Source organism: Rhipicephalus sanguineus, chromosome 5 (genome assembly GCF_013339695.2).
Source record: "Rhipicephalus sanguineus isolate Rsan-2018 chromosome 5, BIME_Rsan_1.4, whole genome shotgun sequence".
NCBI lineage: Eukaryota > Metazoa > Arthropoda > Arachnida > Ixodida > Ixodidae > Rhipicephalus > Rhipicephalus sanguineus.
Genome location: NC_051180.1, coordinates 10,591,373 through 10,695,734, shown reverse-complemented (window position 1 = coordinate 10,695,734; position 104,362 = coordinate 10,591,373). Strand labels below are relative to the sequence as shown.

Here is a 104,362-nt window from a genome sequence, read left to right as displayed (position 1 = left end):
CGTCGCACGACAAGCGTGTATTGCGCCCGCATTGCATTCGAATTAATTGGATGCCGCGAGAACGCAGTCCCCAACTGCATTCTTTCTCCAGCCATTTTTCTTACATGCAGGTTGCTCCACGGCTCTCATCCTGATGAAAGTCGTACTTGTTCCTCTGCCCGCGAAATGGATGAAGTGATTTAATCGCAAGCGGAATTATTAATGTCGGAAAATTGTACGCGCGATCTCATGCATGACTGTATATACGTGGGTTCGAGTTATCTGGCACTCCAAAACTCGTCAGCGTTAAGCACGAAAGCTTTTCGACGAAAGGACGGTATAAGCATAGGCGTGCGCACAGGGGGGGCAGGGGGGGGGGGGCGGCCGCCCCCTCTAATCACTTAAGAGGGGGGGCGCAAAATCTGTCCCGTACATTGATACTTCTAGTCACCTAAGAGGGGGCGGGCGCAAAATCTGCCCCATACAATGACTTAGTAGGGGGGGGGGGGGCGCTGCGATGAGCCTTCGCCCCCCCTGATGGGGAACCCTGCGCACGCCTATGGGTATAAGCACGGGAGTCGCTAATTTAAATTTATTTTCAAGGCGAGACTATAAACAAAGAAATACAAGAGGAATTTTACCACGCAACTGCGCAGTATACAGGCACGTATCCATTCATCACATATGTCTGTGTCGTCCTTTCGTCGAAAAGTTTCAGTCATATAATACGTCGTCGTTTGAAATCGCAGTAATAATAATTGTTGGGGCTTTACTTTTCAAAACCACGATATGATTATGAGGGACGCCATAGTGGAGGGCTCCGGAAATTTCGACCACCTGTGGTTCTTTAAGGCAGGCCCGTCGATAAAGAGGGGAGGGGGGGCGCCCCCCCCCCTCAAGAAATTTTGGTGAAGTATGCGTTTTTACCAAAAGTAAATAATAAATATAGGTGTTCTAATCAAAAAGTCAAGGTTTTCAGCAAGTGCCCCCCCCCCCCCCCCCCCGCGAAAAGAATTCCTGGCAACGGGCCTTCTTTAAGGTGCACCTAAATCTAAGTAGGCGAGCCTCTACAGCATTTTCGCCATCATCAAAAATGCGGCCGCCACGGCCGGGATTCGATACCGCGACCTTCGGGTCAGCAGTCGAGCGCCATAACAACTAGACCACCGTGACGGGTGCGAAATCGCGTTACCGTCCATGTATATCTTAGCGGTTAAGATGTCGCACTGCTTAGTTTGAAGACGCGCGTTCGGTGCCCATTTTGACGGGGAGAAAAAGGCACGAACACCCGTGTACTCGCATCTAGGTGCCCCTTAAGTTACCTGAAGTAATCAAAATTGATCCGGAGTCCCATCACGGCGTGCCTCGTAATCACGTACACCGCGGTTCTGGCACATTAATTTGATCGCGCAGTGCCCAATCGTGCGCGTATAAAAGGGTTGTCTCGAGTCCACTTAATGCGCGGTGCAGACAACTTTTTCGTGAAAGAAAAAGAAAAGGTGTTCGGAAAGTATCAAAGCTCCTCGCCATAAGTTCACGATGCTGCGGCCGTCCGCTTGCCGAAATTTTCCACGCGCTATAATTAACGCCAGGAAAGGCGCGCTCTTCCTGCTACGAACGGCCGAAGGAAAGTGGGCGTTGATTGCCTCTTTTATTTTCTGGGTCACGCGCAACTAATGACGACAACAGCCTCATCCTCGCGATAACTTGGTGTAAGCCGCTAGCTCGCTAATTCTTCCATTAGCATTGCCCATTTTATATTCACTCGAAACACCGGCATTTCTTTTATTTTCGTCGCTATAGATATTTACAGTTAAGTGTAACATACGACTTTCTATGCTTATTACTGAAATATGACCTTAAACATCGACAGGTCATTTCTTTTCCTGAAGTAACATTATAAACCCCGTGGGGTTAATGCGCTCGTTTCGCACAAATTGCGGCGTCGGCGTAGGCGGCGTTGGTTGCGAGCGAAAAATCACGATTAATACGAATAATAAAAATCAGATGTCCGACGCGGACCTACCCCGCCCCTCCCCTATTGATCTAGTCCGAAAGAAAATAAGTCCGCAACGGATTCAGAAAGCGAAGCGATGACTCACAACGGCCTGTCTTTGGTCCCCGGCATTCTGAGGGTAAATGCGCGAAATGCAGCATCATGGGGCCATCGGCCGCTGCTATTGTAAAAAACTTGTGGGGCCTGCAATTTTTTACACAATGATGGGACAGCGCCGACCGAGCAAATGTAGGGGGCACACTTGGCGCCTCCCCCTGCTCTGGCGTAGACGTGTCAAAACGATGGCTCCGCGATATTCCTTCGTCGACGACTTGCCGTCACTTGTAAATTGTATGTGGCTCTTAACGTGTATAAATTCAGTTTCATTCCCTTAAAATATTAACACGTGCTACATTTTCAGAGAAGCGAGTACGCACGTCACTAGAACAGGCCTGTTTGTCACTTGTTACAGCCTACAACCTGAGAGGGCAGATGCAGGAAAAATGCCCCCACCTCCCCGAAGGGAATCGTGAGGAAATGCGAATGCATTTCTTGCGCCGAGAGAGGGTACCGTTGCCTTCACCGACTTCTGCCATCGCCTTGAGAGGCGCCCAGCCAGCGAACGGTCGAGAGTGAGGCGCGAGCGGACGGGAGAGTGGGGCGCCAGCGTTCTCGGCTCGGCGTTGGCGTTTCACAGCGGCGTCTCGAGCACACATTTTCGGATGTTCTTGAGAGGCGCCCAGCCAGCGAACGGTCGAGAGTGAGGCGCGACGGACGGGAGAGTGGGGCGCAGGGAGGAGAGAGAGCGAACGGCGAGAGAAGGAGCGGCGAAGCGCTGCACCTCACTCTCCTACACTCTCTCGCACCACATGCTCCGGTTGCTAGGGGCGAGGATAAGCGCGCGTGCCCGCAGCTGTTGCTATGGGAGAGGGCGCCGCAGACAACGCCGGATGCCTTACATAGCCCGACTAAGAAATGCATTCGCACTTAAAACAAGCACGCATGCGCAGGGATGTGTACGAAGCTTCATATTCCTGAGTTCTTTCGCACACTGCGACGTTCACGAAAGTTGATCGCTGTTTCTTTTATTTTTTTATATCATTGCTTTGACACGTCAGGCACTCTCGAGACCACTGGCATCCAACATTTTGATACTCCTCGGTTGCTGCGAGAGCGCTCCACATGTCTGACTCGGCGACAACGACATTTACCCTAGAAATGCATCCAACGCCATCTTTTAGATGTCGCCCTGTTGCGACAAGGTTCGGTATCCGCACATCTATTTCCAGCCACAGTATACACGTCCTGCGTCGGTATAAATGATCATAGGCGTGCGCAGGGTTCTCCATTCAGGGGAAGGCCATGTCTCCCCCCCCCCTCCACCCCCGTTGGTCGAGACCGAAAGAAAACGAGCTCCGCAATGGATGCAAAAATGAACACGAAGCGATGACGTGCTTCTCACAGCGGCCTGCCATTGGTCCCCGGCTTTCGGGGGTAAAGGTGCGAAGTGAACGGCTCTTTGAATGCAACATCCGTGGTCCTTAGCCGCCATTATCGTCAAAAAACATGCGTATAGCCATAACCCTGAGCATTAAAAACTGACGTGAAAGGTCCGACTGAGTAAACGTATGGGGCAGAATTGGCGCCCCCCTTTAGATGGTTACGGAGGGGGGGGGGGGGCGAGGAGAGCCTTGACACCCTCCCCACCCGCCCTTGTGCGCACGCCCATGTAAGTGATGCAGAAATATTGGTTTTGATCTTCTTGGTCTTCAAGTGAGCATGTATACACGGCAAGACTGTAATTTGTTTCCATGGTGCTATAATAACGTTTTCGTGTATGTCATTCATTCATTCATTCATTCATTCATTCATTCATTCATTCATTTCTTTATTCCGCTTCTGCAGCCAGCATTGCTGAAAGCTCTTTCCTTTTGCAAATGGCTTACGATCACATATACCTATACGAAGCGCGCGCATCCGCAGTTCCAATATATAGATTCTGGAAAATCTATGCACGGTAACTTCTCTCGTGATGCCGCCGCAAAAATATGGCGCCCTGTGACACCTGATCTCTTTCTCCTAGTTAACCGCCCTTTCCTTTCACTTATTCTACGTTTCTCTGTCTCTTAATACAGTCATTTGCACATTTCAACAAATATCGATAATCGCCGCTTATTTGCAAGAAAAAATTTACAACCGCGCGGGCTTAGTTGTTGAGACCATTTCAACGTTGATAAACGTATTCTTTCCTCATTTTGGTCTAAAAGTTACCTCAATGTTATTATTAATGTCTGCGTTACGCGCTTCAATTCAGCGGTGCAGCCAGAGAGGGGAGGGGGGAGGGTTGGTTTGGGTACTCAATACACCTCGCCCCCGCCAGAGATTTTTGCATTTTGAATGTGTTTATATGCATGTACACATACAAGCACACGAACGAACATTCAAAAAACGAATCGGACCCCCTGCACCCCCTCCCTGAAAAGACTTATGCACCTGCTTCAATGCTATAAATGTTATATGCACACTGTATGTCCGGGTATCTGGTGCAGCATTTGTGCCAGTGGTTTACTCCTTTTAAATGTTTGCTGCTTTCGTTACGAAGTACATTCGGAACATGCCTACTTGTGCAGGTATTGCAATTATTGAAGATATAAATAACGCCGTTTACCTTTTGAAATGCGAGAATTTTGCACTTTTACGAAGTTTCCACAATGTTTACATTTGTCTAACAAAAGCAGAAACTGTCCCTGAGACGGGTCGCAAAGAACGCATGGCAACAAGTCTGTGGTGGCCTGTCCGGATCGAATATCGCTTCGGCGGATTTCCGAGAAGCGGCGAGTGTCCGACCGCGATGGCGTGTCTATCAATGCGTCCAGTAAAACTAGAAAAAAAAGGGTCGGGTGGGGGGAGTGTTGCCAGAAACCATCATCATCGGTGTCGTGAAACGAGATGATGTCGCGCCGTTGTGTCACGTTTCTGCAGCGGTGTCACAGCAAGGTGCTGCTGCATCGCTAGAGGATTCCAGGTAACCGTGGACGGCATACGAGGCTATGCAGGGAAGGGAAAACCCAGGCCGCAGGCGAGCGTGCCTGCCAACCGCAAGATATGAAAATGCACATACACAGAAGAATAGACACGCACACTCAGACACACGCGTGCACGCACGTCACAGATAAATCAAAGGGAGCGTGGTCGAATAATAAACAGCCCATTTTCACCCAATTAACATAAAATATTTGCATACTGTAATTTGTTACGTCAGCAAGTTTCTTCACCCTACTGCGCCTTATGAGGGGCGCTAAAGGTAAACAATTTGCTCACGTATGCACATTAGTGCGGCGGGCGAATCATCGTGGTTTAGACTGCACAACCTATCTCCACCGGGTGGCGTATTATAAAGCTTGCTACAATGCGGAACTCGACATGACTGATGCCTACACTATACAGTCGAGGGGATGCAATTTATGTTAATTTTGTTTGGATCTTTTGTTTGATCACGCATATAGGTGACAATTTACAATAATTTATTGGTTAGGTTTCTTCATTCTCTACCCACAGGTAATCAAATCATCCTGTCTCCCGGCATACGCTTCGAAATGCCGTGTGTTTATACCACGCGTCTATTCCACTACATATGAACGTTCCTTCTTTCGACTCACTGCCCGAGAATGGAAGACCCTTACTTCTGACCAGGGGCATAGCCAAGGGGCGGGGGGGGGGGTTCAAATTTTCTCTAAATTTTTCGATTTCGCATGTATATAATACACGCACACACAAACGCACGCACGAACATGCATAAAGTATGGTGGAATCCCCCCCCCCTTCCCCCGCACACACACGCAAAAAAAAAATAATAATTTCTGGCTACGTTACTGCTTCTCAGATCACCCACATCTTGCGTTTCAATACCCCTAACCTGACTCGCCATCTTTTCTACGTGCCCCACCCCTCATGTCCCGTCCTGGGACCTTTCAAGCATCACAAATAAATAAATCAATAAATAAATAAACAAATAAGTAAATAGATAAATAAATAAATAAACTGTAAAACACGCGTACTTACGTATAGCGGATGTTCGATTCAAATAACTTGTGAAGTCATTTTGCGGAGACAATGTGGGAAATGTAGTGATGCGCCGCTAGCACCTGCTGGAACGCAGAGGTATCCATATAGTATTCACCACGTTTCTCGAAACTTGAATTTAAGAAAAAAATTGCGGCGTGCTGTAAAGTGAACGCTGCAATCTTCTGCACATTTTATGCGTATGTACTTGCTTTATGCCATCTCAATGGGCACTCTCTTTCTCCAATTCGAAATTGGGAAAAAGCACAAATGAACGAAATTGTTTGCCGCGGACACTGTCACGTGGTCGGTGGGCACAAACGACTGCAGTTGCGTCAAAGATTGATTCGAAGAGCACCGCAACAACGTTGACTGTAAAACTGAACGGTTTTCTCTTTTCTTTTTGTTGGTGAATTTGTTCGTTCGTTTATTTAAGAATGCGTGGTTGTCAACCGTTTCTTCACGAAACAGTGGTTGTCGGGAAGAATTGCAGCGGAGTGATTATTCAAACTCGATGGCTTTTGTGTGCCAGATTAAATCGATTAATATCCGAGAATTTACAGGTGGCAAAAAGCCTATGTGTTTGTGAAGCAAGCAATAATGGACATCTCCGGATCAATTTTGACAACCATGGTGATCTGCACCCAATGCGCAATACATTGGCGTTTTTCTTTTCTTTTTTTTTCAAATGCGGATAACTTTAGGAGCCCGGGCTGTCGTATGCTGTCGTCACTTGGCGTAACGCAAGCAAAACCAAAAGTATCTATAAACGTTGGGCAAAACCACGTATAAAAATAGAAAAAAAAGGAAGCGCAAGCGAGAAATAGAAAGAGAGAGAAATAAAGGTAAAAATGTGAAGAAAAATAGAACTAAATAGAATAAAGAGAGAAACAAAAAAGACAGAAACAACTGTAACAAAGAAAGAAAGAAAGAAAGAAAGAAAGAAAGAAAGAAAGAAAGAAAGAAAGAAAGAAAGAGAAAACCGAAGAGCAACAAAGAAAGGCTGCCCAGCTCCGCACTTACTTCAGGCACCACCACTGCAAAGCTTCCTTAATTTTTTTATTTCTCTTTCTTTTTCTTTTTTTTTTCCCGCCCCAATCGGAAACCGGACGCTGCGTCTGGGCTAGAACCGGCGGCATAGAACTCAGGAGCACAACGCCATACCTGGGCTGTCAATGCGGGTCACTTAGTGCGTTGAAGCCATCAAGCACAAAATCAGAAAATGAACTTCAATCATTCATTTCAGTGTAATGTAAGTGGCGGTCAGTATGCTTCGTTAATTATGCAGTGTTTCAGCTAACTTGCACCGAGTGTAACGAGAACAAACATATGCGAACTTGCCCAGTAATGATCTCAGCCGTACGCAGCACGTCAGGATATTTTTCTTTCAATCCGCCAAGCTGAGTAGTTAACAAAGATTACTTAATTATATTTCTGATTAGCGACTCATGCGAAAAATCTTCATCGAAAAGTTGTAGCACTTGTTCTGAAACATCGGAATGCTTAATTCATGCTAAGATAACTGCCAGTCTGATAAGCTGGGTAATTAAGAAAGATTGCTTAAGTAACCTTTAATATGGTAACTCTGACGAAATACTTTCAATAAAAAGTTGCAACGTTTGTTCAGCAACTTCAGATTATTCTATTTATGCTAAGATAACTGCCCTGTTCAATTTCTTTCCAGCTTTTCTTTAGAGTGCGCGAAATTAAAAAGTATACTTGGCGCAAGTTAGCTGAAACACGCTGTATACGTACACGTGCAAGGCTTTTCGCCAATAAAGATTCAGTTAATAATCGGCGCTACGTACCTGTATCTTGCTCTGATCTTTCTGTCGTCATTCTGTTGTTTTTTTCTTGTTCTTTTTTTAATGTGCTGCGTATTTGAAATCAAGATGTACCAACTCGTTCAAACCGCTGTACTTGTCACCACAACTAACGTTCCATGTATCCAAGCTGCTCTTTAAATTTTCCTGATTAACCAAGTGACTACGTAGAGCAGTAAAAAAAATTGGGGGACCCTTAAGCTTCGCCTTTAAGAGTTGAACGCAATAGCGAAATCCGGCCCCTAGTGTACACTTTAACTACTAAGTGCATACTTATTAATGTGTATTGTTGCACACACACACGTGCGCGCGCGCGAATCGTACAGGTTTTTCATCTAAAGCAAGAGTCGCATGGCCTCCAAGATACACGCCGCGCGCTCGCCATCTCGGAGGCCATGAAGAATCTCACAATGCCTCACAGATGGCAGCACATTATCTAGCGTTTGCTGTTTGCTTGTTGATATGTTTTCCGCTAGATGGACATAGTTGTCCATATTGAGAGCTGTTTGAAAGTTCGTGTGTGTTTTTAGCGGCGATGGCTGCACTATCCCGGCCTTTTTCGACATAGTTTGATGGCCTCCCAAATGCGCCTACAAATCGCCATGCAAATCGCCGAATGGGCTCGCATTCGTCGCGACATCTGTCCAACAAAATGCGTTAAGGAGACTCCTTCCACTACATGACATTTATGCAGTGTTTTTTTTCCGAAGCAGCTGCAAGTGACGTCGTGGCTCTGTGGTAGGACATCTGCTTGCCACGCGAACGGCCCGGGTTCGATCCTCAATGGGACCAAAATTTTTATTCTTTATTTTATTTGCTTCTTTCTCGATTTTTCGCTCACGGTCGATTTTTCGCTCACAACCAACGGTGCCGACGCCGACGACGGAATTTCTGCGACACGAGCTCTCTAACGCTATCGCGTTAATATGTGTTGCTGGTGAAAGAGGACAGACGATTTAACGCCGTGTAGGTCTCATATATATGGTACTCTATCCTGTACAAAGAACACAGCTGAACGAGATGGTGTGATTGCACCATGAAAACCAGAGCGCAACCGCATGGGAAAATAAAATACGACTGCACTTTGGCAGATCTGTCGAATGTACATCCACAGTTTAATTTTATTACTGAGAGAAGATTTAAGCGTCTTTTATGTCTAAAATGAAATGAAACATCCCTCTTTTCTTCCTGTGATTTCCGACACCTTCGATTTCCATGGAGCTCAAATAGATTAGTCGAGGTGACGCTAGCAAGCTTCCGCTGCAGAGTTACGCGTCTGAACTTTTACCTGCTTCATAACTCTGGTTTCTCTTTAACTGACACCTGTTCATTTTTTTAACGAACGAGAACAAATTGGCCATTTTCTCCTGTCATGCCGCTCTATATAAGTCCTTGTCCTAAGCTTCTGCTCTATCAGTTTATCTAAGCGTCCCGAAGATAACATTGCTTTAGTTTCACCAACCTAAGGATATCTTTTTATGCGTTTATTTCTGAAGTTTGATCAAGAATTCGTTCTGATTCATTTACATAAGGTTTTTATTTTATTGCTTTTTTGTTTTAGTCAGGGGCGTAACCAGAAATCTTTTATGGGGGAGGGGGGGGGGTTCAACCAATTTTTATGTATGTTCATGCGTGTGTTTGTATGCGTGCGTGTATATATCAACATGCAAAATTGAAAATTTAGGGGGGGGGGCGCAACCCCCCCCCCCTGGCTGCGCCAATGCCTTTAGTCCTGTGCTTATTAGCCTACAATCAGCTCCAGCATGGCCAATCCCCCCGTAGGTATGAGCCAAGTACTGAGTTTGCAACTACGATCAGGGAAGATGTCTTGTTCTGAGTGTTTTATGCGCTGTTTGTTATGTTGTATTGTACAAGCTTTAGTTTGTTTGTATTTTTAGATGCGAAGTATCTTAAGGCGGAGCTCAATCCGGTGGTGGTGGTGGTGGCGGTGTGCGGCGTGACCACCCTTATTGCGCATGCGCATACCCTCTCCACACACCTCCTCTCCACTCACCCACTCCCCTTCCCCTCTCCGCTTTCCCTCTCCCATACCCCTCCCCCTTTCCACTCTTCCTCTGAAACGCGGGCTAGACATGCCGAAATTCTCTCCTGCGCAACGCCGCGATGAGCTCGAGCGCATGCGCGTCCCCTCCCCTTCTCTCTCCTCTCCTACGTTGCCCCCCTCTCGCCCGCGTTCCCCGCTCGCCCTGGGAGAATTAACGGCCAGGCTAGATGGAAGATGCGACGCGCGTAGCGTTCCTCTTCGCGTTCCACGACGCGAGGTCGGTAGCATGCCCAACGAACGCCAACGGAACGCGATCGTGCAAGTGCTCCGGCTTCGCATCGCCTCGTGGTCCCCTTTAGCGGGAGATGGTGTAATTTTTTTATTATAAAATTTGGCTGCCGTAAGCTGGAGCGCCTCTAATGACTTGCTTACGCTCCTCCGAGATTGATAACGACTGGCCATCCCACCTTCTCGCGCTTTAGAAAAGCACGTTAGGAGGCGCTTGACAGTGATGGCATAACAGGCTGTGTAACTTCAGCATGCTTTATTTCTTTTTTTTTTATTCGAAGCAGTGGTGTGAAGGGACAGGTTCTATTTTCAAATGAAAACTTCGTCCAGCATACGTGTACCCACTCCGCTTGCATTAGCCATGCACGAGAGGCTCTAAACATCTTCCGTTTGCGTCAGATGCATACATATGCATGAGTGGTCAGTGATGCAATGCAGCGGGCATTTTACTGCGTTTGGCATTCTTTTTGAACCGTCTGCCATTTCTTGTGACGTTCTCGTGGGCCAATGCCGAAGAATTACAACCGAGTCAAATTAGAGCAAATAAGGGCGAGGCAGACAAAGAGCTCCTGTCCTTATCCACCATCATCATCATCATCCTCAGCCTGTTTTAGTCCACTGCAGGACGAAGGCCTCTCCCAATGATCTCCAGTTTATTCTATCCTTCCTGCACAGTGGCATAGCCATGGGGTGGCACCCCCCCCCCTCCCGAAATTTCTTTCTCTCATAGGATACAGAGCACAAAATGACACTCAACCACACTTACCTGCCCGGACTCTATAAACGTCGGATGAAGGGCATGCCCGCCAAGCTTTAGCCTACGCTCGAGCCCATTCTTATTCTTCGGTGAATTTCTTTTTCGTGATTAGGCTCTCCTGTTAGTAGTTGTCCTAGGTATACATATTCTTGTATACACTCCAATGTATGGTTTTCAATACGTTTTTTTTTTTCTTTTTTGTCCGAGTTTATTTGCGCTAATTTGACTTTGTTATAATGCAAGACCAACAAGCCCAGTCGTCTGTCCTACCGAATTCTCACAGGCAAAAAGAACAAAAATAGTCTTCTACCACTACTGCATGCCGAAGAAGATATCGCATGCATCCTAACACTGCTGTAAAAACCGCACGGTACCGCATCATATTGTGGCATGGGGGAGCGCCGTACTTATTGAGAACTTCATGCTTCGTATTTGTCTGTGGTATAGTATTGCTACATATGTGTAATGACTCTATTTGAGTCGAATCATGTTCTACTATCCTCGAATTTTACTAAATATACGAGTCAAACGCTTAACAGTTCATGGGTAAAGCCATGTGTTTCACAATGTTCCTTCATTAAAAGAAACGCTGATGCGCACTTCGCTGCACAGAAACGACATTCTGCAAATTGCGCGGTGTTGCAGCCACATTGACGAATATCGAGAAAGGTTCCTGCAGGCGAAATTGCGATGACATTGCTAATAGTTGTGCAACAGTAAGAAAACTAGCGGCAAGACAGAAAAAGGAATCGAGTGCTCGTAAAGCCATCAGCATAGCAAGAGAGAGGGAGAGAAGTTAAACGCCAGAGAATCTTCCGGTTTGCTACCCTGCATCGCGGGAAGGGAAAGGGGCAGCATGTCTGCTGTTCGTGCCTAGAGGTGCCATTCAACTTAGTGGGCTGATATTAGGGTGCTAGGTGTGTTATTTAAATAATTATGAAGGCTTTTTAAAAAGATAGCGGATGGAGGATATCTGATAGGGTGTGAAAATCGCACGTAATAGGTGGGACAAAACTGATTTTTTCTTCCTTTCAAGTTGCTGGCGACTGAAGATAATATCAGGTGTAAGCGCCCCCATACCGCGCACCCATAACAGGATAAACACAGTCTGAAAGTTCAAGTCACCGTTTTGGAAAGTCTGCAGGCGAAATCGAGCGCCTGCTCGCGCACACCTTCCGACCAGCGTCGCGTTATAAAGCCAGTCTCCGCGCACAGCGAGGATCAGTGGCCGCCGCCAAAACAAGCACAGCCGCTTGCTCAGACCGGACAGTCCGCTTGCGCGTCACCGCCGGCGCGTCGACCGATGACTGCGACAGGGTCGTCCCTGGAAGCAAGTAGTGTAGCGGCGGCTACAGTGGTGTGGTGCGGCGCCGAAATCGCGGCGGCGGTGGTGGTGGGGCCTTTTCCCTACTTGGCCAAAACGCGCCTGCGCGTGGGCCGTCGGCGGTGAGCAAGGCCGCGTACAGCGCAGCAGCGCAGCAGTCGACCGGGTGCGGGCCAATCACGGGGCTGCTCGCTGCATTCGGCCGCCGCTCGCCTTCGCCCCCCCTCAAGCGCAGGCGACAGGCCGGAATGGCGGACACAGCGCCGGCGGCTGCGATACTCGGACTCAAGATGGGCGCTGCCCTGTTCTTCTGGATTGCCCTCGGTCTGCTGTGCTGCAGTCGAGCCGACGGCTACGCCGAGGTAGGACCGACACGCCTTATCGATAACAGATAAACCGTATTGTTCCGATAGCATTGTGCGCCGAGTGCGCTCACCGCATGCCTGACGCACGCACTGGCGACAGGCGAGAGAGGCTTCGCGCGCGGGCGGCGCGCCGTGTGTTTCGGATCTGTCGCGGCGACAAGCCCGAGTTCAGCCCGAAGGCGAGCCTCGCTTCAGCTGCGGGGCGGCCGTTCTGAAGCGCGATGCCCGTTGGTGGGGCGATCCGTGACGGCACTTCCCGAGCAGTGCGGCTCCGCGTCGCAGGTGGTCCCCGCTCGATAACGTCGTCGCCAGGGCGGGGCGGCCGCCGACCGATCGCCTCGGTCTCGCCTTAGTGTAGTCTCTATGCTGCCCGTCTCGAAGATCCTAGGTTTTTGGCTCGGACATTAGTCGCTCTTTTCTGTTGCCGACGTTGGTTGCGCGGTTGCAACCCGCAGCTGCAGGTGCCTCGGAGCTTACGCGTTTACTGGCAACCTGCCCTCCCTCTTTTCTTATTTCTCTCTCATTGATGCCGTTTCGCTTCGTTATTGTGCTCGGATTAGCAGCGGTAAAGCTCGTTGATACGCTTTACAAAGGGACAGGAGTAATATGCCTGAGAGAGTTTGTGAAATCGGACAGAAGGAGGTATTAGTGACCGAGTTTCGCTGCTGAACACTGTCAGATAGACAGACGGGGATCCTACCGAAACGCCAAGTTAGGACTAGTTTCGAACCTCGCTCGGCGTAGTGCAATGTAGTACTCGATTTTAAAGCTCTCCAGTGTCATAGATCGGAGCATCATTCGCAGTCAGGGAGCCTGAAAATTAGGCAGCACGATTGCATCTTAACAATGTATTATATACATTATGCGTCGCCCTACAGTGGGTGTTGAATTGCTCGCTCGGGAAACACCCTCGCGATGCTTTCGTATAATATATATTCGCAGAGACATAAAACTAACTTATTTGGCCCTGCCATATATTTCTGGTCGAGGGTGCTTTGCACTCACACGTTCGTGTCAAAGTATGTTCCGATTGAATCCGAGATCAAGGCCCTGCAGTAGCGGGCATTGGCAATAGAGAGGTTTATTTGCTTGTCCCTACACTGTACTTGTCACCCTCAGTCATCAGTAAATCTCATCGAACACTTAAATGTTATTAAAGCACATGACGTAGAGCAAATTCAGACGTTGACGTAAGTGCCTAATGCTCTTAAGTACCGCTAAATATAAAACATGTTACTGTAACTCACAAAAATCCTATTGACAATGTCATCTTTGTACCATTTCTAATTTTTAATTTGTATACGGAAAAAAAATAAACCTGCAAGTAAGGTTATGCATTAAAAAAAAACCAGCCTTTCTTAATATAATTTGTATTTTAATCCCTTGGGTAGTGCCTGAGAAAGGTGTACATTCAATAAAGTATTAGCACAATGCTCGCTTGCCATGGCAGTTGTATTAAGAGCAATAGAATGTTAGCACCACTCATTCTGATAATGTTGCATATTTTATGTAATCTTTATTTTTAATTAATTTTGCATATTGCACTTCTAGCCAATAGAAATAAAAGCTGCACGTAGGAAAAGTATTTAGTATTCAAGAGAAGCAGCAAATTTTGGGGCACATCTGGAAGATTTCACATCAGTTTTCATTCTGTAATGTAGTGGATGTACCTTAATTACAAGTTGCTGGATAACTGCAGTTGTAAGGCGTACGACTACAATAGCTTGCAGCTGATACCTAGATTGAAAGTCTTTAGAATTCAGAGGGTTTTGTTTAAAGAAAATCTCAGCTCTGTAGCTCTTAAAGCTTTCATTGACGAATTATTCTCTAGACATGCACATGCTGATTGGTTCCACTTGCAGGTGTTGCTTCCTGCAGCACTCCACCTATCTTTACTAACTTAAAAGCTTGTAAACTATGATTCTGATAGCATAATAAAAAGGCATGCCTAAACAGGTTAACATAACCTGTCTATTTCAATTTCTGTGCCTTAAGAACATTTTTTGGATGCTCCTTTCTTTTTTCTTGGTGAGACAGCATATAATTTGTGAGCAAGAAGAAACAAGAAGCCGTCTATCTGAGTTTTGATTGTGGACAAAGGTTGCTAGGCTTGTAATTTTGTCATTTACCTCGTTCAGTGTAAAGGGCTAATAAATTACAGCGTTGATCTTTAGGCTGAATTTTTGTACTCAAGAAAAGCAGGGGAAGAACATTTTTTACAGATTGCGAGATTCTCCAATCTATAAAACTATAATGCTAGTGTAGTGTAGCTGCTTACATTAGCAGGCCTCAATCCAAGCCCATGGTGCCCTATACTAAACATGGAAGGGGCTATTGTCAAGAACTAGTAGCAGGCCTCAGTCCGAGCCCATGGTGCCCTATACTAAACATGGAAGGGGCTATTGTCAAGAACTAGTAGCAGGCCTCAGTCCGAGCCCATGGTGCCCCATACTAAACATGGAAGGGGCTATTGTCATTAACTATCGTACTCTTTAGGGAATTTTCATTGCGGTCACTTCGAATCTGGAAAAATCGGTACCTATGATTAGCAAAGCTAGACAGAAGGAAGGGAAGTTAGCTTCAGCTAAATCTGCAAATAATTGCGCATTTTCCTGCTCTTTTGAGTGTTTGCATGGCTGGGTGGTTGGAGTATCACTGCACTCCTCAGTCCTTTTTATCTAATACGAGTCCCACCTGATTTGCTGGTAGTTATTCAACATTTAGGATTAGAATAGTTACTATGCAAGCTATGAACCACAACAGATACTATCATCATCATGAATTGGCACGCGCTCTCTTCAGCCTCTTCTTCCTCTCAGTCCTCCTCTTCATCTTCTGCTTCACTCCCAAAACACATTCACCGATTTCTCCGGCACCAGATGGAATAACGCTGATGGGTGAGAGAATGTGTACAGAGAAAGAAAGAAATTCTTGGCGAAAAAAAATTTCTTCGCGAGGCGGGATTCGAACCCACGTACCCACAATCCGAATGCAAGCATCCTAACAACTCTGCTATCCAGGCATGGTAGCAGAGCATAGCATAGCCTTGTATAGTATAGTATAGCAAGATTGTGGGAAACGGAAGTGAGGGTAAGGAGGAGAGTAAATCATAGCGTAGAAAGAAAAGAAAAATAGAGAGAAAGGGAAGAAAGACAGAAAGAGGAAGCAAGAAATAGATCGAGAAGGAAGGACAAGAGCGAGAAAGACAAAGAAATACATAGAGAGAGAGAGAGAGAAAGAAATAGAAATAAATAGAGACAAAAAATATTTAGAAAGAACAGAGAGGTGAGAGAAAAAGGACACTGGAAGAAAGAGAAAAATAAAGAGAAACAAAGAAGGCCGCCCAGCCTCACACTTCCTTCAGGCTTGGCACCCCTAATGTGAAGCTGCCTTAATCTTTTTTTAATGTCTTTCTTTTTCCCCTTGCGTCTGGAAGTAGGGGTGTGCGAGTATCAGATTTTCAACTTTGAAGCAGAATCAAATGATGAATGTGAAGTCTGAATTGAATATTTTCGGGTACGAATAGTGCAACTACTGCCTTCTGCAAAAAAAATGAAAGAAAGAAGGGTTTTACCAACCAGGCATAAAAAATAAGCTTGTTTTAGTAATATACAAGAAATATATGCATTGTACAACTCTGTTGCTTAACAGTATAAGATATGCAGTTATTTAAGGTTGTCATGAAGGATGGACAACTGCTTAGTATTTCCAGGAAGCAGCGACACCGTTGTTCATGTCATCCTTCCTCCAGAGAACGAAGACAGCCACACACTAGTGCTGATATATTAATCTTATCGTCATAGTTCATTCCTCAAAGCATGCTTTCTCAACTGGGAGGAGCAATGGCAACTGATTGGCATGATGTTCATTGCAGGTGCTTCAGATGAGGATAACCAGAATAATGCTTGCTTTACTTATTTGTAGACATTTCTTCTTAGTTTTGCTATAGCTCCTTATTTGTGCAGTATAATTTTGGCACTCTACTGCAATAATGCGCTCGGCCTCATGCACAATGCCCCGCTCTGACCACTACACATGAATATTGGCACATTTGCAAAGGTGCACTGGGGGGTGGAAGGGTATGTGTGAACCGAATCTAATTTGTCTATTTGTGCATTAACTTTTCCGAAATTTAGCACAGGTATGTCATTCTTTAGGCCGATGTGTTATGGGTGTTCGAATATTCCAAATAGTAAAAGTGCCTTGCAAATTAAATTGAATGCCGAACTATTCGAATACAATATTCGAAGTTTCGAATATTCGCACACCCCTACTTTGAAAATATGAACCTCTAAAATCATAGACAGAAAGGGAATTTTTGTAAATATAACTGCTATGAGAGCCACTCACACTAGTTGAATTTAGTGAAACATTTGTTTTCTAATCGCAAAGTATGCCGTATAACGTAAAATCTTATTCCTTGGAGTACATTGATAGCTTTTATCACAGAACACTTTAACAATTGTGAGCATTTTACCAAGTACAAAAATATTCGGGTTTTTCTTTTTCCCACGGATCCAATGGCTACTGCAGGAGATATAGTGGTCTCTTTGCTCCTATCAGCAGAAATTTGATGGACTGATTAGTGTGGAATCATTTTTGTCACATTTCATTGCATGTTTAAATGTAATGGACCTTTGTATACATGAAATTGTCAGAGTTGTTGCAGTTTATTACTATCAAATACATTCATGTGCATAAAAGCTTGACCTATTGAATTCATTAGTACCTATTGGCTAACTTGTGTGTGGTTTATGCTGATAGAACATTAGTTTTAATATTTTGTATTATGTTAACATTTTTAAAATAATTTTTGATGCCTCTGAAAGCCAGTTTTCTTGCTACAAACTCCATCATTTATAAAACATTAAGGGTTGAGCTTTTTGTGCTGTCTTCACAACCGAAAATTCTACTTTGTGTAGCTTATGTACTTTTCTGTGGTATGCAGCATCAAAGTACTTTTGCGCCTATGCAAAGTTTTTTTCATGTACGTTTTCGTGATTGCAGTATGTCAATTTTATGCCTTAGAAGGGAATGCTAGGTTGGAAGGTTAAATTTTGAACTGGCAGGCAAGCTGATGTTATTCAATTATTTTGTGAAGCCATATTCTTGTCATGAGAACTTTAATTTCATTACCTTGGCTCAAGCAGGAAGATAGTTATGTTCATAATGTTGAGCACTTCTAGTTAGTGGCAGCTAAGAAGCATTGTCATTTCAAATATAATAGAGGGGCAGGTATTTATTGCTTTTGACTAAATAGCCTTCTAGGCAATTTATAGGGCAGAATAAGGGCAGTCACCTTTAAAAAAAAACACAGTGTAGTTTCTGTAAAAGATTTATCACTTGAAAATCTTCGTTGTTTTTTGTGTTGTCGCCGTGTCAAATATTTAGGAACTTTAAAAGTGACTTATCTTGTTTCTGTCAAACTACCACTCTTAAAACCACCTGGAATCTAAGTCTGGGAAAGCAGTTTAGAACAATTTTTTTTCCTAAAGATGTTCTATGATCTAAAAGTGCAAACATAAAGATCAACTCAAGGATTACTGCTACTTTACTTTTTGCTGAAGGATGGTTAACGTAGGGCATCTGCTGCATAAGTTTGCTCCTCTCCACTGCGATGCTCCCGAGTGGCAATTTCTTCATCTTCAGAGCTATGAAATATCATTAAAATCATAAAGGGACACTAAAGTGAAGCAGTGAGTCAGTTCACACTGATCAATTATTCTTTGAGAATTCTACCATCGTTAATTTTGCTATCACATATTTATTAATAGAAGAAAAAATGAAGGTCAGAGCTACATATTGAAATTTAGCACGAAAATCTCCGCTTGTGAACTTCAGCGTGACAGGGATTTCAAGGGGTGTTTATGTGTTTGGGCCACAATGAGAAATATGTGCGCTTTAGTCAATGCTGTCAAAATATTTGCTGTCACGGCAATTGGAGCGGGAACTTCAATGAGGCGTCGCCACCTGCATTTTCTTTCTGCACATTTGCTAGTTTACCTAGCGTCTTCTCGCGGCAAGAATGGTGCTTTTTGAGATTGGGAAATGGTAATGTACTCTAATTAATTGCAACTTGCAGTACATTAATTGCAACTCAAATCGTAATCCACCAATCTGAGTGTCAGTGTCATTTTGCAAATTAATCCAGACCGGGTTCATATCCAAGCCTGTTACATAAAATGGAAATTTTATGCAGTTGTACACATACAGAAGCAGGTACCAAGATGTAATCACTGCTGGCAAAATCTGCTGTGCAGAAACTGAAAGAGCAAAGGAGCAAAGCAAGGAATGTAGAGAACACATTACAATTAAAGGGACACTTAAGAGCAAAATGATTTTTCTAGGGGTGTGCGAATATTCGAAATTTCAAATATTTTTCGAATAGTACTTGCTATTCGATTCGATTCGCACTGGAATTTTACTATTCGAACAATTCGAATTTCCCAAAGACAAATACAGTCAACGTCCAATTGAAAGTGACCCCTTCAGATTTTAATATGCTTCACCTCATTACACTCTCGTATTGCGGCAAAGCTGCCTTTCAAGCTCCGTTATGGTTGAACTTGGCCAAGAGACAGTCAACGTCCGATTGGAAGTGGTCCCCAGATTTTCAATAGGCTTCACCTCATCACACCCCTGTATTGCGGCAAAGCTGCCTTTCAAGCTCCGCTATGGTCGCAAATGTATTAACTGAAGAAAACGCTGGTTCCAACATGGAGATGAAAGATGTGGCAGAAGTGGGGGCTCAATTAATGCTGTTTTGGACTTAAAATTTGGGCAGGAAGTCCGAAAAATCAGTCACCGAAGGTTTTTAGCATCCAAAATTTCAGATGTTCTTATATATCGACGTCTACGAGGCAGATTTGGAACTCCGAACTTGAAGGGAGCACACCCTTGTCGGCCATATCAGTTGGGCTTCCACAGAAGTTGAAAGAGGAGGAGAGGCTGAGAAAATGGCATCTTTGCCTATCACGTGTAAAGTGTTGTCGGCAACACTTTGGTTGCACCAAATCATGTACTTAAATACAATTCGGCCTCTACATTGCCTCATTCTTGATAAAACAACTATGAAACACCACCCCGCCAGCGCTTCATCAACCTAGCAAAAAGAAACGATGAGTTTTCATGTTGCTATCTCATAAGAATGTGCTTAGGAATCCTCTCCAACTTTTCTTTCTGCAATTTCGCTTTGAAGTATTAGAAAAATATTCGAAAAATATTCGAACTTCAATATTCGAATTCGCTTCGCACCCAAAATTTTGCTATTGGCACAGCTCTAGATTTTTCTCATATTAGTAAAGTACTCTTTCAGGATACTAAAAATACCACGCTTGCTGCAAGACGCTTAGTAAGTGAGAAAATGCGTAAAAACAAAATGTGGGTGGCGACGCCACCTTGAAGTTTCCGCACCATTTGCCGTGACGTCACATGTTTTGACCGCGCCTACTAGGGACTACGTAGTTCCCTTACCAGTAAAAATGAAGCACATTGTCCTCTGAGGGGACCATAGACTTAACATACCAGGTTTGGGGTAATTTCGTTGAGCCAATGGCGCCAAGATACGATAAATGCACATTGAAATCCGTGACATCACGTGGGGAGATTTTGGCGCAAAATTTAAAAATGAAACTTTGAACTTGATTTTCTCCTCTATTAATAAACCTATGATGGCAAAATTAACGACATTAGAGTTCTCAGAGCACAATTTATCTATCTAAACCGATTAATTGTTTCTCTTTAATGTCCCTTTAAGTATATATGTAACTGCATTCAACTATGAGTTAGTCACATTGACAACTCGGTGGAATTAATCATTTGAAAACAAATTATTTCAGGTTTCATCCAAACATTTGCAGAGAAGTTACGGATTTTATGTGTGTGTCTCAACTATTCTGTAATGATGATGATGAATAAAGCAAAGTGGATCTGCCATAATACCGTATTTTCCGGTGTATAAGACGCACCTTTTTTCCTAGATTTTCGCTGGTGCGTCTTATACAACGGTGCGTCTTATATACGCAAAAAGTCACGTGATTCTGCGAGACCAATTTGTTTATATTTAATTTATGAGTACGATAAACAGAGCTCGAGAGCATTCGTAAAAATATATCTAATTTTTTTGTAACAATGAAGCGGCTGCGATCTTAGATGTGAGCTACTTGCTGTTCAAGCAGCGCGGCGACCACGGAGATTACGGCCGCAATAAAAGCCACCACTGTCGCATGCCCCATTGTACTGTTTGAATTGTTTGTTCTTAAACGAAGAATTCAAACGTCGTAAAAGTCGTAAAAAGTAGGGGGTGCGTCTTATACAAAGGTGCGACTTATACACCGGAAAATACGGTAAGTATGGAATTTAGGCAAGAACAAGTTGCAATGAGTGGAAAAGTGAGTTCAATTGTAGTGAGACAGCATGTGTTGAGGGAAGATGTCTAGAGCCAGAACACATATAAATTGAAAAAAAAAAAAGCACTATGTCTGTATTATAAAAATAAAGGCTAGACAAAGGCAAAATATTGAGACGAATAAAAAAGGGCAGAAAATGGGCAAAGGCGTAACAACCATGGAACAAATGTAATAATGTGACTGGCCTATTACTGGAATTCATTTAGGGGAAAGAGGTGAACAGGGCACATGTAGCCCCACAATGTGATGCAGTAGTTTATGTGGCTGTGTATAAAGGCATAACATAAAGTTGCTGGTACATGGAGATGGAAGTAGCACCTGGCTTTAAAGAGCTCTGACCATAACAGAAGAAACAGTGAAAATGACGCACGTAATTTGTGTTGCAGGGCCCCTTTAACGGGTGCACATACATTAAAAGATATTCTTATGCCAATTGATGAAATGTGACTGTGGAATCATAGTCTTCTGTTAAGTATGGCACTAAAAAAGATAACATAATTGGATCTAGTAAGAATCAGGTCATTAATGAAAAGACAGTGAAGCATGGTTTTTTCACTTGGTAAATGAAAAAGTATGAATGACAATTTAAAGGCTAATTGATAACTTTTTTTAGTACACCACTGCACGAGGGTATCTAAATCTGTCTAAGTTAGACATTAAAACATTATGGTCAGAGCTGTGGCAAAGATAGCACCTAGTAGTATCGTCTGCATACTTTGAGTGTGAAAGGAACTAAGGCAAATCGTTAATGTACATTAAAAACAAAAGGAGCCTTACAGTAGATCCTGGGGTGAAGACTTGATGTATGATTGGTTTCATTGAAGATATGCCATTTTGCCCTTTTTTTTTGTGTTCATGGCATACTTAGTTTCAGTTTTGATGTACCACTCAATCTCTGCTTGCAACAATTAAAAATATTACTTCTTGCATTTTTTTTTTCGCACTGTGCTGCAGCCTCCATAGGTCTCTGATGGATATGAACACAAAAAACTCTTTCAAACTCAAGAGAACTCTAGAAGATTTCAGGTTAAATTTTACCTTGTGGGGATTGAGGCTTGCCCGTCGCCATTGCGCTGGTTTTCGCCTATTTCTGCCATCCCCACGTCCGATCATGCCGTTCCTCTCCTCCGCCGTCTTACGGCGCTGGACGAGCGGGGAGTGACGTTAACCTCCTCTCTCCCGGCGCCGGACCTCGACGGAGGGCGCTGCGCTCGAGTTCGCGTCTCGCGAGACGTTTCGTGCGGCGGAAGGGGGAGACCCTCTCTGGACCTCGTAGGGTAAGCACGTATTTTCTCTTCCCGTCCGTCGGCTCCTCTTTTGGGCTCGCTTGGACGGAACTCGCTAACGGTGCCTTGCGCCAGCGGCGAGCGCTTACCTTACGTTGTCCTTTTCCGAACGCTAGGCCGAAGAGCGGTGCGGTGCATTCGCGCGTGGTCTTACTACGCCGAAGACGTACCTATCGAACCCAACGCGAGCGGAGTTTGCCCTCACTCGAGTGATCGGGCCCTGTGGTCGCAGATCGTAAGAGTACGCAGCATAGACGCGAGGGACCCGTTTTCTCTCAGCGGCGTGTCGCCGTGAGCCCTTTTTGCCCGCGGAGACGTGCTAGCGGCACCCTTTGTGTTGTATTTTCGCCCGTGGCGTGGTGAAGCCTGTTTGCTTCTCCCGCCGCCTTTGGGAGCGGGCGTTGTACGGCGTTTTGTGGTGTTGCCGCAGGCAATAAACTGTTGCGGATCTCGAGAGCAGTACTGTGTACTTGCCGTGTTGCGCTCGGCACCTTTGCGCTCGAACGTACGCGTGCAGCGGCGCGCTAGTTCACGCGAGGCGACGGCAAACGCGGCCCTGTGGCTCGCTAAGTCCGAACCCACGCTAGTGGCCGTACTCCTGTGAGGTACGGGCACACTACAACCTTCTAGCATTGTGCTTGCCATGCTTGAGTTCACTGTACTGGGTAAACTCTGAACAACTATTAAAGCTGACGCAACAAAAGCTCGATTCGCAGCCTGTGTGTCTCATGTACTATCAAAAAGCATGGTAGTTCTCTACAGTAGAGTTCTACAGCTACCACTGGTGTAGCCTTCTGTAGTAAATATTTTGGTATGAATTCTTGCAGCTCTTCATTTCACTCCCCCATATACAGAGAGATCTGTGTGTGTAATGTGTACTGACAAATACGGTCAGTGGCACTTTGGAAGGAGCATTTGAATGTGTATTCTATTCAAATTGTGTAGTGACAGACCTATCAGTATAAGATTAGTGCTTTCGGTGATGCACTAGACAGGTGCTCATTGCACTCTCCTCTCTTGTCAGGCATCGGCGTCAGCAGCAGCATCTGGCTCGAGTGTGGAGCCGGATGTGGGCCACTTCCAGCCCATGGTGGCTCTGTTGTGTGGCCACGGGCGGCTCAGCAACCAGTACCTGAGTGAAAATCAGCGATGGGTCTCGGACCCTGACCCTAAGGCAGTCTGCACCCGAGAGAAGCTCAGCATCCTCGAGTACTGCCGAAAGGTTGGTGAGCCTTTACCAGGTGAAACAGATTGTGGCCCAACTGATCTGTTAAAACAATTGCAATACGGAATGTCCAGTTATGGGTACCATCTTAGGATGACTGTCGACATTGATGCGATTAACTTTGAAGCAGTGTAGCAAACATCATATGGCGACCACCAAAATGCAGTGTACATGGCATGTGCAGCACCATCTAACAGTGGTGCCACTATGTTTGCATGTATCTGAATATGTTCAGACAAGGTCGTTTCTTTCTTTCTTTCTTCTCTTTCTTTCTTTCTTTCTTTCTTTCTTTCTTTGTCTGTTTATTGTACCTTACAAGTCCATTAAAGGACACTGAGTAATGGGGTTACATTCAGAAAATGCAATGAAGGGGAAAAAAAAACAAGCAAAGCAAGTGACATAAGTACATATCAACATGGTATACAAGCAATAAACAAAAGTATACAAGAAAATAAAATTATGCCAGGACACTTAAAAAGAAACCGGAGCACTAAAGCATGAGCACAATACAAATGCTAAAAGTTCCAAAATTACACTTCATTATACGGTATTATTAGTCATACAGTATGTGCAGTTTTTTGTGAAAATTAACTCAGTAAGATAATGCAGCGATATCATTGGGAAGGCTGTTCCATAGGGCAATGACACGTGGAAAAGCAGATGAATTGAACAGTTCTGATTTACCAAAAACGCTCATCAGGCTAAATTTGTTATGAAGGTGCCTTGACGTGTGTTTGTGTGTGTAAAGTGGCAGTAAGTGTACCGTGCCATTGTATACATATCGATGGAAAAGACATAACAAGGGGAGGGTCTGGCACGTATCTAGTTTCAGGAGTGAGATGTCCAGCTTTATTTGGGTTACACTTTCATGACAGCCATAATTGCGAGAAATAAACCGGGTAACCTTGTTTTAAACACTTTCTAACATTAGATGGTCTTGATGAGGCGACCACACAGGTGAAGCAAATTGTAGTTGTGGACAAACGAATGAAAGGTCAGCTAATTTGCGTGCATTGGAAGGCAAGTTACGTCACACAAGTGGCCCCACTGTGGGTAGGTGTGTAATGAAAGGCTCACTAGAGTAGATGTTTCCAGTTTTGAATCGACAAAACTGAAAATAATATTAATAATGAATAATAATACTTCCATTACTGCTGACCAGAAGTGATGGATTACTTGGAATGCGTGTCTCCTTGGCATCACCTCCAAAATAAAGCACAGTGATAAATCTTGGAAACAATAACAATTAAGGGACTTGTCGCGTGTGCCAGTTGCCTAGCGCACAACTTATCTACATAGGTGATAAAGGCACGCAACGAAAAAACGAGGCCAGCCCTACAGCTATGCCTAGATTGCTTGAGTAGCAGAGCATGCGACCCACTTGTTACCAATTTAGCCCGAGGGAAATGTCCTTGCAGTTAACTAGGAGTTAACCTTGCAGGTGTACCCCAAGCGCGACATCCGCAACATAGTTGAGTCGAGTCGCTACTACCGCCTCGATGGCTGGTGCAAGGCAGGCCAGCGCTGCTCCAGTGGTGAGGGCAGTGTGCACTGGGTGAAGCCCTACAGGTGCCTCGAGGGTGACTTCCAGAGCGATGCCTTGCTGGTGCCCGAGCACTGCCTCTTTGACCACATACACAACCAGAGTGTGTGCCAGAGCTTTGACGAATGGAACCGCACAGCAGCGCAGAGCTGCCGTGGACGCGCCATGCGCCTGCGCAGCTTCGCCATGCTGCTGCCTTGCGGTGTTGACATCTTCTCCGGGGTGGAGTTTGTCTGCTGCCCGCCTGCCTCGTCGCCATCGTCCGACAGGGACTCGCAAGGTGTGTATGCTCCACTGTGTCAATGCTGCATTGCAGCACTCTTAGCAACATGCAAGGAGAATATAATGGGAACTACTGATATGCTCAGTATTGGCCATTCAGAAAAGACAGGCTGGGGATCGAAATAAAGGGTGGTGAAATGAATTACTGCTGTACTTTATTATGGAATAACATAAATACAGATGAAAGGTAAATTAGCAGTGAATTTTGCATTCCCATTGAAAATGTAAGGCCAACAAGATGCCATTTTTGTTGCAAGAGGGAGGCACACCAACAACCTCTATGTGATTCAGGTTGTCCTTATTGTTGTTGAGTGACAGCTGTGACTATCCCTGTGTCCACTTTCTTGAGTAGTTGTGTACACATGAGGGCAAAAGTGCAGGGGTTATTTTTCATAGCCTTGACTACTGACCCGAAGGTCGCAGGATCAGATCCTGGCCACAGCGGGCACCTTTCGATGGAGGTGAAATGCTTGAGATTTGTGTACTTAGATTGAGGTGTATGTTAAACAGCCCCTAGGTGGCCAAAATTTTTGGAGCACTCCCCTACAGCGTTCCTCATTATCATGTCGTTGTTCTGGGACATAAAATCCCAACAATTGTGTTATTTTTAACGGATTTGGCATTTGCACTAATATCAGGAAGCCAATTCAAGTTACGGTTGAATTGATGAAAGAAGAGTCTATTCAGTGTCTATACCTAAAAATGAAATTTTTACCCACTCATGTTTGTTGGCGATACTTCCCAGGAACCATGAAACCGTTGCTTGATTTCAGCTCTAGCCATTCCAAGCTTATCAAACAGGGGATAGCACTCTCGTGCATCCGCTCTGCCCTAGAAAGAACATGTGTGCACGGTCTCCGCCATAGTTTCGACAAACAAGTGGCTAGATTAAGGAGAGCAGGGTTCCCGGATGTCGCGATCGCAATGGCGTGCGAAAAATTGATGAGCGCCAAGAAGTCAGTGCAGCAAGAGACTGCACAAACTGAAAGCAGCCGTAAGCTAAAAAGATGCACTGTTTTACCCTACCAGCACAAGCTGTCACATGGCCTAAAAAATGTCGCTAAGCGCTACGGAGTGGACGTCGTCTTTTCCTCCCCAAACAAGTTGTCCGGCATGTGCGCCCGCGTGAATAGGTGCGCACAGCCGAGTGGGTCGAAAGAAACGAACAGCGAATATGGTACTAAACAAATGCCCAAGTTTGTTGACTGCGAGGTGGGAATCGTGTATCAGATCCTGTTGTCGTGCGGTAGATCTTATATAGGACAGAGTGGAAGGTGCATGAATGTTCGTTTGGGAGAACACAAGCGTTCATTAGTACAAGACACGCATTCTCATTTAGCAGGTCATTGTCGGGAGTGTGGGTGTACCCCGCACTTTATTCATACCCTGGTTCTTTCCAGGCACAAAAAGCAGCTTGCCCGAGAAATTATCGAGGCCTTCCACATTAAAAGAAGCTACGAAAGATGCGTTAGCCAGCCATCGATAAAGCTTTGAAATAGTGAATACAAGTTTTTGGTCAGCACGTGCGGCAATGTGACTTACATGTCGTTGTGCGCATGCTATGTTAAGGGGCAACAGCCATGTATGTACTTTTCATTTTTCGTCTGGAGTGCAAGTCACATGACTCGATTATGCAAGTCACGTGACTCGATTATGAATTTTCTTTTGTTTTTCGGAATAAAAATTCACTTGAGAGTCAGCACTTGTCCTGTGTACTTCTTCTGTCCCTTGTCCCTTTTTGTGAGCACTGCACAGTCCTAAGTATGAATCAATACCAACTCGCTGAATTTTCTATTCTAAGATAGAAACAAAATGTAAAACTAATTTTGAGCTGGAAAGCTGAGCGCCAGTCTGCATTTTGTTTTTCTTAAGTTGTCATCGCATATGCAGTGCACCTATGCTGAAATATCGCGCTGTTTTGCAGGTAAGGATACTTCTAGTGAGGATGACTACGACGACGACTACAGTGATGAGGACGATGATGATGATGAAACCACGACCACTACAACCACCACAACTACGACAACCACAGAGGGACCAGTGGAGCAGTACCTTAGTCGTTACGACAGCCGACACGAGCATGCAGCATTCCGTGCGGCACAGCACAGCCTCCAGGAGAGCCACCGGGCACAGGTCAGTGGCTCGGAACTATCTGGTTTCATGTGTGCTTCGTCAGCTTTGCTCATGAACAGCATCAGATGCCTTAGCAGTGAGCATCCTTACTTGTTAAATAAAGGACGTATGCACCGGAGCGATATTTTTATAACAATGATAATATTCGCAGCAGAGCAGTGGCAAAGCCAGGAATCCTTTTCTTGCTAGGGCATACACTACTGATGGTGACACTGTGTTTCCTATATGCCTGGCTATGCCCCTAAGCATCACAGATACTGCACTGATCTTGGAACAATCTCTTTATTTAACTAAGGACAGGCAAGAAGTTGCAAAAGTCTGCTGTGGCCCAATATTGGGCTTTCATTGACTGTGCATTCTGTGCTCCACTGTGTAGCTGTGAGACAACATAGCGCAATTCATTCTGTACGGCTGACACAGGTGACGCGGGTGATGCGAGAGTGGAGCGAATTGGAGCAGCATTACCAGGCAATGAAGACACGAGACCCGAAGGGCGCCGAGGAGTTCCGACGCAAGATGAGCGCACGATTCCAGAAGACGGTTCAGGCGTTGGAAGCCGAAGGGTCAGCTGAGCGGCACCGCCTGGCAGCGATGCACCGGCAGCGGGTGCTCACTACCCTCAACCGACGCAAGAAGGCAGCCCTTGATTGCTACCACCATGCACTGCAGGAGAAGCCACCAAGGGTGAGGCAATGGTCCGATGCGCTTCATTCATGTGCTCTTATTTCAGGTGGCGTAAGTGGAGGAGCATGGCAGCCAACACAAACTTGTGATGTGGGCGGTTGTTGGTTGTTTACATACAAACCCAGTTGATGTCGATGTCACGAGGTACTCAGTTTCGTGTGCACTTGCATGGCAGTCACTTTAAAATTGATTTTCTGTATATTCTAGGCTATATTAGCCATTGACATTTTGATTTTGTTTGTGTCCACATAAGTCTATCTCGCAAGTTATCTCACCTTCAAATTTTTGTCAGTACTCGTTTAAGACATGCCGTGAGCATAACGTGAGCCTCTTTTCCTTTTCTCAGTTTTGTATCTCTGGTAAAAACTGACTCTGCATGCATCGATAGGATTCGTGTGTGCAGAGAATGGAGAGAAGAAAATGAGGGGGCAGTAGGACAAAGCTGAAAGAATGGTCCGCTGTTTCAAGAAACCTTGTCTACAGACTTCATGGCGTTACCTGCTATCATAGTTCATATCTGCAGAATGCATTTTCCTCAGCAGCAAGACATGCGAAGCCTCAGTTAACCACCTTGGGAATTACTTTCACTTTTCTGTGACGTGGTGTGTCATGCTGTGCTTTATTGTAGTAATGGGTATGTGCTGCAGTGCAGGCTTTGCCATCAGCACTTGCTGAAAGTGAAATCCTTCAAGGTAATCAGTGCAGTTTGCAGCCTCTGCTTTCTCATATGTCAGTCTCTTGAATCATCAGTAGTACGAGACCTTGTGTTGTATTCATGCAAATGTAGCTTATTTTACCTCACTCCATCAGTATCACTGGAGGCAAGGTCAGCTCGTATGGTCACTGTACATTAGAAATAACAGTGAATAGAGGTTTTATTTCATACAAAAAGGACCTCTTTTGGGGCGAGTTTATGCTTAGATTGTTTAGGTATGCTTGACTGTGGCACAGTATACATTCCGTGAAAAGGGGGATAGAAAAGAGAACACTTCTATTTCTTCTCTTTTCTATCCCCCTTTTACGAAATGTATTTTGTGCCACAGTCAAGCATACCTAAGTTTGGTTTCATGATTGGCGTTACCCATGTGGTCCTCTTGCACGCAGACCAAGCGTGTGGAGCGTTGCCTGGAGAGGCTCTTGCGTGCCCTCGAGAAGGACCGCAGCCACACGCTGCACTCGTACCGGCAGCACGGAGGGGATGCCGAGGAAGTGCGTGCCCACCTGACTTCACTGGACCGCCTGGCCAACCAGAGCTTGGACATGCTGCCCCAATCGCTCAGGAGTCGCCTTGGCCAGCTGTGGAGCACACTGCGGGGCGCCACCAGCAGCGAGCCCCTGCTGCCACCCCCACCACCACCCCCGACCACAGCCGGTACGACAGCGCCCTCTTTTGGGCCATGCTTGAACCAGACTCTTCACTCAGAGGGACTTTAACGAGTGTCATACAGCTGAGGCTTGCTATACAGTCACATCTAACGTGAAGAAAACCTCGTTATATGCAGTAGCAGGCCCGTAGCCAGGAATTTTTTTTCGATGGGGGCGGGGGGCAAGACTGCTCTCGAGGAAGAAGCTGCCACGCGATGTGAGTGTCAGCAAGAGCTGACATGGGAACGGGCATGTCGTCACCGAGCCAACCACGACGTTCGCGCAAGAGAGTCCGAAGCTAAGCACCAATGAAGGGAAAATTTGAAAAACATAGAAGTGCGATAGCCTGGTGAAGGAGTGGCATCAGCTTTGCTGTTTTGACAGCGTTTGCGAAGTGGAGCTGGCTGGATTTTTTTAGCATGTATTCATTACATGCTTCTATCAGCAAGAAATGCCCTACTTTAGTTAACACTGTTACATTCTTAGGTTTGGTAATTTGTTGTCTGGTAACATGCTCTAAAGAGTCGGAGCAGGCGAGGCCGCAACCTTCCACATTTGCACAGAAGCGCCGAACTAGTGCGAGAGCACCAATCACCTCTGAGGATGTGGGCAAAGGATCGTTGTTGCTTTGGTCATTGTGCCCGCTTTCAGTTGTGCTCAGTACGATGTCGGCAACGTAGTTTTCGTTTTCGAGCTCACACGTGATCGCGACATCATCATCTGCACTCGCAAACTCGTCGACCGTTGATCCGTCAACAGCTTCCAGAAATTTCGACAGCTCACTCCAAACTTCGGCAACACCGGCAATGGCTTCGTTGCACTCATCAGAATTTTCAGAGTCATCACCAGGCACATGGAAGCCGGCACGTCTGAAGCACTTTCGGATGGTTTCGTTTGTAACGGCTGCCCGGGATCCACTCTGCATAGAAAGGGCACCGAGCAAGTCAGTCTTGAGCTCCCTGCCGACACAAAGGTTTAGCAGCAATCTCTCTACCAGGCGTTTCCGATAGCCGGCTTTCAGCGAGCGTATTACGCCTTGATCTAGGGGTTGCAGAACTGACATGGTATTTGGAGGCAAAAAACGCAGCTCAATGTTGCTGAAACTCGCACTGCAGTGGTGCGATGAACAATTGTCCACAAGCAAGCACACTTTGCGACCTTCGCTTATCAAATCATCGTTCCACGATGACAGCCACTTGCTGAAAAGCTCCCCAGTCATCCACGCCTTTGTGTTTGACCAGTAGGTCACTGGAAGTGACAGTGCATTCCGAAGGCACCACGGCGACTTGCTTTTGCCTTATAACTAGGGGCTGAAGCTTTTTTGATCCATCCAAATTGGTTGCGAACAGCACGGATACACGGGCCTTGTTCACTTTGCTGCCGTGAGACTTGTCACCCCGACACATAAGTGTCCTATTTGGAAGCATTTGCCAAAACAGAGCGGTTTCATCGGCGTTCAAGATATCCCGGGGTTCATATCTTGTTGTAATGTCGGGCCAGTTTTCTTGCATTCATTTTTTCACACTGTTGAAGTCCACAGCTCGGCTTTCGCCAATAACCGCTGTGGCCAACTGAAGCCACCTTCAAAATCCTTCCTGCCAAGGAGAAAAGCCATGTCCTTTGCTTTTTGTTCGATCATGGGGCCGGGCATGGGGAGGTTGCGCGGCCGAACGTCGACGAACCATTTGTACACAGCTGCCTCGACGTCTTCATACACGGCCGTATGAAGATCGTGCTGAGATCCAACATCGTACTGAGAGTGCTCCTCGGAATCTTGTATGCTGCCGCGACATCCGACTTCTTCTCACCATGTTCGACTCGATTTATAATTTCGAGCTTCACGGCAAAAGGCAAATTCTGCCGCTTCACGCCAGCCATCACAGCACAGGCGCACGGTGCAAAGCACAACGAACGAGAAATGCAGGGAGATAACTCACACGACCCACATGCTCGCACGACGAGAGTACAAGAGGCCCTGATTGGCTGTCTCAGCAAGCTCTGCGGGCGGGTCAGGATCATCTTTTGCAGGGGGGTGACGGCGGCTCGACTGACGTGGCGCGTTCACGGTAGGGAGAGCGGGTCATGCGTTGCCGGGTTAAACCACTTTTGGAGTGAACGGTGTGGAAAAGCGCCAGTTTCTCCGCTGCTACGAGGGAAAGCCGACTTCCGGGGGCACTTTTGCCCCGCTTGACTTTCGATATATTGGGAGTCGCTACTATTCTTGTTCGATGTAACCGTAATTTTCGCTGTATATTCTCACTGTAACTATACCGCGTTCAGAAGTTGTTCGATATACAGGATAATTCGATGTAAACGGGTTCGATATAGTCGGGCTCTACTTTACAAAACTTTCTCGTTCTTCTTGCCAAGCACGGAAAAAATTCGGCAATAAAACTGTGACCATGTGATAGCACTAAGTGGTCATACCCAAGAGCACTTCAAAACTATAACAGGTAATGGCCAGGGTGGCAGGGTGGACAACTCAACTGGCTTTTCCCAATGTGTGTATTTGTGCTTGTAAAGCAATCTGCTACTGAGCGGAAACCAGTGCTGCTCCATCGAAATGCAATTCCTGCTGTTTTGGAGCCGATGGCCTCTGCAACTACCATATTTACACGATTGTAAGCATTCTCCTTGATCTACGTAGATTTCAAGGAGACTTTCATTCATTTTAGTTGTATTCATTGTTTTGTTGTAAAAAAGTTGTAAGTGGTACTGTGTAATGCTCGAAAAGGGGAGTGTTGCGCGTTGAAAAGTTTGCTTCATCTATTTCGCCCTGGGAAAAACTTGCTCAAGATATTAAACCACCTGACTCGCACTAGAGTCCTGTTAAATTAATGGGTAAATATATGAAATGTGAATGTGAGACAGTCACAATAGCATGTTTTGTATGGTCATGAACAGAAACCAGTTTAAACAGTTTGTTTCCATTCTCTTGGTTGAGTTAACTTACAAGTGTCCCAGTGGAGGGAAGGCTGCACGTTCTTTTTTTTTGTATGAGCAGTAGTATCGCTTCATCATATGGGCGCTGCACTTTATTCAGGCCTAAAAGCAGTTGTGTGCTGCACAGGGATCCCACTGACTGAAAGGGTGATTTTTCGTCCACTTTAATGGCACTTTAATTCCTTTCACTTTATGTCACAAGTAGTACACTACAGTCAGACAACAATTAACGTCCTCGATGCTTTCCCTGGCCTGATTGTCTGTATTTGCTTGTGTCTAACATAAACGAGCCCCCCAGAAAAATTCCCCTTCTTTCATTCACAGGGGTGAATGGCACATTGTTCCAAAAGGCACACATCTTATTGATGGAGCTTTGTCATTGTGGCTCATTGCAGAGGACTCCGAGTCTGTGGAAGACGAGAGCATTTTGCCAGCCAGCAGCAGCACTCCAGCACCCCCGGTTGCACCAATGGCCCCTGCGGCACCGACTGCTCGACCGGCACATGCCCAGAGCCAACTACTGCAGCATGCCGAACCCGCGTACACACTTCGGCGGCCCTCGCATGCCGATGCGTTGGGCAGGCTCAAGTGGAGCGGCAGCGTCTATATCACACTTGCCTTCGCTGGAGTTGCACTACTCACCGCATTGCTCGTTGGGGCTGTGCTGCTCAGACGCCAACGCTCGCCCCATGCTCGTGGGTTTGTACAGGTATGTCTGGGCTGTAGGGTTTACTTTCAATGTAAAAGTGTCTCTGCCATCTCTCGCATTCTTATCTATTCATTGACTTAAAGTAGTGAAGGTGAGCCTCCCATAAGTGAAGCAAGTATTACCCCTTATGCCTATATTGGTGAAACATTGCGTGGTTCGTAGGCATTAATAAAGTTCAACTTCTTTAATTCGAAGTCTCATACTTCAAACTAACAGATAACTTGAACTGGTCCATTGGTCCCGGCAAAGTAATATGTATTTGAATGGGGAAAGCTCTCCTTGATTCAAACCTGAAACACATGCCACGGTTAATTTGAATATTATTCTCTGTCCACACAGCCTACTTCTCGTGTAATTCCAAGCCGAATCCCAGGGTTCGATGCATCACTAGCCGCTGCAGCTTCGCAGACCCATAACCATGTGCCCGCTATGTGTACACTGGTCGGCACCATGTTTGAAGCAGCTGGTGGAAATCATGCGGCCTCACTTAATGTGCCGCTATGTGACATCTCACGTGCTTGCATGGACGCGGTCCTTTTCCTTCTCCCATGGGCGCAAAATGGCCCTTCCTTCTAAACTTCAGCACTCCTGCGTGCATCGGCACACTCGGCTACGATCTCATCGCCGGATTGAACTGCGGAGGCAAGAGTGGCGTCATTGATAGAAACTGGGCTTGTGCGAATATTCGAGCACTTCGAATATTTGAACGAATATTACAGTATTCGAATTTGCTTCGATTCGAATTTAAATTATTGGAAATTTCAAAGTATCCAAAATGAACAAATAGGTGTATATTGGCCCGCATGTAACACCCCTCCCCCTGTAAAGGTTGTTTCACTGCAGTGGAGGGGTGTTATGCCGGGATACACCTATTATCCAGGCAAAATCCGCACTGCCGCAAAGTTCCACTTCAAGGTTGAATGAACATATTACTCTCACATCGATTCATAATTTTTTAAGTTTAAAAGCTTGGTATACCAGCTCATTTGCTCCAAGTATAGTAAATTTTAAAGCGTAACATATTTTACAGGTTATCACTTGCATTCTACCAAAAGTCAAATCCTGCTACTATTCAAAGTTGCTTCCACTTCCTTTGAACCAAATAGAATGACATTTGTGCATGCCGTGTTTCAATTTTTGAAAAATATTGTGCAGGTTAGTTAGGTCATGACAAATATAATCATTTTTCTGTATAATATGCGATATATAATATTCGAATTCGATTCGAAATTATTCAACCAAATCACTGTTCGCTTTGAATTTGCTTCGAACCAAAAGTTTACTGTTCACAAGAGCCTAATAGAAACGTAATCATTGTATGTGATTCCGTTGGCACCAGCAGTTGCAAGCATGAAAGAAATAAGTGCAGACTTGCACAACTACCATGACTAAAACTAAAGACAGCGCAAGAAGACTGCAGCAAGCATAGATAACGACGAGTCCACGCCAACATGACAACCAAAGCCAAACTTGGAGGCCATACATTTGCTAACAATCATAGCTGCCATCTTTATAATAGGAAATACAGATCTTGGGGCGCCTATGCTTTTGTTGCCAGGTGTCGAAAACATGTCATGGCTGACAATGTACAGCTAATTGCGTAGTTAAGCCAGGCCAAGCTGCGTGAAAAGTGAAGATGGCTTCTCCCACGGCCACTCAAGCCAGTTCAGAATGCTAGTTCACGACGTATCATACTGGAACAGTCCCGTATTTTTTACATTACAGTGAGTTACCCAATGCACGGCATCCTATGGGAGCTGTGCTGGAACTGGCCAAAAATTAGTCAACAGCAGGGAAAACCTGGCACCTGGGAATGCAGCGGGTGATGCATAGCGGAGTTCCACTGTATTGTGTGCTATACCACTAATCACAGGGACCCTTGCTAGTTTGAACTTTGGTTAATTCAAGCAGGTTTTCTATCCCATTGGAGTTCTAATAAACATGGTTCGACTGTACCAGATTTCCCTCCTGTATTCTGATTATGAGCTTCTGTGGCATGGTTTTTAGAAATTATCATTTTAATTTTTTCACAGCACATGTAGCTCAACATTTTCATGAAGGTAGCGTCTATGTGGGCTGCAAAGCACACTGAGAGGGATTCCTTTCATATTTTTTCATAGGCTTTATTTTCCATTGCCTTCATAAGACGCCCACCTGCACACATTGAAAGCATCCTTTTTCTGTCTGCAGAGAGCAGTTTGCCTGCACATACAGAGTGCCTGCTTTGTTACCTTTCTGCTCTGTGCATAGGACTTCCCAAACACTGGAATTGACGAGGCTACCTAGTTGATGTGTTTGCTGCCTTCTATTGCAGGTGGGAGGAGGACCCACAGCCTCTCCGGAGGAACGCCATCTGACGGCCATGCAGGTCAACGGCTACGAAAACCCCACCTACAAGTACTTTGAGGCCAACTGAATACAACACACCATGCCCCTCTCTCTTTCTGTACATAGGCTCCGTTGCGGCCGCTTAGGCGTCTTAAAGTCCGAGAGCAAGGCTGGCGCTAAAGGGACGTGGCCCGGGAGGGGAGCAGATGACAGTGGGAGCAGGTAGACTGGGGTGGTTGTTGTACCACTTACGAGAGGGGTGGGATTTATGTCAACAACACGATGCCAGGCACCTAGCTTGAGACACTTCTTCCCAAAAGGCAGCACTAAATGTGCTCTAGGACAAACTCGTGAAGCAGCGGAGTGGAAACTGCACTTGGCATCTAGCAAATTTCTAGCAATGTGTTGGCAGCTCGTGTGTGTGTGTGCAAATGAACTTTTTGTCCGCAGTCTCCACTTCACTGCAGCACCGAGGTGTGCTCAAGCATAGGATTGAGGCTTGGTAGCCGCCACCAACGCAAGGATTTTAAGAACTGCAGCTGAGAAAGAGGGTCACAAAAACAGCGTTTAAATAATTTATTTGTAAAGCGTGCGTGTCTACTTAAAAGAATTTCCTTCCTTCACTTTGTGTTGTGAAAGATGCGAAATTTATTGAGCCGACAGGAGTGATTGACACTGTCAAGGCAGCTTAGCTAGCTGTCTCTGTCAGAGAACAGATTATGGATGTTGTGTACTTGTTTTGGGTTGTTTTAATTGGAATCTGAGTAGCCGGAGCGTGGGCAAACGGGAATCCTCGGGTAGGTGGCGTACCGCTTGCGTTCTCCGCTCTTCTTCCGGTTGCAGTTTCTGTAGCGCCAGTTCCGTGTTTTCTTTTCTCGAACCTTGAGGTGTTGTACCACCAACGAGCCAAGCTTTCCAGCAGCTAAGGCCTAGGCATCTTTTTGTACAGGTTGTCCAGCGTTAGTGCCTCTCTGCATGCCCCCCTTCTCCCCTGACCGGAAGTGCGTGTGTGCGTGCATGTGTTTGGTTGGAGGCCAGCAGCATCGTAGGGCTTGTTGCAAGGGCAGTTTGTGTGGTCATTTTGTCTCAGTGAACATATCATACGTCGAGTGTTGCCACCCTGTGTCTCCGTATGTTCGTCTCTGCACACGGCCCTGCCACCTCTCTCCGCTTCGGCTTTGTGCAAGTGTTCTACCCCTTATTTTGCAACACAAGGTCACACAAGTGTAACCCACTCTGTGTAGTGTATTTGAACGAACAGGCTGACAATAAAATTTTGCGGCTCGATCAACTGCCTGCCTTTTTTTTTTTTTACCAACGGACGAAAATGTTTGAAGAGAAGAATGAATGTTTACATATCGGTAAGCAACACAACAGGAGTGTTGTCATGTTCAAGCTCACTTTGAATTTGTACTCATTAATTTGCAGTCAGACTTAATTAAAACGAAGATGTATTCATTATGAAAGTACTTTCGCGATATACAATATTTGTTGTGTTTTTAAGACCGGCTGGATTACTCTGGAACCTTTGCCGCCAGGACGGAAACTATATTCATAAAGGTAAACAGAAGTAAAGAATAAAAAAAATAAAAGTTCATTAAGCGTCTGCTAAGTCAGCCAAGAATTTACATATTCAGAAAATAAAGCATACATAGATATGTACACATATATCTCTTTGAAGACGACGTACAGTCGGCACAAAACCTTGCGGACCACGCGATCGCGTGCCAAAGTGTCTGTCCGCGCCACCTGGCGGTGCGCCGTTTACCGTCGACCGCAGCGCTGGGCCGGAAACGGGTCTTTTTGTTATTCACTGGTGTATCAGTTTTCTACTGCCGCGCAGTTCGTTTGTTTCACGCAAAGCGCTTATCTGCGGTATGAGCGTCACACTTCTACTTTGAGACCAGAATTAAAGCTAACGCGGCGTGCTTCGAACGGTGTGCCGTTGAGTAGATATCACTTTGTGAGAATGATTGCGATTGATAACAGTTTTGCTGATAGACTGCTCTCGAGACACTTGCCGATCAGAGCGCGTTGCGTTAAAAAGTGAAAGGTGGAAAATATTCGTGACCAGTGGGAAAATAGCCAGGCTATCGAATAAGTATGCGTCTTGGGTGCAGTGCTGTTGTCGACAGGGGCGGATCCAAGGACCTTCTTTGGGGTTCCTTAATTCGGTTGCGGAAGGGGGGGGGGGTGTTATTGCACAGCTCGCAGTAACTGAAGGGAAGTGGGCGAGAACTTGTCAATCGCCGCTTACGTAGCGGAAATGTCTCGACGAGGCTCTTGGCCACGCGCTCGCGTGGTCCGTAAACTTTTGTGGTTGACTGTACATATGTCTTATCAAAATTCTTTCGCGTACGCGTTCGTATTTTGATGGATAGACAAGGTTGTACTATATAGATGTACCAAGGCCAAGGAGGCTTAAAAAGAATTGCTGGAGTGAAAATAATATATGCATCGATCATGAGTGGATCCGTGCCTCCCAAAAGATGGCGGCCGTGATCGCCATCTTAGCAAAGGCATGATAAGACGTCGGTGTTAAAGGGGTCATGAACAACTTTTCCAAGTAATGATCTAATGACCTTAGTATCGGAGTTTACTGCCTCCCGAATCGATTGCCGCAAAAATTTCTCGAATCCGTCACGAATCAGCGGAGTTACGGGGGTTTGGCGCACGCTCTCAGCGCTTTCTCTCTTTTCTCGTGCCGACGAGCGCACTGGAATCTAGACAGGGAGGAATGGCACGGGGGTAAAAAGTTACGTCAGCGCGCGTCATGAAACGCGTCGCTCTCCCGCTGTGATTCGCATGCGCGAGTGCGGCTACCGTGTAAATTTAGCAGACTGAGGAGTGCGGCGCGGGCAAGTGGCGGCACCCGGTGGCAAAAAGTGCATCTCATCCGGCTATCGGCCAATAAGCATGCTATATCTCTTGCGACGTAAACTGGCAGATCCGCGACGTCAACGTGCAGACGCCCTGCCCACCGACGAGAGTGAGAACCGGCATCTGTTTGAAAAGAGGGCGCCTGAGGAAACGGCAACTTCTCGCTCCGCTTGTGGCCTTTACGCGGCGCGCACGACTAATATTTTGCAGAGCAGTTCATAGCCGTGTCAGCTTTCCGCAGGTTGTGTTTTTAGGGGCGAAGCTCCTTAAAGCGGCACCCGTTCGTCCCTCGTAGTTGTCGTATAGTCGTAGTGCGTAACCAGTCGTAACGCTAATACCAGTTCTTGACCTCCAAGGTGGTGCCGGTGGGAGATTTTTCCTGTGCGTTGTTGAACAATAAAAAATTCGCAGCGTGCGCGTTAACTAAAAGCCGAATTCTTCTGTCTCTCATTCCCCCCCAGTGAACCACTGATATCCTGTCAACATAGAAATAAGATCCATACGTCTAGGTCTATCGATAACGTCTAATCAACATCCCCATAATGTGCCATCCTTACAGTCTAGGGAGCCGACGTATTATTAACGTCGTATGCACTTCTATCTTAGACAAAAACTAGACGTCGCAAATGATGTCGCATATACGTGCTCACAACATCAAATGCATTGCAAAACTTTCTGTCGTCTAAACCGCTTTAGTTGACGTTTAGAATGATAAATTTATTCTGGCATGTAAAGTCTAGAATGTGCTCGAAAATAAATGGACATGTAACGTTCGAGCGTGCGTAATGCCTTAATTGCGCGAGGAGATAAAGCGCGCGAACGACCATAAAATTAACATGCGTGGCGTTATAGTGCTGCCGTACATATGATAGCGCGAAATCATGCAGCCCGAAGGTGCTTTTAAGTGTGAAGCACTTTAGGGGCCTGGGCTGTCGTCGCTTGGCGTAACGCAAGCAAAACCACATATAGAAAAATAGAAAAGAGGAAGCAAGCGAGAAATAGAAAGAGATGGAAAAGGAAGAAATATAGAAAGGGCAAGGGAAATAAATAGATAAAAATAGAGGAGAAATAAAGACAGAAAAAAAGAAAGAGCGGAGGAAAGAAAGAGATAACTCAAGAGAAACAAAGCAGACTTCCCAGCCCCGCACTTCCTTCAGGCTTGGCACCACTAGTGCAAAGCTGCCTTAATTTATTTTTTTAACCTCGTACTGCCCCGTTTGAGCAATGGAGCAAACATACAAGGTCGACCACATCTAGTATTCAAGCCAGTAAAACCAGAACATTTATTCAACTTCACCAAGGAAACATATGTGTCGTCTGATCAATGTATCGATAAACACAATAACAATTTTTTTAATGATGTATGAAACACCAAGTTCTTTATATGAGCTAGGGCTTCAATACAAGCTAGAATGAGGTGTTCACCTTGGATGTAGACGAGCGTGCAGGGCATGGCTGCGGCTGCCCTTTGATGCGAAAAAAAATGTTACAGCAAGTCAAAAGGTACGTTCTTTCTCGAAGCGCTATGTATAAATTCAATATAACGCTACTATACAGTTCTGTACACATTACACTCTAAATGAAAACACGGGTGTCAAGAACACTAAAAAGAGTGTCTGGGTGCCTGAGAATGCTTTGAATATATTTTAAATATCGCTACTTTAAAACTGATTTTGGTTTCGGTATTGAGAGGGCGGCTACGCTGTGAGGTGTCAAGTCTTCCCATGACGTCACGGGGAGACTGCAACTCGTGAAACATGCACCTGCTGTCCTTTGCTGTCAGTCACATGTGGTTCATGATGAGTGAACAGTTGTCCAGCACCCCCGAAAGTGATTTCTGCGATTTAGGCTGCATGCAGGACGCAGATATCGCAAACCGTCATCTGTGCATGGCGGTGGAGCTGCCTTGCAGATGCTGGGAGGTGAAAACTTCAAAATCAAACTAAAATATTTTATAAGTGTTTCCCAGCTCCCGTTTTGGAGAGCGTTAACACTACATGCCAAGAAAACCAAAAACGTCTGTTTTGCTGCACCTCAAAATCGTGTCAGTACTCCTTTAAGCTTTTCGTTGCGCCAGGCAGCTCACACCCACTCTGGGGGATTGGCCAAGAAACTATTGAATTATATCTAAATGTAATCACATATGAATGATGGACTATTGAATTATAGAATTGTTGGAGTGAATTAACAGTGATAATGTAAACTTTTGAAATGATCATCACCGTAAATTGACACGCGCTCTCTTCGTCCTCTTTAATCTCAGTCCTCTGCTTCGCTTCCAAAACACGTGCGCCGATTTCTCCGGCGCGGCCTGTAACAACTCTGATGGGTGAGAGTACAGGGAGAGAGAGAGGAAGAAAGATATAAAGAAAACGAAAATCATCGCAAAAAAGAGAGAACCAAAGAAAGAGAACAAAATAGAGAAAAAACGTGGAAAGAAAGAGGAAGCAGAGACAGTGAGACAAAGGTAGGAAAGAAAGAGGTACACATAAAGAGAAAAAAGATAAAATGTACGAAAAAAAAAGAAGAAATGCAAATATGCCGCGACAAAATGACGTTGAAAAAAAAACATACTTGAAAGACAAAAAAAATTTGCAGTGGCTTAGCTCGGCTATACCAGGATATACGTAGCGTTAGCAAAGGTTCAGCTGATTATTCTGAGCTTTCCAGATTTCCGCAGCACGTTTAGCTTTCCGCAGCACGTTTAGCGTTCCTCTGTTCATTCTTCTTACGCTGAAGCGCTAATTGCCAGGCAACTACTTCGGGGTCCGATGACATAAGCTTCTCGGCTCTTCTGCGCCGTTGAGCAGCATTTGCGCTCTCCTTCTCCATGGCGTTACCCACCTGCAAATGCCATTCAGAGGCGCTATCAAGCGGCACCAGCGCACTGTCAGACGGCGACTGCACAGCGAAGGCGAATACACCATCTCCCGCTAAAGGGGACGATGAGTAGATGCGAAGCTGGAGCATTTCCACGATCACGTTCCGTTGGCGTTCGTTGGGCATGCTACCGAGCTCGCGTCGTGGAACGCAAAGAGCGACGCTACGCGCGTCATATCTTCCATCTAGCCTGGCCGTTAATTCTCACAGGGCGAGCGGGGAACGCGGTCGACAGGCGGGCGAGAGGGGGCAGCGTAGGAGAGGAGAGAGAAGGGGAGGGGACGCGCATGCGGTCGAGCTCATCGCGGCGTTGCGCAGGAGAGAATTTCGGCGTGTCTAGCCCGCGTTTCAGAGGAAGAGTGGAAAGGGGGAGGGGAGAGGGGAAATGGGAGAGGGTAGATGACAGGGGGAATGGTGAGGGGGAGTGGAGAGGAGGTGTGTGGAGAGGGTATGCGCATGCGCAGTAAGAGACTAAACACGCGCTATCCGCACACCCGCTCCGCACGTGGCGGGACACCTGCCGCCCGCAAACGGAGGAGGAAAAACCGGAACGACGCCAATCGTCGCACACGGGGTACCGGTTTTTCCTCCTCCGTTTGCGGGCGGCAGGTGTCCCGCCACGTGCGGAGCGGGTGTGCGGATAGCGCGTGTATAGTCCCTAAGGGCGGTCACGCCGCACACCACCACCGGATTGAGCTCCGCCTTAAGATACTTCGCATCTAATAGCTGCGCGCGCCATGGCTACGACGTCACCCATCTCGAATGCGCAGAGGAGCAGCGGCGAGTCGCGCGCGCATGCGCAGCACGGCTCATGATGACCCCCGCGAAACCTGCTCTGGCTAGGCAAGTGTAGCTAACGCTACAAAACAGAATAAAGAAAGAAAAATCACACCATCTCCCGCTAAAGGGGACCATGAGGCGATGCGAAGCAGTGTTTCGGCATGTAGAGCCCGCGTTTCAGAAGAGTGGTGAGGGGGAAAAGGGAAGTGGAGAGGGGGAGGGGAAAGGGGAGGGGAGGAAAGGGGAGATGGGAGGGGAGAGGAGGAGTGGAGATGGGAGGTAGAGAAGGGGTGGGAAAGGGAAATGAGAGGGGGAAGGGGAGGGGTGATGTGGAGAGGGAAAGGGGAGAGAGGGAGTGGAGGTTTGCGCATGCGCAGTAAGGGTGGTCACGCCGCACACCACCACCACCACCGGATTAAACTCCGTCATAAGATGCTTCACATCTAAAACTAAAGCGAAACAAAAGAGGGCCGCCCAGCTCCGCGCTTCTTTCAGGTTTGGCACCCAGCTGCCTTAACTTTTTTGTCTCTGAGGACACCCACAGTGCGCAGGCATTTCGCCTCCATTGAAAGACGACCACCACAACCGTGATCAAACCCGCGTCCTTCAGGCCAGCGGTCAAACGTCGTAACCACTCTGCAACAGCGGCGGACTAAATCTAAAATTCCGTAGTGTAGTTATCAGTGTGCTTTCTGCGTGGCTTAAATGTCTTGTACGCGCACTGGGGATGGCGTCAAAGCAAGAGATGCTTGCTATAATTAGGTATTATAGTAGATTAGAGTCTTGCTTTTCAGATGATATGTGCTCGATTCCCTTAACTTGTGGGCACGCGACGTAGTAAAACCTGGCTGATGTCTCATCGTAAGGTTGAGAGAGCTATGAAGGGGCCAATTAACACCTGCTATACAATAACACTGCTGTAACAGCAGGTAAGTAGTATTGTTTGCAACCACCTCAATTCAGCTCACGTATGCATATCAGCTTAGACGCACGCGAACACAGAGAAATCTGTAAGGCTATCCGCACAAAAAAAAAAAAGTGGTCAACAAGTTTCTTGCCATCATTTTGTCGTTTCTCTCCGCCTCACCTTGTAGGCGCACCGAATACGCAGCACGAAACCTTGCTCTTCCGCTCAGTGTACCGTAATTGCTTGAATTTACAGCTACCTATACGACGTTGTACCATTATAGGTACGTGTAAATTGGCCTCTTCATAATCGCTGAGAACGCAGGGAAGTAATTGACAGACTAAGTTGCTGCAAAATATTGACGTGTCGCCGTGTTGCTCACGGCAATCAGCATTTTATAAACGGTGCCCGCTGCCAACCGCCGACTGCGTTAGCCCACCTACCTACGCCGAACAGTTTGTCTGCTTTGCCGACTGACATGGCCTGACAGCGCTTAAATACTTACGCACTTCGCTAGAAAGCTAGCAATGCAGGAGCATTGGCCGCCGGAGATCACAGGCTCAGTAACAACACTTCGCAGCCGCACTACTATTTCTTGAGCGTCCAAATTCACACCAGACGTTTACGTGCACGGACAGTGCAACATTTATTTCATCGTCGACCTTGCACATCGCGACAACCGAAACGAGGTACTCGGAAGCAAAAACACTCTCACCTTTTACAAAACACCACACGCAGACAGGAACAACGGAAAATAAACTCAAGACACAGCGCTGATGCACGGCGTTTTGACATCGCAATCTACAAAACGCAGTTGTTCCAACAGCAACCCGCACATACGCGCATGTAGCGCATGCACCTCTAACCGGCTGCCATCTTTGCCAGTGTGATGATCATGATGATGATAGTGAGGCCATTCCCTTTGTTACAGTGTACTAGACTGTACCTTTGTAGCGGGCGGGCACCAGCCAATAATAAATAAATAATACAATAAAAACAACAAAAACAAAAAACACAGACATTTTCCTTTTTTTTTACTGCTTGCGGCGCGGTACGCGTGATTGGTCCGAATCACTCGCTTGCTGACGCATGCACGACTTGAGCCAATCACGCGAGCACGACCTATACTCCCCTGACCTGCCCAGATATCCCCATCTCCCAGATATCCCCACCTTCTGCCGCTAGGGCCGTAACATACGAGCGTCGTGGCGCTAGTCAGCACCTGTTCGCTGACGTCAGCTTCAGCGTTCGTGGTCATATTTCGGCCAACAGAGCCCTCATATTGCGTAATTCTTATGCACAAATGCAAAATAATTCGGCAATAAATATACTAAAAGTTATTCAGAAATTTTTCGCAATTAAATGGACGTGACACCACATAGGCTGTCCTACAATATATGTAAGTCTACGGGTTTCCACGTTTGTCAACCAGTGTGCAATAAATACTTAACCGCACTGAATAGCTTACTTGACCAGCCGTCTAAGTGAAGAAATAGTCACATATATGCCGTCAGTTCATCACAGAATGCAGGCGTTCTTACTCGGCGCCGTCCAAACATCCGCAGAGTAGCAGACGAACAGGTTATAGGTGCTAAGCGCCACCAACGGTGCGCGGTTGAACGAGAGCGGGGACACGCGCTCCCATAGGAACCCCGCCATCTGGGCAGGTCAGGAGTACAGTAGGTCGTGCACGCGAGGGCAAGCGGAGGAGTGCGGTCATAGTTTCCGTTTCTCTATGGTGCGCTTTCCCATGCGCTTTCCGACTCAGTGCGTGCTTGCCCATCTTGCTAGGCGTACTTCCAGCAAGTTTCGAGCGGTCTCTCGTCATCCGGCATTTGTTTCCGATTTGTCCACTCTGAGCAGATTTTTCCCGTCTTCTTCGCTGCAAGAAAAGATCAATAGGAAAGTATGTTTCCAAATATGCGCCGCGGTATCGCTTGTGTAGCGTTCGTAGCTGAAACTTGAAAGTTAACGTGTTGTCGTGCGCAGGCAGTGTTGTAAATGAAAACTATGCCGACTATGCCTTCAGTGTTTCATGGTGAACGTATATGTTTCCAAATATACCCGTGTGTCGCGGTATTGCACGTGTAGCGTTTGTAGCTGCTATAGTTAGCGGGTTGGCGTACGTGCTTCGCGGGCTGTGATGTGAATGAAAACTATACCTTGAGTGTTTCATGTGTTAGTCAAATATGCGCCGCGGTATCGCTTGTGTAGCGTTCGTAGCTGAAAGTTAACGTGTTGTCGTGCGCAGGCAGTGTTGTAAATGAAAACTATGCCGACTATGCCTTCAGTGTTTCATGGTGAACGTATATGTTTCCAAATATACCCGTGTGTCGCGGTATTGCACGTGTAGCGTTTGTAGCTGCTATAGTTAGCGGGTTGGCGTACGTGCTTCGTGAATGAAAACTATACCTTGAGTGTTTCATGTGTTAGTCACCAAGAAGTGTATGTAGTGCACGTGTCAAGCTCTGAATTACGAAAGTCTTTTTTGCTTGTTAATTCGTAGTGTCATACTTGTGTTATAATGTCAAAATTTGTTTCTCACAGTCATGTTCGGAAAAAGGCCCGTTGTGAAGTTGACAGTCTGTTTGAAGCTTTAGCAGAGCGTGACTCCGTAGCGTCACATGCACCGTATCTCCAGCATCAAGCACGAGGCGAAAGTTGTGGCAAAATACGCAGCTCTCGAGTAACTATGCCTATGCAGTATTCATTGGGAAGCGAATCGAGTGAAGCAGGATCGAAACTCGATTGCGGTGGTGACTTTGATAGCGAGAGCAAAGTCTCGGTGGACGGGGTCGATGGAGGCCTGGAACATGAGGATAGCGTTGGACGAGGAGAGTGCAACGTTCTCAATGTCTTTCCTGGGTCTAATGCTTTGGAATCGCGAGGAACGAGAGATCGTGACGTCAGCAGTGAGTCACCTACCTTCGCGAAAATCTGGCTAAGTGGGCGGTGGAACATAACATAACTCAGCGATCATTGACGCCTCTCTTGCGGCTCTTAAGGTCACATGATTGCTTCAGTGGCTTACCAAGCGATGCTCGTAGTTTGTTGGGAACCCCCCGTAACACTGCTGTTGCAGCAGGTATTGTAGAACTGTCTCCTGGAACCTACTGTCATTATGGGCTCAGGAAAGGGCTGGAACACATTTTGGGCTCCGCAGAGCGTGTCCCAGATGTAGTACCCCTTTGTTTTAATATAGATGGGCTTCCTTTGGCAAAGAGTTCGAAGCAGCAGCTTTGGCCAGTGCAGTGCTGTGTCCGTGACCCAGACTTGGCTGATGATTTGCAGAAACCTTTTCTTGTAGGTGCATTTGTGGGTCCTTCAAAGCCAGACTGTGCTAATGACTTCTTGAAGCCATTTGTTTCCGAGCTGAAGGAGCTGCTTCAGTCTGGTATATCGGTATCTGGGAAAGTAGCAGAAATCAAAGTCAAAAGCATCATCTGTGATGCGCCGGCTCGGGCTTTTATATTCCAGATTAAAGGACACAGCAGTTACTATGGCTGTCCAAAATGTACAGCAGAGGGTAGTTTTCGTGAGAAAGTAGTTTTCTCTGCAACAGTAGGTAGACCTAGAACTGATGAGTCATTTCGTCAGCAGGAGGACATGGATCACCATCTGGGAGTAACAATCTTGACTGAGCTACCAATAGACTGCATCATATGTGCACCACTTGATCCAATGCATCTGTTGTATCTTGGTGTTACGCGTAAACTTGTGAACCTGTGGTTTTCAGGACCTCTCAATGTTCGAATCGGGCCACTAAACCGAACAGAAATATCAAAACGCAGCTGTTCTCTTGAAAAGCATGTTCCTCAGGAGTTTGCACGTAAACCGAGGTCATTTGATGAAAAAGACAGGTGGAAAGCTACTGAGTTCAGACAGCTCTTGCACTACACTGGACCTGTGGTACTTGAAGGCAACCTTTCTGCTGCTGCCTATGCTAATTTCTTGACACTGCATGCAGCATCAAACATCCTTAGCACACCTTCTCTCTGTCATGAGCATGCAGACTATGCACAAACTCTTTTGGAGCATTTTGTCAATGGCTTTGTGGAATTGTATGGTGCATCAAATGTCTCGTACAATGTTCAATGTCTTTTTCATCTTGCTGCTGATGCAAAGGTGCATGGTACTTTAGAATCTTTTTCAGCATTTGCTTTCGAAAACAATTTGCAGATGATCAAAAAGCTTCTTCGCCGGTCAGGCTGTCCCCTCCGCCAATTGTACAACAGGTTAAAAGAAAGTGACAACCTACAGAGCGTTTCCTCATCTTGCACTGTTGATGGATATGAGCTGCTTGGTAGCCATGAGGCAGCTGTTACCCCTACAGGCTGCATGAACCCTCAATATAAGGCAGTCAAATTTCGTTCCTTTACGGTTACCCTTAAAGCAGCCAACAACTGCTGCAAAGTTGGAAATGCGATTGCCCTTGTTGACGCTATAGCACACAGTAGCCAAGATGAGAGCCCTTGCATTGTAGGAAGGCAGTTTCTAGAAGTGAAACCACTGTACACACAACCGTTAGACTCTACTAGGCTCAGTATTGCTGTTGTTGACAGGCTTTCAAATGTCCAGTGCTGGTCAATCACTGACATTCAGAACAAGCTGGTTATCCTTCCTTACCATGATAAGTTTGTAGTTGTACCTTTACTTCATACGAGCTAGCTCGAACACTGTTCCTATGTTGAAAGAATAAACGCTGTTTATGTTCTAGCTCCTTGCTAATTTGTTGAATGCAGGCTACAGCAACAAAGAACTGGAATTTGTGCTAACATTCTGATAGAAAAATATTTTAATCTCTTCTAAAAAATGCATTCAGCATAGCGATGTTTCTTCATGCTGCCACTTAAGTGAGTGTATTAATGCCGGCAGTGTTTGATAGTAGCTGAATAAAGAAAGGTGGTGCTGACATTATGTCATCTTCTGCAACTAAAATTTTCTGTACAACATTTATAATTTTGTTACTTTTTTATGAAGTTAGTTTGGCAGATGAGATGTCTAATATGTCCACTGAAATCTGAGAACACTGTAAAACAAAGGCAGTTGTTCGCGTTAGCTTTTGCGAAAAAATTTTAACCAGTCGATGTTTATGTTCATTTTTTGTCTGAGAGTGGTCACAGACAATTTTTTACAGATGCGCTTTTCCATTGTGGAATTTACTGAAGAGAAAACAGTAGCTGTTGTGCCCAACATATGGATTGTTGGTGGCAAATGCTATTGGCCACCAGGACCTGGCTGCAAAATGGCAACTGTTCAAAAAGCAAAAGCCCCCAACAAAGACTGGAAAATGTACAGCATTGTGGTGAAAACTACCTACAGTAAGTTTATTATGGATAGCTTTAACTTGAGTATGATGCATGCAGTTTCTCTGAATATGCGGGTTCTTATTATAGGCACATATCAAGAGGCTCGTAGAAATCTGGATCAAGCTCAGTACTCTGATGTTGAATCTGAGCACCTTCAGAAACGGAAGGTTAGACTGACCCTTTGGTTTACCATCATGCTACTCATATCGCATTTATGTTCTTTTTTCCCCACTCCTCGAACCTGCTGTGCAGTTTCGAGACAAAGCCCACAGTCTGTTCTGTCTTTTTAATAAGGTGTCAAAGCCAAGTCGTTACATCAGCGATGATGAAGTGCCTACTTTTCATTCACGCCTCACTGGTTCAAATGGACCGTCCACAGATGAACGTAAGTTGTCATACGAAGAGATTATTCTCTTTTGTAATATTCCTTTTTGAATGCAGGAATGGAGAACACTTGTGCAAATGCTTGAGACGAATTTCACGAAGGAGGAAACCAGTTGCAAGAGGTTGGCAACCAACAGAAAGGACAGGCAAGCAGCAGCTCACCCTTTTACAATACGTCATACTAAGTCTCTCTTTGTTGCCACACTCGGTCAATGCTGCATATTTCTTTTTAAGATGTCAAAGCCAAGCCACACCTTCAATGCTCTTTTGAAACCCCCCAGCAGCTTCCCTGGCCCATCTGGTTCAACACGTAAGCAAATAAGTCCTTAAGAGTGCTTCTTGTCTGACATGGTTTTGAATTTGCAGACAGAGACTGCGACACTCCGGCAGAAAACACTGAAGGTAATCATCCACATTTCTGGCCTCATCTTCAGTTGACTAACTACTCAATACTTTGCAGATCTTTCAAGTGACTCTGACGAATCGGAAGATGGTTGTGGTAAGCATTGTACTTCCACTTTCCTTATGCTGGAGAGCATATATTAACTTATATGTAATTTTAAAAAAGTATCCTTATAAAGGCACCATTGAAGCATGTAAATCAATTTAGCTGTATCTAAAACTTAAGATTTCTAGGCCAAGTTGTAGGGCTGCTAGGAGCCCAGCACAATAAATTGCATAGTTTCCCTTGAATGGATATTTAGTCATCCCTATATTCTGGGCAGCTGGGTGACGTTGCAGCACTTTCTTTGCAGAGATGCTGGATGGCCAGGAGACTGAAGCTGGCATGCGTGACTCTGGTAAACTGTGAAAGCTTCTCGTTAGTCATGTGTTTTCAGTTATATATGTGCCCCCGGTAAACTTATCAGTCCAGTACTGACACTTTTTTAACCAAACCTGCATTAAAATTTTCATGTTTTGTCTGCAGCCATGGCTTCACCTCCTGCACGGGCAAAAAACAGGAAGGCGCTAACCCCAGAGGGTACGTTCAGCATCAACTAATGAGATTTTCATAGATATTGTCTGGTTAAAGTGCAACTTTGGATGCATGTTCATGTTGCCAGGTGCAATGTAGGGCTAGTATACTTGAGAGGAATTAGTGTGCTGTTTTTTGTTGTCAATACAGCTTTTCACGTATTCACTAAAGTAAAGCTTGTCTTATTCCTCCACCTCCGTGTAGGGTAGCCAGCCAAGCCAAGCTTGGTTAACCTCCCTGCCTTTCTCCTTCGTTTTTCTCTCTTTCTATTCATTCTTCCCATGTGTGCCTGACTGATTAGCATACATGAAGTTTCTGTAAAGGACTCCCGACATCGAATGTTAAAGCTTGAAATGTTTGTGTTCATTGATTGTCTAGCGTACACAGGCATTACTGACTTGAGCACATCGTTCCAAATTAATGTGGTGAATGTTGCCTCTGAGAAATTTTAATTTGGTTTTGAATAACCGTGACTGTTCATCTGAGTAGGCAGCACATCTGGATATTGTCACTAGTATGATTAGGACAGGGGCCTCCTGTGATGTTTAACGATTAATGAGAGTATTCTCAGTCTCACAGACAAGTTTGCAGCGTTATTCTTCACTCTGTTGTGTGGCTGCTGTCAACGTGGTTCTGGCTGTTGGCACCAGTGCATGGCTTTTTTGAGTACTGTAGCAAGGAATTTTTTTTTTCAAAAGGGCACACTCGTGATAGAAATGTGGGTGCTCGGCAGGTGGGCGTGTTGTGTCGTTTAATTGTTTACAGAAATTTCCGCGCTAACACTTGCCTGGAGTGTCACACCCTAACTTCCACTAAAGCATTCACATGCACTTTCAAGGTCGCCAAAGTGCAACCACATCTGGCCATCCACGTCGTCCTTCTTTCTTTGTGTTTGTTAAAAAATTTTAGCGCTGTTCCCCTTCTTCGCACTATCTACCAACTCACTAGCCCAAGCTTCAACCTTAGCACATCTGGCATTATGGCACTCCCCTGTGGTAGGCCACTAGTTTATAATTTTAGGTGGGAGTTTTGAGTGATGTCGAAATTGATCATAATTATACTTGGATAGTTATGATGCATTACAATATTTGAAGTTCAATTTTGGGATTATCAGAGCTACAAATTAGCACAAAAGTCACAAACAAAGATTGGTTGTTAGGGGTCTGCAGGCTTTTTGTACCATTTTATTTCAGAGTTCCAGCATGAAGTATTCGTGAAGCTGACAGTGCTGCGAATGGTTCAAAAGCAGCATGGGGAACTTATACATGGGCTGATCGGCCGGCTACGGTCCAATGCTGCCAAAGGAAATGCACCTTTAGTTTCCAGCCCGTTCTCGGAGTACGAGTCACTGAAACAGTTCGATAACAAGTTGACTGGCCAGATGAAAGATGTGCTTGTAAGTGCATTGAGGTTGTGTGTTGTGTGTGTTTTGCTGTCTGAGGGCCACCTAATGTCTTCCTTCTTTTCAACACTAGTGCAGTGTGTAAATCCTCAGCCACCACTGAATAGAATTTTAATTTGTCCCCTAGGTTACATATATTTATAGAAAATTTGAAGTAGTCGATGTACTCTTTTAGTAAAGCCATTATTTTTATATATATTCATGAGATATGTGCAGTTTTTAATTGCATGCTTACGATAAGTGTATATTGGCTTGCCTCTATTTCAGGTGGAAGAGCTTGCCAACAAAAGTGGAATCAATGCTGCTGCGTGCACAAAAAGAATTCTTTGCTACCTGCTCTGTGACAATCTTGCAGCGGAATTCTCATGGCTTGGAAAAAAAGGAAAGCGTAGATTCAGCGAGCTCCGTCTTGCCTCTTGCATAATAAGTAAGTGTTTTTCATGTACTTGATTGATAGCTTCTCTTGTTTCCTTGGTGAAAGAGGTCTCTCCGTTCAACTAAAATCTGTCAGGTGGCTGCCATTTGGACTTTGCTTTAAATGTTTTAAGCATCATGCTTTTGCTTCTAGGATTACAGAAAAGGGAGAAGGCAGGGAGGTTAACCAGACAGCAGTCCAGTTGGCTACTCTACGCAGGGGTATTGTTGTTATAGTGTTGTTACTGGTGGATCCGGAGGGGGGGGGGTCAGATGTCCTAACTCCTTCCCCTCCTTAATTCTTGAAAGCCGAGTGTGTGTGTCGTTATCAATGAATCAACTTCGTGTTTAGTCCCTCTTAAAAACGGGTGGAAGAGAGGTGAAAGAAAGCTGTCTTTTGGTTTTGTTTTTGCTCCTATCGCAAGGGTTCACGGCAGCACAGTCACGTTTGCATATTTATACCAATCAACATCATTTTGAACATGGAAGTAGAGCTAAGATCGATAAAGGAACAACATGGGGAATATAATCATAGTGCACAAAATATTACTAAATAAGTCACTTGCATTTACAAATTTATTACAAATTTAAAGCTTTAAGTATCAGACTTCTCATTAGCTGCCCCCCCCCCCCCCTGGACGAAATCTTGTATCCGCCTTTGACGGTTGTCATCGGAAAGAAAATCAGGCTGTTGGCTTGATTGAATGTTTAAGTTGGTGTCACTTTTTGTCTCTCAATTATTGCTTTGACTTTCTCAAAGGTGCTGTGCAAAAGGTTCACGCTGCAAATGAATTTGCCATAGAGGCAGCCATTCGAGAATGGCTGCGTCATGCCCCAGCAAGGCACAGGAATGCAGCAAGAGGTAATAAACCTGCTATGCATTTTGCAGAAAGCTTAAAGGAACTGACAGCTAATTTCTGCAGTGCCCAGTTTTTTTCTGTTGCAATCGAAGCTCATTGGTCACAGTATCCAGTCAGTGTGATGTAAATGGAAAGCACTGTAGAACGTTTTTTAAAATTTTCTATCTGCTTTGTAGATTGAGTTGTGCTTGGAAAACATGCTAGAAACAGTGATATGTGAGGTGAGCATGATAACAATCATATGCCAGCATTTGCGAGAGTTTATAGGCTATATCAGTAGTTCTGCTCATCCAGTGGTGGCACCCATTTATGGTAAAACTAGTAAACAGCTTTTTGTATCTCACATGAAGACTACAGTATATGTAATCACTCTTAAGTTTGCCTACAAAAGCACTTGAGTGCATCTCCATGCAATCATGGACACCACAGTTCACAGCAGGTGTGCTGTTCCACTGTTGCCGTGATGCTGGCTTTGCTTCTCAGAACATTTTTTTATCTTGTAATGCTATGGAATAAATAAAGTGCACATGGCTGTGTGACATAAAGACCACAGTTTAAGCAAGAAGTATAATGTATTAAATGACAAGAAATTGCATAGTTAGCTCAATTCTCTGTCGCATTGTACCAAGCCTTCCCTGCAGAAGCGGTACATGCGTTTTTTTTTAACTTTCTATAGCACTTTATACTTCCTACTTAAATCACAAGCACCATGATAAAAATAGTCCCGAAAGTTAGTTTTCATTTCCACTAGAATCTTGTGACATGTTCTGATCAATTGTTGAGCCCTTTAATGGTTATGTTTCTCATCATATTTGGACGTTAAGTTGCCTCTGAGAAATTTTCAACAAGTTGAATGTTATCCCATAACTTTATGACACAATGTGGCAGACAATTAGGCATACACTGGAAACTCAAATGTGTGTCCAGTGTAGCTCTTATCTGCTGCACTTTAGTATGAAAACATCACTCTTTGTAGTATGATGTTCCGAAACTGAAATTTACAACGAAGCACGAATTAGTGAAAGGTCTTTGTATTTATTTATTGATACTCTTAAGGCCCAAGGGCATTTCAGAGTGCTCTTTAGCTTCTAGGAATAGCTATACTTACATATGCTGAAATGAGTAACGTGGTTATTGCTCATGTATGCATTATTAATCTGCATTTGCTGTGTTTCTGCAGTATGCATCATCTTTCTCAATTTCTTCTGCTAAGTTGAGGAGTGGGGCATTATAATCCAAGCCAAGCATTTCTTTCTCATGGTAATATTGAGTAGCAGTACTGCTGGTATGCTCATGCTTGGAATGTCTTATAGTATTTCTTTTCGCTGTTTTTGGATAGCTTATATTGACTCTCTTTTTTGTTGTATTCTTAGGATCAAGTGGTTGTGATGAGTAGCCGTGCAGCATGATGAAGCCTTAAAGGGGAACTTCGTTGAAGACTTTTGTTCAGCAATTTTTCATTCACATCACTTCGAAGCGTTCAAGGCGAACTTCATTGAAGACTTTTGTTCAGTAATTTTTCATTCACATAACTTCGAAGCCTTCAAAGTGAACTTCGTTGAAGACTTCTGTTCAGTAATAATTTATTCCCATAACTTCACTTACATTACCCTTACATTCAAAGACTGATTTCATTTTATGTTCAATAAATGTGTTTGAAAACAATGTGCTGTCTGCTGCAATAAATCTCTCAGGTCTTGGACTCAGCATAAACATGCAGGTTAGACGGCAGCTTGTGCTTGATGATAATGCCAGGCTGGTTGGGGCTTTCTTTACCAAACATTGCTAAAATTTTGTGAATGAGAACTTTTTTTCTATGCACTTCCTCAGGCTTGCTGCATGTATAGTTTTGTGTGCTAGAGACCTGCGCTCCCACTGCAGTCTGGCTCTTAGCTGGTGTGCTATACTTATAGAAAGCATCAACGCCGTGAGGCTGGCCTTAAATTTGTCTGACAGCAATCCGGCCAGCCTCACGCCTTTGATGCTTTCTATAAAGTATAGCCGAGCGGCAATAAGCAAGACTGCCATGGGACCGCAGGTCTAACACACCAACTACATGCGGTAAGTGTGCGAAGTGCATGAAGAAAGCTTTTATTTGCTAAATGACAATGTCTCCCAGGTGAAAATGTGCAACTGGGAATCCAACTGGTTTCAACTGGTATTAACTGGGATCAAATGGTCCCAGTTGCAGTCCAACTGGCCCCAGTTGGAAACCAATGGGTCCCAGTTGATTCCAGTTGCAACTGGTTCCAGTTAGCAGCTGGTCCCAGTTACAACTCAACTGGTTCCAGTTGATTCCAGTTGCAACTGGTTCCAGTTAGCAGCTGTCCCAGTTACAACTCAACTGGTCCCAGTTGATTCCAGTTGCAACTGGTTCCAGTTAGCAGCTGTCCCAGTTACAACTCAACTGGCCACCAATGGGAACCATGACCAGTTGAACTGGAAGCAGCGGGTCCCAGTTGGAAACCCTAACCAGTTATATTGGAAGCAAGTGGTCCCAATTGTGCGCTGCCTAAGGGGGTGTTTTACCGAAAATAATGAAAATAGGTGTTTTTCTCGAATAGTCAGGCCTTCACCAAGTGCCCCCCCCCCCCCCCCCCCCCCAAAAAAAAGATTCCTGGCTACGGGCCTGATATCCAGGCTCCAAATAAACAGTGATTCCGCTTCATTAACCGCGGTTGAGCAGAGCACTCGATCGGCTTCTCATGTTGAAACGAAGATCATGATCGAGCGAGGGTGACGAGACACACGTGGCGCAACGAAAGGGTTTTTCAGCGCCGCTTTACCGTTCGGAAATACTTACCGTCGTGGTTGGCACGTAGCTTTTCTAATCATGCCACTTTGATAATCTACTCACGTTAACGTACGCTGTCAGCAACTCGCGCGGCTATAATGTTATAGAAAAACTGCGTGTCTACCACGACAGTACAGTGTCTCCGTACCTGCCCTGCGGTAAACAGGCACTGGTAAAGCACGCTAAAGAAAAATGTGCAAACGCACGATGCTTGCGAATGAATCGACAACACAGCAGCGCCTAAATAGCGAAGGTGTTGTTAAACACCATAGAATAATAACATAGAAACTGCCATGAGACCGCAACCGGCATAGAAACAGCCGATTGACCAAAAAGTGAACCGGTGCGCGACGTGGCGCCAGAGATGCTGCGTGGTAATTGTTATGAACTTTTTCACGTTCCTTGCTTCTACAGAATGTCCGAACCTTAAAAAGAAGCTTTGAATAATATTTAAATTTTACAGCAATTTATGCTAAGCAAGACAAGTAGCGCTATAAAAGTACAGGCGAAAATAATGTGGTGCAAATCAGGTGCAAACGTCGTGCGTCCGGCGCGCCATCCGCGCTCGCCCGATACGAAGACAAGCCGAGCTTGCGGCCAAGCCAGCCAAGCTAAGCCAAATGGTTAACTCGGCGCACGCTTTGTGTAATCTCGACACGTAAGCCTGCTTACACGGTGTTTGGTTTAGTGTATTTCCGCGACGAGGACGTGAAGGCTATGTTCAACGTGCACCATAAGAACTCAGCCACAAATGTCTTGGATTATGACTCTACAAAGTGGCACCAAGAATAATGGCAAGACGAGCAACAAGCTTACGTCAAGGCCCATGTGCTCCGATTGTTCGGTGAGTTGAGTGCATGGTATTTACTCTTATTTAGTCTTTGTTTGATATTGCCCTTATTTTTTGTATTAAAAACGTGGGACGAAGCAGAAAGATCGGGAAAACAAGTCCCTCGTCCTCCGTCTCTGGTATCTGATGACAGCGAGACCAGCGACGCTTCAGTTCAGACGCTTTAATGGAGGTTGAATTATTGCACACATATATTGTTGCAGTTTGTTGTTGTGTTTGACTCTATGCACAAAGAAACATAAGCGTAGATCAGAGCTGAGGGACCGGTGCCCTGCTCGTGAGTGTAGTTGAAGTCTCGCAAACCCTTTGTGTACTTTATGCTGCGTGTGTGTTGAGCCAAAAACGCGTTTATCGCCTCTTAATAAAACGCTCTAGTCGATGCGGTGTGTGCGTTGGCGTGCGCACCAATCGGCTTATCAAACTTGTTCAACATAACATCATAAGAACGATATAATTCGTTACAAAATGTGCGTAACATATGTTCATTGGTGCGGTTTATTAATGCTGTTGGCTTAATTGCATAAGCATGTAACGTGCAGCACGTGTTTTAGCCAACTCATTGCAGCCTGACTGCTGTGTTGGGCTTGCAACGATATGGAAACTAGGCTGCCTTGACTACAGTCTGGATAATTTTTGGTCTGGATAATTTTTCACTGTACCCCCAACTTTGTACACATTGCTATCAAAGTTAAAGTTCAATAAAGAAGTGTTACAGTTTTTCTGATTTCATGGCTCTGTTTATTTTCAGAATTTTGGAGGCATTTCCTCGAGTGCCGCTGCAGCTGCCCAGAAGAAAGTGACACAAGACATAGTTGCCTTGGCAAAATGGTCGCCGACATCATGAAGGGCCAGCATAAGCATTTGTAGTTTTGATTATGAAAATATATTTGAACGTATGCCTCATTCATCCACTGTGATTATCATTGCATGGGCGCTGCTATATTGCAGGCCTTCTGCATGACGACGGGACACCCATGAAACACTTACTCAAGGCTAATTCTAATAGGGCAAAAAAGGACAATAGGACAAGCGGGCAAAAAACAATGACAAGCTGGGACCAGCTGCAGTGGGGAAACAACTGGGACCAGCTGCAGTGGGGAAACAACTGGGACCAGCTGCAGTGGGGAAGCAACTGGGACCAGTTGCAGTGGGTCCCAACTGGGATCAGCTGGGACCAGTTGCAGTGGGGACCCAACTGGTCCCCACTGGGAATTGTTCCATAAACCATTTGAACTGGGACCAGTTGGGACCAGTTGCATTCCCAGTTGCAAATTTTCACCTGGGCTATGTATATCTATTAAATGTCCATTCAGTGTTCATGTGTAACGTGCCTGCAACCTTACTCGGTCGAGCTTTTTATAGTTGCGGGTACATCTAATCTTCGTAATTTGGATTTCTATGGATATCTAAGAGACATTTACAACGTCCACGAGAAACATACCATGGATGTCTACACAATATTTGTGGTTCACTGGGCCATTAGCAGCCATTGGCACGTTCCAGTAGGAAACGTTAGTAGAAGTGTAAGTGTTAGCTAAAAGCCGACTTCTTCTGTCTCTCATTCCCATTAGCAGCCATTGTTTACCTCCAAGGTAGTGCCTGGTGAGATTTCTCCTGTGCGTGATTAAACAATAAAAATTTTGTTCAAAACGCCGTTGATTGATGAAATAAACCAACGAAAGACGCCAGATGTTTTCTAAAAGCAAAACGAAAGAACGCCAGATGTTTCTAAAGCAAAACGAAAAGACGCCAGCTGCTTAACGAAAGACGCGTGCATGTTGCAAGGGCAGTTTGTGTGGTCATTTTGTCTCAGTGAACATATCATACGTCGAGTGTTGCCACCCTGTGTCTCCGTATGTTCGTCTCTGCACACGGCCCTGCCACCTCTCTGTTTTTCTAAATGGTTTTCTAAACAATGAAAATTCACAGCGTACATGTAAAATTACAGTGAGCTGCAAGTCGTCATAATTCATCGAACCTTTAGTATAAACGCGCCCGATCTCACGTCGGTGATGATGTACTGGGCAGAATTCACGAAAGATTCACGGTTTACCGATGAACCTCCGCAGCTTCGCCCACTCATCATCATTCACTCCGTGGATATGCTGTGATTTTTTTCATGGAGGAAGGAAAACTGATGATTTTTTTTCAGCAAGCTGCGTATATGGTAGAGCGGAGTTACAAGGGTCTGTCCAGCGCTTGAAGCGCCTTGTTCCTTCCTCGCGACGAACGCGCTGGAATAAGCAGGGAGGGATGGCACGGGGAAAGAATGTACGTCAGCGCGCGTCATGTCCTTGAGCGCGCGTGATGAAGCGCGATTACTCTCGATCCCGTTGCAATGCCTGCGCGCGCGAGTGTGGTTCACTGTGTTATGAACGCTGACAGGGGGGGCAGTGGCGTAGGCAGAAATTTTGGGCGGCACCTCTCTTTGATCCGACATTAGGTAAGTGAGGTAGAGTGTCATTTTGTGCTCTGTATCCCATGGGAAAAATATCGGGGGGGGGGGGGTATGGGCCCGCCATACCCCCCCCCCCGAGGTTTGTTGGCATGCCACTGCATTCCCCCCGCTGTTCGACGTTAAACCGCGGGCGTCGGCTGCACCGAAGCTAGTGAGGACGCGGGCCTCCATGAATTAAAGGGGGCACCTCGCGCTCCGCTGGTAAACTCCTTTGCCGCGCACGACTACAAGATCTTGCTGAGATGTTCATGACGTGTCTGCTATCCGCAGGATGTGTTTTCTCACCAAACTCGAGGAGTGGTTTGAGACTTTAAAGTCGCGGCAAATGTCATTGGAGGTCAACGATCTCTTATAATTAACCTGCATTACATTACTAGAGCGAAACAACTTTATAAAGCTGTTCAGAGATATATCCTATGCCTATGCTCAGAGATATATCTCTGAGCATAGGCGTGCGCATGGGGGAGGGCAGCCCCCCCCCCTTGACACCTAAAAGGGGAGATGGCGCAAAATCTGCCCCATAAATTGACTTAGTGGGGGGGGGTGATGAATCTTGCCCCCCCCCCCCCCCCCTGAAGGGGAACCCTGCGCACGCCTATGTCTCTGATGGGGGGCACCACCCGAAAAGAGCATGCAAGTTTCTGAGAGAGACAAACGCTGGCTTACTTTTGGGCGTTGTGAGCATATCCACTCCATATTTTTTTATTGATCGGGAGGTGGCTCACGCTTTTATAGCCACCAATCAGATAACTTCTTCTTGCAAAGATCCATGGATATATGTCTACCCGCTCAAAGTCTATTTTGCCATTCACTGTCCCTACTCAATGCTTTGAAAATTCCCCTTCACAGAAACGTGTCAGCTGTTTTCCTCTCATCATATGCACCGCATAACGTCTATCGATCCCTTTCCCTCAAGTTACAGAGAGCTGACAATTGCGGCAAGTTGGGCGGCTTGATAAAGTTTCATAGTGATTGAAAAGCGCTGAATAACCAGTCAGCGCCTGTCCCGTTTACCGTCTTTCCTTTGTGTTGGTTATTTAGCGCTTTTCAATAAATCAATACATAGTATAGGGGGTATGCACTGTACCTTGATCCGCGAGGTGGCGATAGCATCGCCGGGCAGCGACGCCATTTTGGCGGTCCGGCCGTTCGTGAGCGCAGTAGCAGGTAGCAGTACCGGCAGTATCGGGCTACGTTCTGTATGCGTTCTGCTTAGCCCACGCACAGCAGTGTCTCGTGCGCGGTGCGTATTTATTACATGAAAATCTTTGAACGAATTTATTTGTGTGTGCGGAGAGACGGTACGTGGCGTGGTTGCACGTCAGCCAGCTGCGACAATGGTGAACTGCGCCGTGTTTGGTTGTAACAACCACACGAAAAAGAAGCCTGTGGATCAGTATGCTGCCTCGGTTGGTTTTTTTTTTCATACCAAAGGCCAGCTTTGCAGGTGCAGTGAGCAGCTTGTACCTCACCGTCTTCTTTGATGAGAAGCCACGGCGTAAGGAGCTTTTCATTAAATGACTGTGAATGACGAACCTGGGAGTACAAACAGACAACCTCAGTTATGTGACCTAAACATTTGAAATAAATTAGAAAGCTATCGTAGCTGCAAAGTTGGAACACTAAGAAATGTCTGAATAAAGCAACGTCAACGCTGACTTGCACGACGTAAGTGATCGACGCAATGCGGCTTCTTAAAGTCTGGCGATCGCGTTTAACGCGGAATGGAGTTAGATCATACTTAATCCTTCAGAAAGCTGCGCGTCGCCCTAGCTAGAACTGTCGCTCAACGCTTGCGATAACTCAGCTACACACGAGCAAGGCAATCAGCGGTTGTTGAAATGCGAAAACCATTTAGAAGCAGCCACTGGCAAGTGCTGTAATCCCTTCCTGCCCTGACGTCCCGTTACCGTGTTTACGGGTTTCACACGGCGCTAGCACGACAGAACAAACGCGATTATAAATAACGGGGAAGTCGGCTTACTTTTCTGACAACAGCGATTGTGCTGTACGGCAGAACTTTGACGCCTGTACTAAAAAGCTGCGATAAATCGGCTACACATTAGCACCGCACGCAGCGGTTGTTGAGAAGCAAAAACCATTTGAAAACAGCACTGCACCAATTGCTGTGATCGCTTTTCTGCCATTACATCCCGTTACTGGGTTTACAGTATCGGCAGAGCGCTCGCACGGCACAATAAACGCGATTACAAGTGGACGAGGGAAGTCTGTTTACCTTTCCAACTGCAACTATCCTGCTGTCTTGGAGAACCTTGACACCCGGCTGCTGCACCCGTCCGCTCGTGAGATAGTTGTGACCGTGCATGGATTTATAAGCTTTCAGTTGCTCACGCGACACAAAACTTGTCTCGCGAACAAGGTAGTCCTTCATGTCGGTGAAGTCGACACGCGGCAGCATGCAGTGCAACATCGGGTTGAAGTTCAGCGTCTTCGAGTGGGTCTGCGCCGCCGCACAGACGCACTTTCGCCAGGTAGCGCAATCGCGCAGGTTTATCTAACCCACGTGCGTGTGCGCTTAAGTCCATTGCAGTCCACAGATGCACCATAAAAAGCGAAAAAACAGATAGTTCCACAGTGCCACCATGAGTATAGCCACCATAACCATGAGCGCCGCGAACCACCGAGACCGCCAAAATGGCGGCATCCTGGAACGACGCTAGCGCTCCTTGCGGATGACGTCAGGTGCATACCCCCTATTCACGTGATGTCACACACAGGTTCTCTGCGCCGGGTACCTCAACATGGCGGCCACCGTGACTTATTAGAAAGTGTCATATTGTGGGGGAGGCAGTCGTTCGGTCCCCGCGTTCTTTTGTGCACGCTCTCCCCGCTGTCTTCTGTTCGCCAGCCGCGCCAAGGGGGAACACAAGAGTTCACGCAGCATCTCAACCAGCTAGTTCTCCAAGACGGCGACCACGGTGACGTCAATGAATATGTATAATCATGCAACAGAGAGCTTTCCCGCTTATATATATATATATTAAAGTTCTGTAAGTTTCCATTATATATATAAATATTTGCATGACAATTCTGGTTCGCTCCCCACATGTTGTATCAACATTCCTCATGTACAATCGGCGTCAAATGAAACCCGAACAGCGGCAAGCATTCGCAGTGGTATGTGCGCGCCGTTCAGTTTGCTGCCTTTGCATTTGACTCCGATATTACAAGTGGCTGAAAACTTTTCTAGCTCACGTACCGCACGTCCCCCATTGCTCTCAGTTGCTCCTCAAATTCTATCTTGCATGCTGCTAGCTAAGCTTCCCTGCCCTCGAATGACGTCCACCATAGGCGCGCGCAGGGTTCCCCTTCAGGGGGTTAAAGTAGGGAGCCTCGATGCGCGCCCCCCTGGATTGGGCATCGAGGCACTCTAGGCTAAGGTGCTAAGGTTCATCGCAGTGTTCCCCCCTCCTCCCTATTAAGTCAGACTTCGACCCCCCCCCCCCCCCCGTGTGTGTGTGCGCGCGCCTATGACGTCCACCCATTGTCACCTAAGGACCTTATTATCACCTTGTGCCCCCCGAATTGGCGTATTCCCCTGTGCTAGCTCCCAAAGCAAGCCTGTCATATGGAACGAGAATTTCTGCGTTACATCGGGAACTTCGTAAAATCGGGCTTCGATAGATAGAATTTTAACTGTGCTATTCTAGCCACCCTAACTGTACCTCCAACCATAGAGTTTCCCAAAATCTACGCCTCCAACCACTCCATGCCTCCAACATGCAACGTGACGCCACGACCTTGGCCACGACGTCACTTCACACTACATTTCTACATAGAAGTACTACATTGAAAGAGGCGTTGATTGCCAATTCAACATAGTTACTGTATATGATAACTGTAATTCCAACATGACGCCACTTCACACTACATTTATACATAGACCTACATTTCTACATAGACTACAGTGAAAGGAGGGGTTGCAATGGTATCTTGTACGCATTAAAGTTTATAGAGGAGGTCGTGTTGCCCATCATGGCCTCCGAGATTAGCCGGCGGAATCTCGGAGGCCATGTGCCCATTCAACTACTGCCGTTCCCTTCAGCAGGCGGCGCACTAAAAGTGAGCAAGTTTCCCGGTAAACTATTTTGCCTGAAATTATGTTATTAATAACCAGTTGTATGAGCAAGATTTATTAACAGAGAAATAATACGCTTGCTAAAGCTTGAGCACTTAACAGCATCTTGCTATTAATCTTGTAGCGCCCTCTACAAATTACCTAGTCGTGGCCGGCCAATGCCAGACCTGTTTCAATCGGTGACAGCGGGGTGATGTCCGCCTCTGGTGGGAATGAGACGGCCTTGCTCGGAAGTTTCGCCCGAAAGCAGGTGAAGTACGGTAGCACCTGCAAGTATGTCTCACGCAGCAGCAAGACAATTAAGCACGTCGTACAGCCGGGCGACACGCTGCAGGGCATTGCGCTGCGCTACGGAGTCACGGTGAGCAGATAGTGCATCGCTCAGTCGGTATTTGGCGGAGGCGGTCGACGACCCAGACTGCCTCTACTAAAACGAAACTGCCGCTTTTGCGTCACAATTCACAGCTTGAACTTCCACATATCCTTGGAGAGGCTCGGCCATTTCTCTGAAAAACAAGTGGTGAGCTGTGTACGAATGAGGCTGGAGGCGAACACAGTACGCGCCGTTGTCCAGTGTCACAGTTAACGCTTGCAGACGCGCAGCTTCATGGGGATAAAAATGCAATAAATCGAAGTAGGAACTAGCATTACTCCTTTGCGAGAAACGCAGGATCGAGCCCCAGTTATATGTAGGTCGAGAAGGAGGCGCTGCGTCTAAAGTGGGTTTAAAGCTAAAAGTGTGTCGGGCTCTAGTTTCCAGCTGCGCGCCTTGTCGAAGGTGTGGCTCATTAGAAGGTGGCAAAGCGAGTACGGAGTGCAGTGGTACGTCTATTTAGAGCTTACGTCCAGCTCGAGAAGTTGCAAGTTGCGACAGTTTTGTTTGTCACGCGACCAGGGCGCGCGCTGCTTGCCGCAATCCTCGCAATTTGTAAGAAAAAAAGCGGCAACAGAGAACACACGCCTTTGACGCATCACAGATTTCTCTTGCCTCGCACGATTCTATTATACGGCTTTATCTTGAGATGGATATGGCTACATAATTTCCCAGGATGGTTTTACTTGACTCCATACGACGTCTCGCAATCTCTTCTGCTGGAAGGGTAGCACGTGCATGCTCTCTCTGAACAAGGCGTGTAAATCATGCTCATTGTAACTACAAGGTGTAACTATGCAGTCTGTGGTACAGATTTCGAAGATTCATAAGGGTTTGAATCTCGTCATTGTTTGTTGAAAAATCAGCTGAGCTTTTTTTCCTAAACAGGATCTCACATTTGCACCTTTGCTGAGCTGGTGGCATAAGTGAGGAGAAATGTTGGTAATTTTGTAGCTTTGCCAAGCTGCGCAGCATCTGTATACGTGGTGTCATAAACGGCCTTCAGGAGAGAACTGCTTGCTGATTTTCCAGAGCAACACAGATAAGGACTGCAGATCGTGTTCCATCCCCGTTGCCGTATCTTGTGCTCTCGGTTATACTCAGCTTCAGTGGATACATTTTTTTTTCCCGGCTTTTTATCAGCACCCTATTGCTTGCGTGGTAGATACGAAACTCTTGAGGCCTTGCATGTTTCATGCATGTGTTCCTATTCACTTGAAGGCCAGTTGAAGTCCTAGTTTTTGGTGTCAATATAGGATAGTGCCTTGAATGTGCATTGTCGACTTAGGCGTGCTCGTACGAGATGTTCGTGATGCTTGTAGGTAGCTTTATAAGTTGAACATTTGACATGTCTTCATGGTTCGATTTTCGAGTGTGTATCAGTGCTTTCAAAACTGAAAAATTTGCACATAAGAAAAAAAATGAGAGGTACGGAAATTGTTTCCCGCAGGATGCACATCTACATGCTACAGTTGAAAGTCGATTTAGTGAAGTGTTGATGCGCTCGATTTATTTTGTTAAATCGGGAAGTTCATAAGATCGAGAAAGGAATTTCTCAGTCCTTCAAAATCTAAAATTGTAACGTAGCGACACCCAAAAGCTACCACGGCGATGTTGCCGACGTGCAAAGACGCAGAGAACAAATGCAGTGATTGTGCGATCAGGCTGAGCGAGAAGGTTCCGTGGAGAGGATGTGTGCTAACTAGCACATAAACCGAGAATTTACGAAAGCAACCATTGCCGCCCCTAGCGCCAGCTGGATGTAAAAGAGCTACAGACTGACAAGTCCGTTCCGTGCATGGGTGCGGCATGCAGCCTCATCAAAATAAAGCTAGGACCGTGCATATGGCGCCTAGATGTGAATATGGTGCCTGCAGCGTGATAGCGTGAGAGTGCACACTCGAAGAAAAACTTGCCTCTGTTGAAATTAGAAAAAAGTCGCTGCTTTTTTATTCAACCTTTTCAGAAAAAACTTCATTAAATCAGGTTTAGTGGCCAAGTTGGTTAATTCGAGTTGATGGCAACACTGAACCGTGAGGGTATTTTCTGGGGAATGGAAATATCATTAAATTAGGAACTTCTTTAAATCAGGTTTAATTACGTCGAGTTTGAACTGTAGTTGCTTCAATATGCTTTGCTTTGTGACCTTAGTGAAACAAGACCGTGAAAGAGGAGTCTCCAGCTTTCACATAAGCAATGCTTCTGTTGTTCACCAGTGTGAGCTTTCTTTTTATTTGCTTTCCTTTTTTTTTTGCTGGCAGTGTAACTTCAGCTGAAACTCAACTGCTAACTGCACAAATGATCTCTTTCATTAGTTTAACATGATTGAAAAAATGGCACATTCTTGTGAATACTTATTCTGATTACAGGTATGAACACTGTTTACGCTACGCTAAACTGTTTGCCTCGAATGTCTTGTTATGCTGCCTGCCTATTTTATACCTTTGTTCATTCCTGCTTGGTCCTGTCAGTACAATATTGCCTGGTTGCTCGCTCACTCTGGCAACAGCAAGAATTTGTACTCATTGTTGTTCCAGGTTATGATTTAGCACTTTCTACTTTTGGGCCTTGAATGGTGACCTTATTGCTAGCTGACGCAAGTTTATGTTAGTGGTGATTTGCTTCAGTATATTAGCCATGGTGTCATACTCAACGTTAGTAATCACAAGAATGGGTGGATTTTACAGACAGAAGAGCTGAAGCGTGCTAACCGCCTCTGGACGAGTGACAGCTTATTTTTGCGGACATGGCTGGCAGTGCCTGTGGTAGAAACAGGGCCAGCAGTGGGTGGTGCCTCGGCCTCAGGAGGTGGAGACACCAACGGTGCGGACGGTGCAGGCCCTGAGAACTCACCTCTGCAGTCTGACGAGAGTTTCACCGATTTCCTCGGCCGCATTGACAATTCCATCGCCAAGTCTCGCAACCAGTTGAGACAACTTTCACACACAAGGTGAGACAGCCCTGCTGTGAAAATTCTAGTGGAATCTTCTAGTGAAAAATTCTAGTGAAAATTCTAGTGGCTTGAAAGGGAAACTAAAGGCAAGTAAGTTTATGTCAGAGTGAAAGGTGAATGTTTGAGAACGCCTAAAATGTCAGTATTATCAACAGCAGTGCTCTACTAATCGAAAAATTAAGGTAAATGTAGGACACGATATGCGCCACCAGTGGGACATTTTGGATGAGCCTGATGATGTCAAAAGTCCCGAGTTCAATTAATCACTAGCACTCAAACTACTTATAATAAAAAATATTCCGTAGATTACAAAACGTAATAAAATGTTGCTTGTGCGTTTCTATTTTATTCACGGAAAAAAGAACTTGGAATTACCAAGGAGAACGGCGCAGGTGGTTTAAAAGTTCCGTTTTCTCCGGGCTGCTCTTCGCTCGTGCAGTAGCATCTCAATGGTAGTTTTGTTATCGCGTACTGTTGCGTGTGCTTTGCACGCTCATGAAAGTCACTCTAACGGAAAGTTCGACAAAATGCTGCGTCCCTATTATGTTGCCGGGTGCCTGAATGATGTGCACTGCTTGAGCAACAGCAGCTGCAGCAAGGAAACCGACGTGACATTCCAATGGGTGCCGCAAATAAACCCATGCGCCGAAGTGGCCAATTGCCATGCCTCTGCAATAGTGTGCTAAACAACCAAGAAATCTGCGTGTGTGCTCGCTGCACTTTTGTGCTGGGGACTACGAGATCAACCTCAACTTGGGCAAGGCTTGTTATGTGCTCTTCAGAGTAGAAACCCCAGTGTCGGCTACCAGGCAGTAAAGGCAAGGCAAACGCCACATCGGGAGGCCCTTTCCAGGCGGGCGATTTGAAGTGTGCTAACACTGTGCGGACCACTGAAATGTGATTTTCTTTCAAAATAAGCATTTCCTTCACACAAAACAAGCGCTACGAGGTTTTTGGAACGCTATTTCAGCAATCAACGTTGACTTAACATTTGCCTTTAGTGTCCCTTTAACATAAGACTGAAACTGTTGAAGTAGTGTAAATACTAACTAGGTTTGCACTAAACAGACCACATAGATGGGAAGACATTGGGGACATAGGGAAGAAGCACATTGACCCTTTTGTGACCGAAAGAAGAAAAACGTACCAAAATTACTGAAGAAATTTTTCACTCAATTTGTAGAGCTTTTTTTTCTGAATAAAATGGTATCATTCTCTCAATTAAATGGGATTCTTTTATTTCACTAATCCTGTAGAAAAAGATAACTCAAAGGTGGCTTCACCACATGGCAATAAAATGACGAATGGCAATAAGGTGAAAGCAGACACACAAATGTCTCAACATGGACAAGTGTGGCCATCTAGCATCAAGAAACGCAAGTATGACGAGTATAGTCTTCATTGGTTTTGTGTGGGACCAATTTTTGACAGATGACAAGTATAGTATAGACCAAAATGACCGATGACGAGTATAGTCGTCATCGGTCATTTTGTTAGAAAATCTCATGATTATACTCAATAGTCGCGAGTTGGAAGATGAACTAACTGTGCATTGATATAGTCACAAAAATAAATTCATCATTCTCGTGAACAGAAAAAGGCTCTGTAAGATAATACAACCTGCTTTTTTGAGATGCAGAGCACAAATTTATTTTTAACATGTACACAATGCTACAATGGAATGTTGGAGGACTACTCCACGACCTTGGCGATGTCCAAGTAATTTTAAATGAAATTAAAGAACAAAATTTTTGCTGCTGAGATTTTCAGCCAAAATGAGATTGAGTGCTGAAATCGGTAGACACGACCTTCATTTCACACAGAAATTAGCGGGAAATAATGAATTTAATACATTTTTCACGAACAGCTGCATCTTGCGGCCACGCCGTGAACTAGAGGAGGTGACGTTTGGTGATCTTTTATGTACCTGAAACAGGCATGCTAACAACACCAGCTGTCGCCCATGTCTCTGAACCAGCTCAGCCGCCACTACGGTTTTTAAAACCACTACGAATGGCGCAGGCAGGGAACAAAGCTTCTGCATGGGATAAAGCCCCTAAAGAGGAGAGCATGTCTCAGCACCTTTGTGGAAGGGGGAGAGTGGGATGTAAAGGAGCGCTGGAGAAAAGGAAGTAGCTGGACAAGAACACGTGCACCCTTCATATGCCGCGGCAACAAGTGACGTCATGGCTCGCGCTGGCGTGCAGCCGCCACATGCTGACAGTCCTCCAAAAATGCAGTCAACTGTTAAAAAATATGTGAAATGAACTGTGTTTATCGGAACAGTTGTGTTTTCCGAGTAGAATTTCGATGTTTTCATCATATTTTCCAAGTTTTGTTCAGTATCCCTTTAAAAGGGACTGTGTGTGCAAGAAACACATGTGAATTCCAGACACACCAATTTGCTCAATCAGTATATTTTTCCTCAAGATCACGGCTGTGCTGTCACATCATCTGGCGGTGTAGCCATTTTACTTCAAAAAAGTATAGCCTGTCAGCATTCTCAATCCCAAACAGCACTTGAGGCAATGGTCATTCGAGGTGTATTTCTATATAAACTGATTAGAATTTGCTCCCCTTATAGTATAGCTGCATAATATCAGCTGCTGAAACAGGAGTTTGTCTTTATTAGATGAGCTACCTGAACGTTACCTTGTTCTTGGAGATCTCGATGCACACGGTGGCCTGTGTGGCTACTTTCGCAGCAGTGTGCGAGGTCGTCTCATTGAATAATTTTATTTCTCTTCTGGTGCATGTCTCCTTAATAAGAAAGATTCTACATATTATAATCTTGCAAACAAAACTTATCCTTCTATTGATCTTGAACTTAAATGGGAAGTTATTACATAATCCTCCCTGGAGCAACCACTTTCCTTAGTGCTGTGATTGCCAACAGAGAATGTATCTCCACACCAAGCTCCTCGATGAAAAGTTATACAGCTGATTGGGAAAAATTCCATAATCTTACAGGTGTTTATTGGGCTGACGCACCTTCATTATGCATAGATGCTACTGTTGAGTATTCTACTACTTTATTGATGTTGATCTTGAAGTGCATTTCTGAATCAAGTGGTGTGACATGCAAATACTGTGGCCTTTGGAGGAATGACGAGTGTTGGAATGCTCGTAACTAGCCGAACAATGCACGGCTGTTGCTGCATTATTCTCGCACTACAGAAAATATTATCAACCTTAAGCGGGTAAAGTCTCAAGGCAGTCTAGAAAAGAGCTGGCAGCACTTTATATCAATTATCAATACTACACAAATGAGACTGAGGTCTAGAACAGAGAGTATTATAATTCCAATTTTTGAACAGGGCAAGGATCTCTAGCAGCACTAGTACAATCAAGTTTAGCCCGCCTATGCGAAAAAAAAAGAGAAAAGTGTCCAGTTCACCACTTGTAGTGATGGACGTGATGACGGCCGACGTGGCTGTGCTGTGGTCACTGCTTTATTGAAGGAGAGTCAGGCACGGGGCTGAAGTGGAGCAGCGGTATTTGTGCTGTTCAGCTCTGCCAAGCTACAGAGCGTTCTGTCTCGCCCCACGAGCTGTGTGGTGCTTTTCTCTTCTTTTGCCTAGGCTGGCTAAACCCAATTGTCATGCCGCTGCAGATCCATCATCTCTTTCAAGTTACAGGCCTATTCGCCGCGAGATCGGGCTACAGGTGGCAGCACCGTCGCCGCGCAAGTGTGGATAGGCAGTTGTCGGCGCATATACAAATGCACACAACAGCGCTTCGTTGTGAGCGATTTAACCCAATTTCCGGCAAACAAAATGCGTTTACTGCAGCTTTCTGGTAATATGTGCGCTCTTCATTCCCGAATTAATGCACGAAGCGCTCCGAACGTTACTATTTACTTGTGAGAGAAGCACATTCTGCCAACAAACGGGTTGCTGGCCTTGGGAAACAGTTGGTGTTTTCGTAATGGATGGCGTTTTCTTGTTGTTTTACTTGTACATGTTTACCTTGTTTTCCCGCCTACTACACACTGGTGTAGGGCGACTGAATTAAGTATTACTTGTTGTTCATCTGGATACCCCCAACAAAAAGAAAGCCCGTATTCCTGCACGATGAGTTCATATGGCACTTTGTGCACTGCGTGCTCAAATATTCATCCGCATTTCTTATTCAGTTCTCCATGAAATGTAGGACAGTTGATAGGTTTACTGAGGAAAGCTACGTGGCTGAGAGCGCTTTAGCGCTACAGGGACGTTTAACACGCACACGTTCATTTTTATTCCAGTAACAGTACAGAAAGGTAACTGTACAGCACGAAACTTTCTTCGATTGATTACTTGCACGACAGTAATGGAACAAAGGCCCGGTTATTTCACGGGACCAAAGTGCGTTTTTTCACATGAATAATGTCCGCTGCCTTCCGTCAGTAACAACGCGACACAAACTCTCAAGATAATGTAAAGAAAATAAAGGTGACTTCACGTGAAGTTACTACGACATAAATGTAAAGTACGCCGTTTGGATTAATTTTGACCATCAGGGCTCTTTACCGCATACCTTAATCTAAGTACACGGGTGTTTATTGTATAAATTTCGCCACAAGTTAAAATCGTGCAGGGCAACTCAGTTTTGCAATTTTCGTGTCATTGCATTTTCTGTTCTTTTTAAGGGACAATTTAAGTACCGAAGTGTCAAACGTGACTTGACAGAAATATTTCTCTGTAGTGGGACCAGAACCGTACACAACTAAAGCTCGTCGTGTAACCTATAAAAGAAAGTACCGAAGTTATACACCTAACCACGACACCCAAGTGCATGAGAGCCTTTGTTTTTACTGCCGAGCCGCCAAAAGGCTATATTCACATGAGATTTAATATTTCTCATCTTTAGGACAACACCAAGTGCATTTTGCAATGCGCTTGAACCACAGAGCGACCCCTACACTGATATGACTCTCGTGAACGGAGGGTACGACGACCACACATAGCCCTCTCTCGACAAGTCCACATGCTGATCTTATTACAGTACATATACAGCCGATCAAGGCCAAATGCTTCTTTACATCGTGTTAGGCATACGTACGAGTGGTTGAAGTTGCACTAACGCAACAGAACAAACCACCTTTTGAGACCTGCATAACGTACGCGCACATGCAAACACAACGTGGCTAGCAGACGACTCATGAAGCAATCCACACTAGGCGTGGTTCAGCCAGAAGCCGCTAGGCGGCGACTCCACTCGATCTTGCGGCCAATAGTTCTAAGAAGTTGCCTCTGTAAAGTATTTGAAAAGATGATAAAGCACTGGTCACCCCTCTTTCTGGAATCAAATGAGTTTCTTGACCCACATCAGTGCAGGTTATGAGAGGGTCGATCCACCTCTGACCATCTCATACGTATGAGGTGCACATTCATAAAGCATTTATTCGCAAACATTGCTTTCTCTTTGCATTTCTTGATACTACCGCTACTGCAGGTACTACCGCTCCAAACCACCACACCATATGGTGTGGTGGTCTGGAATATTGAGAAACCTCTCAGAGTTAGGTGCACGGGGCAGGATGTTAAATGCTATGGAGAGCTTCTTGTGAAATTGCACATTGCATGTTCAAGTCGGCAATATTTTATCATGATTGTTTGTGCATAAAACTGGAGTACCACAGCGTGGGATTCTCAGCTGTACACTTTTTATTTTAAAAATGAATTCCTTGTGTCTGTGCTCTTGCGTCTGTGTATTTAACGCAGTATGTCCTATTCAACACATTATATAAAAGGATTCAAATCTTGTAATTTTGCAATTTTTGAGTGACAGATTCAGCTTTGGCTCAACAAGGTGTCCAAATAGGCAGACAAGAATGGGTTTGGACTAAGTTCAAAAAAGAGCGCCAATGTCCCTTTTTCTAGAAAGAGAGGCCTGCATCTAGATCTCAACATTGACCTTGCAGGTCAACGTTTACCTCTAAAAACAGAATGTAGATTTTTAGGCATAATTCTAGACATGAAGCTAACCTTTGTGCCACACATCAAATATATTAGACAAGAGCACCAAAACAATGAATATTCTATAAGTGTTACCATCCACAACATGAGGAAATGTCTCGTGGATTTCTACAAAAGCCTCATAAGCACATGCGTAGACTACGGGGCCATAGTTTATCGGTGTGCCACACTAAACATGCTGCTTGAGCCCATGAATTCAGAGTTTGGTCTGTGTTGAAGGCTGCAAGTAGGCAAGCTAACATCTTAAGTCTTCCCTTGTGCGGTTGCGTAGTGTTGGCCTACTTAAATTGGATGGTGACAGCTTATCAATCCTGTCTGTTCAGGTTTGATGATTGTGGTGTTGAGGAGCCTACAGCTGGTGTTGCAGCACGAGACTCAGCACCAGCACCTGTGGTGATGACCCGGCAGGTGAAGCACTCACTCCAGAGGCACGAGCGAGACCATGAGGAGATCTTCCAGCTCTAGCAGTGCTCCCCTACTCAGCCAAGGACCTGTGTGTGTGTGCTCATGTGTGTGTGAACCCTACTGCCCAAGATGGCAGGTACTACTGCTCCTGTTTATGTGAAAAAGCTGTCAAGGTATGACAGTTTCTTTATTATTGACATGTTGTGGCAGTGGCTGGCCCTTGCCATTACCTCTGCCAATGCCACTACTCCTGCAATAGACGAGCACATTGCAATTTTTTTGCCTGTCTTGAAGGAAAGTAATGACATTACCTCACCAGAAATGGCACGAGCCAACATTGGAACATCGGTGACTGGAAATGTGAGTTTGCTGAATGCCTGCATGAAATTAGAAAAGCTCCAATTTGGAACACAATGATCTTTCACGGTACAGCTTTTGTCAAAGGAAACTAAGCCACTTTGTGCACAACTGCTGCTTGACACTTGGGTGTCCAGTTGGCCACGTGTTTCATTGACACTACGCAAAGCTTTCAGACTAGCTGCTCACCCCATGAGCTTCTAGAGTATAGAGTTTTGCACAATTGCGTGGTGGTGCAGCAAAAACACAGCTATGATCTTGCTGCCAGTAGTTTCATTTGATAGACGCTGTGCATTTATTCATTGCTCACAAAAGACCTATCTGCTTTTGTGGCAAGAGATACTAGTACTACTATGAATATTTTGCTGTATATTTTTCAAAGTTATGTTGTTTAAAAAGAATGTCAGTATAAATGAAACTTAGAGTATTTACCATGACCTATCAAGTGCCATTGCCCTCGACGTTGGTGCATGGGCATTTCTTGTTTGCAACATGCAGTTGACTTCATGAGAATTGCATATCATTAGACTTCTGCAATGCCAAATTGATAATTTTGGACTTCATCAGTCTTCTTGCGAAACATGTTTAAAATGCTTTGCACCTTTTTTCCTGTGATGTTTTGTCATTATACATTATTCATGAGGCTATGCAGCTTGTGTTGGTGTGTATGGGAGTTTTCAGTGTTGGACAGTTTTGCAAGCATACTTTGCAGGCCACCCTTTCAAATAGCATCTTTCTTGGCATGCTCACCAAGGACAGGTAAAGTTGTAGTTTAAGACGATAGGTAGAAAAAAGGGAAAGAGACGTGCTGTGAAAGATTCAGGTGATATAGAGAAGTGTTAACATCCTTTTTTTGTGACTGTATGCCTTTCACTTTAACCCTTGCGTTACCTTGACTGCATCAGCTGTTTTTCCTTAGATGCAGCAAGCTGCTGGCAAGTTGTGCAATAAGCTGCTTGGTTTTTATTGAATGTACTCTTCTTTGCGGGTGCTGTCACGTAACGCGAGCTATCTGGGTAAATGACAGTACACAGTCACTTTTGCTCTACTGTACAGAGTTTTTTTTTGTTAGAGCAGTGACAAAATGGCCACTGAAGATATTTATATTATCCCCAGTTTGCATAACTGGTTTAAGTAGTTAGTCGCGAAATAATTGCGAGATGTTTTAATGACCTGCAGCATCTGTTTTCAAGGATTAGATGAGCATATGCTTTTGTATTAACTCCACTTTGTCTTGTGACTATAACGTGTGGATGCTTCATCTAGCAACATATTCCATATTGCCTTGCTTACATGATGCGCTAGATTTAGTAAAGAATGTACACAGTGTAAAACCTTGCTGTGTCTGCAGCAGCACATTCTGCTACATATGGAACATGAGTTCAGCAAAGTCTTGATGCTTGTATGTTTTGGTGGATGCAACTTATATCACTTAGAATTTTCTCTATTTTGCAGTTCTTCTAGTGCTCTAAGGTTAACATTCTTGTTTTAGTAGTACACAGAGTATCAGTTTCATCTACTAAGTGCGTGTCGAGGTACATAAATGCTATAATTTTGATTCTTCATGTAGACTGTGGCTGCAAGACGACATTTTTTTGTTTTTGTAGAAAAATTGCAGTGCTTTAGGAGGGCATTCAGGTGGTGCTCTAATTTCTAAAGAACATTCATTGTGTTTATGTTTGAGATGAAGAGGATTCATCATTGACAAAATACCTGCTCTGAAGTGTTTATTATGCATAGCATCTGGCTCACAAAGCATTTGATGCACCTAGAAGGAAACAGTTTATCTTGGAAGTGTATAAAGCATATGTTATCCTTGTGCAGAATAGCTTGCTACAAGAATGTAGGAGTGTTAAATTCCGTTGTCCATTTGAAATGATTTTTACTCTAATGCACCTTGCGATGTCAGGCAGCTGTCATAAACCTCCGAGACAGAGGACCATGGTTGGCCTTGGCATCTCTGGAGCGCTTAAAGCAAGGATGCAAGAATATACTTAATAAACCTGCTGCATTTTGAGCAGCTAAACATACACTGACTGTAAAATTTGTTCTCAAGCTGTGTCCATAATTACTGTGCTGAATATAGTTTGCCTCATGTTACCTTGCAAAGGTTAATGATAGCAGCAAGGACAAACGTCCTGCTGTGCAATGCCTGCTAATGCATCTCTGCAAGTTCACTTGCAACTTCCTTGCATGGAGGACTAGGTAGGATAGAAAATCTTTCACAAAAACTTCCTTGCTGAATATGCACGCCATGGAGATTTGTCTTAAGCATGTCTGGTATTAGTGCAGTCCTTGGTGAAAGTTGTGAGTTCACATACACTTAAACCAATACTGACATGATTTTGAGGCACTGCAAAAGAGACATTAGCATGCAGTGTTAATGCTTTCCACACACTGGAGCCAGGAAACACGTATAAAATAATTTAGTTCTTAAAGTTTTTGTCACCCAGCATTTGCAAGCCAGTTCCACTGCAAAGGACAGTATCATGACGAGTCTGCACAGTTTGCTGTTTATGAACTCTGCGTCCTGTGTGGCCAAAATCTCTGTCAAAGTCGCTGGACGACAAATCACTGATTGTTGTTTAAATACATCATGTCCAACTGACAGCAGATGACAGCACTGTTGCTAGTATGTCACGAGTTTCTGTCCCCGTGTGACCTACTTCAGGTCCTGCTGACACGTCACTGTGAAACCAACCGTTCGACATCAAAAGCAAAAGTGTTTTTTTTAAGGTAGTGGTATTAAAAACATACTGAATGCACTGCAAGGCACCACAATACTCTTTTTAGTGTTCTCGATGCCAGTGCTTTTATTTAGAGCAACAATACGAAAAATTCATGTCAGTGCTCATTTGATGAAGATCAGTTTAATTTAAGTGTGGCATTGCCGGAATCACAATATTTGTACAGTCATCTTCCTTATGAAGATGAATGTACAAATCATAATCTATAATTATGAGCTGTCATAATCACTTTGTGAAAACAACTCGAGGAAAATGTTACTGCATACCTCTGGCTCAGCCACTTGTAAATGTTGTTTCATTGGACTATTGGCAAAAATTCTCTGCGCTAGCTTTGGTAGAGGATCATAAAAAAAAAGAAGCATCACAGCAGTCTGAATTCAAAGTGATTTCATTGTTTGTGAAGCTGTAATGTCAATGGTCTCATGGCCTCCTTTTTGTTTCAAGTAAAACATCTAAAATTCATACTTGGGCATCTACCTGTTATTATTAGTTTTATGTTGCAGTTGTTGCAAGTGCAACATTATATATACATTGTTACTGAGCAACAAGGTCTCATGTCAGTGTATTCCAGTGTTAACCAAGGGGTTGTTAGTTTTAGGTAAGCTCTTTTGCCAGTATGCGAGCTTGAGGCAGAAATGCAACTGAGAGGTTGTGATTTGGCTTCATAAGAGGCAATTATTTTGCAACTCTTTGTTCTCTTGCTTTTAAAAATAGGCTTATCATTTTTACTGAAATTAGGTACTCCCATGCAGCATAAACTTCAGATGCTGTTAGGGAATAGTGCTGGCAAGCAATAATTCTTCTTTGTCATAATGAAAACACACATTGACATATTTGTGATATATTGCTGATCAGTGCTATGGAGGCCGCTTTGCAGTTCTTGCGGAAATGGGGAGCTGTGGATCATGATCGTGGTGTTTTTTTTTGTTAAGGAATGTTTGGAAGTTTGTTGATACTTTTCTAGGACTTCCCTGTTCATGAACATGTTTTGGATGTTTGCAATTGAATTATTTTATCTAGTTGTGAAAGTAAGAGCTGTAAATAAGCGATAGTACCGAAGCAATCATTATTTGATGGCAAGTAAGTATGTTCCTGTGCAGAAGTTTGACTACATATCTTAGAACAAGGCTAATTATAGTCCTCCTGTTATTTGTCTGAAAGTGGCAGTGCTGAGAATGTGTATATGGGAGCAGTACTGTTGTGCTGTGGATTTTCTTAGCGTGCAAGACAACAGGCTGAAAAGGTTTATCTTTGCAAGGTAGCAAGTGGACCAGAACACTGTTGGAATCGTATGTGTGAACCTTTAGTTATAGTTTATCTGTTAGAAAAGCACGAGAAAGCTTTGCCATGGAACTGTGCAAGTTGCTGCTTAAGCATGTTGTCATATGTGTAGAAGACTCTTTATAAAGGCTGATGAACATGCCAAAGTTTATATTTTTTGTTGAGTGATCAATGCAAAATAAATCTATATGTGGCAGTTGGAGCGGTGTCCGTTGACTAACATTAAGATGAATAATATTTCTTAAGACATAGCTTCAGGTAGAATTGTTACAGTAGCATGCACTGTAATAGCTTTGTTGACTTTTCACATGTTAAAACAGGGCCTTGTCCTTGAGAAAACTTGGCTGATCTCCTCCACAGAAAGTGACTGGAATTCTTGGGAAAGTGATTATGCATGCACTGTTTGATGTTTAAGCTTACACTCAAGCAAAAGAAATGAAGTTGCTCGCAACAATTAAAAAAAGTTTATTGATTCAAAAATTTGCAGCTAGCATGTTGAAGTTCTCTGATAGCCTACTGGTGAAAACAGTTTTCTCATGTCTAAAATTGTTTTAAAGACTGAAAAAAGGAAAAGCAATGATAATTGTTTGGTTGCAGCAACAAAACACGTAATTGTACCCGTAAAGAAAATAATAAATTGAGCTGTAATGATACTACTTAGTTATTAAAGGAATCCAAAGTGTCACTTTCACTAAGCACATAACTTTTGTAAAGGAGGGTTGAAGCCGGCAACAGTGAAGCTGCTGTACCATTTCTTGTAACATGTAATGCTTCCAACTTTCCAACCATCTGAAGGATGTTGCAGGTGAAGACGCTGTCTCTGCATCGAGTGTGGCTGCACTGTGCTGGCCTTCTGCAGTGCTGAGCTCCAGGGACTTCATACACACTTCTCCAACACCACCTGACCTCCCATGTAATTTCTGAAGTGCGCCTATTAGACTCACACTCCCGCCCCCACAATTGCATTTTGGTTTTGCATACATTGTCCATGGCAAAGTGAGCTCCATTTTGATAAAAACAGCTATAGAGCATGCACAGATCTTATCTACGTGGCTTCGCACAGTGGAGGTCACGCCAAAATATACGCGATCACATTACATCGTACCATTCATGTTCATGCACAAAAATTTGGCTGCTAAGACCTTAGGGAGTGGATTGTATCTTGTGTGCACAATGTATCTGCCTGATCAGTGATCACCGTATATTGTCTTGTACACGCAGTGCCTCCATATTTCTGCAAGCGTGATGAAATGAAACATCAATGCTGCCTGATCAATCCGCCATGTATACATTGGATTTGTTTTCTGAGCAATAAGAGATGATTTCGCATGCTAGCGTAAACCACCAGTGGACGACTAGAGATGCAAAATTTTCAGAAATTTTGGGTGGGTATGGGGTGGGTTCGGGCCAAGCTGGAGTAAATGCAGTACATTAAAGGGACGCAAGAGAAAACTGAGTTTCCTCGTATTAGTCAATTCTTTCACGATACCAAAGTCACCACGCGTATCGCGCGAATACGCTGGGTGAGCAAGAAAACGCGCAAAAAAAAAAAAAATAAATTGCGGGTGGCGACGCCACATTGTGAAGTTCCTGCACCAGTTCCTGCATTGAAGTTGCGCCATGACGTCATAGATCTTGACAAAGCCTTTTAGGATCTGCGTCGTGCTAAGTCGGTAAAAAATTAACTACATTGTCCTTTGAGGGGGTCAGAGACTTGACATACCAAGTTTTAGGAAATTTCTTTGCGCTAATGTCTCCAAAATATGAAAAATGCACATTGAAATCCGCGATGTCACGCGCGGAAATTCCGCTGCGAAATTTAAAAATGGCTTTGACCTTGATTTCTCCTCTATTGTGAAAGCTATGATGGTGAAATTAATGAATTAGAGTTTTCAGAGTAAAACTTATCAGTCTAAACTGATTCATTGTGTCACTTTATTGCCTCTTTAAGAGGGACGTACACAAAACAATTCTGTCATTGTCGGGAGCGAAATTTCGGAGTTTGTGCAAAGCTGAGTCATTCCGAAATGATGCTACATGCCTAAAACAAAGTGCAGCCGCATTAGGTCTGGTGATTAGTATTCGTCAAAAGAAGGGCGTCACGTGGCTTGCTTATGGTGTGGTGTTCCCTTATGGGTTGCAGAAATGTCTATTTCTCGTTATCAAACCACCAGTACGTCAAAGACGAAGTCAAGAGGAGATAGACACACAACGCTCACTAACATTATTGCATTGAGATAGGGTTGCCTGCGCTCTTTTTAACGCTAGCGGTCCGCGAGTTTCGGGGCGCGGGTTTTGCGCCGCCTCCTTCGAGAGATGGCGCCACGCTGCGTGAACACGCAGGCAGCGTCCGGCCCAGGCGGATATTGTTCGGCCAGTGGTATAGATCTTCTATGGTTCGGCTAGGGTGGCTAGTTCGGCCGAGACGAGACTTGCAGCAAGGTTCAGTTCAAAACAGGTTCATTTCGGCTCACTAAGCTTTCAGGCCTGGGTCGTGTCGTGGCCGCATATTGCTACGGGCACTTTTTATATTTTTATGTAAGCAGTCCGTTAAACGTACAACCACTGCCTTGCGCGAACCGCGCCCTTGTGTCAGGGGGCTTTCCAGGTTTTAGAATCTTCCTATAAGACTGCGCCGCACGCGAACAATATAGTTTCTTCTGGAACTAACCCGGCCACCAATGATAGCTCTCGAATCTTCGATGCCACAGGTAGAAAAGGCCGACGCACTTTACTGCTGATGAGGCTACCGACGGCCGACGCTCTGTTCGCCGCTATCAGTGTAGTGCAGAGCGTATTCCTTCTATTTAACTTATCATTTCCTGGGCACAAGTTCGCCCGATTAAAGATTTTCGTCTTGAACACGCCGACTGCTGCCTTCTTCAGTGTCACGACCACGTAACATCTGGTGGAGGTGCTGCTTCGTTCATGATTCGGACGCCCCCGCGAAGCGCCGACTCAAGCCCAAGCCGTGAAAAAGGCGACGCTAAAGACAATGCGGATCGTAGAACTAGCGGCAGGCGCAAGGGACTATAGCCAGAGTACGGGCTCCTTCCCGAAAACACTAGGCAGCCCAAGACCGTCCCATTTACCGCAGAGACAATGACAGCACCTTTGCCATCTACAACGGTCGTCATGCATCAGCCCAGAGAGCCGCCGACTTTGCCGCGGGGATCATCATGTGAGGATCCGAAAAGGAAAAGCTGGCTGGAGACATACGACCGGCTCGCCACGTTCAACAACTGGGATTGTGACGAGAAGCTTCGCCACGTCTATTTAGCACTTAAAGATGGCGCAAGGACCTAGTTCGAGAACCGAGGCCACGACGATCGAAGAGGCATTTGAAGTGCGTACCAGGCAGTACAACCGCCGCATTCCTACGACGATTTACGGGGATGTTCAAGCGTTGCAATCCGACGACCTGCGCGAGACCATCTGAGCGATCGTGCGGGAGGAGCTGCGGAAATAGTTTCCATCCTCGCAGCCTCAAGTGGACTCGATTGCTGACGTCGCACGCCAGGAAATCTAGCAATCACTGGGAACACCTCAACCGGTGCAACCTGAACCGCAAGCGATCAGCTCCGCCCCAACACTCCTCCACGCCCGCGTCGGGACGCTGCACCACCGCAATTCCGTCGCCAACCGCCGCCGCCGCCATACCGCCCGCATGTCGGACAGCGCTACGCTCCAAGGAATGCCTACGATACAGTGTACTAGAATTTGTACACTGTACCGACGTGTGGCGCGCCCCTGCACCACCGCCCGCTCTGCTACCACTGTGGTAAAGCTGGCCCCCACCAACCGCCGCTTCCAGTACCTACAGATGGGCCTACACGGTTTTGCCGTCAACGCGCCGTGTTCACAGCGGGGTGAACGACATCGCCGACTGCATCGCAGGAGCGCAGTGAACACCCCTACGACCTTCCCGATCGCCGTTGCCAGGCCGCTACACCTCGCTATGGTGGCTTAACCTCGCCGCAGCGCCGGCAGTACACCGGCCGCACTCGGGGCCTGTTCGCGAGCCCTTGTCCGGAAAACTAAGGGCAGCAACCGATGAAGGTATGGTTGCTGTGCGCAGTAGCATAGCCAAGGGGTGGCACACTGGGCCCGTGCCCCCTCCCCCCCCTGAAATTTTTTTCTCTCGTGGGATACAGAACACAAAATGACACTCGACCACACACACCTGCCCGGACTGCCCGGACCCCTTGTCGGATCAAGGGCACTTCTCCGACGAAACGAGAGCACTTCTCTGCCGAAACAGGACCTGACGATCCGACGAAACAGCATCGGAGCAAGTCGACGCAGCCGTGATCCGACACCACTGCGTAACGTAACACGACGAACCACCGACCTCGACGTGCTTATCGATGGCCACAATATCACCGCTCTGGTCGAAACCGGAGCCGACTTCTCCGTCGTCAGTGTCCCGCTCGCCGCTAAGCTGAAGTAAAGGCCGCTTGGGAAGGACCCGAAATCCGGACAGCGCTAGGTCATATACGCAGACTGGAGTATGCAAAGCAAGAATCACGATCGACGGCCGGGCTTATTCGGCGAGCTTCGTGGTCTTACAGCATTGTTCGAGGAACGCCATTCTTAAGTTCTTAAGTCAGCATGGCGCTGTCATTGACGTATGATCCCAGTCGATAACGATTTCCACAGACAATGCCATACCACCGGATAGGAAAATTAGTCACCATGCTTGAAAGTGATAGAAGAGCAGGTCTCTAGCGTCGTCATTTCCGTCGGCACCGAAGAAGCCACCGACTTAGCGTCATCGAGGGCGACCAACACCTGGTCCTGGACCGTCAGATTTGCGTCTCAAGAAGCATAGCGGAGCTGCGTCATGGGAAAGCATGTACATCGTAATATAATCGACAGTGCAAAGCATGTAACTTGTCAAGATGTACTTTTGGGCTAGTTGGTTCGTAATCGCAGTAGAACAGCGCCGGCGAAAACAACAGACCAGACGAGGAGAAGGACACCTAACACAAGGCGCTGTCCGGATTGTGTTACGTGTCCTTCTCCTCGTCTGGTCTGTTTTCGCCGGCGCTGTTCTACTGCGATGGGAAAGCAAATGTAATGCTGGCAAACTTCAACCACGAGTAGACACCTCAACATTGGTACGACGGTCGCCTACACGGATGAATTCGTGGACGCTATAGCAATACTTTCGCCCTCTTCGATGCCACCGAACCTACTTCGATAAGGTCATCGAAGCAGCCTTCGACATCAATCCGAGCCTTCCGAAGCATAAGCAAGAACAGCTCAAGCCTTGCTCCTGCAATACAAGGACTGCTTCTCGTCGTCGTCAAGAATTCGGCAGACCCCAGTCGCAAAACATTGCATAACAGAAGAAAGTGCTTGTCCAATTCGTCCGAGCCCGTACAGAGTTTCGACTCGAGAACGCAAGGCCATAAAACCACAAGTCGGCGTAATGCTACGCGACGACATCATCCAGCCGTCTAAGAGTCTGTGGGCGTCTCCCGTGACGTACGTGAAGAAGGATGGAACCCTACGTTTCTGCGTCGATTATCGTCGCCTGAACAAAATCGCGAAGAAGGACGTGTACCCTCTCCCATAGACTACGCCCTGGATCGACTCCACAACACGAAGTACTTTTCGTCGATGAACCTCAAGACCGGCTATTGGCAAATCGAAGTCGACGAGAGAGACCGAGAGAAGACTGCCTTTATAACACCAGACGGCCTCTTCGAGTTCAAGGTCATGCCCTTTGGTCTTTGCTCGGCACCTGCGACTTTCCAACGCGTTATGGGAACAGTTTACTAGCAGGCTTGAAGTGGCAGACTTGCCTCGTGTACTTGGTCGACGTCGTTGGGCTTGCCTCAAACTTCGACGAACACCTCCGGCGCCTTGAGGCTGTACTCCAAGCAATCAAGACCTCCGGCCTCGCCTTGAAGCCAGAAAGGTGCCGCTCCGCGTAAGAGGAGCTCTTGTTTTTGGGTCACGTCATCAGATGGTGTGGAGTGCGCCCAAACCCGTGGAAAACTCTGCCATCGCTGCCTTCCCGCCGACAAGAAGGCCGTACGCCGATTTCTCGACTTGTGCGCCAATTACAGACGCTCGTCAAGGAATTTTCACGGAACGCCGAACCACTAACTCACCTCACAAAGAGCGACGTGGAAATCAAGTGGGAAACGGCGTGAGTCAAAGCATTTCAAGAACTGAAACGACGCCTGCAGACGCCTCCGATACTGGCGCATTTCGACGAATACGCCGATACGGAAATCCACACCGACGCAAGCAGCGTAGGACTGGGCGCCATTCTTGTGCGGAGGACTGACGGACTGGAAAGAGTTGTTAGTTATGCTAGCCTGTCGCTATCCAAGCCGGAAGCCAACTATTCCACAACGGAAAAGGAGTGCCTTGCCACCATCTGGGCTACGTCAAAGTTTCGTCCCTACCTCTACTGCAGGCCCTTCAAAGTTGTGTGCGACCACCACGCCTTGTGTTGGCTAGCTAACTTGAAGGACCCTTTGGGTCGCCTCGCACCAGGGCTGGGCAGAGATACTCGGAAAAGTAGTCAGGAATGCAGATATCGATATACATGTGCTGCAGGGCTTAAGGTCTGCCTTCATAGGAGGGGGGCCCTCAGTGGGCGGCGACCTATATACTTACATACACACATACATACAGCCCCCTCCTTAAGAAATGGAAGGTGGGGGGCGGGCTCCCCCGAGCCCCCCCCCCCCCTGACTTTAAGCCCTGATGTGCTAGAAGCCTAAATTCCGATACTGAGATATATTTGTCTTTGACATAACGGGATATTTCTGAGATACATTTGCAAAAAGACTAAAGAAAAGTAACCCGGAATACAGATACAGATCATACAGATAGCGAAATACTTATTTGCTTCGGAGATGCCGATGCTCCTCGAAGATATTAGTGCCGCATGGAATGTTGCACCGCATTGAAACTTGCAAGTCAAACATATCGCTCGAATAACTAACGAACTTCATTTAATTAAGAAAAGGTGTACCTTATTTTACACACAAGACCTGTTTTCCTGAAGAGGTTGCTGCGTTGATTGCACTCAATCAACAGGAGCTTGTCGAATAGGCTGTCTTCTAGACAGCGCGTCGACTCGGCGTCAAGTTCAACACAAGACTCTCGAAATTTCCTTTAAAAATGTAACGAGATACCCGCGTCCTGCACAGTATCGCTGTGTAATCGATACATCCTGATGAAATCGATGGTTTGACGAAGCTTCGTCTCTAAATATGACTACTGAGATACAAATACATTTTTCAAATGCATCTCGATACAGAAATACAGATACTCAAAAGTAGCTCATAGATACTATCGCGATACTGCCCAACCCTACCTCTTACGATGGAGTCTGAGACTTAAAGAATTCGAAATTGCGGTCGTTTACAAGTCCGGACGAAAGCACTCTGACGCCGGCTGCCTATCTCACGCCCCCGTCGACTCGCCGCCGCAGGACGACCAGGATGATGACTGCTTCTTGGGAACCATTTGCAAGTGCCGACGACTTCGCTGAACGACAGCAAGTGACCCGGAACTTAGGCGCCTTGTGGAATACTTCCAGGGCAATACCGACGTTGTTCCGAAGGTATTCAAACAAGGTCTGGGGGCCATTGTTTTTCTTGCGGAACGCTCTTCTCCTAAATTCTTCTTGCCACTTTGAGCCCACTACCCATGTATGTTTGTGGTTTTAGGCGCCTACGTTGTATTTCAGTATATATTCTTTGGGTCCTGACGCAAATAAATTTAATTGGAAGTGCCGCCCGTGTCGTCGTCCTCGTCCTCTTTAGTGTGCGTTTTAGCGGCAAACTATGCATTCAGTATCTCGCCAACTATAGGCCAAGAAAAAGTTCTCATGTGAAGAAACCTTCGTGTTTTCACATAAACACACAATATTTGTTAACAAGATAGAAATTTACTACATTTAGCAAGAGGAAATGTCGAAATACATTGAGCAATGTACGATTTGTACGAGTTCGTAGAGCTTCATCGTAAAACAGCGCACACACACGATGACGAAATAGCGCGTGCGCTTGCGCGTGTCGTCAGTTTGTTTTTCGTCTTCGTGTGTGTGCGCTGTTTATGACGAAACACATTGTCATACACAAAGGTGGTATTTACAATACTCAAGAAAAACAGCAATAAACGTTACTATGATAAACAGTGTGATGATACACTGTATCATGAAACACAGAGAGGCGAAATAAATATTACAAAAAACAATGCGAAATGTAAGAACGGCTTCCTTTACCTAACGAGTGTTCACTCGGATTTACAAAAGTACTCTCTAATTTTTTTGCGATTCAAAGTACTTAAAGTGAATTTTTCCCTTTCCAATTTATTTAACAACGAAGGTAGGCTGTGTCTTGGTGACTGCATGAGATGACTTGTGCGACTGTATGGTACCGGCCACAGTGTTTTTGCTACGAGTGCCACCCATGGCCCTTGGCCACCCAGTCGCCACAAAACCCCACTAATCATCATTGCTACGAGTGTAAAATCACTTTTTTCACGAAGGAAAATCACGTTTTTTCTATTCAAGACGTGACGCATGTTTTAATACGGTTTTAAAGTTGTCGGAGCTCAAGCAAAATGACTGTAGAAGTCGGTATTCGTTAAGACTAGTTTCACGTATCATGTTTTCGTAATTTAATTCGTATCTTCCTGAGCTTGGCTTCACTAGTATCATTGGGAATTCGACTTGGATTAATTGGGCTTAAGTAGGTTTGGAGTAATTAAACTTAATTGTGATCGACTTAATTGGGACATAACATGCTCAGCTATGCTTAAATAGATTTGGCTATGCTTACCATGACTCAGCTTAATTAGAACTAATTAACACAATTAGGTCACAAGAAACTCAAGTACCTCTGGCGGGCTTGGTTCGATCACAGGCTTAATTAGTTTTAATTAGACGTGGTGTAAATAAAACTAATTAGACTTGGTTGGGCTTAATAAGGCTCGACTCGCTTAGTAGTAAATAGTATCTTACTGAGCTTGCCTTCACTAGCCTCATTGAGAATTCGCCTTGGATTGCCCGCTCTCTGTGGCTCATACCCATTCCTGACGATGATAGCTTTGTGGTGACGCGAACGGGCATAATAAATAAGCTCTTTCCCGCTTGTTTGGTATTTCTGAAAGGCAGTAATTCAGTGTCGTATTTCATGGGCGTAGCCAGGGAGGGAGGGGAGGGTGAGGGGGTGGAAGTGTTCGAACACGTACCTCCCCCGTCCCCCGAAAATCCGAAAAACTTTAAATTCCGCATGATGCACCTATACATACAAACACACGCGTGAACGTACATAAATGTTGGGACCGCTCCGAAAAATATTTCTGGCTACGCCCCTGTCGGAATTGTTCAGTGTCCGTAATTGTTTTCCTCGCCAGTGAAAGGGAGCTTGTTCGGAGTTCCGAGGAGGTGAGGAGGGTGTAGTCATGATCAGCGACACGGGAGGTTTTAACGAGTTTTCAGTGATGGGCGACCGCGTTCTGAAATACGGTTCGTGAGCATTCCTAGAACTGGCCGAACAATTGAACGGGATTAGCTGCCCTACCGCCAAACTTTAATATCGAGTGCCCGGCGCTGAGATTACTCTGTGACGGTTGCTTTGGCGACAGGACGCAGCCATATGGGTGAGGAGTTGTGCTCTGTAGTAGCGCGCAAAACTGAGCTAGTTGGTGGATCTTCATGGTAAAAGCAGCGCAAAAAGACAGCAATACGAGAAGAAGAACGACACAGGACAGGCGCTGAAGCAACTGTCGTGTTTATTGAACACAAAGGATAAGTACAAGTAGTCCGACTGCGCACTTGAATAACTGCGCTAGAGTAGAGCTTGTGGCAACGAGGGGCCTTAACGAGGAGGCTACGCCAGCGCAACAACACATTAAAGGGCGCACCTACGTATTTGTCATCTCATTGTCGCTCATGTGGTTGCAAACCTTTGTTTCATAGCATACATGTCATCTTTAGCCACGTGGATCAAACATCACGCGAAATCATAGAAGCTCTTCAGATTATAAGAACAACCATGATGTCTGAATTTTCACGCCATCCATCTGTCTCCATGATTATGAAATCAGCCTCCTCGAAAAATGTGACAAATATATGTAATGTTGAGGGTGCGCACGCAGTCGGACTACTTGTACTTATTCCTTTCTGTGCGATAAACCCGACAGTTGTTAGCACAGCGCCTGTCCTGTGTCGTTCTTCTTCTCGTGTGTTGCCGTCTTTAGCGCTGCAGATGCCTTTACCATGAAGTTGTGGTCTCTTAAATTTGATTCCTGGGCCATGTATCTCAAGTCGCAGTCGTTCCGAACACTGAGATTTATCTGACTATGTAAAGCGACTGTGCACTATAGAGCATTGCACGGGCCCGGAACTCGTTCTAGTTTACCCGCCAGAACCCGGCCCGATCACTCAAAAGCGAGACCCGGGCCTGGCCCGAACCCGAGAAAATATTTCGTCTACTCGGCCCGGCCCGGCGCGACCGCAGATCGGGCCCGACAGGGGCCCGAACCAATAATATAGGTGGTGTTGCCCAAACATGTAATCAACAGCATTGTGCTTTAAGTGGCAATTGTCTAGCCTTTGTTGGCGCATCTTTCGCTAACAATTATACCTTAACCTACGGTAATTTGTTGTAAAAAGGTGCTCATGGTGGAAACAGTTGCGCGGACATTACGGGTACAATGAACGTTCGTTCGGCAGTGGTATACTGTACCTATTTTTGCTGGAAATAGAATGGGCATCATCAACAGCGTTTCCTAGCAGGTACTGCAGCAAGGATAGTGATTTGCCGCAGTTCGGCTTCGATAGGGAGCGCAATAAAAACAGAGGAGACAGACAACAGAACGCTATCTTCACTTTGTTTTTATTGCGCTCTCTATTGAAATTTAAACAGGCTCTAACGAGAAAACCGATCGTGCACCCTTCTGGATATGCAGCGCCTGCCTTCAGCATAGTAACACCTTGCCACAGCAAGAGAAATAGAGGATGGAAGCCAAGTTTATTACCTTGTTGTAAATACACTAACCTAGCAAGAAATTATAGCGAACCGCGTGCACCACGTGTATTTTTAGAAATACGTATATAAGCAGCCGAACGGTAGAAAAAAAAAAAACTACTTGTCATAGCATTCTTTTCATATATCACACCACTGCTACTGCGTACAGTCTATAAGCTTTTGTGGCATATTTTATAGTCTATTTATTCACATGTCAATGTGCAAAAAATCAAATTATCAAGAGATTTCGGCTTTAAGCACGCCGCAGTTTCTCGCACTGCTTGCGCTAGCTGAAGGGGCGTACATCTACCTTGCGAATTAGGGTCCTTCAACGCCAGGCCGTCCAGAAGGCCCAAAAGGTGGCTGGCGAGCTCCGACTCTCAGTCTCCACATGAACGGAGCCACTGGGCAGGCCCCCGTAGGAGATGCCCTGGCCCACTCAGGGCCTTGAATAAAGTTAATTCTCTTTCTCTCTCTGAAGGCATCGGCAGTCGTTGTTCTTAACTTCCACCACTGGAGCAAATTTAGGATGTCTTTGGGGACCTCTACGGAATAAACATAGCTGTCCAGCTCATCTCTTCATTTCTCTCGTTCTCGAACGTGCACATGGTCCCACTCTTCAATGTCATCTATAAAACTACTCTTTGAGGGCTTGTTCTAGCAGAAAGCTGCTAGAAGAAGCCCGCACCGTGCTCTTTTTTTCCCATAATATAATGGTGTGTGCCTTCCTAACGATGTTGTACTGGCAGAAGGTTGTCATTGGACTACGCGGGTAGGGCTGGCAGGAGGTAGAAGTGATTTCGAACTATTTTTGGGGTTAGTTCCAGTTTGGTAATAAAGACGTGAATAAGCTTCTCGTCGCTTACTCATCTGATGCATATGGTTCGAGGTAAAGGGACATCGCCCGGCATGGAATTCGTAATGGTCTTTCTTCAAGCCAGATATTTCGTCAAGCGAATATACTTTGCCTCATGCCTTGTTTAATGGACCCACGCTACGCCTGTCCATTCCAACGCTGTTGCGGCAGTATCATCATGCAGCTCTCGCGCTATATAGCGCAGGGCTCTCAAACACGCGGCCCGCGGCCCGCACATGACTGCCTTCGACCCATTTTCTTTTATTTTGTTGGAAAGTACGTTCTTATGCTACACAGGCGGGACAACTTTAAAGCATTTTTTTTTTTTTTTTGTGAGACATCCCATGCGATCAGCTTGCGCTTATTTATAACAGTGACACAAAACTCTATAATTCAGAATCGGCGTCAATATTTTAGCCATTTTGGAGATAGATATCGATATGTTGTTGGAATCCTGCCGCCAAATACCCTTCAGAAATGACCCATATATGAGCTATAGGAAAGGTCTTCTTTGAAATGGCAACGCTAGCTGACATTTGGATACAGGTATAAATTTATTATATTACATTTATTACTGCAACTACAAAATAATATTTGGGATATAAAATAATAACGAATGCAAACAAAGCATAGGATAGCGAGATGTTAACTATGTAGGCGCCTGGTCTATTTACTTTTAGCTCGCCCGTTTCAGATATACCAAGCAGCTCCATATACAAGAAGCAAAAGAGGTTCGGTACTTGCCCGTCATAAAACCTCTCCATATAGCTTGCCCGACATAAAAAAAAAGCATTTTTTAAAGATAAAATGTGAAACATATATGTATGCACAACGTATGTGGAATAAACTTTAAGGGACACGAAAGAGAACAATGATTTTTCTGTTATCAGTAAATTAGTCTTTTACAATTCCAATATCACCACGCTCACCGCGACAAGAAGTTTGGTAAGCGCGCAAAAAGCAAATGCGGGTGGCAGACGCCGTGACGTCAGAGATTCTGACGGCGTCTACTGAGACCTACGTAGTTATCTCTAATCGGTAAAAATGAAGTACACTAATGTCTGAGGGGGCCATATAGACCTAACATACCAAGTTTCAGGAAATTTCGTAGAGTCAATGTCCCCAAAATACGACAAATACGGTTTGAAATCCGTAACCTCACGCGTGGAGATTTCAGGGCGGAATTTAAAAACGTATCTTTGCCCTTGATTTCCACCTCTATCCATTAACTTATGATGGCGAAATGAATGATATTCGAATTCTCAGAGTACACTTTATCAGTCTAAACCGATTCAGTGTTTCAATTTAGTGTCCCTTTAAGAACTGAGCAAAGTGGAAGCCCAGCCCGACCCGAACCCGCCTCCTCAAACCCGGGCCCGACACTAAGCCCGGAGCTTCAGGCCCGAGCCCGGCCCGGGTCCGCCGCGAAAACTTCATTACCCGGCCCGGCCCGGCCCGTGGGCCGGGCCGGGCCCAGGTTTTCGGGCAGGCCCGAGCCCGTGCAGTGCTCTACTGTGCACCATCCATTACAATTATTGTATTTTAATATAGCGTTACCATTACATCGTTAAAGCTACCACTTGCCACAGACTGTTCATGCGCAGTTGGGTAAGAAGTCGTAGACATATATAACGTTATATCTGACTTGTTTCTTTTTAAACTTTTCTGATCCAAGGGATTTCCTCATGGCATAAACTTTTACCATGCAATAACTTGAATTGGCTGTTTTCTAGGCATATCACTGTATAGCGTTCGAAATACGGAGGTTACTACCGCGGTGCACACAATTATCTTTTTTTCGTTACAAAAGACAAAATTAATTGTACAAGCCTTTTTTTCTGATACCGAGGTATGCGGGCTCTTCATGAGTCCGCATACCTCGGTATCAGGAAAAAAACCATTCCTACGTCCAAGGATACCTCGGTATCCTTGGATGTAGGAATGACGATCGAACTGCAGGGATAATTGGTATTCCGTAGCTGGTATGAGGACTTAGCGCAACAAACAAAAAGTGAAAAAAAATTGTCAGCTTCGCACTAGTGGTGCTACAGTGTACTAGAACACTGTAGTGGTGCCAAGGAAGTGCGGAGCTTCGCGGCCTGCCTTCTTTCTCTTTATTTTAAATGCGGAGCATTCCTTAGTCGCACCTGCGGCGTCGGCGGCGCCGTCCACACCCCCACTGCGCATGCACGGCTCGTCTCGTGCCGGTAGCAAGCCTCTCCTCTCCCTCCCTCCCTCCTCTCCCACGAACGCGGGCGGTGTGTATATAAGCGGCGGAGCGCGCGTTCGGAATTCAGTCAAGGGCTTCTTTACTTGGCTTTCGCTTGACTTGACGCTTTGCTTGACTCGAGTAGATGCGATGGAAGCAACAGTACCACGGCCGCTACATATATGTAGCGGCCGTGACAGTACCTTCAATCAGCGTCCCACCACTCTTTGAAGGCAACGTTACCCCACCCACACCGTCGTCGGCGTCAACAACAGCGAGCAACGCAGAAGACAAGGCTGCGAAGAGACGAGCATACGACGCTGAACGCAAGCGTTTGAAGCGAGCTGCGGACCCGGAACTTCGTGCACGCTGGAGCCGTTCGAGTGCATCGTGTAACAATCAACACGATGCACACATCGTGTTGATGTGTGCATCGTGTAACAATTAAGCATTCCCAAACCATATAATTACCCAATTACGCAACATTCACGCGATACCCCCACCACTCTGCGACGAATTTACTCGAGTTCCTCCCGTGGGAAGATGCGGGCGACTTTTTTCTCTTTCTTTCTTCATCTTTTTCTCTCTTTATTTGTTCTATGCCTTCTTTGTCTCTGTTGATTTCTATTTCTTTCTGTCTATACATTTCTTTCTATTTCTCGCTCCTTCTATCTTCTTTCTTTCTTTCTTTTTCGCGCTCCATTTCTCGCTTCCTCTTTCTTTCTATCTCTTTATCTTTCTGTCTATATATTTATCTCTTTCTTTGATTCCCTCTCTTTCTTTCCCTTTCCGTTCTTCTTCCCTTTCTTTATATTTTTCTCTTTCTATGCTATGCTTTTACTCTATCCCCACCGCCTTTCCCTTCTCCTCGCTCTCTCATCCTCACCCTCACTTTCCTTTCTCACCCACTTACTATCTATGCAAGGCTATGTTATGTTCTGCTAGCGTGCCTGGGTAGCCGAGTGGTTATGATGCTCACCTGCGGATCGCGGGTACGCGGGTTCGAATCCCGCCTCGTCGAGAAATTTTTTTCGCCAAGAAATTCTCTCTTTCTCTTGCTTTCTATATCATTCTTTTGCTCTCTCTCTCTGTACTCGTTCTCTCGCCCATCAGTTATTCCATCTCACGCCGGACAAATCGGCGCACGTGTTCTGGAAGCGAAGCATGAGATGAAGAGGAGGACAAAGATAGCGCTTGCCGATTCATGATGATTACGACGGACGGTTGGCATAAACACCTCCGCTGTTAAATCTTTGAATGAATGCCCTTCTGTATGTATGTTTCTTTTTGTTGAACAGACTCTTCATCATATCAGACGGGTGTGCCGCTAAACGTAAAAAAAAAGTATTAACTTATGGTTGCACTACTGTTCTGCAGCAAACGGGCTCCATTCTTATGTGGTAATATTTTCTTATTGATGCAATGTATAGTACGGCTTTGCTTGAAGACGTAAATGCGTCAATGGCAAGTGGAACCACCTGCTCCAACCTTTCAGGTCTTCACTGTTCTTCAATTTCGATTTTTGCGCATGCCGTGGCGTGCGCTGTTCGCACACATTTGGTCAAAAGGCTTCTCGGGCATCGGTACAGGCGAGTGCCAGTAAGTTCCCACAAAACGCGGCGCAATGAGCGAGTGCCCCCTGCTGCCCTTCTTCGCTGACCGGCGTTTCATTGTCCCTCATTCTGTATTGCTGGAATGGCTGCGCATCCGTCGATCGGCAATCACTCGATCTTTTGGCGACCGCCTTACGCCCCCATTCTTAGCCACTTTCACTACGGGCTGTCATTGGACCGCGGCAGAGCGATGACGCACGAGCTGCGCCTAACCATTGGACGGCACGATCCGGAAATTGCATGCGGGTTCGGAGGCTCTACAAAGGGCGCGAACGCGTCCACACCGACACATTCGGTCGCGATGGCGATGGCGGTGCTCCTCCTGCTCGGTTTGAACGTGTTGGTGGGAGCTCTTGGGTCTCCGCGACAAGCCATCTCAAGGACGGAACGGCGGGACATGGACTTAGCTCGCGCAGGTAAGTTTTAGAGAAAGTTGCGTGTGAACCACATACGTTAAGCTAACCGGAAGACAAACCGTAAAGCGTGCACATCTCTGGTTCGCCCTGAAATAGAACATGCGTCATTCATTCGGAACACACATGCTTAATTACTAAAGTATAGTTTGTCTAGAATGAACTTGCCCGATTCACAACAAGAAATTACTTACGTCATTCCAACATGACTAATATCGAATCATCGCTACACTTTTCACCTCTAGAGAAAAGAACATTGCTGGCACGGTTACAGCTATTTCACAAGCTTTATCATAATCAATCGTCATTCGCGATCCCACATCCTGCCCATCGCATTTTCCCGCGCTTAGATCACCCCTCCAAAGTCGTAGTTCGGTGTGCGCGTGGTAACCTCAAATAACTCGCGCGACTGCTTTGTGCCATCCGACATTCGAGTAATCTACCACACGATATGGATGGATGAATAAACTTTATTTCGGTCCCTCGGAACGCGCCCTAGCACGTTGCGGGCCGCTCCCACGTCGGAACAGAAAGACAAGTCTCTCTGCTGCGTCGCGGGCCCGTTGGACTGCCCATAGTTGTGTGTATAATAGAGGCCGGATTTTAGGCACTAAAAAAGTGCGTTTTAGGCGCCAAAAATAGGCAGGCAAAACAACGTTTTAGGCCTCCAACGCCGTAAATATAGGCACAATCAATTTTTACATAAATGCAAATGATTTCAAGCGAAGACGTGCGTGACCTGTATCTACGACAGGAAAACAAGAAATGTTATTGTTTCTGATGGCACAAAGGCGCCAACAGTTGAACATGGCCGTGCAATTGTCCCATAAGACTGCTGGAGTGGGGAGTCGCAGTGCTCGAATTCCTGATCGTTTTTTACGAACGGAAAAGCGGCCGAGGTGGGAGCTGGCTCGGCGTAAAGGTTCTGATAGAACCGCTTTGCCAGCTCAAGTACCCCGTCCGACGATTCCACTAGGCTACCTGTCTCTAGATCGACAAGAGAGGTCAGAGGCGTGTGCGTCCTGGCTAAGTGTCGCCGCAAATTAGTTCGACTACACCATGCCTCCATTTCCCATCTCTCAGCGCGAGCGACGGCCTTAAGGCCATCCCAGCGTCGCTGGAGAGCTACTCTAAGCTCTTTACGAAGCGTAACCAGTGCAGGCGCAATGCCAGGGCCGCAGGACTCCGGCCGAGACAGCAGGAGAATCGCGTCGGAGACAATTTTGATCTCCGCGCGCTCCTCCTTCGCTCGGAGTTTGCCACGATCAATCGACTTTAAACAAGCACACTGCTCAGATTCATGTTCGACGGCCACTGTCGTTTACACGAGCGTCCAATAATAGTGAAACGTACATCAAAAAGAATACTTGAGATCTGTAATTACTGATTTAAAAAGCGCTACTTTATGTATGACTGAGCAATTAAATTAAGACGCAACAAGAACAGATGCATAATAAATGCAGAACAGACGACGATTTATTAAGAAATTAACGTGTTATTACGTGAGTACTGTTTTGTGCAACTCTGGCGATTTTCTCATATTGTACAGGCAAGGCGTCCCAACACTTCCAAACACACTTCCGCTCATTTGAAGTGCACATGTTTGAAGGAATCTGTTTGGAGTGCACGCTGAACGTAGTCTAACAATCGCTGTGAAAACTGTAGAAGCAATAGCAAACTACCACAATCTCTAGATTTTTGGATTCGAAATAGTGCCTCTTGTCACTGAGAATAAGCTCGTACGCTGAGAAGCAACACTCGAGGTCGACAGATGTTATTGGAACGTAGTTGAACTTGGGAATATTCGATGGCTTAACCGACACTGGGATCCTAGAATGCTCACCAGCAAGGACTCTCTTTAAGCAAAGAAAGACCGATTGTAACTTCTACGTGCCTTTTCGGCTACTGGTCCTTCAGGAACGGTGGCGATTCTTTGCTGTGCATGAAAAATCAGCGCATGTTCGCAATTAGACTCTCTGCCGAACGTTCAAGTTTCTTGATAGTGATTGCGAGGGATGTGAATTAGCGCACAAGTATGTCAGTTCTCCTTCGGGGCTATCTACAGAGAGGACAGCTTGAACCTTCCTGACTTTAGCACTCTCGTCACCTGAAAAGCCGTTAATCCCGACCTTAATGTCCGAAAAGTAGCAGTTTTAATACTCAACATCATCTATAGCGATGTTCGCCAACGTGTGACGATGGGCTCTGGCGGAATGGGCACGTCGTTGAACGAGCGCACGCGAGAAGTTGCCTTCAGGAACACAGTCTTGGCTTTTGTTTTCCAAGAGTTGGTTGAACAAGAGGAGTAGGTTTAACCCCATACAGTACCGAACAGTCATTATTGCTCGGTAATATGAATAACGGCCCCAAACTTCACTCAGAAGTGAAACTTGAGGGTAAATAGTGTTTATATAGGCGCCAATCTTGGTATAGACATTTATAGGCATTTACGTGCATTTAGGCACGAACTCCCAAAATAGACATTTATAGGCACTATAAAAACACTATAAAAGTACTTCTTAACCTCTAATCCATGCTCACATATCAAAGTAGCGCGATAGGAGCGCAAAGAACGAAATAGGCATTTGTCTAAAATCCGGTCTCTAATAATAAACCACGACACATTTGTACAAGCGCCGAATAGTTCGCTTAATATCAACTAAGAATTGTGTTGGTATCTACATGTCTGCAACCTCGTAATATCTTTTGTATACGCGAGCACTAATTTATTGCCTGCTTCATTGATGTCCTGTTAATGACATGTTTCATTGCCCCCCCCTCCCCCTTCCCATGTTTAGGGCCTTTAGGATATGTGAATAGAAAAGTTGGACAGGCAGCGCGGCGAGACGCGTCACATAGCCTGTTGTAGCAGTTCGCGACATACCAAATCAAAACTCGTGAACTGAAGCGTCATGCTCAGGAGAGAGAAATCTTGATATGGACAACAGAATGCGTTGGCGGGCTAGTTGGTGAGAATCCATATTGCTTTTTTAGCGCAAAAAACGACACCACAAGAAAGAAGACGGAACACAGCGCTACTCTCAACTGTCGCGGACTAAGGAAGACACGGCACAGGACAGACACTTCCTTAGTCCTCGTCCGTTTGTAGCGCTGTTTTCCTTCACAATTAAGATCCCCATCGAGATATGCAAAAGCTCACTTCCGGCGTGTTCACTGCAGCTTCTTAGTTATTTATACCGTAAGTGATGTCTGCTTGCGTCAATTTCCTCATTATTAGGTTATGAAAAATGTCGAACTACAAATATTGTACCGCCAGGATGATTGTTTTTTCTTTCTTTCGATAAAAAGAATCCTGAAATTATGTTTGCAATATTGAAGTCGGCTGCACAATTCCCTATCCTCTTTTACAGCCTGGATGTTTTCGCCTAAAGAAAGGTATTTGAATTACAGTTAGAAATGCGTGTATGCGAGCTAGGTACATCCATAATTAGTTTCACATCACTACTGCGGGTGTGATTGCAGACACAATCAGTTTCTCTTCAAGTTTCCCTTCTAGGGATCTTAAACTATGCTTTAAAAAATAGAAATTATGTGACTAAAAGAACTAGTTTTTTCGTCAGCTATAATTCTTTTTCGCCTAATTTTCATTCACCGTGGCCTATAAAGAGATCAACTGTATAGGCCACTGCATTTCAATAGGGCCGATATGATGAAACTCCAAATAATGAAAATTATCCGGAGCTCTCCAGTGGGGCGTCCCTCATAACCCATTGCATTGATGCCCTACAAAAACAAGAAGCAATAAACAGAATAGTGAAGGATTAGCGATCTTGCACGAATTTACTTTAATTTCTTCGCTCGCGTCTTCGTTAGCATTGTTTTTGCTACGTGTAGTATATGAACGCACACAGACTTTACAAGGCTTTCCTGATATCCCACATTGTAGTTCCAGGAGTACGAATGAGAGCTACCTGTTTGGACTGATTGTTTCGCATTCCCGTATACTTTTTTTTTTTTTATAAACGCCCTCCTACGCAGCTACCTTTCGCCGTTTTAGGAGGGATGTGGAAGAGAAGAACGGAAACTTGGACCGCGTAGTCTGCGTCCTGCTTGAGCTGGGCTCCCCCTGGTGCGAAAAAGGTCAGTGACAATTCTCCACGCACTTTTATCATAGGTCATCACGTGAAAGAGTTTCTTATAAAGTAGGAGAAGTCGTAGCACAACCTAATGTTCGTGGCAGGAATTCCCGCGGCGCATCATTTCTCTAGCTTTCTGTGTGACCACGCGCGCGCGCTCTCATAATCAAGTCCATTTCAATGTGTAATAAACGTGGTTGCATTCATTCATTCATTCTGCGAACAACCGGAACTGCCCGTAAAAAGGGGCGATTACTTTAGAACGGAAAAGGCAACAGGCGCCGCCCACGTCCTCACCAGAGGTGGTGAGCCAAACCACGCCTTTGGGGAAAGGGAAATTGAGTGAAAAAGAGGTTTGATTAAAATGAAGGCGCGCGGAGCCCACGTCCGCACATTGGACGTGACCGCCCTGGATCTTATTGGCTCCCTGTGGGAGTTCGTGAAAGCTGCAGACCTTCTGGGCCATAGGCGTAGCCACATTAGGGCCGGTTCATACTGTCTTCGAAAATTTTGAGTTTATATGTGTTTATATACACCCCTTCCCCCACAATCCCCGAAATAAACTCCTGGCCACGCCCCTGTTCAGGCGGGTCCCTTTACCCACACAGACTGCAGTATTTGTCTTTATATTACAGACTTTCGGGCACCGCGCACCGCACGTTGGTTCAATACTCAGAACTCCTCGCTGACGAAAACTGTAGAGGAACGATTACCACTCAATTGATTACCCAATGATTACACTCAATTGTGAAAGCCATATTCATTCTTTATCGTCTGGCCTAGAGTTAACGTACAGACTAGAGCACTTCACGGGCTCGGGCCTACCCGGAAACCCGGGCCCGGCCCGGCCCGTGGGCCAGGCTCGGGCCTGAAGCTCCGGGCTTAGGGCCGGGCCCGGGTTGGAGGTGGCGGGCTCAGGTCGGGCCAGGCTGGGCTTGGACTTTGCTGGGTTCTTAAATGGACACTATAGTGAAGCACTGAATCGGTTTAGACTGATTAAGTGAAGTCTAAGAACTCGAATGTCATTCATTTCACCATCGTAAGTTTATTATCGAAAATCAAGGTCAAAATTCCATTTTTTAAGTTTCGCGCCGAAATCTCCGAGTGTGACGTCACGGATTTCAAACTGTATTTGTCGTATTAGGAACTACGTAGGCCCCAGTCTTGTGCCGGCGAGCGTGGTGATTTAGGAATTGCTAAAGAGTAATTTACTGATCAATAGAGAAAACGTTTTCCTTTCTAGTGCCCCTTCATGCTTGTTCCACATACGTTGTGCATACATACATATATATGTTTCACATTTTCTCTCTCTCGAAAAAAAAAACGCTTTTTTATGTGGGGCAGGCTGTTAAGAGGAATTTTATTAGAGACAAGTACTGAACTTCTTTGCTCCTTGCATATGGGGCTACTTGATTTATCTTAACGGGCGCGCTAAAAGTAGATATACCAGGCGCTTATATAGTTAACATGTCGTTATTCTGTGCTTTATTTGCATTTGTTATGATTTTATATCCCAAATGTTATTCTGTAATTGCAGTAATAAATGTAGTATAATAAATATATACCTGCAACTTATCGCAAGAGCGATCATAGAGCTCCAAAGCGAGGAAACGGTTTTGAAGTTTCCAGCCTCTCCACTAAAACGAATGCACGGAGTCTCGTTACATAGAATCCCTGTACAGATAGATTCTTTTTCATGGCTTCGTCACGGCCCCCCAGTGGTCATGTGATGAGAGGTGGACGTGCATAGCCTGCTTGGTGTGCCCAATTTGTTAACATTTGAACTTTCGCCTTTCCCCCTCTATCAGGGGTCTCAAACCCACCTCAGCTAACGGGCCGCATTCACGAAAATTTACTCCGGCAAGGGCAGGACAGTAACGCAGCTAAAAGCGCGGGCGGGGGGGGGGGGGGGGGGGGGGTGTAGAGGGGCTAGGTCGTACCAAATGTCAGCTAACGCTGCCATTTAAAAGAAGAGCTCTTTCACATATGCACACATGAGTCGTTTCTGAAGGGTATTTGGCGGCGGGATTCCAACAACATATCGATACCTATCTTCAACATGACTAAAATCAGGACGCCGATTTTGAAATATAGAGCTTTGTTTCACGGTTAGGTACCAACACGCGGTGGGCCGCAGGGATGCCTCACGACAAAAAAGCTTTAGACCTGTCATGCTGTGTAGCTTAAGTACATACTTATAAAGAAAATAAAAATTGGGACGAAGACAGTCATGTGCGGGCCGCGGGCCTTTAGGGAGAGGCCCACAGGCGCGGTTGGGTCCCCTGCGATATAGAGGTTAGGTGTGAGAACTACATGACACTGCCACAACACCGTTGGAATGTGCAGGAATAGGTTCAAACAGCGTAAGGCGTGAGGCAAAATATATTCCCTTGACGAAATATCAGGCTTGAAAAAAGACAATTACGAATTCCGTGCCGGGTGATCCCTTTACCTCGAACCATTTGCATCCAATGAATAAGCGTCGAGAAGCTTATTCGCGCCTTTATTACCAAACTGTAACGAACACAAAAATAGATCGAAATCGCTTCGTCCAACCTCCTGCCAGCCCTACCCGTAGTACAGTGCTCGCCTTCTACCAGTACAACATCGTTAGGAAGGCATAGAGCATTATGATACGGAAGAAAAGAGCTCGGTGCAAGCCGTGCATAACATACACTGCTGAAAACTGCATACAGAAGCCCTCAAAGAGGAGTTTTATAGGTGATACTGAACAGTGTCACGACGTTCGGGAACGATAGAAATGAATGGATAAGCTGCACAGCTACGTTCATTCTGCAGAGGTCCACAAAGACATCCTAAATTTGCTCCAGTGGTGGAAGTTAAGAACAACGACTGCCGACGCCTCACAATTCGCAAGGCATATGTGCACCCCTGCGGCTAGCGCATGCAGTGCGAGAAACTTTAGCGTGGCAGGATACGTGATACAACGGTGGATGGCGTGCTTAAAGCCGGAATCTCTAGATAATTTGATTTTTTTTGCACAATAACACGTAAAGAAATAAACTATAAAATATGCCACAAAAGACTTATGGACTGTATATAGTAGCCGTGGTGATACAGTAAAAACCTCGGTGATACGAATCTCGCGGGATCACCAAAAATATTCGTATCATCGAAATTCGTATCACCAGAAAGTATGAAAAATTAGCATGCGACAAAATAAAGCTGGCGTACATTTTCATTTATTCTTTTTCAGGGCCCGCAGCTACGTCACGAACAGCTCTGAATGATTGCCAGTGAAGTTTTTAGACGTCAACGATCATACCTGCACTCGTAAATATACGGCCCGTGCGCGCGTGTGTAATTACGAATCATGTGTGTTGTGACCCGCGACAGCTAGTAGCTCTTTCCAAATCTTTAGTATTGTTTTCGCATATTACCGAAGTGCTGCGGCGAAAGTGACTTAAGTAGCGCTTTGACGCGATAGATGAAGGCCAGTAAATTTTACAACAGTGGTCTACGTTATTATTTTCTTATCGCGGTGTTGAGGATGTTTTTCGAGAGATTTACGGCCGTGCCGCACCAAGGTGCGTCCCCAACAGTCGTGCCTGTTGACGTTGTGAGGCCTATCTCCTTCGCCAAGACCGTCCTTGTCTTCTTTCGGTCCCGTCCACCTTTCATAGGGGTCTGATGCACGAGGACACCGATTGCACGGAGGACACGGCTTGAATTCAAAACGCGAAGGCGCACGAAGGCGCATTAGGGCATCAAAGGTTCGCGCACACTATCGCGGAGGCTACGACGCCTCACTGGATGTTTATTCTGATCACTGTGTAAGAAAAGTGTTCTTACACCGTGATTCTGACCAATTGGTGGCGCGGCGCGCATGCCCGCGCTTGCGTTTCTGCATCCGCACGTGCTTGGCGCGTCGTCCACGACAGCACGGACAGCACCTCTTCGTACCTACGCGGTAGCGTACGTTCGTATCAAACGTCGCAGGGTGAAAATCTATTCGAAACAACCGTACTCCATTACATTGTAGGCCAATGGGCCTTGGCCGGGACCTAAGAAAAAATTCGTATCACCCCGAAATTCGTACGAGCCGTGATCGTATCACCGAGGTTCACTGTATATGAAATATATACGATATATGAAAGAATGCTACCGCAAATTTTTCGTCCTTTCGGCTGCATATACGTATTTTTATAAGTACACGTGGTGCTCACGGTTAGTTCTAATTTTTATCTAGGTTAGTGTACATACAGCAAGGTAATAAACTTGGCTTTCTTCCTCCATCTTGCTGTGGCAAGGTACTACCATGCTGAAGACATGCGTTATATATCCAGAAGGGTGCATGATTGGCTTTGTCGTTAGATCATTTTAAGTATCAGTAAAGAGCGCAATGAGAGCGTTGTGTTCTCCGTCTCCTCTGTTTTATTACAATTCCTATCGAAACTGAACTCATGCTGCAAATCACTTCCTTGCTGCAATATCTGCTACGAAACGCTCTTTTAACAAACAAACAAAAAAACCAAAAAAAGTTATAGTATACCATTTCCAAAAAAAAAAAAAACGTTCATTGTACCCAGTATGTCCACTCAGCTCTTTCCACCGTGAGCCCTTTTACACGAAATTACATAGGTTAAAGTAGAATTGTCAGCGAAATATTCGCCAACAAAGCGTAGATATTGCTACTTAAAGCACTTGCTGTAGATTCTATGTTCTGGCAACACCACCTATATTATTGGCTCGTTCCTCTGTCGAGCCTGATCTGCCGTCGGGCCGGGCCGGGTCGGCGAATTTTAGGGGCGAAGCTCCTTATAGCATCACCTGGTCGGTCGTCGCTCCGTCCGGCGTTCCCCCGCCGTCGCGTCTCCCGTATCATTCAGTAGATGGCGCGGTCCATAGAAATGCATGCAAACTGCAGTGTGACGATATACTAGATGGCTTGCTTGTCCGTTGGGGTGAATGCATAGAGATGTGGGCATATCTCATTCTCCTTGATGCGCCGTACGTGGAGGAGGTGCGATCGTGCTGCTTGGCGGACCTCGCGCGGGGCTGCCGCCGTCGGAGGATCCCGAGGTGCGAGCTCGAGAGGCTGCCGCCTGGCGCCGCGCGCGCTTGGCGGCGGCTTCGCGGGCGCGCACCGCCTCGAGATCCGCCTGACGCGCGCTCGTTTGGCGGCAGCCTCTCGATCCCGAGAGGCTCGCTTGCTTGGCGCTCGCTTGGTGGCAGCCAGGCGGATACCGAGACGGTGCGCGCCAAGGACGCCGCTGCGAAACGGGCTCAACGAGAAGCGGATCCCAAGACCACGATTGCTTCAGGAGCTTCGCCCAAGCTCTTCATCATTCACCCGTGGATATGCTGTAATTTTTTTTCTCGGGTTCGGGCCGGGCTCGGGTCGCGTATTGAATCGCCGGGCCGGGCTCGGGTGGTTAAACTTGAACGAGTTCCGGCCCGGGCCGAAAATCACGGCCGTGCAGTGCTGTAGCACAGACTCACTTAGGGAGCCCTAAGGAGAGCTTGAGCACACCGTAAATGTAGTGTGGCCCTTTGAGCTGCTCTCTCTCTATATCTCTGTCTCCGCGGTGTACAGTGGTTACAGTGCTCGGCTGCTGACCCGAAGGACGCGGGTTCGATCCTGGCCGCGGCTGTCGCATTGCGATGGCGGCGAAATGCTAGCGGTCCGTGTACTTAGATTAAGTGCACGTACGTTAAAGAACCTCAGCACTTACTATTACCATGTCCTCAATACTTTTTACTGGTCATGAAACTCCCGTGAAAGTTTCATATAGGGACAAAAGTGGCCACCAGAGGCGCCAGCCTAAGCAGGACGGCATTGATCTGCCGCGCTCGGTAGGGCAGTCGCACGTTCGCGGAAGCGTTTGCCGTCAAATACACTCTCAGGTATTGCATTCTCCGTGTTCTCGCTAACAAATCATAACAGTGATTAGTATTGTCAATATGGTACATGATGCTCTCGTGTCAAATTGCCCAATGATTGATTGCTGGCAATGTTTTGACTGAGGGTGTCTGTCAAGTGACGCGTGTGTTCGTGACGTTCCTACATTTCTCGGGCTTAAACCGGACACTGTGACTGATTCTAGATTAACTGACAGCTATTTTGCCGCTAGATGCTGTGGAGTAGCCGTGCTTTGGCTGCACGTAACGCTCATTTTCGGACTAATTGTCACTTAGTTTTATAGTACATCACGAAGCTGCAAAGAGAAGTTCGCGTGCCAATAAACAAGCCTGTCAATCAGGCTAACTTGACATTAACAGCTTTGAAGTACTTCTTGAGGGATATCGTTAGTGAAACATAGCTTTGAAAATAAAAAGCGCAGATTGAAATACCACAAAATGGAGAGAAATGCTCGTGTTGTTTTCCTTTTTTTTCTTTAGTGTCATAATTTGCGCTTTTGATTTTGAAGATTAAAAAAAATAATGAGGTGAAACTACTGAGCTGCTTTTTGCTATATACACTATGTCGATTTTCAAGCGAAAGGTTTGATTTTTTCGCATGCAGATTTTATAACACTGCCGAGTTCTAATATACGCGGCTCTTTTTTTTTTTCCTCCATTCCCATATACTGTCGCAATGACCCCGATTTCTAAGTTGGCGTTCCAGTTAGCCACCCTGTTCTTGTATGTAAACACCAGCGCAAATCGAAATCAACCCGGATTTTTCATCACCCCAGTTATTCAGCTTAAACTGATCAATTATACATACAACTGCATTACTCTTTCTGAACCTTTCTAGAAATTTTCTCGATTCAGCGACAGCACCAGCGAACAGCAAAATCAAAGTAAAGCAAATATTGCATTTTGGCCCATGGCATCTCTTTTTTATGCTATCATTATCCAGAAGCAAACGCACAAACCACTCCGAACACCGCACTTCACATAAAACTCCACACACACTCGCACACTGTTCTGCGTCTGCTGGTAAACAGAACAGGAGACTTTTTCGACGGTGCTCTTGTATCACGAGCGACAGCCCGGCACACAGCAGGTGTTGGGCATCGCAGTCACGACGATGTGACCGCGAAAGAAAAAAGGGGGTGCAACTAGTACGTACAACACCACTCCGCGCCGACACTACGCTAATGGCGGCCAGCAGCAGCCGGCTTCCTCGTTATGGTATCCTCGTCCCCCTTCTAGCTACGCTAGCGCCGCGGCACGGAAAGTGCGGGCGGTATATGAAGCTCTCCCATTGAGTTACGCGGGAATTCATGACCAGTAAAAGTATTGAGGGACCATGCTATTACCATTTTCCTCTCCTCTCTCTTCTCTCTCTCTCTCTCTCTATCTAATATTATATATATATAATATATATATATATATATATATATATATGTAAAATCCGAAGACTTCGTTCTAACATAAACCGGTTTAAGGACAATACGCCTGAAGATAAGAGCAGCGCGTCCCAACGCTGCCGTTTATTCCAGAGAAAAACCAGAGCTCCCCGTGCCACGCGCCGTTTTTCGTCTCCCTCTTCTTCTAGCGGCGCCATGTTTTCTGTTATTAACATCTACATATATATATATATATATATATATATTATATATAATATATATATAATATAATATATATATATATATCTATACATAGCACCTTAATTATTCCAGGA

The 104,362-nt window shown here is 45.7% G+C and overlaps 5 protein-coding genes and 1 long non-coding RNA gene across 7 annotated transcripts; all 6 read left to right on the top strand.

The window, feature by feature from the left end:
- Window positions 1-12,258: 12,258 nt before the first annotated feature.
- LOC119393198 (amyloid-beta-like protein) lies at window positions 12,259-36,796 on the top strand. The gene is made up of 8 exons (XM_037660048.2): window positions 12,259-12,596; window positions 23,318-23,515; window positions 24,960-25,341; window positions 27,268-27,476; window positions 27,897-28,160; window positions 29,265-29,532; window positions 32,864-33,177; window positions 35,492-36,796. The coding sequence occupies exons 1-8, from the start codon at window positions 12,483-12,485 to the stop codon at window positions 35,591-35,593; spliced, it is 1,851 nt and encodes a 616-aa protein (XP_037515976.1). The 5' UTR covers window positions 12,259-12,482; the 3' UTR covers window positions 35,594-36,796.
- Window positions 36,797-45,899: 9,103 nt separating this feature from the next.
- LOC125756189 (uncharacterized) lies at window positions 45,900-48,780 on the top strand. Of its 2 annotated transcripts, none has more exons than XR_005183871.2 (4): window positions 45,900-48,273; window positions 48,349-48,428; window positions 48,556-48,646; window positions 48,703-48,780. XR_005183871.2 is itself a non-coding variant. In XM_049416139.1 (4 exons), the coding sequence occupies exons 1-4, from the start codon at window positions 48,039-48,041 to the stop codon at window positions 48,729-48,731; spliced, it is 435 nt and encodes a 144-aa protein (XP_049272096.1). In that variant the 5' UTR covers window positions 46,476-48,038; the 3' UTR covers window positions 48,732-48,780. The 2 variants fall into 2 exon arrangements, 1 of the variants encoding a protein (XP_049272096.1); XM_049416139.1 differs by having other exon boundaries at window positions 46,476-48,273.
- LOC119393199 (uncharacterized) lies at window positions 48,738-54,269 on the top strand. Its single transcript, XM_037660049.2, has 10 exons — window positions 48,738-48,791; window positions 48,880-48,955; window positions 49,012-49,047; window positions 49,106-49,144; window positions 49,401-49,445; window positions 49,574-49,627; window positions 50,815-51,017; window positions 51,291-51,450; window positions 52,198-52,299; window positions 53,671-54,269. Exons 2-10 carry the CDS (start codon window positions 48,880-48,882, stop codon window positions 53,691-53,693), a joined length of 738 nt encoding a protein of 245 aa, XP_037515977.1. The 5' UTR covers window positions 48,738-48,791; the 3' UTR covers window positions 53,694-54,269.
- Window positions 54,270-55,709: 1,440 nt separating this feature from the next.
- Window positions 55,710-56,844, top strand: LOC125758535 (uncharacterized). Its single transcript, XR_007416193.1, has 2 exons — window positions 55,710-55,935; window positions 56,690-56,844. It is a non-coding gene; the product is annotated as an uncharacterized LOC125758535 (long non-coding RNA).
- A 5,836-nt stretch (window positions 56,845-62,680) lies between these two features.
- On the top strand, window positions 62,681-76,773 carry LOC119393197 (lysM and putative peptidoglycan-binding domain-containing protein 1). The gene is made up of 3 exons (XM_037660047.1): window positions 62,681-62,859; window positions 65,559-65,821; window positions 72,108-76,773. The coding sequence occupies exons 1-3, from the start codon at window positions 62,692-62,694 to the stop codon at window positions 72,247-72,249; spliced, it is 573 nt and encodes a 190-aa protein (XP_037515975.1). The 5' UTR covers window positions 62,681-62,691; the 3' UTR covers window positions 72,250-76,773.
- A 15,640-nt stretch (window positions 76,774-92,413) lies between these two features.
- Window positions 92,414-96,780, top strand: LOC119393095 (uncharacterized). The gene is made up of 2 exons (XM_037659918.2): window positions 92,414-92,674; window positions 96,671-96,780. The coding sequence occupies exons 1-2, from the start codon at window positions 92,449-92,451 to the stop codon at window positions 96,778-96,780; spliced, it is 336 nt and encodes a 111-aa protein (XP_037515846.1). The 5' UTR covers window positions 92,414-92,448.
- The last annotated feature ends 7,582 nt before the right edge of the window (window positions 96,781-104,362 follow it).

Excerpts from the sequence above, each read along its gene's own strand:
- LOC119393198 (XM_037660048.2), top strand. The coding sequence starts at position 12,483 with ATGGCGGACACAGCGCCGGCGGCTGCGATACTCGGACTCAAGATGGGC. Across the intron at positions 12,597-23,317 it reads GAGCCGACGGCTACGCCGAG|GCATCGGCGTCAGCAGCAGC; the intron begins GTAGGACCGACA and ends CTCTCTTGTCAG. Across the intron at positions 33,178-35,491 it reads ATGCTCGTGGGTTTGTACAG|GTGGGAGGAGGACCCACAGC; the intron begins GTATGTCTGGGC and ends CTTCTATTGCAG.
- LOC125756189 (XM_049416139.1), top strand. The coding sequence starts at position 48,039 with ATGTTTATGTTCATTTTTTGTCTGAGAGTGGTCACAGACAATTTTTTA. Across the intron at positions 48,274-48,348 it reads TGTGGTGAAAACTACCTACA|GCACATATCAAGAGGCTCGT; the intron begins GTAAGTTTATTA and ends TTCTTATTATAG. Across the intron at positions 48,429-48,555 it reads AGCACCTTCAGAAACGGAAG|GTGTCAAAGCCAAGTCGTTA; the intron begins GTTAGACTGACC and ends CTTTTTAATAAG.
- LOC119393199 (XM_037660049.2), top strand. The coding sequence starts at position 48,880 with ATGTCAAAGCCAAGCCACACCTTCAATGCTCTTTTGAAACCCCCCAGC. Across the intron at positions 49,628-50,814 it reads GAAGGCGCTAACCCCAGAGG|AGTTCCAGCATGAAGTATTC; the intron begins GTACGTTCAGCA and ends ATTTTATTTCAG. Across the intron at positions 51,018-51,290 it reads GCCAGATGAAAGATGTGCTT|GTGGAAGAGCTTGCCAACAA; the intron begins GTAAGTGCATTG and ends CCTCTATTTCAG.
- LOC119393197 (XM_037660047.1), top strand. The coding sequence starts at position 62,692 with ATGTCCGCCTCTGGTGGGAATGAGACGGCCTTGCTCGGAAGTTTCGCC. Across the intron at positions 62,860-65,558 it reads CGCTGCGCTACGGAGTCACG|ACAGAAGAGCTGAAGCGTGC; the intron begins GTGAGCAGATAG and ends TGGATTTTACAG. Across the intron at positions 65,822-72,107 it reads AGACAACTTTCACACACAAG|GTTTGATGATTGTGGTGTTG; the intron begins GTGAGACAGCCC and ends CTGTCTGTTCAG.
- LOC119393095 (XM_037659918.2), top strand. The coding sequence starts at position 92,449 with ATGACGCACGAGCTGCGCCTAACCATTGGACGGCACGATCCGGAAATT. Across the intron at positions 92,675-96,670 it reads CATGGACTTAGCTCGCGCAG|CTACCTTTCGCCGTTTTAGG; the intron begins GTAAGTTTTAGA and ends CCTCCTACGCAG.